The sequence below is a fragment of the Zootoca vivipara genome, chromosome 3 (assembly GCF_965207765.1).
Source record: "Zootoca vivipara chromosome 3, rZooViv2.hap1.1, whole genome shotgun sequence".
NCBI classification, from domain to species: domain Eukaryota; kingdom Metazoa; phylum Chordata; class Lepidosauria; order Squamata; family Lacertidae; genus Zootoca; species Zootoca vivipara.
The window spans coordinates 40,598,150-40,712,184 of NC_142586.1; the positions used below are offsets into that span (position 1 = coordinate 40,598,150).

The following is a 114,035-nucleotide window of genomic DNA, read 5'->3' on the forward strand; positions in this document are numbered from 1 at the left end:
GAGGCAATTAGAAGAGTTGGAACACCAATATTAGCGGCCCTGCAATAAGAGAGAAGGGAATCAGCTTGGCTTCTTCACTTTTAACAGATAAGGGATCCACAGAGACTGAATTAGAACTAAACCAATTGTGACTTCATTATGGGTCTCCAGTGGACTCAGTGTGCCTGTAAACAATTGAGGACAATGCCTGCCACTTCCTTATACCGTGAGAACAGTTCTGCTGGATCAGACCAGAGGCCCATCCTGTCCAGCATTCTGTTTTCACACTGGCGAACCAGAGGCCTATGGGATGATAAGAGCACAACTGCATTCTGCTCCCTTGTATCACAGAGAAACTTATACAGTATTCAGATGCCTATAATATTGGAGACAGTTCATACATCACCACCATGACTAGTAGCTACCGATAGCCTTGTCCTCCATAAAAAAATTATCTAACCCAGGCGTCACCAACCTTTTCAGACTAGTGGAGAAGCATGGCAGAAAACAAAATTAGAGAAACCATCAAACACCCCCCCCGCGCCCCCCACAGCCTTATGCTTACCATGGAAAGTTCACTATGTCCTGCTGATCCTGATAATGGAGATCACACACCATATATGGAGATCCTCACCATATACAATCTTCTATACCTGTCAATGCCCCTGTCCCTCACCATTTTTCCAGACTAAAAAGCCCCCAAATGTTGTAATCCTGTTTTTAATCACTCTGAACAATTCAGTGTCATTAGCAAATTGGCCAACTCACTTCTCATCCTAATTCTACATCATTTAAGAACACGTTAAAAACTACAAGTCCCAGTACAGATCTTTGGGGAAACAACTTCTTTCATCTCTCCATTGTGAGAACTGTCCATTTAACTTTGCTCTCTGTTTCCTGTTCTTTAATCAGTAATTGATCGGTAAGATGACCTGTCCCCTTATCCATGACCGCTAAACTTACTCAGAAGCGATTGGTAATAAAACTGTATGAAAAACGATTTTTGGAAGTCCAAGTACACTGCGTATACCGCACCACCCTATTTACGTACTTAATGACACTATTAAATATCTCTAAAGGGTTATCAGACTTACCTTTACAGAAACCATGCTGGTTCTTCTGGCTTTGTTCTTAAAGAACCATGCTTGATCATGTTATCTTTAATAACTCTTTCCATCAGTTTTCTCAAAACAGAAGCTAACCTGCCTGTAATTTCCCAGATCCTGCTCCAGATCCCTTTCCTTACAGATGTTACATTATCCGCTTTCCAGTCCTCAGGCACAAAAGCAGATCTTAGGGATAAGTTACATATTTTTGTCAGAAGATCAGCAATTTCACATTTCAGTTCTTTAATAAATCTTGAGTGGATGCCATTTATACCAGGTGCTTTTGAGACATACAAAATAAAGGGGCAGATGTCTTCAGCAGTGCTGTGCTTTCCTCTGCTGTTTTTCCACTGTGCAAACAGAAGACAGGAATAAACGCTTGGAGGCAAGGTTAGGAAAACCGAGAGGCAGCTGTGAGAACAAGACTACAGGCGCCACACTAAAAGGAGAAATTTCTGGAGGAGTGTACACTCTGTCAAGAAAGAATCAAGTGATAATCCCCAACTCCTATCTAAACCCCTAGGCCCAGCTCAAGAAAGTGAGAGGGAAGTGTGCTGATAAATAACTTATGTGGACAAATGGAGCTTCCCCAATCTATCATGTGTCAACTTACTAGTTTGAGGACTGTACAGACAATTGGAGCTGAATTGTGGCCCCAATTGTCTCAAGCTGAGAAAAACATTCAAGATGTCTGCTTCAGCATTCTGTACTTAAGATGAAATTTTCCTTGGATGTACATTAAGCCTGCAACTTTACGCACGTTTAACTTGCACATATTCAGCTTTACACACTTGGCTTAAAAAAATATAAACGGGGATGGCTGTCGAGGAAAAAAAGACTTTGGCAATTCCACCCGCCATTGCACCCGATGTGTTTTGACTATACACAATTTTGGTCTTAGGTGCGATCCCCGGGACGTAATCCCTGTATAAATTGTGGATTTACTGTATTCAGTTTATTTCCCTTGCTTTTTTCCCCTATTTGTCACAAACCATGTAGAAGTACTAGTGGATTACACTGCTTTTAATAGCATAGCGTACAAACATTACAAGAAAACAAATGAAAAACTCTGCTACAATATTGCTTAAAAGAATAAGGAAGTAAATATTTTCTGGCTGGGGGAGTGTGTGAGGAGAATTGCCCATGAGAAGGGAGCAAGCTTACAACATGCCTTTCCATACTGCTTAATTTTGTCTAGTCTTAAAACTCAAAAGAAGCTATCTCATAAATGTACACTGGATAGTTAAATGTCCTAATTAAATATGTGCTGCTGTCTCACTCGTTCCGAAATCAGGAATTTCCAAAACAGAAGCAAATTAAGGCTCCTGGAGTATTTGCATGATGTTGCTTCCGTTCAAAACTGAAACTGGGTCAAAGATTTCCTTTTCCCTCCCCTCCCCCCTTCCTGCTGCATATTTCCTAATGAAAAAACCAGCAAGATGTACCCCCCAGCAAAGCTGGTTTCCGGGTAATCCATTTTCTGCTGCTCTATCGCATATATTCTGTGAGGCCAACAGAGCTTCTCTCTTTGGCTGACGCATGAATGTTGCAATCGGGACTTTTCCCAGTACTACGTAAATGCCAGCAATAATCCACAAGCTTTGCAGTTTCACTTCTGTCTGAACACAAACAGGAAAACCCAGCCCTTGAGCATACTTAATGGATATTCTGTCCCATCTTGCTCAGTTTAAGGTTCTGATACATATCTACACGGAAATACTTTTCCAATGAAGTGCAATTTACTAAGGCAAGCTCCCATAAAAATCTAAATTTGCTACGGTTAAGATTTCAGCTTGGCATTATTTAAAAAAAGAAATCCTAAACTGTTTTATTTCTGTCTTTGAGCTTCAAGAAGCAGATCCCGAAGATAATAAAATAATGCCCATACTTTCCTCTAGGGAGGGAATATCTGTATCACAAGATGGTGTTATAAGAAAAATGCTGCTCCCTTTCCCTTATGGGGTATCTAGGAGCCCATACAGTGGTACCTCGAGTTGGGGACCGATCCGTTCTGGGGTGCAGTTTGCACCCCAAAAAGTCCGCAACCCGAGTGGTGCTTTTGTGCATGCGCGAAAGCGCAATAGAGCGCTTCTGCACATGTGCGAAGCACACCAAATGCTTCTGCGCATGCGGCGAAACCCAGAAGTTAAACACTTCCGGGTCCACCACGTTTGTAACCAGGAAAAACGCAACCCGCAGCAGATGCAACATGAAGTATGACTGTATAGAGTCCTTAAGTAGCTTCTCTATCGGTAGGAGAAAATAACAGAGGCCAACCAGAGAATACTGAGAAGCAAAGCAGCTAGTAAACATGATCTTTATTAAACTGTTGCAACAGGGTCCCCCGCTCACCCCACGCAGGAAGCGAGGAGAGGAACCTAGAAGAATCAGTGGCGGAGCTTCATGCTCCGGGGGCGGGGCTGCCGCCCGTTCTGGGGGCGGGGCGCGCCTCCCGGAGGGGAGGGACACACATTCCGGGAGCCTCCCGGAGGGGTGGGGGGCACATTCCAGGGCCATGGCGCCCCTCCTGGTGGGCCGTGGCACGCATTCCGGGGGCGAGGCACGCCTCCTGGAGGGGCGTGACATGCATTCCAGGGGCGGGGTGCGTGTTTTGGGGGCGGGGCAGGGCGGGCGCTCACGATGGTGCCCCTTGGAGCCTGCCGCTCAGGGCGGCCCGCCCCCACCGCCCCTATCTTCCTACGCCCCTGAGAAGAATGGTGTGCAAGCTCTTATATAGACATTTGAAAATTGCCTCCCCTGTAGCTCAAGACCATCCCCCAAAACATCATACATACATCACTGAAGGGGTGGTCTACAGCAGAAAACCTCTCTGCTAGGATACCAGATAATGGTCACTGATTGCTTTTACCTGGGCATCCTGGCCATTCTTTTGTAATGGTAATCACTTACCGTAGTTCCTGACTCCAGGTCACAGGATCACCCTATTCATACACAGATACACCCTTAAGACAGGATTTGTGAGCAAAGAGACAAGGGGGAGGGTTTTCCCATTTCCTTCCTATAGTAGTGGAATTCCTATAATAGTGGTAATAGCAAGCGAGTTGACAAAAATGTTTGAAAGCTTCCAGAGCAAAAAGTGTTTTTCTACTCCAGAATCTCTCATTTTACCAATCTCTCATTTCAAACAAACACTTATAAACACGATTCCCAAACCAGCCTTGTTAAACCAAACAAAATGCTACAAAATAGCATGCAGGCTTTTCCATTCTCCATCCACCTTCAGGCTGGGTGGATAGTAAACAAAACAGGGAGAGCAGGGGAAAAAATTGGCTGTTGCTGCAGCCATGAATGAGGCCTGCAGCCTTAAGATGAAATGAGGGAGAGAGACAGCAGACAGTCAAATGAGGCACTATTAATAATGGAGTCTATTAGGTGCCTTGTCGGTTTCAGGTTGCACAAGGGGCTGCTGCGATAAATAAACAGGTTGAATACCTGGTAACTCTTTTTTTTAACCCACCACACCATCTAAAGCGAATCTCCATCTATGCTGATATACAAACTCTGTTTTTCCGCATTCATGTATACTTAGAATAATCAAGTAGTTCCTCCTTCCTTTGCTGTTATTTGGGGGAAAAGAGCCAAATTTTCAGCACACAATAATAGAAGTAGCATTAACCAGGCAGTATTGCGCATGCGGGAGGGGGGTTAATCCCCTAGGAAGTCATGTGTATTTCGTACCAATTACATCACCCCTTTCTCCATATCACATGAGGCTGAGTCATTTAGTGTTCTTGCATATAATCAAGAGCAAGCCTAGGCAGCAGCTGCTTAATTTTCTTCTCTCTTCTAACAGCCTTTAATTTATAGCAGACAACCCCCTTATACCTTCAAAGCGCTCAACATATGTAATTTAGGGTTGCAACATGTTTCTGCTTGTCAAATATTTAAATTGCATCAAAATGCCAACAGAGTCTCTTATTACGTCATGTAACAGGGGGGAAATATATTCTGTTAAAGGATGCAGTCATATTTAGCACTTGGCAAAATTACAACTGTACTGTATCAAGGACTTCAGCTTGTAAAATCTGTTCCCCAAATTAAAGGTTCAAAGAAACAGACAATTCTAGCGTCAAAGGCATTCCATGCAAGGCAAAGAGCAACAAGGAGGGGAAGGACAAGGGAGAGAATGATATAATTACTGGAACCGTTTTAAGAAAATACTGTAATGTAAAATCAGAGAGATTAATATATTTTAAAGTAGGGGGGGTGGGAACCACTATGAAAAGCCAATGAAGTCATCTAAAGAAGGAATAACACCTGAATTCTGTTTTTCCTCTGTGGACCTGTGGATCTGCTTAGCAAAGAGCCAGATGCAAGTGCAGAAGTTTGCAAAAGAGCTAGGCAAGAGGTTCAAACTCAAGAATCTAGGTGCAGTGAATGTTTATCTAGGTGTGCAGATAGACAGAACTGAGGATGGAAGTTTCTTGCTCAGTCAGAAAGGCAAGATTGAACATTTGCTTGAGAAGTTCAGAATGTCTGATTGTAAAGGGGTCAGAACACCCATGGAGACAAACTTTGTGAAAGAGTCACAAGTGAAGGACAAAGTAGCGTTTGAGAGTCCTGAAGTGTTTCAGTCAGCGCTAGGGAGTCTGTTGTATTTGTCACAATGGAGCAGACCAGATATTGCCTTTGCAGTCAATTTGCTCAGTAGAGAAGCATCGAAACCTAGCGTGCATGCTTGGAATGGCATTAAGAGAGTGCTTAGGTATTTGCAGGAGACCAAAGAGTATTGTTTGGAGATGTCAGCGCAAGGTGAGCCACAACTCACTTGTTTTGCAGATGCTGATTGGGCCAATCAGGAGGACAGGAAGTCAGTGACTGGTTTGGTAGTCAAGTTTGGAAATGCCCTGATTGGTTGGCGGTCGCGCAGGCAAAGCCTAATAGCAATGTCTTCCACGGAAGCAGAATTCTGTGCGTTGTCTGCGACATGCACTGAATTGGAGTACTACAGATGTTTGGTCCAGGAAATCTGGGGTGATTGTAGCCAGCCCATCACTGTTTGGGGCGACAATCAACCATCTTTGAGACTGGCGGAGTCTGGACAGTTCAAGGCCAGAACCAAACACTTAGACATCCGCTTCCGAAACGTATGTCAGAGCATACAGGTAGGCTTGGTGAAGTTGAGGTATTGTCCAAGCCAAGAGAACCTAGCAGATGGGTTCACAAAACCCTTGAGTTTCCAACGGCATGGGGAATTCTGTGAAGGGTTGGTTTTGGGGTAAGTTTGGATACCCGCTATCCCCAGTGTTCAGGTGAGAGGGGGTGTGATGAGTAACAAGTAACTAAAGAGTTAACTGTGTACTGTAGCACCTGACCACTGAGGAAGATCATGTTACAGAATGTACCAGAAGTGTTTCTGTATGTTGCAGTTGGTTTCGTTTCTGCCTGGGAGACGGTCGCAAGATGTCTGCGCTCTCACCAGGTTGTTTGTTATTTTTCTCTCTAGAATAAACTTAAGTAGTTATTAGAACACTTTGGACTCTGTGTGTTCTTAAGAGGCTTTTTATCCAACGGCTATACAAGCTTTCGCTGTGTGAGAAGAAGAACTCTGCTGTGTGTGTTTTACTGCCAGCCCGGGTCTATGGAGCAGAAGCGCTAGAGAAAGTGCGCTGGGCAGATAATGAGTGGCTCCTAATTGAGTCATAAACAACTCAACGGAGCCCTATACTCGTCACAGTACACACAGGCTTACCTCATTTTTTCCTTATAAACACCATGTGAAAGAGTGACTGCAGAATCATCACCCAGCAAATTTTGTAGCAAGAGTGAGGTGGGGGGATTTGAACCAGTCTCCTTAGTTGAAGTCCAGCATTCAGTCTACTAAACCAAAGCAGCATAATTCTGAAAGCAATTTGTCAGAAACGAGGCAAGAAATGGACAAGAAATGCAATAGAGCAGGGGTCAGCAAACTTTTTCAGCAGGGGACCGGTCCACTGTCCCTCAGACCTTGTGGGGGGCCGGACTATATTTTGAAAAAAAAAATGAATGAATTCCTATGCCCCACAAATAACCCAGAGATGCATTTTAAATATAAGGACACATTCTACTCATGTAAAAACACCAGGCAGGCCCCACAAATAACCCAGAGATGCATTTTAAATAAAAGGACACATTATACTCATGTAAAAACATGCTGATTCCCGGACCGTCCGCAGGCCGGATTGAGAAGGCGATTGGGCCGCATCTGGCCCCCGGGCCTTAGTTTGGGAACCCCTGCAATAGAGGTATAAATGCCTTTGATGGGGGGGAGGGGACAGGACATACCAAATGGGCTTCTAGAGCGCCTTGGAGAGCTCCAAGAAAAGAAAGAGGATTAGGGTGCAATTCATTATAACAAAACAAAACAAAGTGATCTTGGGGTCAAACAATATGGCATTCTCCTTTCAAATGAGAAAGTATCAAAATGAAGTTGTGGGTTTTTTTTCAAAATCAGTAAGCAAAAACAAAAACCCTGCAGGTACAGGGGGGGAAAGAATGTGTGTTTATGCCAGATTTGAAATGAAAATAAGCTGAGAGCTGATATGGATACACAAATTGTTGCCTCAAAAGTCACTGAGGGCTTCCTCACCTTTCTTACATACTTCATTATCACAATTTTATCAGGATAATTTTTAAAAAGTTATGTATTAGATGCAATAGATTGTACCCAATGACATCTCATGCACAAGCAGAACAGACCTTCTGCTCAAATAATGGAATTTGCCCTTCGCTCTCCCCCTATATACTTCCAGAATTTACTCTGGTTTGGGGATCTTCTGGAGCAGATTTGGAGGTATGCAGGGAAATGAGAGGATATTCTCACAGGGGCACTGGATACAACCCAGTCTTTAATATACCTTAAACCAGTGAGAATAATATCTCATAAATCTAAGTACAAGAGGGCCTTGAGTTCATAACTCACTGACTGGCAGCAAAGAGATGCAAATAAAACAAGAAAAGCACACTTTTTAATCTACTGGATTAGAGTAATTGCTACCAAGTTGTTGACATATTTAAACACTCCACTCCTGAAAAGGCCTTAAGGGTAAATACTCTCACACATATGACACTTTAAATTTGTTTTAAAATCTACCTAATTATTTGCTGTGAGAATTAACTGAGAAAAAGCAACTTGTCCTAAAATGGAAAGCCTTTCCCTAAAATACACTATCCACCCTGTGTTCTTCAAATTAAGGGTACTGTAGTATACAAATTAAATAAATACAAATTATACAAATTAAATAAATAAAACTATAAATATGCTATAGTATAAAAACGAACCCCTCATCACAGGATGACATCAGTATTTTCCCCCCAAATATTTTTATTGATTTTAACAAAGTAGAAAAAACAAGAGAGAAAATTAAAAAAGACAAAAGACAAAAGAAAAAAACAAATAGATCAAATACATTGACTCGTTTGAGCATACATAACATCAAATTTTAGTTTACATAACGTTATATTGCTCACTTGCCAATTCTTAACTCCATCGACTTCCTCCGTCCCCCCCCCTTCCATGTTTCTATTTATAACTAGTTTAGCACTTCTAATTCTTAATACCATTCTTTCTTGAATTACACATTATAAACCATTATTCTAGTTCCATTTTCATCTCTAAATTCCATTTTTTCAACGTATCTTTTGGATCTAGAAAACATAACTATTTTTCATATAATCTTAACCCCTCCTCCTCGAAAGTAATTTGCTTCTACCGCCTCCTTATACTTCCGCCTCCTTTAATAAATATTTTTAACTTTATAATTCTTCTCCAAATAAAATTTAAATTTATTCCAATCTTCTTCCACCGACTCCTCACTCCAATCCCGGATTCTCCCAGTCAATTCAGACAGTTCCATAAATTCTATCAGCTTCATCTGCCAGTCGTCCACCGTTGGTATATCTTCTGATTTCCAATTCCTTGCTAACACAATTCTAGCTGCTGTTGTGGCATACAGAAAAAAGGTAATGTCTTTCTTAGGCAATTCTTTTCTTGTAATACCAAGTAAGAAAGCTTCTGGGTTCTTAACAAATGTGTTTTTAAACACTTTCTTCAACTCATTATAAATCTTGTCCCAGAAGCTCTTTACTTGGGGGCAAGTCCACCACATATGGTAAAAGGTTCCTTCCGCTTCTTTGCATTTCCAACATTTATTATCTTTTTTATGATAAATCTTAGCCAGTTTCACTGGCGTAAGATACCACCTATACATCATCTTTAGCATATTCTCTTTTAACACATTACATGCTGTAAACTTCATATTACTTTTCCATAACCTTTCCCAGTCTTCCATCATAATATTAAGTCCTATATCTTTTGCCCACTCAATCATAACCAATTTTGTTTGTTCGTCTTGTATGCCACTCCAACAATAAATTATACATCCTTGAAAGGTTTTTAACTTTAGGCTCTAACAATTCTGTTTCCAATTTTGATTTTTCCCTTTTCCCTTTGAAAACCAATTTTCTTATCCAATTTATACATTTCATTCATTTGATGATATTGTAACCAATCACTCAATTGACTTTTCAACTGATCATATGACTTTAATTTCACCTGGTCATTTTCTTCAATCAATATGTCCTTACAGTATATGTCAACCACTTGGCCTCCATATTTAACTTTTTATTTACTTTGGCCTCTAGTGGTGAGATCCACCTGGGTGTTTTCTTCTCCAAAAGATCTTTATATCTGGCCCAAACATTCAGCAGTGATTTCCTTATAATATGGCATTTAAAACCTCTATGAATCTTGACCTTATCATACCATAAATAAGCATCCCACCCAAATGCATTGTCAAAACCTTCTAAATCCAGAACATCAGTGTTGTCAAGCATAAACCATTCTTTCATCCAACAAAATGCTGCAGCAAAATAGAGTTTTAGATCTGGCAGGGAGAAGCCTCCTCTTTCTTTAATATCCGTTAATAACTTATATCTAATTTGAGGTTTCTTCCCCTGCCAGATAAACCTTGATAAAGCTTTTTGCCATTCTTTAAAACATCCTTGTTTCTCCACAATAGGTAACGCTTGAAATAGAAATAACATTTTTGGCAATACATTAATTTTTATCACTGAAATACGGCCTAACAATGACAATTTCAAATTCGTCCATATATCTAAATCTCTTTTGATTTCATTCCATAATTTTTCATAATTGTTTTTAAATAAATCAATATTTTTACCAGTCATATTGACACCCAGGTATTTCACCTTTTTAACAAACATTAGGCCGGTGGTCTCTTGCAATCTATTTGTTACTTCTAATAAAAGATTTTTGCTTAACACTTTGGTTTTCACTTTATTCAATTTAAACCCTGCCAGCTGCCCAAACTCCTGTATTACTTCTAACGCTTTAGGTATACTGGTTGCTGGATCTTGAACTGTTAAGACTAAATCATCCACAAAGGCTTAGGATGACATCAGTATTATTAGCTACTGCCTCGTGTTGCGAACCTGGTCTGAAAATACAATGAAATGAATATTTCCAGCTTCTAGGATTGCAGTCCGAAGTATTGTATTGTATCATTGTTATTACTCCTCTCAGGGCGGGGGGGGGGGAATTCATGTCATTTTTGCTTATGCACTAGAAATCTAATGCTACGGTAGCACTTTCAAATATGAAACATTTTCCTCTGCATAACTACAACCTGGAATTTCAAACATTCCCCCCCCCCAGTGCTGGTGGTGGAAAAAAAATGTTACTGTACATCTTATTATACCAACCAAAAAGGACTTTGATATTTAATTCTTCAGAATTGTAAAGTTATACAAAATCATTCTAATATTAAATAGGTCTTTTTATTATTATAGGCAGAACTACTGCCTCAGTCTATGTTGCATTCAAGTTATTTTATTTTCAGCAACTCCAGTGGTGATTAAAACCAAATAGTATTTATTCTTGTAGTTGCATTCTATAGTAACATGTATTATTTCAAGCCCTTTAAAATCCCAAACCCAACAGAGTGGGATTAATGATACCAACAGTGCAGCCCAAATCTTATCTTTTTTGAGTAGCACCAGGGAGTTTTAACAAGTGTCAGTGATGAGCAACACAGAATTGTTATTTGCTCCACTGGTATTGTTTTGCAGGCAATAGCAAGTCATTGTTTCTCGCTTTAATGAGTTTACATTATAGCTCGTGTCATAAAAGTGCATAGGCCTATGTCCATAAAAACCGTATCACTTTCTATAGTTGACAATAGTTGGTAGGGTTGTGCTACAGAAGTCAGAATTTACAGGATTCAGTTACTAGAGCATTATGTCGTTTTAAAAATATGATCCAGAATAGGAAATGAAACAGTGCAATAATGGCAGAAAAATAATAAGCATTTAGTATTTCTGAGTGTATGGCTTCAAATGTGCTTGATGTGGTGAGAGGCCAAAGCTCTGTGTAAGAGCATACGCCTTGTATGTATGTGTAGGGATGGTTTGGATCGGCGTTGGCAAACCACGTCGATTATGCCAAGGTTAGAAATAGCGCTGGCACACTGCACTGTCAGAATAGCAGACACGTGTAGCAGGACAGGACAGGACAACACAGGACCGGACCGGACGGACAAGACAGGGAAGAACAATGGGGTGGTGGAAAAATACTGAGGGTCACAAGATGGGCTTAGGAGGGGTGTTTGAAGAGGAGCATGTGATAGAGGCGTGGAGGCAGGAGCATGGAAAACAGTCACGTACATAATGGCGTCGTGTGGGGAATTTGGAGGTGTCGTATTCATGGGCAGTTCCATATATGGTGTTACAGTACCACCTTTGGTTGTATGTGTCCGTCTTTGATTGGAAGACTGTGCCTAAAGGGTTAACCATTGACAGCATGTAAAATTGCCAATAAAAGGGGGCTCCTGGGCGTCTCTCGGGGTGGCCTTCCCGTACATCAGGCGTCATTCTTGCCAGCGCAACATGTATGGTCCCAGTTTCTACCATTGACATTCCCATTGAAATGCCTGTCAGATAGAAGGCTTGGGAAATACCCCTACTAGAGGGCAGGTGCTAATTGGGAGATACCACTGCCAAGGTTCATTAACCGGTGGCATTACTTGTGAATATTTGAAGTTGCCTTATAATGACACTGCGTCAGGGTAATTACAGGTATGGTCAGAGACATTTTATGACGTTTACATCCTACTCTTCTTCCATGGAACTCTAAGTAGAACTGTACAGTATATATAATCTAAGCTCTGAGCAGATCCAGACCTGCTTATCTTCAGCACATTTCCTGCATCATGTGCCCTCATTCCTTGCCCTGGGAATGTGGCCTTGCCAAATCATTTTACGGTATGGGCGAGGCCATGTTTGAGCCTGGGAATTCCAAGTTCACTGCAGCACACTAGCTCTCGGTTTCACATTACCTTACTTCCCTCAGTAGCTTTAAAGCCAGGAAACATAGCTTGGTTGCTCAGAATTAAAACTTGAGCCAAAAAACCTCTATGAAACAGATAAAATTACAGCAGGCCTACAACTTACGCAAGGGTTACATTCCAGGGATCATCCCCAACACCAAAATCACACACAGTCAATAGTGGATGAGATTGACAATGTCATTTTCCCAGAGCCCCGCCCCCTTTTAATTTTCTTAAGTTTTGCCACATGCTTAAACCTGAATGCCCGCAAGTTAAATGAGTAAGTGGCTGGGAATTGCCACCTCAAGTTAGAAGCTGAATGTTAATCTCTAGTTTGTTATAAAAACCAATACTGCTAATAATCTATTTTGAGTATTTTATTAAATACTGTAGAAGAAACACAAGTTTGTGAATTATGCTCAAGTGCAAGGTAGTGAATATTTGTTGTAATAAAGGTCTGTGTGTTATGCAGCACCACAATGTCTCTCAACCAGTAAATATATTAGCCACCCTTGTCCTTCCAAAACTATACACTGTATTCCAGTTAATTTAACTGTGTATCCGCATAAGCAATTGCAGCCATAAAATTTCTGATACAGTAGACAGAGTTTTGCATGTTTTATTTGGAAAATTCAAAATGGGACTTTCTACCTAGTAAGCATCTTCTATGGCTTTTTATAGCAATATAAGGGACACTAAGAAAATCTGTTCAACAGAGCCACTTAAGCATGTATTGGAAAGGCGATTTGTGTCAGTTTGCTGCAAGAGGGAGGGCCTCAGGAGAAGAAAGTATTTATTACGTGGCACAATTGATTTTGCACAGTTTCGAACAAAAGCTTGGTTAACAGAAAGCTATGCAATTGTCCTGAGATCAGCAGAGAAAAAGGCCAGAGGGGCTTTGACGGGGAAGCCACCAGCGCCGAGAAGAAAGGAGCTGTCGTCCGGAAACCAGCTTACTTCGTTTCATTCAGCGCCGGGCCCCAAGCGAGCCTCGCGAGGCCTATTTGCAGAGCCCCTCGAGTTTCTCCAGCGCACCCTTCATGTCCCGGATGCGCCGGGACAAGGCCGGCACCGGCTGCATCGCCTTGTCCAGCTCCTCGCAGCGCGCCATCAGCGTGTACATGGAGCGGATGCTCGTGTCCACCGCCTCGCCCAGGCTCTCCACGCCGTCGCGGTACGTCTGGATGCAGCCCACGCTGAGTGCCGTCAGGGCCTGCAGGGCGCCGTGCACGCTGCGCAGCAGCTCGTCCACCTGCGCCGCCGCCTGCACGGCTAGAGCCGCCAGGTCCTGCAGCGCCGCCGGGTCCACGGCGGGAATGAGGCAGCCGGAGCCCGGCGGGGCGCTGCGCCGCATCTGCTGCTCGAAGTCGCTGGCCACGAAGTGCGTGAGGCGCCTGTCCCAGTGCACGGTGCCCTCGCGCTCTAGGCTGCTCGGCGGCTCCTCCGACAGGCTACCCGCCCCGCCGCCCTGCGGGGAAACTCCCGTCGCCACCGCCTCAGCCATTGCCCGGCGCGCTACTCGGAACTACCGGAGGTATCAGCCGCCCCCTCGCTTAGAAAGGAGGCGGGCCTTGGCCTGCATACGCGCTTCGGATTAGCCGGCGTGCAGGCGGAGGAGGCGTGGCTCATGCGATTTGTAGCGCTTGATTGGCGGCTGCCGCCTAACGGCGCAACCCTGCGCTTGTTTACTCAGAAGTGAATCCCACTGACTTCAATGGGACTTACTCTCAAATAAAGGGTAGGTGGTCTGCACTCCTAAGAGGGCTGGCAGTGGGGAGGTGAAGCACCATCTCCTAATTTCGCTCATCGCTAAGCGAGAAGCCGAGAAAGCAACGGCTCGTTCCAGAAAGGGGGCGTAACCTCCCCCACAGTATTTGTGTCCATCTTCATTGGGGAAAGTAGGGAGGCCCTCACAGGACATGCTCGGGGCTGATTGGGCAACGGCGACGGAAAGGCGGGCTCCCATGCAAGCTTTCCTTTCTGATAGGCAGGCGGCGGAAAGTGGGTGTGGCCTTCTCGAGTAACAACAGTGGGGCGTTGTGGCGATTTCTCTTCACTCCCCCGCCATGTTCTCCTAGCAGCGGAGCTGATCGCCTAACCAGCGCAGCTACTTAAAATCCCGAGCGGACGCTCCGCACTCACACCCCCTGCGCCCCAGCTCTTTTCCCCCCCTTGCCCACCATCTCAACTTTTTTTTTTTAACCACCTCCGCGCTGCTACGCGAAATCCTACTCCTTTCGACCATGGTGACTACTACGGCGCCTCCACCGTTTCTAGCCCGGATCTCGGCCGGTACTGAGGACCCCCGGCGGTTCCCTGCATCCCTGTTCCAGCGCCTCATGCGGGCAGACTGCAGCGGTGAAAGCCACCAGCCCAACTGCTGCCCAGTGGGACCAGGAGGTAGCGCGCGGCCGGCGCTGAAGAGAGTGCGGCGGCGAAGAGCGAAGATACGCTCCGCTCCCTCCGGCCTCCTACAGAGCCGCTACCAGCACTACCAGCAACATCGCGCCGGCTTGACGCGAAGGAACACCGCGCAGGGGACGTGTAACCCCTATGAAGTCCCCGTCCCCTCCTCAGAGCCAGGGCTAGACACGGTTCCGAGCACAGAACCGCCGGCACCTTCGCCGAGAACAGCCCCCGTCAGTATCAGTAAACCCCTCAGGAAAGAGGTAAATAATATCAAGCTCGGCTGGTGGGGGGCGGGGCGAGGGGGGGCTACTGCTCGTGAGGCGAAAAAAGAAGCCAGCCGCTTCTCTCGGCTCAAGGGGAACGCGCCTGCGCAGTTTCCGTTTGACGGTTGGGCGGGGGGGTGTGTGAGAGAAAGTTTCCGTTACGTCTGTTGGTCTTTAGTGGGAGAGGGCGAAGTGAGATTCCTCCGGGGCTGATAGGTTGAAGGAATCAACCAATGGGATTGGCGGCTGCGCCCCAGCAACAGCCCGATTTAGCCTGTTGTCCATGGCTTTTGACGGGGGGGAGGGGGAGAGACGTGACGCCGCCGCCGTGCCCAATGGACGAAGGGGAAGGGGCTGGGGCGGGACTCGCCGGGGAGGAGCAGGAGCCGCACTCGCTTGGAAGGCCTGCGCTGTGCGCGCAGCCGTGCTGGGCGAGGAGCCAGTGTTGACGTCAAGTTGACTGGTAGTTCTTCCTGCATAACCAAGATTGAGAGGGCTTTTAAAAAAAATCTTCCCGTCATCCTTAGATTTATAGAAGTTACCTAATCGGGATAGTTTTGTGGGAGAACTTTGAAGTATAGTTATGGGATCAAAGAGTCGCTTTTTCTGTAGCAAAATCACTTTGAATTTAAACAGCATTGCTCCATCAAAACTTTAAAAAATTCTGCTGATTATTGTTTACTGTATTTTGTCTTGTTTGCTGAAATTTGAATAATACAGCCCCATAAAAAATAGTACAATCCTGTGCATACTTAACTCCTGGTGCCTTCAATTGGAATCACTCCCTAGTTAGATTGCCTCCAGATTATCAGTAGTTTGTGGAAGGGATTTGAGCACATACCAGAAATTTAAGTTTTCACAATTAAACCGGTTAATTAGATCTGTCACATTGGTGCAACATACCCACAAGCTGATTTTTGTGTTTGGAATATAGCAGTAGGGAAATGCACTGAAAAGTGTACATGATTAATGGGAAGATGTACAACCACTGCAGAAGCAAGTCAATATGATTTCGGAACAGTGCTCATCGTAATCTCTCAGCAGACAGATCAGAATGAATGCTAAGTAAACGGGGCACCTGGAGGGATTGTGTGTTTGTTGCATCTGCATGCTTCTATGTCAGGTATTTCGACATCACAGAATCATTTAACACAATAAAGAGTGAATGTGATGGACAACTAACTTTGAAACAATAACTCTGAATGTAGTTAAATATATTTATGAAATTATCTTTTATCTTTGCAGTTGTTCAGAAACAGGATGGGAAAGTCCGAGAAGGTTACCATTCCTTGCAGTCAACCTATTCACAGTATACATCTTTGTGACCAATCAAAGATTAACAGACAGAGGAACAAATGTAATATACCACTAAACAAGATTCCACCTACAAAAAAAAGTGAAAATAACTTTTGGCAACAATCCATGTCACCTGAACTCATTAAAAAGCAGGAGAAAAAGCCTCTGAAAAATGCAGAAAATGTGAAATCAAAGAAACCTGTTTTTCTGACTGACGCTAACCAAAAAGAAAACTATGCTGGGGCAAAGTTTAGTGACCCTCCTTCACCCAGTGTCCTTCCAAAGCCTCCCAGTCATTGGGTAGGAAGCCCTGTTGAATATTCTGACCAAAACAGGAAGATGATGGCAGTCCATCTAAAAACTCTCTTAAAAGTTCAAGCATAGCTTATGGATATTGGCAGAGAGCATACCAGGATTTTGAAAACTGCCTTGTTGCAACATGAAGTGCGAAAGACTGTCAAATCTTAAATTCGCAAACTTTTACTCTATTTTTTATGGTTGTGTAAATAGTGTATATCATGTAATGTGTATATTCATATTTTGAAGTACATTTTAGTTTTGTTATGAAAGGATGAATTTTACACTGCCCACGTGGTAAGTGTTTTTGTATATAATAACGGACACCTTCTAAATGTGTGCTTGACACATGGAAAGACCTGACAACATTTGCACAAGGTGCTGAGATTTTGAAAGAAGAAAAAGAAGCTCATCTCAATGTTCAGATGGAAATGTGAAAACATTGCTAATGCACTACTGAAAACTTACAATTTGGCACAATGCTTCATTGGATAAGAAGCGCTCATAAAATCATGAGCTTGAAACAGTATATTTCAATTTTTCATTGGAAATACAAATTTTTGATTAGATTAATTAGCCCAGAAACTTAGCTCTGTTGATTCTCTAACAGAGAGTAGCAGAGCAAACTGCCAGAAATAATTGGCTATTTTAAAAAAACTTAAATAAAACAATTTGGCCTCCCCTTACTTGGTTGTCATTCTTTTGAGTTGCTCTGTCTAAACAGTAATGCTTCAGCACATACTAAATGTTGCTGTACTTTGTCAGTGGTAGGACATACTTTTTATTATTATAGCCTTAAGATCTTCCTTACACCCTGCTCTTGAAATTACTTAAACACCAACACAAAGTTCTCCACAATCCTTCCCTGTGATACTTGCATTTGCCTTGGAAGATATGTCGTAATTATTTTCAGTTAAAGAAGCCTGTGTAGGCAACTCTGAAATTCCATCACAGTTTTAAGAAGTCTTGTGCAGACTACTGTGAAGTATTCATTGCTGAGATTCCATATTGCTAAGTGTGTACAAGTACTTAAAAAAACTATAAAGAAGCAAAACACAAAATGTGCTACTCACAACCTGAAGCAAAAAGATCTGCCCGCTGATTTCAATAGGAAGTGGACTGCAGTACCAAAGAATGGAGGTAGAACAGTGGCTTTTGTTAAATACGTGCAAAGAATGAGGCGTTACTGATTGTGACTCAGGATTAGCCCATTCTGCAAGAACAACTCATTTGCTTTCAATGTGCTCCTTTTTTGGGGTATTACATGAGCCCTATTCCAGATCAAATACTAGTACTAACAAATCATAATAAAGCCATGCAAAATATTGTAGCCATAGCCCTGATCTAGTTTCCGAAATTAGAGACATCCTTTTAAAATAGCATGCCATTTCTATCACCAGAAAGGAAACATTTGAAATTAAGCCATCTTTGGTCCTTGTACAAAAGACAATTTGAATATTTTCAAAAGTTGATTCATTTAATTTATTAAATGCCCCAAATAAAGCTTTTGTGGCATATTTCAATCATAGCAAAGCATACTTCACTTTACCCTGTGGCATTCTGACCTTCAGCAATATATCACAGTTCAAAGTTTCCCTTCACAGTAAGAGCATAGCTATAATATATTAACACTAGAAACAGTGCCACCTTGTATTTATTTAGTTTGTACCTTGGTTCATTTGTAAAATCACTGTCTTCCAGGTCTTCCTGTGGATACAGCAGACTGGTAAAGCTGCAAATTGTGTCTCTTTATTACAGTTGGGTGATACCCAATTTAGCCATAATCAGAGTAGACCTATTTAACTCAATTGGCAAGTACATTAATTTCAGTGGGACTAATCTTGAGTATGAGTAACACTAGACAGTGCCCATCAATTATATTTACGGTACTTTCTCATAAATACTATAGGTTGCATCCAACTGTGTCACTCAGGCAATGATAAGGCTTCCATCAGCAGACTGGGAAGAAAAGCAATTTTCAGTGGTTCCCACTCCCTGCCCAAAGTCCACTTTCTACCTTAAATCTCTGGAAGTCTCCCAACCCTCTGGGATATAAGATGGCTGCAAAAGGGGAATACACCAAAAATTGCTTTCCTCGTTCTGCTATGGAAGCCTTTATCAGCTGAGATCATATCACCATATGATACAGCCCTGTACATTTGTATTGGAGACCAACCAAGATAGTATTTACATTTCCTTGATACTGTGTTGTATTGTTGTTTAGTTCAGTCGTGTCTGACTTTGTGACCCCATGGACCAGAGCCCGCCAGGCACTCCTGTCTTCCACTGCCTCCCGCAGTGGAGTGGAGTGTGTTGTATTAGTTATTTATAATTCCAAGGAATGTCTAAGGTAAGGAAATAAGTGAAATCACAGAGAAAAAAACTGTTGAGAGAAAAACAGCTCACACATCTTCCAGTCTCTTAAGTTGTCCAAAGTAGTATCCAGTACTGAAATGGAACCCATGATAGACTGCAACATTAATACCATACTACACAACCAGCTGTATGCTCAATATACATGTTGAAGGTTGAATGTTAATGTACACACCAAGAGGCTGGTTCTTTGGGCCTGTCTCTTCTATGACATCTAAGGGCTTATGAAAAACATGACGAATGCATGTAGCACATACTCCAATGTTTTTCATCAAGTTCAGATACAGTCTTCTAATTGGGAATGTTGTAAGGACAGTCCTTTTTATGGTCAGATGGTTGTCTTCTCAAAGTACAAATCCCCAATCTCCTGTTTTTTAGGCTGGATTATCTCCATAGTCTCAAACCAGATTCCAGAATTCTCTAATGGTGGGGTTTTCCCCATTGATCTTCGTGCAAAAGAAGAAATTACAGTTTACCACAGCCCCTTCTACTAAACATTGGGTGCTTCCATGTTACAGTCCCGTAGCACTACTGAGGCATTGCTTTTCCACAATGGTATTCCCACGAGGCACTTTAATACAGTATATAGCTTCATTCCCCAGATTAAAAACCTAACAATGCCTGTCCCTTAGGCGAGAGCCCATGTTTCTTTACAAAATATGTTTTACTTCAGCCTTCAATTGTTCCTTACTTAGTAGCTTCCTTTTTGCCCAACCCCCCTTGCTAAAACAACAACAACCCCTCACTAGCAACTAGGTCTAAAAAAAGACATGGGGAACACTGGAATGCTGCTGGCTGGCAACTTTTGAATTCTTTGTAAAAAAAAAACAAAAGATGTTGAATTCAGACATTCCAGTGTTGATGGCAGCAGCTTGCAGCAGTGTGGAGACAAATCATTTTATAGAGCTGAATTTGCATGGGAAAAAAGATCTCCAAGAGGAGCTCCTGCCACATGACTTCAGGCAGACTCCATATCTTGGCCATTTCAGGAGCAGCTTATTGCCTCCTAGGCTTCTTGTCTGCTGTATCCCATCTCCACATTATACTGTTTCCAGTTGGCATACAGCAAATATTCCATTGCATTTCTAACTGTATGCCCTTCTCTGCTTCAATAAATACCTGTTTGCCGTTCCTAGTGTGTTTTCAAAACAAAAAGGAATGTAAATAAGAGGGAGACATGTTCACAGTAAATCTGCTGAGATGTACAAAAAGTTTGGAGCACCCTCTAGTGGATTTTTGTTGCCTTTGCCAGTCATACCACAATAAGCCTCAGATCAAAAGGCTTTGTTTTGGCAGACAACTCTTGGCTTTCTCTAATAAATAGGGATCAGCAACAACCTCTCTTAAATTCAGCTTTATTCAAAACAAAAGGCTTTGTTTTGGCAGACAACTCTTGGCTTTCTCTAATAAATAGAGATCAGCAACAACCTCTCTTAAATTCAGCTTTATTCAAAACAATTATGCAGGCAAAATTCCAAGTCTCAGAACAATATTTAAACAAGAACGACTGCAAATGATAAGATTAACATTCTGTTCTATGTCCCAGTTAAACTGCATACTGTAACAATCCATTTCAATCCATGCTTCTGCAAAGTGATTTGACTTGCATGAATTAGTCGCATAGGGCATGACAAGTTAAAAAAGCAGACACTGAACCATATGCTCCAGTACATAATTTTTAGCTTGCAATTTTATTTAAGGTTAAAAATTGTCTCTTCTTTGTCTTAACAGGATATATACCAGAGGTGTCCTGACTTCTGCAAGCAGAACTTCTTTCTGACTTAGCTCAAGATCCATATGCAAGAGAACTGAAATATAGAGATGACTATTCTTTCATTTACACACTGTATTGCACAATCTCCTGTAGAAAGTCAGTCTTCCACTAGCTCATTCACAACTGTTAATGGAATGGCATTAGTGCAATAATTTCTTCCACAAGTGTGTCTCAGTATCCAATCCATAGAGAAATAAATGATAGATCAGAGTGCCCCCTGGCTCTGATGCCAGCATCCCTTTAGGTATATATATATATATATATATATATATATATATATATATATATATATATATATATACACACATATATATATATAACTTTTCAGCACCCTCTCCTGATAAGAAAAAGTGCTAGATGAAGCAGCTGTAGCAGCCTCAGGATGTTTCTGAGCCAGTGCATGGTTCAGAGGCATTCTCAGGAAATTAAAGTGGAAGGTGTTTTGCATGGCACTTTTCTTATCATTGTTGGACTGTTTAATGCAAAGCTACATTAGCTCTCAACAGATTTTATAAACAGCTTTGACATATATCTAAACTGAAAAACCATGATGGTAAATTATTTTTGTTTGAAAAAAAGCATGACATATATCCCATATTTTTAATATTCAAAATGTATTGCTCTTATTCAAAGTCCCAGAGATTAATGTAAATAAAAATGCTGGAAAGAAAGTTCACTTATGAGCTGTTGGTAAATACCAGACCATCTTCCTGGTAAATGGGGAAGAAAAAACACCTGAAGGTGGCCTGCATAAGAGAAAAACCTGAGAAAAATAATGGTACTTACAGTTCAAACTGGAAACAAAAACAAGAGAGAAAGGTATGGAGAGAAGTTATTTATGCTAGCGCTGAAAGCTATGAAATTAAGTAGCATGTAAGAGCCAATGGGGAAAACATCTTATGAAGAACATTCAGAACTATCAAAAATTTCCATTTTCTGCTGCACAACGTAAGATCTGAGAGGTGTTGGGATTACTAGCCATCCATCTTATCAAGAACATTCAGAACATTTCCACTTCTGTACAACATAAGCCATTTGAGTTTATAAGCCGTCCATAGGCTTGTAAAACTAGCTGAGATGTATTTCAGATGGCAGCCCTTGTGGTATGAAATGGGAAGGGATGGCCAAAGGCAACAAGAAATGAGATGCAGCACGAGAACTCTACAAGGGACCACCCTTTTCCAAAAGCAACACACAGCTCTCCCTTGAAATTCACAAAAGGGGTATGAAAGCAACAGGTATCTTCTCAGAGGAATACATGCAAGATTCTGTTCAGCTGCCATAGGTATCGATAGCACAATCCTTCATGAATTTATCTCTTTAAAGCCTTCTGAGCTAGTAGCCATCCGCAGTGGCATAGTGTTCATGGCTCAGTGGTAGAAAAAGTATTTTGCATGCAAAAGCTTCAGGTTCCATCTCCAGGCTGTAGAATCTTGGGGAACAGACCTAGGAAAGACTTCTTCCAGGACCTTGGAAACTTGGTGACATACAGACTGAACTAGATTGTCCAATGGGCTCCCTAGCTTAAGGCAGCTTGACATGTTCATTTGTAATACACCTTCCGTTATCCAAGTCAGTAAGTTAAAGACATTTACATGTCTTGCTTTATTTCTTTTCCAGGGTTAGGATGGCTCTTTTGAGTGAGGTAGGAAAGCCAGAACTCCACAATATTCCAAATATCAGCATGTAATGGATGTATATAGTCGTACCTTGTACCCCAAACGCCTTGGTACTTGTCCATTTTGGCTGCCACAAACCCGGAAGTGAGTGTTCCAGTTTGTGAACTTTCTTTGGAACCCGAACATCCGACAGGGCTTCCGTGGCTTTTGATTGGCTGCAGGAGCTTCCTGCAGCCAATCGGAAGCCGTACCTTGGTTTCTGAACGTTTTGGAAGTTGAATGGACTTCTGGAACGGATTCCGTTCGACTTCCGAGGTACCACTGTAATAGCATTAAGATGATTATATACACCCTGAGGTCATTTCAGTGCTGAACAGTTATTTGCTGTTCAATCTCTTTCAAAAAGTTCTTAACGCTGAACTTACCCTTTTGCTACTGTATACTTAAGTGAGCTTAATTTTCCACCAAGACTCTAAGAACTAGTTTGTGCTAATTAATAACTTATCTACAAACTTTACAGAACAAGCTGTACCTGCAACAGAAGGTTGCTGGGTAGAGTGCTCCTGTTCAAGTTCTTGCCAATTAGCAATGTACTCTTCTTTCCATTCCTTCTCTCCTAGTTTTCCATTCTTCCCCTTGTTGGATATTCTGTGTGAGAGAATAATTTGTTCCAGAAACAGAGAAGATTCAAGAAACAGCAGAAGGCTGAGATTGTTTTGTCTATGCAAGGACATGTGGAGTGTAACAGGAAGAACTGATAACAATGGTTCTGTGGTGTAGTGGTTAAGAGCGATAAGACTCCTAATCTGGGGAATCGGGTTCGTGTCTCCACTCCTCCACATGCAGCTGCTGGGTGACCTTGGGCTAGTCACACTTCTCTGAAGCCTCTCAGCCCCACCCACCTCACAGGGTGTCTGTTGTGGGGGAGGAAGGGAAAGGAGATTGTTAGCCGATTTGAGACTCCTTCGGGTAGTGATAAAGCGGGATATCAAATCCAAACTCTTCTTCTTCTTGTAATTTGTTCAGTCTCTTGTTGGACTCTAAGCATGCCTTGACCACAGCAGTGGTAAACGTCTGTATATATTTGCTACCAGTATGCTTTTATGCCTGTCAAGTAAATCTCTGCACTTGACTGAATCTTTATGACACCCATGAGCGCTTATTGCCTACCGTGTGCACCTTCAAACCTGAAGACGCTTCCAAGGAAGGAGCTGCATTGAGATGTAACTGCAGAGTATGGATACACGCACAGCAAAAGTGATGCTGGACCCAATCCTTCTAAATCATCCATCAGAGGTTGATGGATTGATCCAACACCTCACACATTCTATGGTCACTAAACTGTGCTCAGTCCTCACTGTGTGGTTTTTTGAGGGGTCCTCCCTTTGTCTCCCACCCAAATTTTGTTTAATACATCCACAAATCTTAGCATTTCCCAGACTATGTTGCTATTTCCCTCTTGTTTCTCAGCGATGAGGTAGTAAAGACTACACTTTAAGAGTACAGTCCAGGAGTTGCAGATTCTTTTTTTTAATGCTCTGAACAATAAAAGATCTACATATGTAGTAAACTGAAAACAGAGAAAGCTACACTTTATCTTTCTTCTGTGTGTTCTGACCACTGTATGCAAGGATGAATGTGTGCTTTTTACAAAAAAATGGGGGAAAGCAAATAAATAAAACCACTCTACAGTCTGAACTGCAGCAGTAGCCCAGCATCTTAGTATCTTATTCCCTATGTGCAGATCTACAATAAAACTGGGTTCTCATGTCTTCTCAGGTGTGACAGTCCATGCTGCAACTCTTCCGCACAATAGCCTCAACCGTCAAACTTTGTGCTAATGTCGCAGGGGGCAGTATGGCCAGATGAGCCCTCCTGTATGGTTCTGAACTTCTCATCCAACCTGGCACTGTGAGGAGCAGCAGTGTGGAAGCAGGTTCCTGCAGTGTGGAACAAAACTAAGAACCCAATCCTAGATAAATTGTGTTGCTTTGGGCAAGTCACTCTTCCCCTATGCAAAACACTCTGCTATGCTAAGGTGCAGTTGTTATGAAGTGTTTGTTTGTTTGTTTGTTTTAAAAAGGGAATGACAAGGAACTTCATGTGTTTTATTGAAAATAATATCTTAAGTTATGAAATAACAATAATGCTATTTCCAACACAAAATTGTATAATTGCTCATGAAGTGAAACGTGGTTTTACTGCCACCACAGTTACTTAATACAATGCTTGTACCATGTAACAGACATCACAGCTAGTACTATACACTTAAACACAAATTATAGGTTCCCAAACATTACTACACAATGCAAATGTAACATATTATAAAATACAAAATATTTTCAGAATACCTTCTGTTACTTGGGTTAGACAAGCCATTAATTATTTTATACTCAATAGTTCGATAGTTTCAGGGGCTCAGAACTTTAAAATGTTTGAAGGTGTCTTCTACATTAATCTCATAATACAATGACAGTTTGAAAATATATAATGTAGCAAGATTCTTACACTACAAATATTACTGTTTTAAGGGTTTCACAAAAATGTTTTGACTACACATGAAAAGCATGTGCTTAACAACTTATATTACAGTATTACAAAATGACTTTATATAACCAATTATCACTTTTTAAATTTCCATTACGTATTATTAGACTGCTTTCTACTAAGCAGGTCACAATCCAGTGACTGACAATGTGATAATCATCCCCTTTGCAAATGCTAAGAGACCACTGTACAGGATCAAAGGCTGTATCTTACACATACAGCAGAATGTTTTCATAGAGTGAACTGTACCAATTCCGGTTTGTAAGTAAATCACATTTTGAATGTTCCCTTATGCTAAACACTCCCTACCAACAGAAGGTAAGTACAACAGGGAGTAGATTGTAGCCAAACTATTTGCCTGATATGACTTTCTATTTTCATTGCCTTTGGGAATAAAAAGAAACCAGGGAGAGCATTCAAAAGTGGTATTGCCCATATGAAGCAGTACAATCTAATCCAGCCCTTTACTTATACCTCATTCTGCTGCATATTCAGACCAGACTGAAATGCACCCCATCCCAACACATTGCCAAATCTGCATGAACAGCCTATATGTTAGTGAAGGAAAGGAAAGGATATCCGGGTACTCCTTTCCCCTCTCGCCTATCATCTATTTGACAAGAAAATTGAGTTCCAAAAGCTTTAATGTGCTTGCAGATCTATAGATTGGGATTTTGATAGACGTTAATTAAGATCAGTTAACACTTGATCCCCAAATGGAAACAAATTGTTGGGCTTTTAAATATAAATTATATTTTTAAAAAACATAAACTCGGGATTCCAACTACCCTATGTTATACAAAATTTCCCATACTAGCCTGCTAATGTACTTCTCTAATCTGAAACAATTAGACCACCTGAATTTGAAATGGCATTTCAAACTCAACACACAAATTATAATGCCTCCCTCAGCACCCCCACCCTCAACAAAAGACCCTAATTACCGAAAGAACATACAAGAACAGTACTCAGATTTGAATTGGTTATTCTTGGTATGACAGTAAAGCAGGCAGAAAACTAATGCCAAAGAAAACAGCAAAATGAAGCAAAACAATGTGTAGCTTCATCTAATTCATGTCACGTTAAAAAGAATAGCAAAAGGCTACTTGTTGAGCAGCTCTGCCCTTTTCCAGGTGTAGATATGCAGCACAAGCCTTGCTTGCACTACAATATCTACAAAAGCATTATGCGAGAGCTAAGGAGGGCATGGTTGAATGGCTCTGCCTCTATCCCCACATAAACAGGAGGAAACCTCTTATACAGCTTCTATCCAGCACAATGTTAACCTGACATTAGGTTCTGCCAACTGCAAGAACATGGAGCAAAGGGCAATTACAATTCTGATAAGGAAAGCTGATTGGTCTTTCAGCAGCTGAAGTTACATCACTGCCAGGACTAATGACAGCTTGTATGGATGCAGGGAGCTTAACTTGGACACAGGATCGCCTACTATTGGGTTCCAAGTACAGGGAAATAGAATCTAGATTAGGTAAATGTTTCTTTAAAAATAAAAAATCTTAAAAGGAGTTCTGCACACTGAAGCAGGGATTGAAAGGGCACATAGCAAGACCTCTCATTTATCAGTTACCTTACATATCAGATAAGCTTTGGACAATTTCTGTTCTCCTTATTTTGTGCTCATAAAAAAGGTGTTAAAGAAATAGAGGCATTAATCTTCTTCAGATACTGACTGGTTGCTGTTTCTCTGATAGAAGCTCCTAGAGTGTGAGCGAGAACTGGAATTAGTATGTTTCCGAGGGGATTTCGACAGGGATCTGGTAGCTGAGCCGGAACGTTTTGGATGTGATCGTGCCTTTGTTCTTGAACCGGAACGTCTTCGATGGGAACTGGATGGTGACTTTTCAACGTATTTGGAACTTCTGTGGGGTGACTTGGATCGCGACCTTCCCCTAGAACTAGAATTTCTCTGCGGGGTGATGGATCGTCTGGGCGAGCTGGAATGCCTTGGAAGAGATTTTGAGCGAGACTTAGATTGGCTGTAAGAATGTCGTCTACGCCTTGACCTGAAAATCATCCAAAGCTCCATTAGAAGCAATATTTGATCTTCCCCTGCTTTTTTAAGGAGCATTGTAACCCAAACAATTTGCTTAATTTGTTTGAGGTACTGTTTGTTTGTTTGTTTTTGTAACGGTATTGTATGCCAAAAGTACCCCAAAACTTTTAAAGGAAAATTTAAAGAGTAGTTTTGAAGATTTCCATGGTTTATGCTTCTATTCTATTCTTCTATTCTTGCAGACTGGAATAAGAAGCTATTAAAAATTATCCATGCATTGTTACTATCTCAGACAAAATCCACTTTGTCTCAAAACTTTATTTTTCAAACCTGGTGCAACAAGAAGGAGCTCTATAGAAGTCAGCCAGCAAGATGATTTTAATACTTACATTTTAATCCAACATTTCAAATGCAATGCCAGAATTCTGAAGCTATACCACCTCACTGCCTGCCTGCCTGTGGAAGAATAGCCAGCCACACAGCACAATCCTATGCCTTTCTACTAAGATGTAAGCCCCACTGCATTCAATGGGATTTATTACCAGATAAACAAATACAGTGTTACCTGTACAGTATTACTGTTCAAATTATTTACAAAGGAGCCAGGATGGTTGAACATTTGCAGGAACAGCTCAAATTTACCTTATCCTCACTGTTACCATCGTTGCTGTTCGCAAATATTCTCCTGGAACATAATATACACAATCATTAGTATGTAATTGAATTTTTGACTCATGATCCTCAGACTTACTCTTTAAAACTATCAGAATGTCTCCTGCTCCAGCCCCATGAAGAACTTCTGCTACGTGTCCTCCTTCGGCTACGGCTTCTTGACCTTCTGTAGTCCATTGGAGAACATTGGCGGCGCTCTTTCGATTTCATCTGACCTGGTGCTAGAATTTAAAGCAGAACTGGAAGATCGCAAGAAAACTGCAGCTTCTTACATACTGAGCATGCATGCAATTTTAAAAACTAGAGTTTATAAGCTTGTGCCTGTTTTATTTTTCAATCTTTAGATATATGAAAGGCACCTATCTTAAAGAAATGCTTTGCAGAATAAGTAAGTGACAAGATGGTGTTCACTTACTTTTGCGATCACCTTGTGCAAACTGTATTTCAATTTGCCGGCCACATACCCACTTTCTATTGAGGTTATAAAGAGCATCTTCTGCATCACGAACATCTTCAAACATGACTGTCTGTTAAGGACGCTTTAAACATGCACAAAGCAAAAAATTGTATCATGTAACATAGACCAAATTACTCCAGATACTTTAAAAAGCAAGAGTTATTTTGATATGCCACTTAAGCTGAGAGCTGCTTCATACTTTATATTGCCACTCAAATACAGCAGAATTCCAGCAGTGTGTTTGATGGTATATACATATATGTATGGAAGGAGGACACACAACCACAAGCATGCTGGGAAACTAGGATTGGCCACAACTCCCCGGAAAGGGTACAATGCATATTTCAAAACAGTGTTGACTCCAGAGAATGGCAAGCTCAGGCATCTGCCAGGGCCCACTGCCCTAGTCATGTCGTCATCCCCGCTTTAAAATATAGGTGCCCTTATTCAGAAACTCATGTGTGCACTGAAATGCACATGAAATTCCCACACACACAGTGGTTTACCCTCCATTTCAATGTCATGTCTGTGGGCACACAGAGTTGTTTCTCTACAGATCTGAATGGCAAAGGAATGATAGGAAGGGACTCGCTGTGTATTTTGGAGTCCCTACATCTGTAATGCATAACTGAACTAAAGCAAGAATATTTAAGGTGTGCACCTTATTTGAAGGCCCTTTAAACATGACACATTAATAGGAAATATTACCTAGATATGGAAAATAATATTATCTAGATGTGTACTCCTAACCATATCTACTAAGGAGGAAGTCCTACTGAAGTCAATGTGGCTTACTCTCAGGTAAGCAGCCTCAGTTCATTACTTCTGTTCTGATTTACTGCAGACATTGTTCATATCTATAAACAGCTGACTTGTTTCCCCCCTTCTTTATTCCCAATATTTAAAACAAATAGCTGTAAATGCCACAAAAAATGTCACCAGATCATCTAAATTACTGATATATTTCAGTATTCCAATGAAATCTATTCTGTTAGGGAAATGACTCATGTAAAAGCGAACAAATATTTGCATACAGTTCTCTTGTACCAATTTAAGGAAGCAATATTTTAAACTAAAACAGTTATAAACAAACAAATTCTTGACCGCAACGTAAGAGCTTGAGCGATAAGATACAAAAGGAAACTTTGGCAGTTACCTCCACGTCACTTGATCTTGACCTTTACTCTTTAGGGCTTGCTAGATGGACTTGACAAGGGCTGGAGAACCAACCAAATCAGACTTGGCTTTGACTTTGGAACTTGAGCAAATGTCGGAAAGCCGAAGCCTTAACTTGGTGTTGTGGCTTTGTCTTTTCCTTGAAAAAGGACTTCCCCTCTTCCAGTTTTCTTTTTATCTTTTTCCACCCTCCCTCTTTATTCCTTGAAGCTTGAACTTTAAGGTGTCTTTTGGCTTGCCTGCTTGGACTCTATCTAACCAGGTTCATTCAAACTTTGGGGTGCTTGCCAGCCACTGTGGACTGCTTTACATTTTCTGAGACAAAGAAATAAATACATTAAGTTAGGACGCAATAACAACAATGCACCTCAATAAAAAATACAGTGACATAAAGGATATTGTATATAAGCAAATCCTCTTGGGCGTCTTGTGTAGAAGTCAAGCGGAATGTATACGTCTACTACAGGGCCATACCGACCAAATTCACGACGCAAATCCTCAGGCCTGAAGTGTTTTAGAAATAAGGCAAAAAGAATGAGTGTTTCTCGATCATTGTACCTGCTATAGCAATATCTAGGTGCAGCAGACCCCTCTTGTGTATTAAGACTATTAAAGACACACTTTCAATAATTCTACCAGTATTGGGGAATCATAGCCATAAATTTTGAACATATATAATTATTGAAACTAAAATGAGCTATGAATTTATTAGTATGTTTACCGGTAGGGTTCACTTAAATTTATTTTTCCTGGTATTGGATCATTCTCATTGTGATTACTCTATTGGCGATTTGTGGAAATGGGGCAGACCCAAAAATGAATGCCAAAAATCCTGCAACTGAAAATTCTCCAAAGGCACAATTCTTTTTCTGGAACCCCTGCTTTTTTTGTCAGACTACAATATCACTCAGGAGATTAAACACCAGTTGAAGCACACTGTACTGAGCTAAACAGGGCCAACAACTTGATCGAATATAATGCCACTATTTTTTCAGCATGGGACTGGGGCACCAGAAAATGAGTTTTCAGTTTAAAACAAATATACTAAAGATTTGGACATGAAAAAAAAATCATGAATGAGCACACAGAATGGAGAAGATGAATTCAGATATATTTTCCCTCACATAATACAAACATCCTCACATAGGCAGAAGTATCAGGAGAAACAAAAGAAAGAACTTTACACAATGAATAATATTATGCTGAATTCATTGCCACTAGATGTGGTGAGGATTACACAAACCCACAGAGAAGAACATGCACAAATTTGATCCTTTCTGTGAAATGAATAACTGGGAAGTAGAGGTGTCACTCCATACATATCAAAAGATTCCACACAAGTCAGTAATTATTGGGCACTTGTTAGAATGGATAACATCAGGTTATACAATATAATATCTAGCTTTTTAATTATATGCCTCATTCATTGGCTGGTCTTTCACTCATAGGGGGAAAGGATAATTATTTGCAGTTCTTTGCATATTGGGTTCTCATGCGGGAAATAGTCTTCCACGCCCTACAAAGGAACAAAAGAAATCCTACTCTGCTTGGAGCACTAGGTAAGGATTTTTTCCTAGCAGACAGATATCAATTTTGCATATAAGGAAAACAATAGTATTGCTTTTTGGTTTTTAGATAATGCATTGTTGTGTGATGCTGGCCTGATATTAGAAGAGGCATTCCTAATGTGATAAAAAAGGAGGAATACCTTTTTAATATGCTGCTTGCCATTTCTATTTAGAAGTACATATATTAAAGATAATGTCATAGCGTATTTTAATAATGCTGCTCAGTTAATTGGGGCACCTTTTTATTCCATTAAAGAGTTATGAGCGTGATTCATCTAACTAATTAATGGTTTAAACGCTCCAGTCCTAGCTGTATTCTGCTGTCTGAATAAACTTTCCCTACAAAGTGCTCCCTCCCGAAGAGAGGAATCTCATGGCTGAATATGGGAAGTCATTTTAGCAACAACAAAAAATTAAAACCCACAAAACTACTGAAGCCTGTCAAAGACAAAACAAAAATGTATAAGCCAAGCAAATGCAATGGAGGAGAAGGCTCCATAACTTGAATAGCTAGCTGCAACTATCAAAATTCACTGCCCTGCTTCATTCACATCTTGTCACCTTTCATTACTGGGGTTGCAAAGTGGCAGGGAAGAATTGACTGAAAACATGCTTTAAGTACTCAGATAAAAATAGGTAGACAGGATACCTACGGTGCATACAGTCCAGTTGGTTAGAGCATGGTGCTGTTAATGCCAAGGTGCAGGTTTGATCCCTGTATGGCAGTGGTTCCCAATTAGAGGTCTGAAGAACGCACCCAGGCAGTCCGCGGCCCCATCCCTTGCCTCCCCCTCAACTATTTTTTTTTGTTTTGTTATTTTTGCATTGTAATAACACAAATTTTATGATCTGTTTTTTTTAGTATACCTAAAATCCTTTGCTTATTTGGGGCCACCAACTCAAAAAATTGCTTCGCAGGCATAGTTATCAAAATTTTCAAAAGTAGGGGGTCTGTGGCTTGGCTTTTGAAAAATAGGGTGTCCTGAGTAATTACAGATAATTGGGAACCACTGCTGTATGGGACAGTTGCATATTCCTACATTGCAGGGGGTTGTACTAGATCCTCAGGCTCCCTTACTACTATCTTTCTATGATCTATGATCATTTTATGTGTCTGCCACCTTTCCATAGTTAAAAAAACCATTCTTAAGGCGGCTTCCAACATGAATAAATTAACATAATTACAAATATAACAAAAGATGACAAAGACCTGGATAAATGGGTAACACTTATGATGCAAAAGGTCTGGGCAAAATGCCAAGGCAACAGCAGTAGCAAACGTCTCATACTACTGTGGTCCCTGACAGAAAGAATAGACAGTACTGGCCTAGATGGAACATATGTGGCAAACTTTCAAGCCACGTAACTATAACCCACAGGGTGCCTGTAGGACCACATCGCTTGTTGGCACCTGTCTGTCTAGAAAGACAATGGAGTGCCCTTCTGGGGGTGAAATCAAAGTGCTGCATTAGCAGCACCAAAGTGACCTCCTTGGGGCACAAGCCTGGCCAGTGTGTATGGAGGTCCATGTCACCCCATAGCAAATGCCTAGGAACCAATTCCTCCTCCTCCTCCATGCCCAGATTAGCCAGAAAGCGACACCCTGTACCCAAGCGGTGGGGGGCGGGGTGGAGGGGGAGGAAGAGATACTGCTATAAATATCATTGCACTGGTTTTCCCAGGACAGGTTGTCCTCTGGGAACGAGATCAATTTTCATTTTCTTCCATAACAAGGAGGGTGGCTAACGTTTCAAAAAAAAACAACCCGGGGCCTGCTTCCGTTTATACCCCGCCTTTCCGGCAAGTGGGACCGAAGGCGGCTAACAATGGAAACTATTATTATTTTTTAAGTCAATAGGAAAATGTAGCAGGTGGCGTTTTACTTGGCCCATAGAGCCACGCTGTGCACATCTTCGCCGCACACCTTTCTGGGGAGCAGCCCCCCGGAGAAGAAAGCGCCCCTTCTATCTTCCAGGGACCCCCACCCAGCCCCTTATCTGCCTGTTTCTCCGCTGGGACTCAGCCATTTTACACACAAAACACCGCGTTTCCCCCAAAAAGGGGAAGCGGAAAGGCCTTGCTCCCGCCACCCCCGAGAGGCCCAGCATCCTCGCAGGAGGCCTCCGCCCCGGCCAGGTCCCCGTCGCCTGCCCCTTGGTGCGCGCAGGCCGCCTCCCTCGTCGCCGCAGCTTACCTGGTGGCGTCGGCCACGTTCCTGACGAAGAGCGAGGTGTTGGGAGGCCGCGTGTACCGGGACATGGCGCCGGGGGGCCCGGGGACTCTCCTCCCCACAGAGACGGGGACGGGGGGTTGGGCAGGGCGAGGCGCTTTCCGCGCTCAGCCGCCGGAGAGCCTGAGATGGAGGCGGCGGAAGGGGAAGGGGCCGGAGGTAGAAGCTGCAACGGCGGCAGCCGGCGGAGACCAGAAGGGGCGGGAACAATGGAGGAGGGGAGGAAGAAGCAGCGATCGCTCTCCCCGCGGGCTGCTCGCCTCGCTTGACGAAGCACCACGGCAGACGCCGGGGGGGGGCTGTTCGCGGCGGCGGCGGCGCCACCACGGCAAAGTTTGCCGCCTTCAACAGGCCCCAAGTTCAGTCCCTACTTTCAAACGTTGTCAGGTAGCGGGATCATGGACCGCTCCTCCTTTCTCGCTCCCCCCCCCTTTTGGAAAAAGGCGAGGGCTGCTGAGACGCTCCAGTTCCGCTGCCTGGAAATGTAGAAACTGCACACAATCGACGCGCTTACGCTTCCAGGGAAGGCAGCTGAGCTGAGAGAAGTGGCAGGTCTCGCATTTCAATAACCCACGGAAGGAGCTACTGTAATAATTCTAGAGTTTGGAGAAATGGGCTCAGGAGCTGAAGACTCTCTGCCTAAGCTTTATTTATGCCCTCACTCAAGCTAGGGCTTTGTAGGGGAATCGAGATGGGCTCAGCGCCATGCCAAGATGGTAGCATCTGGAGCATCAGTAATGCATGGGTGATAAGTTACAACTTCGCTTCTGGTTTTGAACCATGTATCAGAGCAGAGGCATGGGGAAATGTCAGTAACACAAGTGTTAAGAAAGACATATGCTTCTGAATTGCTGAGAACTGCAGGAGGGGAGGGTGCTGTGGCGCTTAGGTCCTGGTTGCAAGGCTTCCCACAGGCAGGACTATTCTTACGTTCTTAAATGCCACCGCATTGTAATATTAATGCTAAACCATCTTTAATACCTCTCCATCATTTGGGACTATCTGAGATATAGAACATTATATTTGCCATAATAGCTTCCATTAATTCATATCTCCTAAATAGGAGGGAGCGGGTTAGCCAATGATGAAGTGACTGCAGTAGAAGTTGTAGAAATAGCCTGCTTGCCCCTTTAATGACTCATAAACCCAAGGTGGCCACTTCACTCTGCTTCATAGTTTCATTTATTTATTGCCCATCCCTTCGCCCTAAGGTCCCAGGGCCAGGGAGAGATGGCCCTGATTGTGGAAGGACCTGATTTAAAGCACATAGAAACATCATGCCAACTGTACACTGTTGGTCTCAACTGCTTTAGCCTGTTTATTATTATCATTATTGCCAGCAGGAAAACCACGAGGCTTAATGGAAATTTATTTATCCATTGCATTTTTATACCACATTTCTGCCAAGGCACTCAATGTGATTTCCAACCTTAACCAACAAAAAAGGGTAGAAAATATAGAACAATACTTCAGGAGCTGATGGTATCAGCTGTCTGGTCTGGCCTTCCCTCAGGGCATACAAGTCTTTAGGTAGTTCTAGGAAAGGAGTGGTCTGGTCTGGCCTTCCCTCAGGGCATACAAGTCTTTAGGTAGTTCTAGGAAAGGAGTGGAAGACAGGAGTGCCTGGCGTGCTCTGCTCCATGGGGTCACGAAGAGTCAGACACAACTAAAGTACTAAAAAACAACAAAGGAAAGGAGGGCCTGCTCCAACAGTGCCCTCAGCATTTTGCTCACTGATGGTTCCTTCAGGAGCCAATTATTACGGGCTTCCTGGCCTAAGGTTCTCTTCTTCTGCCTTCCCTTAGGCACATAAGTCTTTAAGTAGCCCCAGAGAAGGGAAGAAAGGCTTAAATGCCAAATGTTTGCTATCTTAGAATACAAACAGGAAGGAGAAGCCCGATTTAAATATAATTTTCATCAAATTTGCCAAAGGGAGGGAGAAGCCAGAGAGAGTGTGAACGGCACATCAACATATTCTTCAGTGTTAACATCACTGAATAATGAAGGGGAAGCACATTTTCATGTCTATTCTACTTGTACATAATACTAAGTTTTGCTTGTTGAGACATGGGACAGGGACACCCAGCCCAATCCTACGTATGTTTATTCAGAAGTCAGTCCCACTGTGTTTAGTGGAACTTATTCTCAAGTAAATGTGGATATGATTGGAGCCTTAGTGAGTGAGGTTTTACTGCTTTAATTAATAATGATCATAAAGCTTATATTTATAACATAAATGTTGCATAGTGGTTAGAATGTTGGGTGTCACAGTGGCCTGAGTGGACTACTTCAGAGTAACGACGCTACGCAGCTCTGCATTTTATTCTTTTATTGGTGCTGCGTATTTACAGTGCTCAAGTCATTGCTATTTACACGGAGTGATGTGGTCAGTCGGTTTCAGAACCTCCTAATGGCTTTTGGCGCGTCTTTCTCCAACACAAAAGCTTTGGCAGACCCATCCTCTTTCCCCTCCTCTTTCTGCGTAATTCCGGAGTTGGGGGGATGGGTCTCCCGCCCTTATTCGCCCCTTCCTGTCCCACCTGGGACCCTGGCTCCTCTACCTTGCCTGAGCCTCGGACACGACTTCCTGCTTCCCCACTGGAATCGGAACTCTCTCTGCTTCCCCCTGTGCTCGGGGATTGGCTTGAACTTAGGAGGGGAGGGACTTCGCGATATCCCCTGTCCCTCACATCCACCCCCCTCCCAAGCTCTCCTTCACCCCTCCCCAGGTCCCCCCCAGGTGTCTGTGACGACTGGAAGCCTAAGAACTCAGTGCTTTCCGAGCCCGTTGGTGTGAACACCTCCCCCCAGTCCTGCAAGCCCCCCCCTTCCGCCTGGGAGGACGGGAATCCCAAAAAGTCTGTGGCGTCAGAGCTGGTGGGGGTAAAAATGTTCTGCCAATCTGCTCCTTCCTCTGACTGGGTGGATCTCGGTGACACCCATACCTCATCCTCTGGTTCCTCAAACTCCGCTTCCCAGCGCCATGGTGAACTGCTCTCCCGTGCTTCCTCCCCCTCCCCCTCCCTTTCCATGTGCCAGGGCTTGGGTCTATGGGGAAAAAGGGCGTGAAATTCTTCTACCAGGAATTCCTCCTGTATCTGAGTGGCTGGGACCCATTCATTCTGGGACGGTGGAGCATCCTCCCATGCCATGAGGTACTCCAGGCCCCCCACCCCCCACCTTGAATCCAGGATGGCTGTGGCCTCATTGAGTTGCTCCCTGCCTTCCCTCTCCCCCCCTCCCTCAGGGGTTTGTTCGCTGTCTCGGAGCCTGCTGCTTTCCCTGTACGGCGACAGCAGCGATCTATGAAACACTGGGTGCACCCTCATGTCCTCTGGCAGTGCCAGCCTGTATGCCACCGGGTTGACCTGTTGCGTGACCGTGAAGGGGCCCAACCTTCTGGGCGCCAGCTTTTTGCATCGCCCTCTGATGGGAAGGCCCTCCGAGGACAACCAAACTTTGTCCCCCACCCTAATGACCTCCCCCGGTCGCCTGTGGCGATCTGCCCCCCTCTTGTACGCTTCCTTGGCTCTCTCCAAGTGTTCTCTGAGCTGCTGGTGCACCGTCTCCAGTTCCTCTGCCCAATCCTCAGCCTGTGGGCCCTCCTCCTCCTCCTCCCCCTCCCTCTCAGGGAAAGATCTGAGGTCACGCCCGTAATTGGCCTTAAAGGGCGACACCCCTGTGGAGACGTGCACCACATTGTTGTAGGCAAATTCTGCCAGTGGCAGGCGATCCACCCAGTCCGTTTGCCTCTGGCTGACGTAACATCTCAGGTACTGCTGCAGAATGGCGTTGACCCTCTCCGCCTGTCCATTGGTCTGCGGGTGTCTAGCCGTCGACAAGCTGACCTCCACCTGCAGGAGGTTCATGAGCCGCCGCCAGAACCTGGAAACAAATTGGCGGCCACGATCCGAAATAACCCTTAAAGGTAATCCATGCAGTCTGAATACGTGATCCACAAACAGTTTGGCTGTCTCTTCTGCAGAGACCGCCCTGGCACACGGTATAAAGTGGCACATTTTGGACATGAGGTCCACCACCACCAACACTGCGGTCTTGCCCCTGGAAGAAGGCAGATCTGTGATGAAGTCCATAGACACCACTTCCCACGGCCTGTGTGGCGTGGCTAAGGGCTCCAGCAATCCCGGTGGCGCTGCTCTGACCACCTTTGCCCGCTGGCAGGTGTCACAGCCCCTTACATAGTCTCGAACATCTTCCCTCACCCCTGGCCACCAGAAGTGTCTCATGACTAGGTGAGTGGTTTTGTCCCTCCCAAAATGACCCGCCGTTGGGTTGTTGTGCATCTGCTTGAGGACCGTACGTCTAAGCTGGGTGGTGGGCAGGTACAGTGCACCTTTGTAGAAAAGCAGCCCCCTGCGTTCTGCAAAGTCTTTTGCCTGCTCCCCCCCCCTCTCAGTTCTCTGAAGATGCGGTTGGCAAATTCATCCGCTGCCGTCAGTGCTGTGAGTTCTGCCTCGCTCACCACTGCTGCTCCGCAGGACCATGCTGACGGGGGGAAAATGTGCCTGGGTGCCGGTGGCGCCTCCTCCTCCATGTACTCTGGCTTGCGGGAGAGGGCATCCGCCCTGACATTCTGCTCTCCCGGGATGTAGTGTATGGAGAAGTTGAAGTTCGAGAAGAACTCTGCCCACCGTATCTGCCGCTGGTTGAGCACCCTGGCAGTTCTCCAGAACTCCAGGTTCTTGTGGTCTGTGCACACCTGGATGGGGTGCTTGGCGCCCACCAGGAAGTGTCTCCAGTGCTGGAACGCAGCGTGGATCGCAAGAAGTTCCCGATCAAACACTGTGTAGTTTCGCTCTGGCTGGGTCAACTTCCTGGAGAAGAAGGCACAGGGTCTCCACTCTCTGTTGGCGTCCAGTTGCAACAAAATGGCGCCCACAGCTTTATCAGAAGCATCTGTCTCCACGCGTAGGGGCGCGTCCTGAACCACGTGGAACAGGTTCTGGTCTGAGGCGAACACCCTCTTGAGGCTTTCGAACGCTGCTTGCGCCTCTGGTGTCCACCTGAACTTCTGCTTGCCTCTCAGGCAGTCAGTGATGGGAGCCGTAACGCGAGAGAAGTTCTTGATGAATTTCCTGTAGAAGTTGGCGAAGCCTAGTAGGCGTTGGGCATCTTTGCGCGTCCTGGGGCTGTGCCAGTCCAGGATGGCCTGCACCTTGTCCTTGTCCATCGCCAGCCCCTTGTCTGACAGCTTGTAGCCCAGGAAGTCCACCTCCTTGGTGTGAAACTTGCACTTCTCCAGCTTCACATACAGGTGGTTCTCCTTCAGGCGCTGCAACACCTCCCTGACATCTTTCACATGCTGCACTGGGTCATTGGAGTAAATAAGGATGTCATCCAGGAAGACCAAGCATTTCCTGAAGAGGAGGGACCCCAGGACGTGGTGCATGAAGGCCTGGAAGCATGCTGAGCCCCCTTGCAACCCGAAGGGCATCACCAGATATTCAAAAGAGCCCAGAGGCGTGAACATCGTGGTTTTCCATTCATCGCCTTCCCGGATCCTGATCAAGTTGTACGCCCCCCTCAGGTCTAGCTTGGTGAAAATCTTGCCCCTGCGTGCCGCTGTCAGGAGATCATCCACTCTGGGCATGGGGAAAGCCACTGGCTCTGTCACTGAATTCAGCCGTCTAAAATCCACCACCAGACGGCGCTGTTGCGTGTCTTTCTTGTCCACCCAGAAGACCGGGCTGCCCCCTGCTGCCTTGCTTTCTCTGATGAACCCCCGCTTGAGGTTCTTGTCGATGAAAGCGCGCAGATCCTCCAGTTCCTGGTCTGACATGGCGTACAGCTTGGCTGGGGGTATAGTTGCCCCTGGCACCAGGTTGATCTGGCAGTCAAAAGGCCTGTGTGGGGGTAGGTGGTCGGACTCCGCTTCGCTGAAGACCTCCTGCAGGTCCCAGTACGGCTTGGGTATCGCCTCACCCCCTTTGACGTGCATGGTGGCCACCGTGGCTATCGGAGGCCCCTCCCCTGGTTGGTGCTGCATGCAATGTTCCAGGCAAAAGTCCGATCCAAAAGTGATGCATCTCTGGTGCCAACTTATGGAGGGGTCATGGCGCGCCAGCCAGCTCATGCCCAAAACGATGGGGGGGTCTGAGATGGTGGTGACGTTGAATGCCAGTGTCTCTGAGTGCCTTCCAACCGTCATTCTCATGGGGGGGGTTTGATGAGTGATGGCCCCTCCCAGCAGCTCTCTGCCGTCAATGGTTGCCACGTGCAGAGGAAAATCCAGCTGCAGAAGCTGGATCTGGTGCTCTTCTGCAAAGTTTCTCGAGAAGAAGTTCGCTGACGCCCCACTGTCAATTAGGGCGAAGACTGTCAGGGGATAGCCATTTGGAAGCGTGAGCGTCACTTCTAGAACCACTCCTGCTCTGGGAGGGGTGGGCTGGCTCTGCTCCTCTCTGTGCGGGTGGGTGGGCTGGGGCTGTTGTCTGCTGACTGTGCCTGGCTGCCGCCCCTTGTCTCCTGCAGCCAGGCTTTCCCGTTTCCCTGCTGTGGTGCTGCGTCAGTGGGGGAGGGCACAACCGTTCCCGCCTTTCCTTGCCACTCCCTGCGATGTGGGCAGTCTCTGACGAGATGCTGGGGGGAGTTGCAGAGAAAGCAATTCCCACCCCTTCCCTCCTTGCGTCTTGGCGCCGCTGGGGTTTGAAAAGCCCGCGCGCGCGCGCTATCAATCTGCATGGGTTCCTGGTCTTGACTGGCCCCAGGCGTGGCTTGAAAGGGTTGTTGGGGGAGTGGCTTCTCCTGCGACCGTGGGAACCAAGCCCGCTTTGCGCGCGTTGCTTGCTTGTCGCTCCACCGGGATTCCTGTCTCACCCCCACCGCCAGAGCCGCTTTGCTCAGCTGATCCATATTACTGGGCTTTGGACCTCTCGAGAGCTCATCCTTCACCTCCTCATGCAACCCCAAGTAGAACGCCGCTTGCATTGGGGGGGACTCTAGTTCCCACCCCAATCTGTGCACCAGCATGGTGAATTTCGCCCAATACGCGCGAACTGTCATATTTCCTTGGCGTAAATTATGAAGTTCCTCCTTAGTCTGGTCCATATGACTATCGGACGAATACATCGTTTTCAAACCTTCTAGAAATAGTTTGACATTCTTCATGCAAGGATTCCTTGTTGCAATTAACGGTCTTAGCCACTCCCTGGCTGCCCCGGTAAGGTGCTCCACAATAAACGCTACCCTGTGCTCATCATCAGGGAACTCATCGTGGTGCAGCTCAAGAGCATACACAATCTCAGTCTCAAAGCCCTGAAATTCCCTCGGGTCTCCATTGAACTTGCTTACTAGGGTCCCGGCTCTCCTTCCTGGCAGCACTTGGACTTGGGGTGCCCCTCCCGCCTTGTTTTTCTCTGCATCCAGCTTGTTTTGGAGGTCTACCGCCACCGCCCTTAATTGCTGCTCTTTTTCCTGAAGCGCTCTCACCTGTTCCGCAAGTTGTAGCCGGTCGTCCTGGACCTTCTTAGTCTCCTCTTTAGCTGCCTTCAATTCCCCCTGCGCCTGCAGCGACAGCTGCTGCAGTTCTTGCTGGGCTTGCTCCGCGATCTGCCGCCATTTCTCCGCCTCTGACACGCTCATCCCGGCAACTCCAAAGTAGCCCAAAAAGGATTAGGAGGTTGCTGTCACAGTGGCCTGAGTGGACTACTTCAGAGTAACGACGCTACGCAGCTCTGCATTTTATTCTTTTATTGGTGCTGCGTATTTACAGTGCTCAAGTCATTGCTATTTACACGGAGTGATGTGGTCAGTCGGTTTCAGAACCTCCTAATGGCTTTTGGCGCGTCTTTCTCCAACACAAAAGCTTTGGCAGACCCATCCTCTTTCCCCTCCTCTTTCTGCGTAATTCCGGAGTTGGGGGATGGGTCTCCCGCCCTTATTCGCCCCTTCCTGTCCCACCTGGGACCCTGGCTCCTCTACCTTGCCTGAGCCTCGGACACGACTTCCTGCTTCCCCACTGGAATCGGAACTCTCTCTGCTTCCCCCTGTGCTCGGGGATTGGCTTGAACTTAGGAGGGGAGGGACTTCGCGATATCCCCTGTCCCTCACATTGGGTGAGGACTGGGGAGACCCAGGCTTAAATTCCTACTCAGCCATGAACCTCACTGGGTGACCTTCTGCCAGTCATTCTGCTCTCTCAGCCTCACAGGGTTGTGGTGAAGTGAAATGTAGTTGGGGGGAGAACTGTGTATGCCATGTTGAGCTCCTTGGATAAAAAGAGGAGTATAATTTTAATTCTGATGGCAGAAAGTGAGGAGGAATTAAAGAACCTTTTAATGAGGGTGAAAGAGGAGAGCGCAAAATATGGTCTGAAGCTCAACATCAAAAAAACCAAGATCATGGCCACTGGTCCCATCACCTCCTGGCAAATAGAAGGGGAAGAAATGGAGGCAGTGAGAGATTTTACTTTCTTGGGCTCCTTGATCACTGCAGATGGTGACAGCAGTCACGAAATTAAAAGACGCCTGCTTCTTGGGAGAAAAGCAATGACAAACCTAGACAGCATCTTACAAAGCAGAGACGTCATCTTGCCGACAAAGGTCCGTATAGTTAAAGCTATGGTTTTCCCAGTAGTGATGTATGGAAGTGAGAGCTGGACCATAAAGAAGGCTGATCGCCGAAGAATTGATGCTTTTGAATTATGGTGCTGGAGGAGACTCTTGAGAGTCCCATGGACTGCAAGAAGATCAAACCTATCCATTCTTAAGGAAATCAGCCCTGAGTGCTCACTGGAAGGACAGATCGTGAAGCTGAGGCTCCAATACTTTGGCCACCTCATGAGAAGAGAAGAATCCTTGGAAAAGACCCTGATGTTGGGAAAGATGGAGGGCACTAGGAGAAGGGGACGACAGAGGACGAGATGGTTGCACAGTGTTCTCGAAGCTACGAACATGAGTTTGACCAAACTGCGGGAGGCAGTGGAATACAGGAGTGCCTGGCGTGCTATGGTCCATGGGGTCACGAAGAGTCGGACACGACTAAACGACTAAACAACAACAATAATTTTAATAATAAATAGATGCAATTTAGGTATGCTAAATGTTTGTTTTCTTTTAAATTATTTTATATGTCTTGGCTCTACCTTAATTATACACACACACACACACACACACACACACACATATATATATATATATATATATATATAATCTCGTTGCTGAAACTTGCATGCATCCCTGTATTTTGCTGTTCTTTCATCTTTCCATTAATCCTAATGAGGCAGGTTATTCAGCTGTTAGTGCACAAAATTCAGGGTAAACAATGCAGTGCTTAACTTAATCCTTTCTCTCCTTTTCATACGACTTTTATACCATAAATTTTGATTAATGTATAGTCACTGTTCAACCTCTGAAGCAAACAGCTCAGTTTTTATCATGTTTATTGGATTTGAGACCCATTATAATTATTTCTCTAATGCATTTAAATGTATCAACATTACCAACAGAACAAATATTCCAGCACTCTCTCTTATTAAAATAATGTGATACACGTGCTGCAGTTGTTAAAAATAGTAAGCCAGCTATCAGAAGATACAGCAGGAAACTGTTGAGATACTAAATGTAGGTGTTTTAGCATAATCTCTTCTTTATAGTCTGTGATGTCAATTAGAGCCTGAATATATATTAATTTGTGGTCTGGAGGATGTTTTATATTATTGGTATTTAAGCCAAAAGAAAGCTGAACTTAATGTACAGCTGCAATCCAAGCATGTTTAGAATTATTACTTACAATTATTGCCAGTATAGGCACATTTTAGCAAATATATATATTTTTAAAGGGAGTCAACCAGTCCATTAAAATTCACAGTCATAAACATATGCTGCAATAAACTGAGCAATAAAGAAGTATCCTGCTAGAATGGGGATTTAGAAAGGATTGATTTCATTTGTTTGAATTATGAATGGCAATATATAATAAGCCTGTAAGAACTTGACTGATTCCAGGTGAAAACAGTTTAGACTTACTGGTAGTAGGTGATTCGCTACCAGAAGAGCCCTGCTAAATAAGATGTTTATAAATATGATACAACATTAGCAGTTAAAAAATATTTGTTGCCATGTCAAAATGTCCTACACTCTGCTCCCGCTGCCTCAGCGATACTTCCTCTGCCATTGTCCCCTTTGCTTGCCCTATCTCTCTTTATATTGAAGGTACTGTATATCTGTTCTGATGTCCAAGTAGGCAGAGGACCGATGTCCCCTCTGGCTGCCACTGCCTTTCTAACATTGCAAATGCTCTGGAGGATCATTTTAGGCCTTAAAAAACCAGAATTCTGCAACCCATCAACACCCTTCTGGAAATTTAACTTCTGCATGAATGTGCCAGTATGTTAATAGTCTTTCAAATTACAGTAGATGCAAAACATGCTGGGGAGAAAAGATAGGTGACACTTCTGGGATAACAGTGGCTGACATTTGGTCTGGGATAGCTTCTGTATCTGGCTATTAACCAAACGTCTCTGATGATAGGGGATGTTCATAAACTGTCAAAACTTGTGAGGTTAAGTAGGGAGGAAGTTGTGGGAGCAGTAAGAAACTAGGGGACCACAGCTCATACAGGCTGTAAAGACAAAAGGATGAATAGGGTGGTGGTCTCAGCAAGGGAACATGTGACAAAAGGTAGGCTGGGAAGAACAGGGAGGTGAGGGGGATATGAATATTAATTTGACACAATCAGTCAAGTCCTTGGTATAGAACTCTTGCGGGTATTTACATGCAATCTGAACTGCTACTGGTTGGTTTCAATCAGCAATCAATTGTATTTCAGCCACTCTTCCTTTGACTTCAGCAAGCTCAAGACCATCCTTGGGGACAGAAGCAGGCACTTCTATTTTAAACAGGCACACACCAAAAGCTTTTTGCTATGAACAGATTAAGCCATGCACAGCTAAATACTTAATGAGACTTGTGAGGGCTGCATTAAACTTGATCTCCCGGCCCTTATGACCCCAACAGATGGTGGTTCTGGTAGACCAATGGAAAGTTGCAGAACTTCATACACCCACCAGCATAAACATACAGGTGTTTATTTGATGCAATACTCTTGATAAAAATACACTTGACTCCTGGAAAACAAACCTGATCAGACTTAAGTGCACATTTGCCAGCGTTTCTTCAAAGTCCTGAAACAATACAGACTCTCACTAGTATCTTTCAATGTTAATTCTTTTCTGTGTTCGTGTTATGTTTAATGTTGTGGCACTTCAGGTAAACATAACACGAACACAGAAAAGAATCAACATTGAAAGATACTAGTGAGAATCTGTACCTGAATAGAGAGATGTGAAAAAATGCATATAAACACAGATATACATAAATTTTCACAAACCACTCTTATCTGTCTCTTATCTACTTTCAGGTACCACAACAGTAAACATAATATTGACCCAAGAACCTAGTCCAGAAATAACCTTTTTCTAACCTCTGTCCCTGGTGGTTGAACAATGCCCTGTATCGAGTGACTTCTAGGAAAAGAGGTAGGATTAGGTTTCGGTGTTGATCCCCGGCTCAGGTTAAAGTTAAACCCTATATATACACACCTGAGCAACAACACTTTGGTAGCTTAAGCAGCAGGCGGCGGCGGCAGTAGTTGTTTTCCTTTTAGAACTATTCGCGGAGCGTTAAAGACTACTTTTCCCAGCATGCTCTGCGGAAGAAAGTCCCGGCCTGGGCTGCTAACCGAGGCTATATAAGCCCCTCGGGCGGCGCGGGTTTCAGACATTTGCCGGTGGCTGTCGTTGTTGTGAAGCCGGTGGTGGCTCGTTTCCTTACGCTGTAGAGCGCCGTTGTTGTTCCCGTTTATTCCTCCTAAGAACGAGCTCCTTTCCGATGAGGCCGAACGAGGCGACTGAGGAGTCGTCCGCTTTGGCGGCGCGCCTGGAGGAGCTGAAGCGGCGGGCGGCCGAGTGCATCGAGGCGTCGTCGGAGCGGCTGGCCGAGCTGAGCCGCGAGATCTGGAGCCGGCCGGAGCTGGCTTACGAGGAGCGCCATGCTCACGACGCCCTGGCCCTCTTCTTCGCCGGCCTGGCCTCGGGGTCCTCGCCGGCCGGCGCCTGGCTGGTGCAGCGCAGCTACAAGCTGGAGACGGCCTTGCGGGCGGACTGGCAGTGGGGCGGCCAGGGAAACGCCGCGGGTGCTGCCCCTGCCGCCGCCGAGGACGGGCAGAAGGCGCCCCTCCGTCTGGGCTTCTTGTGCGAGTACGACGCCTTGCCGGGCATCGGCCACGCCTGCGGTCACAACCTCATAGCTGAAGTGGGCGCCGCCGCCGCGCTGGGCCTGAAGGGCGCCCTGGAGAGCCTTCGCCCGAGCGGATCCGCCGACGGACTCTCCCGCCACGTCCCCGCCGTCAAGGTGCAGGGTGGGGGGGAGAGGGAGAGAATCTGACCCGCATCTCATGCCTTCAGCCCACAACTTGTCCGAGCCCCCTCTTTTTCTTTCCTTTTTTGGGGGGTGGGAGTGGGTGGGCGCTGGGACGCTGCTGCAGTTCTCACCATTCTTTGCGTCTTGTTTTCGCAAAGTGCCCTAGAAAGATCTCTAGAGGTGTATATGCAACTTTAAAACCTATGGGCAAATAAGTAAAGAGAGTGCCATGACACGCACCCCGGGGTGCTTTGGGATTTTTTGCTGCTCTTCCTGACCCACATGTCACCTTTGCTTTCAGGTCACCGTGTTGGGCACCCCTGCCGAAGAAGACGGAGGAGGCAAAATTGACTTGATCAAAGCCGGGGCTTTCGATGGTCTGGACGTCGTTTTCATGGCCCATCCGTCCCAAGAAGATGCAGCGTATTTGCCCGACGTAGCAGAACATGAGTGAGTAAACTGGAATGGGAGGCATTGTTTACTTGCCCATTGTAACAAGCCTTTCACTTTTGATCCACTTTTGAGTTACTCCTTTGGCTTTCCAAAGGGCACTTGGAACAATTTATGTAACATTCTGCTGTTTCTAATAAACCGCTAATGAGCACGTGGTGCTTGTGTGGAGCTGCCAAGCAAAACAAGTTTCTACCTCAATTAACTTGTATTACGTGAGGTTTGAGTTTTTATACCGTAACCGTTAATCCTAAAGGGCCCCATTAAGAAGGAAGGCTGGGTGGCATTTTGAAACAGCTGCCAAGGTCTCTTGTGCCAAGGGTCCTGTTCTTTCTCACTATGCTGTTCAGAAAGAGCTCACCCACAATTCTACGTACTTTCCCTCTTAGTTGTGCACTGGGAAAAGTTGGGGTGATGCAGACCTCCAAAGCCAACCTGCTCCCAGTAACCAGTCATTCAGTATGGGTGATTGAGTCCATGCACAAAACACAGGAAGCTGCCTTACACTAAGTCAGACCATTGGTCTATTCTAGCTTGCCTTGCCCTCCCTGGAGATGCAGGGGATTGAACCTGCAACTTCCTGAATGCAAAGCAGATGCTGTGCCACTGAGTTACTTCCCATTCTCCTTAAGATATATCCTACCCAGTGATCTGCCAGCAAGTTTTAGTTCCAGAACTGCTACTCTCTACATGTTTTTTACTCCCCTGATTGTTGGGAGGAGGGGACAGATAGAGTCTAGATTTAGTCCTAAGATATTCAGTTATTGACCTTATTCTATATATTTACAGTAATCTGCACATTCGGGACAAAGTATTGCATGTAAAATTATATCACTTATGTCACTTTGTAGTGAATTGTTTGCAGCAGGGCTAAATCTTCAGGGACTTTTACGTATTTGAAACGTATCTTCTTTATTCAACATCTTATTCAAGTTGCCTACCGGTACTGAACTTCTGTTTTGTTTTGTTTTTAAAATCAGTCGGACCAGTAGCTAACAACAATTTTTAAATTTAGTTCAAGGTACCAGTATAAATTTCATTTCCTGATGCGTGATAGCGCTCATGAAACTGCCAACTGTATTGGAATAGGAGATGCTGCAGTTTAACAAACACCCTTCCACCCACAATTTATTTGTTTTACTGTTTATACACACTTGTTAATATATTTGGTCATAGGTTGCTTGTGTAAGATGGAACCATTATTGGGACTAGAGATGGTGCTGGGTGTTTTTTGAAATCATTCTGTTTAGTTAGAAGCAATTCTGGTTATACAATCCTGCTTCATGTGATTATTAAAGGAGTTTGTTTCAGCTGATCTCATTACGGAACATCTCCAGAAATTAGATCTGGTGTTTGCCCGCAATGTAGACCTAAAAGTCTTGCGACTCAAAGCTGTACAGTTGAGTGTTAAAAACTTATATTTCTTTTCACATTTCTGCAAAGATGACCACACATAGGCATATTAAGAACAAGTAGAACTGATGTTTGGCTATATACAATTTAGATTGTACAGTATATAGATTTGAATACAGTGGTACCTCTGGTTATGAACTTAATTTGTTCCGGAGGTCCATTCTCAACTCAAAACCTACCGTACTGCCAGGTTAGTGGAGCTTGTAACCCAAAGCATTCACAAGGAGGACGGTTTATAACCAGAGGTATTACTGTACATTGTAACTTTCCTAAAAAGTTTCTGGCCGTTAACACACCAACCCAGAAATGCAGAGTGCCCCATTCTTCTTGGTATTCTGTTTTTTGACTGCCTTTCTGCCATAGTGAAGTTCACACCCAGGGTATGATGGCTGTGTTGACATCTCAATAGCCTTTAGTATCAGGAAAGCAGTGGTGTGTTGCAGATATTGCAATGACAAACAAGGTACATTTGTCAAAAAAAAATTGACAAAAATTTCACCCCAAATTGTTTTTTTTAAAGAAAGGCTCATCTTAAGCCACTCAGGGCGCCTTTTGTGGCTGAAAAGCAGGATAAAAATGCTTTAAATAAATAAACAAAAGGTGTGGCTTCATTTCACCACCTAGCTCTCATTGGATCACTAGTAAATATTACAAGCTTCAAGTGCCTTTCCTCCTCATTGTTAGAGATGGCTTTCCATTTTTGAAGTGAGCTGTCCAGCACAGATGATTTCTTGTGACTAGAGGTGGAAGAATACTTCCTCACTTCTTTTGAAAACCATACAACGTATTTATTTATAGAGAAAAACTAAGATGGGATTCCTTCCCCCCTCGACCCCCAATATGTGTGGTAGGGATGTTATCCCTTCATAGAAATTTAGTACAGTTTCTTCAGTTTTGCTTGACTTAGTCTTCCTTTGTTATTCATCTTGAACAGAATGGGCACAAAATCTAATGCCAGAAGCTATGAGCTTTATAATTAATCATGGTATCATGTAACAGATTACTTTAGATCAGTACTAATTCTAATGTTTTCACGTCTTCTTCTGCAGGTGATTCATCAAGTAAAAACACAGCCCTTTGAATTGTCTTCATTTGCAGAACATAATCTCTCTTTCTCTCCCCCCCCCCCCGGATGCAGTACATCTGGTGCTTGACCCTCTACTCCTGCACAGTAATAGTAGGATTAGCGGGAAGGGAGGTGGTGGACATCAGTATATGAAGACCAACTGAAAAAAGTTCTATTTTAAAACATTTCGTTTCAGGTGCTTTTTGTATTATTAGCTTCTATATCCCTGCACATACCAAAACTACTAGTAGGAAAGTTCTACGTATTTACTTCTCAAAATTGCCACTGTAGTAATAAGGATATGTTATTTTTGATACATGGGGCAGTATTGAACTTACAGTACTGAATTCTTGCTTATAAGTTCAGAGCTCATTTGAGATTTCCAAGAGAGAACTGTACAAAGCAAGTTTTTGAATGATAGTCATAATATGCTGTAGACTACTGACAGCAATGGATTTTAGCCCGTTTTAATGGGTCTGCTCTAAGTATGGCTTAGATCAGGCACCCCCAAACTGCGGCCCTCCAGATGTTTTGGCCTACAACTCCCATGATCCCTAGCTAACAGGACCAGTGGTCGGGGAAGATGGCAATTGTAGTCTAAAACATCTGGAGGGCCGAAGTTTGGGGATGCCTGGCTTAGATGGATATCACTCACAGCACAGAAGGAAAAGAGGAGGTATAGGGAGAGAAGAGGAAAACAGGCAAACTCTGCTACCAGTTTTTGTCAGTACATCATACCTCAGTGAGAGGAGCTCTAGGATTTCATGATTAGCATTTCTATGTTAACAGCAGTGTTGAATCAACATTTCCAGCTGCTCTCAATAGACTCTGGTCCATGGGATCACAAAGAGTCGGACATGACCAAATGACTAAACAACAAAAAAAAATAGACCTTTTAACTATATATGCATAAGGATGGAAGAGCACTGACATTCTGAGCTTAACAACAGTATTCCCCATGATTCAATTGGGACAGAAGTATGATTCTCTCGTTTCTTTATAGCATTTATGCTGCTTCTCTATATAATTTATGCTATTGAACTCCATAGCCTGGACCCTAAAAGGCTGGGCTGTCTTTGAATATAGCTTTATAGGTTGCACCTAGCATGTATTGCTGAGGTTATGTTTGGGTCATGTTGAAAGTGGATAGTGCTGGTACACAGCATATCCACATTTATTTATTTAACAACGTTTTTATAACACTTGATTCTAGGGAAACCTCAGCAACAAATACTCTGCACTCTGGAAAACTGTTGAATTCTTCATAGTTTTTGGTTGGGAAATGTGTCAATTTGTCTTCACACAGGACATTTCACACTGCTGTCTTTACCTTTGGCTTTTGTGTTTGTCCTAACCTTTTCGTTATAATTTCTGTCAAGTTTTATTAAACACATATCACTGTATTTTTGAACAAAGTCTGCAGTCTCCAAACTTGGCTGCAGCCAAAGAAGAATAGGTTTGCAACAGAATAACTCACACACCCTAGATGATAAGTCACGCTTTGGAAATGAAGCCATGTAAGCAAAAACCTATGCAAGCGTCCCATGTAATGCGGGACATTTGGGATTGTTTGCTCACAGTTCATAGTGTGTTTAATACCTGTTTTTAATTAATGATCTTTATTACTAAGTCTCAGGTAGTCATCTTACCTAAGTGTAAATCAAGTTTCCCAAGGTCAGAATAAAGTCATCAGATGTACTGTTCATATTTAGACTCTTGAGTAGTTGCAATTTGTTGCAGCTGGTTTCATATCTTTATAGATCTCTTAAGATCCTAGGAAGAATATGATATGCCAGAATATGATAGATAACCAGTGTGGTATTGTGGTTAGAGTGCCAAATCTTCACTTGGCTGTGAAGCTCACAAACTCAGCATAACCTATCTCTCAGGGTTGTTGTGCGGGTTGTCTGGAGAGAGAGAAACACCTATGTCCCTTTGAGCTCATTGGAGGACAGGTGGGATATAAATGTAGTAAATACATACATAAATAAAGACAAGAGTACACTTACTAATCTTTTGATCCCAGCAGGTTTTATAGGCCAAAGTTATAACAGTGCTAGTTCCTTGAACTCTAAATTTTTCATGCTAATTTTTAAACATTGCTTTTCAAACTTCAGGTCTTACTTAGTTGTGATTAAATTTTAATTTAGGATTATGTTGGTTTGAGCACAGTTCTTTTTCATGAAAATAGACAAGGCAAGGTTTTTAAATTCGTCAGGGATACTAAACTGCAATCTGTATAATGCAATTCAATGGCAGAGCTGGCTATCTGATCTTACTAAGTTTAGAAAATGCAGTGGTTTTGTTTTTTTAAAGGAAGGTAGAAAACACTGCAGCAGTTATTCAATATTATTATTAGTAGTAGTAGTAGTAGTAGTAGTAGTAGTAGTAGTAAAGCATCTGTTGTGTTCTGTAAATTCTATCATCCTGGCAAACCAAATGGTTCTAGCTAAGGCAGCTCAATGCATAGAACTCCTCCACTGAGAATGGTTCCCCCCCCCATTCAGTGGATGAACCATGTAAATAAACATTTATGTGTACTGTACTGCCTTCTCTTGAAATGCTTGAATTGTTCTCTATTCGGAAATGATCTCTGGATGAGGACAACTGTGTTGGGTATTGTAATTGAGGGGAGGTGGTGAACTGAGATGTCAGGAAATCTCACACCAGTTGATTGTAGTTTGTTATTTGTTTCACGCCTTTTGAAAATGTCTGTTTTCTTAGTTGATTTGTTAAGATATTTCTCTACCAGACACAATTTATTTCTGTCTAATATACTAATAATCTTTATTTCCACAGAAGTTAGTTCTTGTCTTGTATGTATGTACCTATTTCAGTACAAAGTGGTCCATATAAATGTCAGGCTTTGTTTTGTGATGACAAAGATCAGTTTTGAGTATCAGAGCTCTGTATTGAATACCTCCTACTCTCAAAATCATGTTGGTCTGTTTTTCCAGCAATTATCTTTATAGAGGATTGAGGTTAAAAAAAAACCAAACCCCTATATTATAGCATAGACCTTTATCTCAGAACTTAAGTTCGTTGAATGAATCCAAAGGGATCTTTTTCCTTTCAAAAAGTGTTTAAAAACCAGTGATGGCTTTTATTTCCTAGTGTGACTGTGAAATACTATGGAAAAGCTTCTCATGCTGCTGCTTACCCTTGGGAAGGAGTAAATGCATTAGATGCTGCTGTTCTTGCATACAACAATCTGTCAGTTTTAAGACAGCAAATGAAACCAACATGGAGAGTTCATGGTGAGATGTTCATTAAATCTTATGTCCAGCAAGTAATACTTCAGGCACTGTTTTATAATGTATCTGGCATGTTAACATTAAAATAAAAATGGCTGTTCATGTGCTTAGTTTTCTGATAAATGTTCAATCTGTTGGTAAAGTTGAAAGTTCTTTAAGAGCTGTACAACTTTGGTATGGATTTATTCACTTAATAGACTTTGGTCATGTTTGCCCAAAACAATATGCCAGGGTTATTTGCTTAAGAAACCATATTATGTGAGCTGCATGCCATAGGTAATTTAACCCACATAGCATGATGTCGGAAGTTTGGATTGTGATTTGTTTCACCCTAACAAGCTATGTTTACTTAGTTTGTTGTTGGCAAATCCTCGCAGTCAGACTCCATGTATGGTTTAATTAGCAAAGGTTAATGAACGTTCATACAGATGGTGATTGGTGTTAAGGTTGAGTATTATGATGGCAGACACCTGTAATAATGTGTATTGTAACAGTGAGTCTTCACACATTTATTTCCCCCCAAATGTGGGTTATCCTACCCTGGCAGTTGGTGAAGCTCTCTATTTCCTTCCATCTTTTTTATGCTTTGGGGATGCTTATAGGATCTGCCCCTCACCCTTAGTCAGAGGTTAGAACGCATGCTGTGCCAGGCTTGTGTCATCCAGATGTTTAAAGCATACGAGTTACATACTCATAAGTGTGTCTGTAACACAAGCTCTGCAGTTCATGCAACTGATACATTTATTAGTGGAGTCCTGGAAGAGGTGATGGTTACATCATTGAATGCTCCTCATATTAAAAACATTATTGCACATAAAAATATACAATGGTAGTGTTCCTCTTTAGCTTTTCTATTAAGTGCTGGTTAACTACATATAGGGATTATTGTGAGGGCAAGGCACAGTTTTGTAAGCTGCAAGGCTGAAGTGCTATGGTCCACACTTGAGTTTTAGCATGTAGTCTACTGTTTGTCTATATTTTGACCATAATAATATGGGTCTAACTGTAGAAGGATTTCTAGTTTATGCAACTTCGTTTAAAAATATGTGGCAACTAATCTAGACAGCTAGCCAAAGAGATCAAATTAGCCATAAACACTTGCAATTCATTAACTTGACTGAAGTTAGTTAATAGTGAAAAGGTTTGCTTTCCATCTGCATGGTAAATTAACTATTGTTTTAAAAGCCCAATAGGCCCATCAGGCAGTTTTGGCCAATCCACAGCTACCTATTCTACACCTCTGGTCCTACACATGAGGTCAGGTGTGATGCAGGTAAAGTTGCATCTGGGCCACAGAGGAGATTGGAGGCACTGCTGATGTGTGTTGGGCTGACACTTTGAAACCCTGACTATCAGCTGATTGTCAGGCCTTCAAAGCATGGCACCAACAGTCAGCTTTGATCAGCTTCACTCAGGAGTTCACCATTGGATACCCCCCCCCAAAAAAACACATTTAAAAGGCCATAGAATGTTCAATCAGGTGCCATTCTGCTCAAGGCTAGTTATGTTTAGGGACCTATGTGAATTCATTGTTACTAATCATTTATAATTATTTATTGGAGGCCCATTGTTTCAAATTTATTTCTCAGAATTATTTTATTTCACCAGTATGACATAAACGTAGCTATCGAGAAAAAGCCATGTAAATTTTGAAGTTTCTTCTAAATATTTGAAAGGCAGGTGTTTGTTGTTGGGTTTCCTTTACAGGCATAGTTGGTACTGTATCTAAATTTAAATGTTGCCTGTCCACTTATTGATGCTTTATTCACTGCCAAAGAAAACAATGTGTAAAACGGGATCCATTTTATTGCTTCAAACCAGGGGTAGGCAACCTAAGGCCCGTGGGCCAGATGCGGCCCAACTGCCTTCTCAATCCGGCCTGTGGACAGTTCGGAAATTAGCGTGTTTTTACATGGGTAGAATGTGTGCTTTCATTTAAAATGCATTTCTGGGTTATTTGTGGGGCATAGGAATTCATTCATTCCCCCCCCCCCCCCCAAAAAAAATATAGTCCGGCCCACCACATGGTCTGAGAGACAGTGGAACCGGCCCACAGCTGAAAAAAGTTGCTGACCCCTGCTTCAAACCTTAAATGCAGAACTCATGTAAAAAAACACTTAATAACTGAAACAAGAACAGTCTTTCACTTAAATTGGACAGCACAGACCTTTTCAGCTTTTTGTTTCCACTGCATTCTGATCAGTGGCTAGACATGCCATTTTGATTCTGTTATTAGTGAGACAGTTTGATCTTAAATTTGTGATCCTTAGCTGGGTTTTTCCTTTTCAGCATATTATGGTATATATAAGGTGTTTTGTGTAGAATTGGAGCTGCTCATATGTGCAACTTTTTGCACATAATGCTGTTCACATAAAAATTCCAGGAAAATCTGATAAGTAAGAAAAACTTGTTGCCAGTGACCTATTTGTGAGATCTCAGTGACCCTCTTACAAATTAAACTCTCATCTGGAAGCACCCATATGATTTATGTTGCTGTTTGATTTCCAAAGCAATGGAGTTAATACCTTCCAGATAGAATTATGGGTCACTGTTGCAGTACTTCTGAATACTGCATAAAAGATATTCTCAGTGGAAGATTCCCCCTCACCCCATATAAACTAAAATGTAAAAGGTTTTGAGCAATTTGTCCTCCATAATACTTTCAATTTAAGGTAACATGGTCTTTCTGTCTTGTTACTTTTTCTCTTCTTTGTTTACTCCCATCAAATTTCAGCCCTTGTTAATGTTTATCTGTACTAGAGTTATCAAATAAGAATAGCAAATTGAAAAGAGTGAGGCAAAGTTAATCTCTTAGTGATAACAAGAAAGGAATGGTATGTCTTCTTGCATTCCCTATTTGTTTTGTTTTTTGTTTTTTGTGATGTGCCCTTTAAATAGCAATTCATTGTGTTTAAAATGCTTTAAAAGGCATGGGCTTGATAATAGCACATAGTTGCTAGTTAAACTGGTTGGAGTAGCTCTATTTCTTTTTAACTCCCCCCCCCCCCCATATGCAAGGTTACCTTGCTGGTCAGCATTTAGCTTTTTATGTGGTCATGAAAGTGAATAGTAATTAGTTTTCTTTGCACAAAACCATTAAATTATTTAGAGCATTTGTGGCCCAGGCAGCACTGCAAGTGATTCGCTGCTTTTCAAGTGACAATTTTCCATTACAATACTCTTAGCATGTGCATAATTTAAATCTTACATATTTTTGTATGATGGGCCTTCTTGCTCTTGTGATCATTGGTACCTTATTGAGGCCAAATTGGATTATACAACCAGTATCAGAAAACACTATGCACTGTCCTGTCTACATCTTCCCAGCTAGTTTGTGCAGAAACATGTGAGAATGGGATTATACCAGCAGTGTACCACTTTGTTTTTCTATAGTCCGTTTATCAAACATATATAGAGATAGCATCTCAAAAGTCTTCCTTGTACATAATGAAGCTTAGTCAAAGTGTGCATATTGAAGCCACAGCATGGTGCAAGCAAGGGCTTGCTCTTTAGAATAATACTTAGAAAAATACATTTTGGGATAACCTGTGCCTGGAGGAACTTTGTTGAATCTTAGTGGAAGACTAGTTTTGCTACACGTGGATGGCATTCTCAGGAGCTCTCTTGAGCCTTTCACCTGTGAGCCAGCCAGTTTTTGCTTAAAGTTAAACCTTTCTATTTCTGTACACTCACTTTGATTTGCTACATACAACTGTTGCATAATGTAAAAGTGATTCTTGAAGCAGGGAAGCTTGCCAGTTTTATGTACATGGCCTAATAAAATGTAGATGGTTTATAAATATTAAATACAGCTTTCAGATTTTCTGCCAATGTTCAGTTACTGTAGTGTAGCAGATGGATTATGGCAAGTGATTTGAATAGCCCAAGACAACTAAGAACTATTCAGGAAAGCAACTATTCCAGGTATATTGAAGAAACCTAAAAATAACTTACTGCCTAACAATTGCCATAGATTGCAAGCGCATTAGCTCTGGGCACCTGAGTTATAACAATATTGTAGCAATTTGAACTATCTTAAAACAAAGAGCCTGTTCTTGCTGGAGTAATTCAGAACTCACTCAAACAAGATTCTATTCATGCAAGACTTTTAAGATGGAAATGTATCATACCCCTTTATTCTTGTTTGAAATTCCCAATTGACAGTAGATTCATTAGCCTGGGCAAAATTTCATACAAGCATATATAACAGATCAAGAGTTACTTTATTCAAAGTGGTTTCAACTGGGACTTACTTGAGCTGTTGAGTGATAATTATCATACTTGGAGTAGACCGATTGAAATCAATGGATTTCAATAGGTCTATTGAGTATGATGAATGTCAGCTATTGCCTATTGTGTGTTAGATCTGGGCCAACAGGAAAGCAAACAAACGGCACATTTGCTTTTGATACAGAACCTCTAAAACCTGTTTCTACCATTTGATGACGCTGCACCTTGATAGCACTCTAGTCTCTTTTTAACAAAATTAGAACAAGGAAAGTGCATATATGGGCAGACAAAGGGTGACACTGTTTATATTATCCAGGGTGGAAAAGATGGTGTTCTGGAATTTTGTCCCCCTTACCCATTTCAAATGCTTGCACAAAAAATGCTCCTTAAAAATGGATACTGTTTAAGAGTTTGAAATGTTTTCATTTCTTATCCCTTTCTCTTGGTCAGCTCATGGGCAGTTGGTGTTGTATAACCCACTACTTTAGTATTCTTTCACCATGCACTATGTGGAAGAAAAAAGCCAGAAAGAAGATGTTAGGAGGTTTACTGTTCAAAACTGATGCCTAACTTGGTTAAGCAAAGTTGAATTAATGCCACAAAAACATGCTAAATTGTTCAGCTTTAATTTATACTTTAGTCTTTTCCCCAGGGGTTACAATGTGAAGGGGATGTTTTTATGCCTTGACTTCTGGTCTAGTAAATATATTCAGCCTCTGTGTTACTGCTCCCTTAATCCCCCTTGTTCCAATGCCATCTAGTTTTATATGATCTTGAAAGACAACAGATGAATAACTTGAGAAGAATGTGAATGCAAATCTTTGTGGGTTTTTTAATTGAAATCAAATAAAATTTCAAGACACAAGTTTTGTTTTTCCTTAAAGAAAGCAAGAAAATCTGTCTTTGTTCCCACATCTGCTGGAGAGTTGGCTCAGGTGCAGAAACTAGTGTGGCTTTCCTGTTTTAGCCAGAAGCCTCAGAAACCTACTATTCAAAGTTCTGATTTCAGTAACACAGTTCTTCCTTCTTTTAGGTATAATAAAGAATGGAGGTGTGAAACCTAATATCATCCCTTCTTATGCTGAATTGGAGTTTTACTTGCGTGCTCCTTCATTAAAAGAACTCTCCGTCCTGACAGAAAAAGCAGAGAACTGCTTTAAATCTGCAGCCCTGGCCACAGGGTGTGAAGTAAGGTTCATAAAGATTTATTTTGCTTTTAAGTGACAATGTGAGCTGACTAATAATGATAATATTATTTGTGCTCCACCTGTCTGACTGTTTGTGCCCCACCTGTCTGACTGTTGCCCCAGCCACTCTCTGGATGACTTCTTAGCCAAACCACCCAGGACCTATTCAGTGATTTTAGTTGAAAGAAGCATAACATCTACATGTCAGCTTGCCCTCTGACAGTTTCCCCCTATAGTTGTGGCTCCAAGCAGGCTAGATTGGGGTGTTTAGGCCTGTCAATATGTTTGAAATGGTCCAGTCAGCTCTGTCTTTTTCTCATTGCAGTGCTTGGAGAAAAAGTTTCAGTTCAGTGCTGCAATGGGAATGAATGTGTTTCCATATGTGTGGGGGGGCGGTCTGTGTGTGGTGAGAGCAGGGTGTGCTTGGCCATGACTGCAACTGGCATGTGGCTCTCAGAGGGTTGGCCTCGGCCCTCAGAGGGTTGGCCTCAACCCTCAGGCTGAAAAGTTTTATCCATCTCTGAACTAAAACCCTGATGCCGTTGAACTAACATCTCAGCATAGATGATATTTTGGACTTAACTGTGAGGGTATTGCCTCAACTTTGTTAAGTCTTGGTTCTCAAAAGTGCAAACATACCCGAGTAAGAGCGACCTTTCACATGCTTTTAAATACACAAAGACTCAGCATTGGGCTGCTTTTCTTTTTTAAAAAAGCTTCCTTTCTCACTGAACATTTTCTAAGTACTTTTCCTTCATTGGTATTTTTTTTAAAATTATAAAAGTAGTGAGGAGCCAAAGTGGATTAACCCTGCTTCTAAAGGTTCTACTTCAAAGTAATTCCCAACTGGAGCTCCCTTCCATATTCAGTTGGAACTCCCTTCCAAGAATTTACACAATCTTGGCTGTGTGGTTTTTTCCATTTGGCATCTTTGGAAGCTGACATTCCACATTTCTAATTTATCCTGTTTTGCAAGAAGCTTGCAGTTGTCTAAGGGCAGGAAGCAGAAAATTGCTTGCTTGTTCTATGGGATAATGCCACATTCATGCTTCGTATAAATAGGATGTGAAATGCCAAAGAAAGCTAATTGGTTCCTAAAAGTGTAATCCTTTGCATGTTTACTTTGAAGTCAGCCACCCTGTGAATTGCAGCTTGTTCTCAGGTAAGTATGTTTCAGATTTCAGCCTAACACTAAGTCCTATCCATTTTTGAGAGTAAGCCCCTTTGAGTTCAGTGGGACTCACTGACCTCTGAGTAAGACAAATAGGATTGAGTTGGAGGCCCTTTGGTTTAGACTTTAGCTGGTATTTTTGTGTCAAAGCAAATGAATATTTTTCTTCTCTAGATGGAATTAAAAGGTGGTGCAAATGATTACTACAACGTGCTTCCTAACAAGAGCCTGGAAAAAGCTTACATTGAGAATGGGAAGAAACTTGGCATGGAGTTCATCCCAGTAGATAACTTGACTGGGCTGTCAGGTAATAAATAATAAAACATCCATGTGTTCACATTTATCAAGTTGGCTTTTACTCCTTTTCTATCCATTTCTGGTTGGTTTGTTTTACTGGAAAATACATTTATAAATCTTTTAAGAATTTCCCAACAATTGGGAAGCCTGATCAGTTTTTATATTTTAGAGTATCAGAACATGTATCGCTAGCTGAATGCAGAAACAAATTTGAAGGGTAAGGGAATTTGAATTTGGTAAGGGAAAATGTAATGGGGCTGTTCTGAAACTTCAATCACACAAATTCATCTTCTTTAAAGCATGGTAACCAGCTCATGTTCAGATGAACCTGCTTAAAATGTCTACCTTTTTACCATATACTTATTTTCTTGTAATACTCTTAGTATTTTGTTCAACTTGATCCATGGAAGTAAGGACAGGTTGAGTTAAATGGACAGTAAACAGTGCTGCTGTGGTTTTGCCATTCCATGGTATCTGTTCTTCAACCTAAACCAACCTAGGATGAAGAATTCAAGGGCAGTGGATACCCTACTGTCCATCAACATGCAAAGGATAGGATTGGTAGTCTCTAAGTTAACCTATTATTTCAGGACTGCTTGATCTTGATACTGCAGAAAGGAAAACCCCAGTTTATGTGCTTGCTATTTATGAATACTGTATCACTTTTTCCTCCAGAACTGTCTCTTTTCCCCTTTAAGAGTGATGCCTTTTTCCATTTATGTGAGGAATTGTTGAACTGTTATTAAAAAAGACTAAATTCTCTCAACCAAAACCTCCATTCTGCTGCTGGAATCATTTCTGCATTCTGTTTATTTTAACTTGGCAAAGTGAAACATTTATGTTTGGGAGCTACCTACTGTACTTGAAAAATGCATTGTGTATCATTTATCAACTTTCATTGCTAATCCCAAAATATTTCTTTCACACCTAACCCCCCCCCCCACAACCTGTTGCCTTTGTCTGTGTTATGTGCTCTTTTTTCTGCCATATTTTCTCATGCCGTGGGACAGGAGCTGAATGCCCTGCACAGATTCTTTTCATTTCACTTCGTTTCCACTGCCTTTGGTTACCTTCATATCACTGTCTTTGTCCAATTCTACAGTTTTGCAGGAAACAAACAAACAAACAAATAACTTTGTGATCCTGAAATTTGGAACAGTATAATACTGTAATGCAAAATGAACAAATGTGCCTAGTTCCACTGTTCCAGTTGTAAGCTGCTTTCTTTGTATGAGATCTGAATTATTATATTGCTGCAGAGCATGCATAGCTGAACAGTACTTACATATATTCCTTTTGGTAGCCCGATTTGATACATTTAAAACTACCTTTTCCTAGGTTCTACTGATTTTGGGAATGTTACCTTTGTGGTTCCTGGGATTCATCCTTATTTTTATATTGGCTCTGATGCACTAAACCATACTGAGCAGTACACAACAGCTGCAGGTTAGTGTGTGTGTGTGTGTGTGTGTGTGTGTGTGTGTGTGTACATGGATTCCTCCTCCCCCCAAAATATACAAGAACACTAAGATGGAAATTACATGGAGGTAAAAGTTTTTCCCAGCTGGCCTATGTTTAGTATAGCTGAATGGAACATTAAATTGTTCTGGACTGGAATTAATGTGTCTTACCTATGTTTCTGCAATTATTCTTACTAGGTCTTGGACATTTGTGTACTATGTTCCTAGGAATAGTTAGTAATAAATATTTATTTGTTTATTTTCAAAAATTCTAAGTTGTCCTTTACTATATTGTCCCTGAGTGGGTTACATTAATATAATATACTGTACAATAATAAGATAAAATTGCAATGGCAAATAAAACTATTCTAGCCAGCACTTCAGTGGTTAAAATCAGTCAAATTTTCAGAGGTTCTTTGTTCACACTTCTTTGTTCACACTATTCCAAAAGTCTTGGCTTTTTTATTGGAGCTGAAGCAACTGGAAATCTTGATACCTTGCTAGCTGACTAACACTAGCAAGAGCAAGCACAGGTCTCTCAATGTGCTGCTGACTTAAATCAATTTTTTTGGTTGGTTGGTTTTTTTGTTTTTTTGTTAATAAGCTAACCTAACCTCCTGGTGGTCAGGTGTAGATAAATTGTTGAAATCTCTTATCCATATATGCATCTTAAGATCCAGTGATACTCCTACTATGAGAAGTATGTTTGTGGCAGAAATTATGATAGGGTAGTGAAGAAACTATAAATGTCCACCTTTGGGACTTTGATTTACTCACGAGAAGCAATAACGTCAGACTTACAATGAGCCTGAATTTCTTCTATGAAACACATATTTATACTATAGATGCACTGAAATGGAAAGGTGTGGATTTTAATGCAGGAAAAGAAAACATAAAGCTACTTAGGAGAAGACAGTATATTTTTATTCCAAGGGTAATTCAAATTGAATTGTTTTGGAAGGGGAAAGGCCTTTACAAATCCCTTCAGTTATGGTATAGCTATACAGTAAATCCCTTCAGTCTTGAATGTGCTGCCTAGCTCTTGGTAAGACCTGCTCTTGTGGCCATTTCTGAAAGCAGCATACCAGCTTAAATTAACTTCAAAAATGGTGGGTTGTTTCCTTTTGACCCAGCAGGCGCTTCTGTTTAGAATGAGGAGGGAATTGGTTTTGCCAGCCCCCCCTCCCAATGCTGCCCCCCACCTCTTTATTGATCCCTTCTGTTCTCATTTGTGGATTTAATTTTCCCTAGGGTCAGAAGAAGCTCAGTTCTATGCCTTGCGAACAGCGAAGGCTTTGGCAATGACTGCTTTGGATGTTATTTTCAAGCCAGATCTGCTGGATAAGGTCAGAGAAGACTTCAGACTGGTGAAACTCAAAGAGGAAGGTTACTTGAATATCCCTGAAAATGGAAAGGTGTCTGGTCTTGGTATCGGAGCAGCATGTGCATCACGTTGAAATAGTACAGCATATTAAAAATCTAAACACAAAAGAACGTCAATATTTTTTCCCCTTGGAATTCTAGGAAATGTTTAATAGCTGGAAAGATGCTTGATATTTTAAGTGGTGCAACTAAGCAACCTCAGAGTACTTTTAAAATATTGCTATTGTCTGATATGTAGTGGTCTTAATTTGGCAGACAAAATGAGTGATTTCTCTGCAGTAATTGAAAATGTGCTGAATATTGCAGCTTTGCGTACTTTTGGAAAAGCTTTTAAAATGCTATTTACTCTGGTTGGAAAGGAATCTTGGGTTGTCTTCATAGCAGCTGTTCTCTTGCCAAGGAATAGTGAGAAGTGTTGCATGTTTAGCTTATTGTATGCAGAACCAAATGCAATCCACTAGGACAGGCTTAATATGCTTCATAAATCTGTATGTATTTGAACTGAACATACCAAAGGTTAGGTGATGGTTGTTCAAGATGTGCCTAGACTTTCACATTAGAATGGTTTTGCACTCAGTATCTCACGGTCTTTGGTAGCTCAACACTTGAACATACCATACTTTCCTCTTTTGGCCATCTAAATTTTTTGAAGGACTATCCTTGTAATCACTTGTTCTGCACAGTTTCCGAACGCTGTGTATCCTTTAGTAGTTTTGTGCATAGTATAGAATTATACAACATACAGATACACCAGAAGAAAATAACTTGTATGAAAATGAGTGTTCAGGAATAGCTTTTAAAATGAAACCTAAAACTGAGTTTCTTGTAAAAATTCTTCCTATATGAAACCAATTAAGCAATCACATTGAAGGAGAAGTTAAAGCAGTAGGTAGTGGGTTTTGGTTTTTTTAAGGGTACTGTACAGAATCAAAGAAATACTTGTGCAAACCTGGTATATGAACCCTGCTTTACTGTCTTATTTATGCATAGCTGCATTTCGAAAATGAATGGCTTCAGTCCATTAATGTAGCTGCTGTACAAAGTAGATTGGTAGAATGTAGAACTTATGTTTCAAATTCATATTCCTTTCTGAAATAGAATTGTCTATAATTTTGTCAGTTTCACCACCAGTTACTCCCCAGGACCCAAGGTGTGTACATTGATGACAGAGATGAGTTGAGGAAAGGGGTGATGAATCCTGTGGTTGTTCGAGTTGATACCCAAGTATTTTGGGTGAGCCTCAAATAAATTTGTAAAGGCTAAACATTGCCATTGTGAGTTGGGTCAGCAGTAGTGGACTATTTGGGGGCTAGTATGTTGTCCTTCAGGGCAGAGAAAATAGATGTGCTTTTTTCTTCTGTGGAATAAGCAAAAGATGGTGAGAATGTGAATTCTTGGGGCTTTTGGCAGGTAAAAGGTACTTCTCCTGTAGGGGAGGAATGTGATCCACTGGCAGGAAGTAAAACTTTTTTAGAGAATATACTTGGGACAGGGACAATCTCCTATCTCCATTTCTTGCCGACTCCACTGCAGATCATCAGTCATCTGTCCAAGGTATGGCAAAAGAGAAGTGGCAGGAAGTCCATCTTGGAAGGGATTTTCCTTTGTTCTTTTTTCCTTTTTCTTCTCCCTTTAACTACTCCTACTGGAGTAGCTGGACCTGACACATTTGGAGGCATGTTAGACAACTCACAAGTACTAACTAGGCTGTCTAGATTATTCTTTGACTACGAAAAGATCAGCTGTCTTCTAATCAAGCTGGTCTTTGTATTTGGCATAAATCTACACACCAAAATTGACTTGAAGTACAATCCTTTGCATGTCTATGCAGAAGTGACTCCCATTCAATTCAATGGGGTTTACTCCCAGGAAAATGTTGCAGGATTGTAGCCATAGTTATGTAACACACCACTGCCTAAGGTGTATTAGTGGTATCATAACGCACCACTGCCTGTTACCTAAACTAATAGTAGATAAACATATCTTATGTGGAAAGAAAACACTAATCTCCTGTCCTCTTAAGCATAATGTGAAATTTCCTTTCCAAGTGTTGTAGGGAGCAAACTGCACAGAATTTTGTATTCCAGAACAATATAAATGTCGTCTTTATGCCCACTTGTTTGCCTAAACAATATTCTCTTTGAGGGTCAAATACTTCCATTATTATGTTATTAATTATTCTTTTTGTCTTGCCTTTCTTCTCAATTTTTACCAGGTTGGTTACAAAAGCTATACTGGTTTAAATGAATATATTGCATTATTTTTATTCATAAACAGAAAGAAGTGCAGCAAGTTTAGCAGAGCTTAAGGTATATGCATTTCTGAAGCGCACACATACTCAAATGCACAAATCTATCTAGGGAGAAACAAAGATGTATATTTTGTACATCACCTGTAGAAACTGTTCTGAAGACTTAACATTCTGAGCTGCACATTTGAACGTTGGAATGTTTTGCAGCAAATTAACATCCATTAGCAAGCACTGGAAGACAGTGTTAGGAAATTATTAACCACAGCACTTATTTTTTCCTACCACCACCAGTGCTGTAAGAAGAGAAGCGGTTTTCTTTTTACCAACATACAGCTGTTTCCCCAAATGTTGCACTGTCCTAACTTGCCAGGGAACAGAAATCATACACAACTGACTCCCATTGTTCCTTCCTGTAGAGGGATTTCTTAAATTTTAGAGTATTTTTATAATGAGAACGCCACCTGTGCAGGTTTACCATGGAGGACAGAGTCCCTTCCTGTTTTACCTTATTTTGTAATTTCCTAAGCAAGGATCTTAGATTCCTGCAGTCTTTGTCGAACCAGGCCCTCGAATTGTTTCGTTGTTTGGGAGGATTGGAGTTCGTGAGTAGTGGGAAGAGCGACTCTGAGACCTGCTGGAATGTTGAAAAGGGGTCAGAATTAGATAAAATACATTGGTCTCTCAAGGCCAGTAAATCTGATGAATGCAAGTGTTGTTTGATTTTAGATTCCAGATCGCTGTTCCATTTACGCCTACGGAGGGCCAGAATTGGAGGTAGGTCTGCACAGTGATGGTGTTGCGGATCCTCCAAACCAAGGGGAATTAGTGAGATTGCTATAGGAAGATGGTCACTCTCAATTCTATTGAAAGTCCTGAAGCCCTGTGACCTCTCCAAAAGTTTTGGGGAGACCAGGATATAATCAATAACGCTCGCACCTCTAGGCCCAAGAAAAGAAAAGAAACCCCCTGACCTGTCCATATAGGTACCATGCAGATTATACAAATTATGTTTGAAGGCAGTCTCCATTAATGTAACGCCTGCCTTATTCAAGACCTTATCGTCAGAGGACCAGGGAATAAACCAGTCTGCCTCTGGTAGGAACTGAGATTTGGAGCAGTACATATTAATGTCATTTCCTATCCTGGCATTGAAATCACCTGCCAGCAGGATATCCATGCCAGGGAGTTCTAGTTCAGCCTTCTCCAAACATAGCTCTAAATCTTCTTAGATTTGTGACTACTGGGGAGGGGTGCCCATGGGAGGGATATATATATTAAAGCAAAGGAAATCTCCTTCACTCCTAGAAATGAGTAAGATTTGTAAATTGTTACTCTTTACCCGCTGCTGTTGCCGGACCTAGCACTTTAGCTTGGTAGAAACAAAAGTGACTAAACTACCACTAGGTCGGCCTCGGATATTTGGTTTTATTGCAGCGGGTAACAAAGGCTTCGTATCCCTGTAAAGAAGGGATATGGAAATCTAGACACCATATCTCCTGTAAACATATAATCTGAAATTTTGTAAGGAAGTCCAGAAGGTCGACATCACCCTGCTTAGATAACCATCCCGCCACATTCCAAGATAGAATGTGAAAATAGGGTGATGGTGGAAATAGTGGCAGTCAATCTCTTTTCCGATGGTTTGAGGCTCCTGGGTTAGGCTCATCCTCTTTCGGCCCTGCTTGGTGATTCCAGGTTTGGGGTCGCTGGTCCCTAGGTAGGTGTGATAACTTTTAACTGAGGGGCCAATAAGTTGATATGGCCCACCCAGGGGATCTTCGATGGCACTATTGTAAATATCAAAATGTTCAGCTGATTTTTCCAAAGCATGGGCTTTTCCGACCTGTATAGGTTGTAAAGATAGCAGGTCAACAGCTGTATCTTGCGTTGATGCTGCTAGCGGGTCAGAATTTGACAGGTGTACACAACTGACTCATGGGCTAGTTAGTAGGCATAGCAAATTTTAATATGCATAACTGTATCAAACATGCTTCAATACTTTGATCCTGTTAAGAGTTGGGTCAACTTCAAAAGAAAATATTAATCTTACCATGCTGTATTTAGTATTTAAACGTCTTTCATCCAATTAAACACAGTTTTTGCAATAACTCTTCATCTTTGCAGAAGAGGGGAAAAGGCTCTGGAAGGTTGTTTTTCCCTCTAGTAAGCAAGGGCAAGTTGTCCTCAGTGGGATTTGGAGCTGATCAGTACTTGGACTGAAAGGATCAGTGTCTCTTAAGGTTCTTGTTATGTCTCCTCATTCAACTGTGTAAGCTTTGCTTCCAAAAACATTAGTACCAAAGGTGAACTCTATATTTTGTTGAGCTCAGGGTTATTTCTGCTCCAATCATATAGCTGTGCAAGTTGTTGCCTAAGCTGGGTGTGAGCAAGATACATGGACTGGCTTCTGTTTTCCTGGAGAATGCTGCATATTTCTGATAGTCTTTTAAAAACCTGGCAAAGTCTCCTGTTATAGCTTCACAACTTGCTAAAATTGCAAACCCAAAGAAGAAGAGTTTGGATTTGATATCCCGCTTTATCACTACCCTAAGGAGCCTCAAAGCGGCTAACAATCTCCTTTCCCTTCCTCCCCCACAACAGACACCCTGTGAGGTGGGTGGGGCTGAGAGACTTCAAAGAAGTGTGACTAGCCCAAGGTGACCCAGCAGCTGCATGTGGAGGAGCGGAGGTGTGAACCCGGTTCCCCAGATTATGAGTCTACCGCTCTTAACCACTACACCACACTGGCTCCAAAAGGTTGGATCCAGGCGTGCCACTTGACATGAACAGTATGGAACCCAAAGGTTGCAAGTCAGCATGGTTAATGTTATGGACCCATTGGTCTTGGATTGTTGCTCTGAGTGTTCTGTAATGAAAACTTGCTTAGATGGCAACTGCTGAACAGTGTCATGGGCATTATTTCAATATTTTGCTTACTATTCCAAACTTGATTCCTTAGCAGAGGCCTACTTTGCAAAGGAGATTTTGGCTGATACTTATGCAGTGTTTTAGTGGTAGATGCCATCCCAACCATACTGTATTCCTTATCTGAACAAGAAAGAAAAGAGGAAAATTGATCTATTGTGAATTCCTGTGTTTCTTGCATGGTTTTTAATATCATAGTTTTTTTGGAAAATATATGCAGAAATGTTATTTGACAGATCAAACAGCTGGAATCTTGCTACTGTCATGGGAGAGTACAAATTACCTTTTTTCTGTTTACAAAGCACAATCCAATGAGAAAAAGCAATCAAGCTGTAAGCCACATGGATTGCGCAACAGTTTAAATGCACAGCAGTTGCTTTAAAGTTTGAGTGTCAGTTGGCTAAAGCATAAGACTACCTGGGTGTCTGGCCATGCCCATGATCATTGGCGGTTGTTCTTCATAGCACTCTGGGGGCTGCGAGGAAGTTCAGGCAGGAGAAAGAGAGGATTTATGCAACAGTATTAAATTATAGTAATTCAGTTTGATTTGTAATAATTTGGAAAATAATAACAAAATATAAGATAAACATAAGGCTACCTGGAGCCATTTATGCAGCCGCCCTCTCATTTAAAAAGGGTCTTATTGAATGTGAGGCTGTCCATGCGCAGCATTAGCATGCCATGCCATGCCAGCAACCAATGATCAGGGAGGAAGTGCTTTGCATAGGCCTCTTGCACATATGGTTGCTGCATGGAGTACCTGTAGGGATACACTATTTCCATGTGGCATGTTGAAATTGTGGGTTAGAGATTGTAACTTTATGTCTTTGTAAGATCAGACGGGTTGGTGTTTGATTTCTTTTGTGTGTGGGTGAGCTGCTAAGGCAGTAAGTCCCATTGGTTTATAATTTCAGAACGTCTTGTCCAATAACGTTAGTTTTGTTAGTGCACCATTGCTTATTTCTGTTAATAACGCTGAGGCTTTCTTTACAGTTCTGATTCTTGTCTAGTAGTTATGCAGTGATTCTGTATGCCAGGTTGGACAGACTTTTTGCCAAGTAAGCCATAAGTAAAGTCTGAAGCGTGAGTGCCATTTTTGTATACTCCACAGGACGTATACGGCTCCCCCTTACTAGGAGGTGGCTTTTCATCTAATGTACCAAACTAGATAGTGTGCACTTCATCACTAGTGCCATTTGTGGCCTCTTACACAATACACTGCTAAGTCCTAGGGTTTTGCACTTTTGCTGTTACCTGAATTAACAAGAAAAAGCAACTTTTTCACTGCTTCCTTAAATAGAATGCAACTTTACAGTAGACAACAGTTTTTCTTGGATCTTAAGTAGGACAAGGACACCAGACAAACATTTTAGTCAGCATTACTTTTAGGTTACAAAGCTGTTGTAAAGGCATATTTGCTTTTTAGTGTCTTGGCTATTGCTGCTGCACCAAATCTTGTATGCTGTTGAATCTGTATATTCAGTTTTGAAGAATGAAGAGCCTGCAACAGCAGGTTGGTAAAAATGTATATGTAGCTTGGATGGTGAATTTACTTGAACAAATGTAACAAACATGCACAAGTATATTTCAAGAGTTGGTGGTTTTCCTTTTTTATACCTTCTAAAGGGTTATCTTCGCAGGTGTAATGTTTTGCAGTGAATTCAGGTATTTGAGGAAAAGATACATTCAGGGGCTGAAGCAGCTTCCTGTGCCATCTGTACACAGAATGTTTTGTTTGAATAAAAACTTGAGCTACATTATAAACTATTGATATAAAAGTACTTTTGCTAAACTTGTTTTATCATTTTCTAGTGAGCCACTGTTGATGCTATCACTTGGTTTTGTACATTCAGCTTTCTTGGTATGCTGTGTGTAAGTACATTCTGCATTGTAAGAATAAAATTGACTTGCACATTATACAGTATTGTGTTTCTCAGGTATATCCTAATAAACAAATACACTACTTAAAAATAGGAAGAGCCTGGTTAAAGCTGATGAAGACTGCTCATTGTGATAGTTTTAACGTTAATTAAATTGGAGTTCTAGTTGTAGATACACCGAAAAGGACACCAAGCACTCTGGCCAGAAATTTCAATGTTAGGAATAAATCCTACTCGCGAGTTACAGTCAAATAAGGTATGTATTCTGGTATGGCTAGCAGTCTTGAACAGAACAAGTGAATACAAACAAGAAATTAGCTTCAAGTTCGCTAGAATATATGTAGCTTGAAATAAGTGTTGCAACTTAGAATTCACGGTAGTGTGTGTAAATAATAGTACATTACAGTGTAAAGACACAAAAGGTATCAACTAACATTATCCGTAAATATCAGTCCAATTCCAAGAGTGTTCAAAAGGGTCCTTTTATATAGAGCCGGAGTGCCGAGTCGATTCAGTAAAAGAACCCAGGACAGGGCCCTGTTTCGATGTGGATGTCTTTGTCAGCTGGTAATATCAAAAATATCAAATAATAACAAATAATACATAGATTACATCAAAATTCTCAATTGGCATGGCTTACGTTTTATAGTATCACATAGCATTTTATAGCATTTGGTTCCTTACCTAATTTATGATAGTTTGGCTGAAGCTGAGAAATTGAGTCCCAGAGAATGCAAAACTACAGGAACTATAAGGGACAAAATGGAAAAAGTAAGATAAAATAACACTCTTTGGGGATTATGCCTGTGATGTTGGTTTGAGAGCATCATTTAATCAGGCAGGGCAGCTTGCCAAAGAAAGGAATTTGCAATAATTTATTAAATACTCAGTAGCATTCCACATTGTTAAAGGTTAACTGCTGTCAGCTGAATAACCCACAAAGGCAAGAAGATTTATACAGCTGTATCTTTTTAAATTTTGAATATTTATCCCCTCTTAATAATGGCTAGAGCCCACTTACAAAGGAACTTATAAAACAGACCATCGGAATAGCAATTGTCAACAAAACTAACAGTAAATGTCTACCTACGAAGTAGCACCACATGATGAATTTAGATGTAGCATCAGGTAATAATGAGGCTCCCAGCAGTTTACAGAAGGTTGTAAAAAGGACTTCCAGAGCTTTCTAAATCTCTGTTGAGGAAGCACATTATGCCTTACATTAAGGCTATTTCATTCATTTATTTGTCATTTAACTTCTCTGGGTGAAAGTTTAAAATAATTTAAAAGCATAAATGGTGTGCTCCATTATGAAACAGGCTGGAAACTGCCAAATAACTGAGTATAAATCTCTAGAAATGCAGCAACACACCCCTACTTGGCTGATCATCCTGTAAGGCCTGCAGTACGAATTTTTCAACTGAGCAGCTCAACATACTCAGCATTTATTTGTAGCCAGAGCGCGCAAGAGGGCAGTTCTGGCACCTCTCAGGTGGGCGCCATTGTGTGCTGGCATGCCCCTGCCTGCTTCTTGCCTTTACCCACTTCTGAGAAGTGCAAAACAAACATTTCAGGTTAAAATGGAAGCTGGGCAGCATGTGCGAGTCTACACTTTTTAAAGATCTATGCACCTAGCTCAGCCGCAATTGGTCAAGCTATGGGGCAGGGTCAATTTGTATTTCTTCAATCCATCCTGTGTGTAGCAGCTGGAGTGGTCTTTAAGCTTTCCAGCCAGGCCTCTACCGTTGCACACACACACATTTGTGTGAGGGCCCTCCTGAGGTGCCCTAGCCACCCACCTGAATCTGAAAGATTAGGGAGGTGGGAGCGCATGTATTTGACGTGCACCAGAATTGGGAGATGGCTTGCCCGAGACCCTTCTAATTACTGGATCCAGCACGGATTCAACCTTCCTGGTGATGTTATGGCCTTCTAAGTATGGGCCATCAAAGTAACAAAGGGAGGGGCTCTGTGCCAGATAACAAATGGGTAGTTAGAAAGACAAAGACAGGGTTCAAAGTTGAGTGTGTGCAAGCTAGAAGTTAGGCTAAAGGGGCGCTGGCAAAGTTTGCTTCATGCCCCCTCCCGGTTCCACACTTGGCAAAGTGAGCCGACCGAAAGGATAGTGGCGTGCCTGAAGAAGCTGAGGCGGCTGTGGAGATGCCGCTGGTCCCACTGCTGTTGCTGCATCCGCCACTGCCACCCTCTGCTTGGGCTGCTTCTGCGACTATGATGCATTCATTTCCCAAGGGCAATGAGGTCTGCGATGATGATGATGATGATAGCAATTATGTGTTTCCATTAATTTAGCTCAGTGAAGCTTTCTGGGTATGTTGCTAAACTAATAAATGCATGCTGCTTTTTTGACCTTTAAAATGTCACAGAGAAATTCCGGCGCTTTTTAGTTACCTAGATGAGCTTGAAGAAGTTAAGCTTTCCTCTTGTGTAGTCATGCCTTCAAGCTTGTCTGCCTTAGCCATTTTGACAAATGAAGTTTAAAGGTCAAATTGAAAATCTTACCTGCTCAGTCCTGAGTTCTGCAATGTATTGACCACTTGAGATGTGTCGCCAACCATTTTCAATCTTGCCTTGTGCTTTTATAGTGAGATCTTCATTCCAGCAAAAGCCACCTAGAGCTTGTAATGTATTCAAATCAATTTCAATCTTGAGCACAAGCTTGTTTATAACAGTGAACCTGTTGAGCACCTGAGATGTGCAGAAACACTGTATTGTGTTCTCTTAACATAGTTTTTATAAAAATGGTATAAAGGTGCCTAGAGATAATCCTTTCTTGGAGACACAGTAAAGTTTTCTAACATTTCTGAACTAAAATCTGTTAGACTATATACTTAAACTGGAAGAATTCCATAGGCCATGGAAATTTTAAAAAGACCTCTGTGATTCTGCTTGTTAAGCTGTGATCCTGCATATGATCTCTCTTAGCAGACTAATTTCGATTGCTTAATAATTAAGAGTATTATCAAATGTTACTTTTTAAACACAATGGTTTAAATTGCATTCCTGCTTTAGAAACTGTTTTCCATGTCAACATGCCTCATTATGAGAGAGGCACAGGCAACATCCCTGGTAATGCTCTGTGAAAATTCCTGTGGAACCTCTTGTAGGGCGTGATATCCAATGGCAGTAGACCCATTGAAATCAACAGCTTTAATTTAGTTAATCCATTAATTTCACTGCTTCTAAACTAATTAACATTGGGTCTCACCCAGGATATTCAGTTTGGGTAAATGTTCAATAAGTGAGTGAGTTCAATCAATGTTTGTAGAATCTCCAGCCGTTGTAGAATTTTTAAATTCCACTCCCAAATTTCCACCCCATATAGTAACATCGGGATGACTTTGCTGATAAATGCTTTTCTAATTGGTGGAACCAGCTGGCCGCCTTTTGCATAGAAGAATTTCTCCAAGGCTTTGATAGTTCTGCGGGCGGCCAGGATGGTCATATTTAGGTGAGCTGACCAGCTAAGCCCCTGCTGAAAGGTGATACCCAAATATTTGAATGCTGAACAATATTCAATGGGGTGGCCCTCAAAATTCCAGAATGACTTCCGAGTTTTCGTGCCAAAGGTAAGAATTTTGGTTTTGGCGAAATTGATTTTGAGGGAGTTGGTGTCACAGTATGTCATGAGCCCTCTGAGCATGTTGGCCCTGCTTGGTTAATGAAATCAATGGCTTCAATCAATGTTACTCCTAATATAACATTGGGCATCCTGATAAGGAAAAAGGTGTAAGAACCTTGTGGGTCCCTGACTTTCCTTAGAGGGTGACATCAACAAGTGACTGATTAGCAATAACACACACGCCTGTAAGCCAAAAAAGTAGATGTTTTTACTTGAGAGGAGTCTTGATAGTAAAAGTGTACAGTACACTGTTTAGAATTGCAATTTACACTTAAATAGATAATTTTACAATATTGTATATATTTACAAACTGAAACAAAAATATTAACATGGTCCATCGTTTCTGTAATTGGAACACAGATGTGCTCTGAAATTCCTCTTCCCATCATAGCGACACTGTTACAATATTCTGTACTTTAACAAATGCCTATCACATACTGTCTTTTGAAATAAAAGCATTTGTTGCTTTGCAAATTTTCATTCCTCCCTCTCCCCACTTTTTTTTGTTTTGAGGCCTGGTATAACTGGCAGTTCAGCAGAGATTTCCACTTAGGTCTCAGTATAATAAATTGGAGAGTGCATTGTGTGAATTTCATGTAACAGGAGTATTGAACAGTCTCTATTGTCACATTTTCTTGATGGACATTAATTTCATACAGTTAACACATGTCCCACCCACATGGAAACTGGCTAAAGAAATAACTATGAAAAAATGGACCAGTATATCAGGTTAAATAAAATGTATGCCCCTGGAAATATTATTCTGGAATACTTGTCAATGGCATGTGTATCAATCCTCATGCTGCTGTATCTCTGGTTTTTCCTCCTGCTTGAATTCCTTTCTGAGCCAAGTGCCAGCTGAACCATCATTCGGTCTTGTTTATCTCCATTTTCAGACACATACTGTCCCAGTTCATTTACCTCCCCGTCACTATAGCTGCTATCCATACCCATCAGTTGCCTTGACTGAGGTAGTGTACAAGTGCAAGGAAGCTGTAGAGGAAAGAAGGAATAATCTTAATGCCTGGCTATATAGGGTAGAAGGTCTGAAGAAGGGGCAAAACCGGCAGTTGACATATTGGAGTGCAGCAATAATGCAGCCTTAAGCTGTCACAAATCCATGGGCGAGGACTCGACTCATCTGACCACAGTTTCTCTTATCTGGCTATGATTTTCTGCATGATTAGTAGCCAGGATAGCTGATATAAAAGTAAATTTGTGAAAATACACCATACTAGATTTTGAGTTGGCTCTTCCAAATGGTGAGCAGATGTATGCTCACAGAATGGGACCCTCTATTATTATTATTATTATTATTATTATTATTATTATTTGAATTTATATACCACCCTATACTCTAATGCAGCCGAGAAAAAGGTGGAAATTGGAGGCACCTCCACACTTTTGCAAGTGCTTTTCTATTAATAGAGGGCACCATGGAACCAAGCCACATTCAAGCTCATTATGTCCAATATGAGATAGTGTCCTTGTATTGCATGAGCATTAAAATTCATGTTAAGAAACTGATGGTTTTTCCAGACTATCCTTCCTATAGTGAGTGCAGTGTTCATCACTGTGCCAAGACAGCTGTGAAAAATGTGATTTCCATGCTAGGAAATGAATTGAAAACTAGTGGGAGCCCACCAAATTGAATGAGTTGAAAAGAAGATTAGACAAATTCTATAAACGGCTACCAGCCACGATGGCTATGTTCCACTTCCACTGTCAGAGGCAACGTGCCTCTGAATGCCAGTTGCTGGTAATCACTAGTGGGGAGAGTGCTGTTGCAGTCAGGTCCTGTTTTGGGGCTTTCCATAGGCATCTCGTTGGCCAATGTGATAACAGGATGCTGGCTATTAACCTAATCTAGCAGGCTGCTTTTAACATGGAAGCGTTCAGAGGTGGCAGAGTGAGCTGCACCATTTCTACCTTTTTTAAAAAAGTAAGTAGTATTCAGGCATCTCATTATGTTGCATGTGTAGATCCAACCAGTGTAAAAAAACAAAAACTGGTTTGAACATACCCTTGGGTAGAACACAGTTTTACTGATAGACCCCCCAGTGTGTGTGTGTGTTTGATTCATCTTTAGAATCTACACAGCCAGTGTACCAGGGGGTACTCAAGGGTACACAGTACCAACACCTCTTTTTTTGTTGTTAAAACATGTGGCACTTACTGTAATAACTTCATGCTGAGTACCAGCACCTATTTTTCTAGAAAAAAAAACACCGTACACAGCCATCTTATCTGCACGGCACCAAATGACGTTAGATGTACCTTGTCTCGCAGCTTCCGTTCCTTTCGCTCTTGCACTGTAGTCAAGTAGTTTACTGCTGCGTACTCTAACACCGAAAGGAAGACGAACACAAAACTGACCCAGAGGTAAATGTCCACAGCTTTGATGTAGGAAACCCGAGGCATGGAGGCATTGACGCCCGTGATGATGGTAGACATGGTCAGCACTGTCGTGATCCCTGGAGACATACAATAATCCGTTTGGAGATGTCACTTTGGTGACAAGTTGGCTTTGTTTACCCTAAACAGAGGGCCAAGTGTTTCACTAAGAAATGAAATGCTAGCTTGAGGTGGGCTGCTCTACCTTCTTTGAATTGTGTGCTGGCATCTTCCATCCTGTCACCTTTCTCTGGTTGCGGCCTGGTGCAGATTGTGTGCTGAATTGCATGAGCTGATGCATGGGTGACCTGTGGGCTAATGTTACAGCCCTTGGACACAGATTTAGACCAAGACTGCAGTCCTAAACATATTTACTAGGGTGTAAGCTGCACTGAAAAAGCTGAGGTTTACTTCTGGGTAGGATTGCAGTGCAGACCAGGAATCCAAAGCACAATTGCCTAGAGGCCTCATTTAACTTAGACTCAGTTCTCTGCAGATTGTGCTGTAAATTATTCAGTCTCTTTTAAGGAAGGATGGATAAATCTGACTGTTTCCAGTTTGTTTCACACATTTTAAATCTAAGCTATGATTACATTCCGTGCCACTTCGGCATTCCATTTGAAAAGTATAAATAATTATCCAAAGGACAGGACATTCCTACATATTTAAGTTACGGATCGAAATAGTGGTGATGCACACCTAGAAGGTAAATAGGCAGATGACCACAAAATGTGACAATCTGAAGTCGTAGTGCATAATTATCCCTTAGCCAGGCGCCACAACCCTGTATTCGTTACCAATCAATTAATATTGGTCATAACCAAATAGCTGTGCATATGCAGTTTAATCACTGCTGAAAGTGTGAGCGCAGTGACCACTTTATATCCTACCACTGTGAATGAAGACTTTTCTCATCATTTACACCAGCAAAAATTTTTTCCTTGCTTGGGCTTTGACAGAATCCTGCTTTGCACTGGCCCTGTGCCATTGGCTAAAGACTTGTGAGAGAAAGAGCAAAAGGTCCAGGAGCTGATACCATCTCCTTTGGAGTCTATGATGTCACATGCAATGCTGCAAATATACACTAGTAAAACTCTCTCAAGATACACACCATAAACCCCTGCCTATTTCCTAACTGGCATGAATTCATTGGACTCTGTGTAGGCTAGAAAAGAGTACAACGGTAACATCAGAAGCAATGAATTGGGAAGGGAAGAGGGAACTAGGAGAACCAAATACAAATTTAATAAATAATAATAATCCAGAGAAGATAATCACAGCTATGCCTACTGATGGAGCCACTGAAATGTTAAAATACAATTTTCCACTCGATGCTTCATACTGTACTCTGCAAGATGTATTACTGATATTATTTCTCTATCTTATGTTGCTTTCTGAGCATTTAGCTCAGAAAAGTGACTAATAAATAAGCAACACTTAGCCTATTTCTACAGTGCCATCCAGGCCTCCACCTGCTAGGCCTCCACTATTTCTACAGTGCATCCAGGCCTCCACCTGCCACAGACCCCCATGGCCAGCTAAGACTCCCCCAACAAAAAGGAGAAGGGAGTGAGAAACAGTCTCGGACACTGCAACGTCACCAGCTGTTCAGACAGACCCTCCTGGATTGGCATTGCTATTAAAAGAGCAGGTCAGACACAGCGAGGTTTGGTTCATTTACCTAAGGGAACTCTTGCAGGCACAGCTCTGCGGTCTATCCAAAAGGACACCCAGGACAGCATGACCATCAGAGTGGCAGGGAAATAGGTCTGGAGTAAGAAGAAGAAGATATGCCGGCGTAAAGTGAAGTTGATGTAGAGGCGGTTGTACCAGCCTGCAGGAGACGGAGAAGGTAGAAGTCAATCACAAAAGCCCACATCCACACCGTATATTTAAAGTGATCTCGTACCACTTTAACAGTCATTGCATTCTCCCAAAAAATCCTGGGAACTAGTTTATGAAGGGTGCTGACCTCATATAACTACAACTATCCAAACATTTTGCACACTTTAGATGTACATACCCCTGAATAATAGAGACTTCAAAACAGCAGTTCCCAAAGATGACTACCATGTTGTTTGCATGGTGGTGGAAATCATCACTTAGTAGCAATAGTACTTTGAAGCTTTTACTGCACGGCAACTCCTTTCTAAATAGCCTTTTCTAAAACCAGTTGCTACAGGATGAGATTATCACCTTGCTAATAAAAAGCTCTCTGAACAAACCCAGTACCAAATATATTGGTTACAGCATTGTGCACAAACCCAAATTTGGGGTTCAGGAGCACAATCCGGCATCAGCTGCCAAGCCTTTGTAGGGAAGACAACGTGTGACATGATGCCACAGCAGCCTCTCTGGCAAGTCCAAAGACAGTTTCTCCAAGTAGAGATCAAACCTATTTCTATAAAAATCAACAATAATTGAGCCTTATCCAGGATTTATTGTCAAAATTCACTCGCCTGTGCTACTATAAAAGGCAAGTTTGGTGGTAGTGTGAAACTCTTGTATGAGGAACTGGGATAGCGATATCCTCTCATCTGTTTTCAGGGAGTCATTGCCATTCTTCCAGTACAGCATGAGATCATCTTCAGTGTAAGCGTCTAGAGAGGGAGGAAATATTAACTCATTTACTGTAATGAAGCCAGTTGGCACTGTGGCTTAAGTTGTGTACCGAACGCTATCTTACTGTCAACAGATATACACCATATATTCCAGTGACAGGGTTTTATTTTCTGTTTAATATGAGCTCTTGCTTACTTTTAGTCTCATTTAAGTGAATAGCTGCTGTTGACATATATGAGAATAAGGAAAGGACCTGAGAGCAGAGTCTTTAATGTCAATGTTGGGCGGTGGAGGACATGTATTGCCTCTGCCTCTCCGCAATTCACAGTTTCACCTCTGTAAATATCCATTTCTTTTTTAAGCAAGTGGAAGCAAAAGGTGGCCAGCTGTTACTTTACAAATTTTTACATTAATAATTTTACTTACTACTTTTTTGCATGGTGCTTTACGATCCCAGTAATTAGCCACAACAAGAGATGATAAAACAAGGGACAGTGTACTATCTTTAGATTGTTTGCTGGAGTATAAGCTGTAGGCTTTTCCGCAACATTTAAAAAAACACATAATTATTCTTTTAGGCTCCTCATCACACAGTCCAGTCACAGACCTGCAAGGCCCATGACTAGCGGGGCCAGTAGAGGAGGGAGTTTGTATTCTATCTCCCTTTGCAAGACGCCTTTACTAAAATTAAAGTAGCCACAGAGAAGAAGCAGGGTGTTTGTTCCTATGTCTTTGTGAGCAAAAAAAGAATTGTGGGACAATTCATTGTGAGCTGTGCTCACTCTTCTTAGGGCAGCAATACCAATTATGTGCACACAGCACTCATGCTGAGATTGCATAATTTCTCCAGCACACAGCTATGGAAAGCACAGGAACACCCTCCCAGAATAAAAGCACACAACCCCTATTTTGAAACAAAATGTGAGGCATCAGCATTGGGCCTTCTGCAGAGATCCTGTTTACTTACAGCTTTCAATTTCCAGTGAACACGTTTGTGTGTCAAGGGGAAAGCGACTAAAATCCATGTTACACATAGCTGTTACAGTAACCCTAGGAAACAGAATAAGCATATTTAAAATGTCTTCCTTTTACATGGTTAAAAAGCGACATATTTTAAAAAGCAAACACGAAGCAGGAATAACGCATGTTAGATGCATGCCTAGTTCGTAACGCTTTTACAGTACATATTTCAAGGCAGTACAATTCTTTGCATATGGAGAAGTACCATAATTCTGTTGCATTCAACTAGGCTAACTCCCTAAGGCTGTAACCCATTTGCACACATACCTAGGAGCAGGGGCGCCGGCTCCTGGGGGCCAAGGCACTATGGGGACCCCATCTTTTTTTGAGAGGGTGGGGCCTCCCTCAATATTCAGAGGGCCCTATGTGCGATGTCAGGACATTGTACGATGTGTGTGACATCAAGACGTTGCATCGGGCCCCCTCAATTATCTGGAGAAGCTGGCACTTCTGCCTAGTTGTCCCAAGGATTCAATGGAAGTACGTCTCATTCAACATGCACAGGGTAGGCTGTGTGACTGCGCTGATGAGGAAATAAATCACTCATGGGGTCTTACTTCTGAATTAACAGGCTTGGCATGCACTGAAAAGAAGTGAGCTGGATTTGTGTTGGGAGGTAACCCTGCTGACTTAGGAGCAAAAAAGGGTGATCTTACACAAACCAAACTTGGCCCACGTGAATCTCCAAAGCAGGACAACACCCAGACAACACTGTCAGGAGACCTTTGCCACCCTTGACTTTTGTTACAAGCTGTGAAATTGACTGATAACAAATATTATGCTTACTTATCTTCTCTAGTGAATCTAACCCCTGACAGCCCAGCGTAAGGTCCACTTCTGAGCTCTGGAGCACCCTTGCCCTGCTTCTCCTCCTTGCTGTTGCTGTTGCTATTGCTATTGCTAAGTCTGCAAGCAGTGACAAACGCAAAAGAGAAGGAACAGCAGCATCTCATTCTGGGCAGTGGTAAAGAGTGGGCCCAGAGGAACATGCAAGGGAATGGGCAGTGATGGCCATGGCAAAGGAGAGGGTCCACTGAGAGCATTGTTCAAATCTGAAGCTGACAATGGCTCCGTCCACCAGATGACTCTCCATGTACACTAAGTCATCTGTTATTCTGAACTTGGATAATGTTAGTGGCACAAACTTGTGATACCTTTTGATCTGGGTTACACCCACCGAGAATTCATGCACACAGCCGTACAAGAGATGAAGTCAGCATGCTTCCAGAAGTTCAGCCAAGCATTTTTGTGGATTTCACTTTACCTCAAGCTGTAAAGCACCTTCCCATCTGGCTGGACCCGGAGCATGACGTTATCTGTGGTGGTGTCGTGGATAAAGGATCGTTTGGAATGCACAAAGAACATATCCGGTACCCAGATCTTTTTCACTAGTCTGCCATCAAAGGTCATGCTTTGGTTGTTGGTACTTGGAAATGATAGCCTTTCATCTTTCCAGTAATGTCTAAGGTAAAGTGTCATGGTGAAGTCCTAGTATAAGGCAGAAATTGAGACAGGGGAAAATTAATTCACATTACTATTTTTTAATCCATAAATATTTCTTAGTCCAATATAATAAAGGAAATAAATTTTACACTGCAATTGTAAGATTCAGGTAGAATGGCAAACACATCCTACAAGTGTTCGGCTGCCCCAGTTCCATAGTTAAAGTGCTGTATTAAATACCTTTTTGCCATTGGAATATTGGACTGGATTTGAAACTAATGTGCAAATCCATGTCTTAGGTCACACCCAAACCATACATTTAAAGCATTCTTAAACCAATCTAATAGTCATGGTGCTCCCTCCCCCAAGAATCCTGGGAACTACAGTTTGTTAAGAGTGCTGGGAATTGTAGGTCTGTTACCCGGATTCTTTGGAGGAAACAATGTGGTTAAAATGTGTGGTGCGCATGCAGCCTAAGTGTTTCCCACTCAGTAATCTGTTTTCCCACTCCTGGCGTCATGTCTGTTTTTCAGAGTAGCCTATTCCATAAAACCTCTTGTTCAGAAAGAACAACCATCCAAACATGGGCATGACACTTACCATGTCAACCTCTGAAATACTGTCCAAGCTTTCAACTTGTACATCTACTCCGACTGGAATGGCAGGGCCTATAAGAAACACAGCATGCAACGCATCAGAAATGTTTATATGTTTTTAAAAGAGCACATATGAAGAAGTAGTTTGCAGTAGGGCTCTCACAAAGAAGGCAAGCATGCAAAATGGGTTGCTGGCTGCCTGTCTAAGGACACAGGCAGTTACCGCACAGCAGTAGGTTATTTGTCATTAGCTGCCAATAAGTAACTTAGGGCTGAGGTGAACCTTCTAACAATGAAACATTAACATTAAAGAGAAGCACACAGTTGCTAGGTGAGATCACAGGCCATTTGCACCTCTGGGCTGGTTCCCAGGTAAACTAGATGCCTTCACAGACTGGACGCCTTCAGATGTTTTCGACTACACTGCAATGCTGGCTGGGGCTGATGGGATATGTAGTCAAAAACATTGGAAGAGTACCAGATTGGCAAGGCAAAGGTAAAGGGACCCCTGACCAGTCCAGTTGTGACCAACATTGAGGTTGCGGTGCTCATCTCACATTTTTGGCCGAGGGAGCTGGCGTACAGCTTCCAGGTCATGTGGCCAGCATGACAAAGCCACTTCTGGCGAACCAGAGCAGCACACGGAAATGCTGTTTACCTTCCCACTGTAGTGGTACCTATTTATCTACTTGCACTTTGACGTGCTTTCGAACTGTTAGGTTGGCAGAAGCTGGGACCGTCACGGGGATTCGAACCGCCAACCTTCTGATCGGCAAACCCTAGGCTCTGTGGTTTAACCCACAGTGCCACCTGCGTCCCAGGTTGGCAAAGGCTGGTTTAATATGGAGCAAGTACTATGCATTGTGTTTTTCCTTAACTAATTACAGAGGTGGGGGAGCCTGATTCTCGCAGTGAAAGCAACACACAGGAGGCTTATTGTTTACTCCTCCAGCAAGAGAGGATGAAGATTGAATGTGCCACCCCTACTCACAAAGTAAGAAGCACTGGGGGTCCCCATGGGCAGACTCATATCTAAAGAGCCAGGACATCAAAAATGATAACATTGATATATACGCAAAACACTTATGGCCGATTCACACGTGCAGGTTCATTACTTACCGTAGCTCTCAATTAGGAACATAGGAAGCTGCCTTATACCAAGTCAGACTGATGGTCCATCTATCTCAGTACAGTATTGTCTACATCAGTGTTTCCCAACCAGTGTGCCTCCAGATGTTTTGGGACTACAACTCCCATCATCCCTAGCTAGCAAGACCAGTGGTCAGGAATGATGGGAGTTGTAGTCCCAAAACATCTGGAGCACACTGGTTGGGAAACACTGTTCTACATAGCTGTGGCTCTCCAGGATGTTAGACAAAAAATCTCTCCCAGCTCTACCTGGAGATGGCCGAGATTGCACATGGAACCTTCTGCATCCTAAGCAGATGCTCTAGCATTGAGCTACAGCCCTTCCCCAAGTGCCATAACCACCTGTCTGCCTCCATCAATAAGTTCCATGTTCAAGGAGAAGCAAGGAGAATACGAAAACATGGTTTGAGACATTTGACACTTTGTACAGTCAGACCATCATGATGTTGCAGACACACTTGTTTGAACTCAGCCAAATAGGTGTACCACTTTCCACTTTTTATACTTAGGAGATAAATATTATAATTTCAATTTCAGCAAAGATTATCTTAGTAAAATGCATACACAAATCCTCCTACATGAGTTAATAATGCAATTACAGAGCATGAGATTTGCTAAAAGCATAAAGGTTGTTCATGAACAGTGCTGGACAAAAAACAATAACCAAAAAAACCCAACCTTTTACAACTAATTGAACTTGTATTGTGCATATTGAGCTTAGTAACACGCTTCCCTCATCAAGGGGTAAAATAGTAGTTTGGATTTGAATGACCATCTGTCAGCCAGGAAAGGGTAGATAAATTACAACATTCTTTAATCTGGTGGGGCATAAGAAAGCATGTTTTCCTAATCCTAAAAGCTTGGATTTTGTATAGCACGCAACCACAATGCAAGAAGTAAAACATTAACCTGGAACAATCTAAAATATTCTTTCTGTAGTGAAAAGGTCAGGTCAGCAAAATGGTGCATTAGTTGATTACATATTATATTAGGGCTGGGGAACCATTTTCAATTTGATGGTTTTATTCCCTTCTGGGCAACATTCAAGGGGCCACATGGTGGTGGTGAGCAGAGCTGGAGACAAAAGTGGGGGGAGCAAGAAATGTAAATTTTACTCTTGTACAGTAGGCTAGTTTCTGCAAACACCCACATGCCCCTCTGAATTCTTCATCCAGGCAGCCAAGAGGCATTTTTAGTCTTCAAAGGCACATTCCAGCCAGGCAAAAACACTCAAGAAGGGTATGAAGCAGGGATGGTGATAAGTAGGCCCTGAGGAGGGAGTGGGGCCTCAGGCAACTCCCAAAGGCCAGATAGGTAAGCCTTACAGGCTGCATTTGGCCCCAAGGCCTGAGGTTCCTCACTTCTAAAATAAATGAATGTGCATGTTGTACACACACAGTTGCTGTGAAATAAAGTATTGGGATTTCACTGCCATCTGCAGAGAAATATGACCCAACCAGGCAGCAAGGTTCAGCTTAATGCCATGAATTTTATTACTAACAGAAGGCATGTCCATTTTTAGGACAGGCATGCCTAATTTTTTGTATTCTCAGGATTCTGTTTTTGTATACTCAGTATAGTCTGCTCTATTCCTCAAACACTCCTCCAGTCAAAGTGTATTTTGCCAGTCACGTTTCTGGACTTCATTTCAAATAAATGCTTATCCTGCAACTTCCTGGTGTTCCTATAACAAATGTTATTGTGGGGTAGGGGGCTGTCCTGTTTCTGCTGCGCTGTGGCTCTTTCAGACAGCAATAATAAAATAGCATTGGGGAAAGAACACACAAAGAAAGTAGATGTAATCCAACATGTGCCACAGAACATCCACAATAAAAATACCAGTCTGGAGGGGTCCTAAGACTTATAATTTAAGTTTATGAGGGAATTGTACTTATCTGTACATAACATTGTACTTAAAAAATATTCTCCGGCAATTCAGATAGGCCAATAAGCTTGCAAGAGATACGCTGCAGAAACAAAAGCTCCTTGTTCCTAAGCTTTTCAAAAAGGCAGCTGCCCATCAGTTAAGAGAGACGAACTAGCCAGCAATGCCAAATAAACGTCACATTTAAACCACCATCCATAATAACCCTCAAGCAAAGGGCAGTTCTTATGTTCTTATATGAGGACTATGACAGAGCCAAACTGAAGGCACTTTAGCACAACAGGAACGTTTATTGAGCTAAATAGGGTCACAGACATATTTGTGGCTTAATTTCAGTCAGGCGTCTGAACCCGTTTTAAAAACCAGAACTGAGCTCTTCAATACTGAAATAAGAAAAAGCGCCACAGAACATACTCTTCCCTATTGCCCTCAAAATACCCTTTTCCTCCCACATCTGGGATTAGCAGGGGAGGGCACTGATTCGTTCTCTTAAATAAAATATTACTTGAGTTTTATCAAAATACAATCACTTCACTCAAGCAAACAAGCCACATCAGCTGCTTGTCACACACACACACACACACACACACACCCCAGCCTCTGTGGCCATCTGGTTTCATCCTTAACACAAGGGGGAGGAGCCTGTGGTACTCCAGGTGCTATTGGACTCCAATTCCCATCATCCCCAACTAGTATGGTCAATGAAGCAGGGAGTGATGGGAACTGTAACCTGACAACATATGGACAGCCACAGGTTCTCCACCCCTGCTTTAACAGCTTAATGGCAGGCAGGAATTCAACGTGCACAGCTCTTCTCAGTGTCAGGGTGCAGCAAGAGAGGAAGCTGCACTTAAAATATTTCTGCCTGTCCTGGTGTTAACTAAATGCACAGTGACTCTGTGAGGGTAGTCAGGGCCGGCCTGCTCATGAGGTTGGCTGAGGCAGCACCTCAGGTGGCAGAATGCCAAGAGGTGGCCTGCCCATCATGCTTTCTTCCCCGCTGGCAGAGAAGAAGCAGGGGCACTGGCTTCCGAAGAGATCTCACAAGATCTGTGCGCTCCGTGTGATCTTGCCAGAACCCACCATCATTGCCGCTGCCACATGGACGCTGCCACATGACCCAGGTAAGGGAGGCTTTGGTGATGCGGAATGACACCTTCCTGTTTTGCCTCAGGTGGCAAAGTAGGCCGTGCCACTCCTGAGGGGAGTGCATGAAAGCTAAACTTCAGGGTGAAAGCAAGGGAATACCTTTACCTGTAGATATTGGCTATTCCTATAGCCTTCTTTTAATTAAAAAAAATCACTAAGAGGTGTTTTTAAGAAAACACAGAGAGGAAAAGAGAACATCAACAGAAGTTTACATGTCATACCTCCAAAACCTGGCCTCATGCTGAAGTCATGGTCATCTATTCTCAGAAGTTGCTCTGACTTTGTAAGTGGTGATTTGGTGATATCAGGACTTCGTTTCAATATTGGACTATTTGGAGAGAGAGAGGAAAGCACAATTACACAACTGTACTACTGCACTATTCCTTAATGTGGGTTCTCCAGGGGGCTCACAGAACACCAGTCTGGTGTGTGGAGACACAAATCAAGTACCGGTAATTGTATTAGTTAAATGCCTAAAAAATAGTCCAGCCCCAATATTTCCTAGAGTTGTGGATAACCTCACCAAATTCATTGGCAGTTCAATCCTTTGCCTGTTTTCTCATAAGTAAGTTCCCCGGTGTTCAATGGAACCTCCTCTCAAAAAAGAGCATATAAGATTACAGACTGAAAGGCATGAGGAGATGAAATGACATTTGACATGTCACTTCATCTCCTTCAGCTCTGCTCAAGTAACTGGACCCACCAACAATCATGGACCAGTGGGGGAGCTATGCAAAACCTTTGAAAAATAACTCCATATGATCTGGTGTATTTTTAGACAGCTAGCTGTGACAGGAGTGCTAAAGCACGTTTCAGATTCTTCAGTCCCTAGTGAACAAACACAACATTGTGTAACGTATAGCACACTATCTAATGTATCTTTATTGTAATTGCTAAGTAAATAGGAAACAGGGGCAGGGCCAGGAAGCACTGAGAAGTCAATTGTAAGCAAGTCTAAGATAGTTTTGTGACAGGCATTAAAGAAACAATGCTGAAAAGCCGACTGGCTGCAGCCCAAAAGCAAAGTGGCAAGTTGGGAACCCAGCCAGGCCGGAAGCAGGTTTGCAGAGAAAAGGCTTCCATACCTGCTCCAGATATCTTAGGAAAGGCAAAGAGAGCCTTAAAGAGGGGAGGGTGAAAGCACAGAAGCCGTTACTTCAGAACAGTCACCTCAGCGCCTTAGGCCCACTTCCACACACACAGCCCACAAGCCAAATATAGCCCATAGCATTGTAGGGAAGCCCACTGGAGATGTGGCAAAGCAGTTCTTCCTGTCTGTCTGGGCTTGTCAAATCAGGAAGCTGCCAAGAATGCGACAGGTCTCATACAAGGCTGATTTGCAGGCTGCATTTAGCTGGGTGAGTTTAAAGTTGTGCTAGTTATGCTTGGGAAGCAAATTTGGTTGCACAGTCTAGGCTGTCTGAGCTGGATGTGTGCCTGGTTTATCTTGAAAGCAGGGCTGAGGTAATTTGCTGCTTAGGCCCACAGCTTTGATTTCAAGTTTGCAGCATGCTGGTTACTTGATCTGTTGACAGTGGCTTGGTAGTGGTACTTGAGCCTAAATACTTTTGCTCCAATGTAACCATTTGAAATAGACTTGAGACTGTAATAAAAAAATTAAGGTCTTACATACCCGTATATTCTGGCGTATAAGACGACTGGGCGTATAAGACGATCCCCAACATTTCCAGTTAAAATATAGAGTTTGGGATATACTTGCTGTATAAGAAATACGACCCGGCGTATAAGACGACCCCCGACTTTTGAGAAGATTTTCCTGGGTTAAAGAGTAGTCTTATACGCAGGAATATACAGTATATAAAAATGTTCATAAATGTACCAAGCAAACACGTACATAGAGGTGTGGGCCTCTGGAGCGGCACAGGAGGACAGTCCTGAAACCATTTTTGCTCCCAGGCTGACTAGGTGTTTCTCTGCAGGGAGAGAGGGGGTGAACCTTCTGTTGTCTCAGGAATGAAGTGATTACCATCTCAAAGGAATGGCCAGACTACCAGAAAAGGCAATCAGATAAGGCATTATCAGACAACCTGGCAGACAGGAAAAACAACAACATTCAAATTTCTGTTGTAGATTGCCTTTTCTGTGATGTAGGTATGATATATCTGGGGGGTGGTCTTGGGCTACACCCCTTCTGTATGATGTATGGAGGGGTGGTCTTGAGCTCCAGGGCAGGGAATTTCAAAATGTCTACATAAGGGCAGGCACACCTTTGTTCTGGGTCCTTCTCCTTTCTCCTGCCGGTGAGGGGAGCACCCTGTTGCAACAGTTCAATAAAGATCAGGATTACTAGCTGCTTTGCTTCTCAATATTCTCTGGTTGGCCTCTGTTATTTTCTCCTACTGATGGAGAACTGACAAAGGACTTTATAAGGGCTCTTGTATACCCCATATGGGAATAAGGGCAGATTTTGTTTACAACAAGACCAAGAGCGCTGCTGGCTAGCCGCTTGTTTTCACCATTGCCAGTATTACCCAGCAGAATGGGAGGAAGAGGTAGCATCTTCCATTGGCTTTCATGCCCCTGGATTTAATTTTGTATAGGAAGCTGCTTTGTACTGAATCAGATCACTGGTCCACATATCTCAATATCTTCTAACTGCCTCCTCTGTGGGTATGTGTGTTGGCTGATGTATAGCTAGCGGCATCCAGCAGCTTTGTGTGGATCTCTCCCCTTTCTGAGACTCTTGTACCATGTTTACAACAACCTCCTTAGCCCAGGTTATTATACTTAGTTATTAGTAGTGCATAGTTTATGAGCACCAGCATCTTCTAACTTCATGTATATAGTGTGAATAATTGTCTTGTGACTTGAAGGCACTAAAACACTTCATGTTGAACTGTGTGGCAAATAGTTTTCCTCACTGTCAAGTCTGAAATAGCTGACAATGGAAAAGGACCAAGATCTTGAAGCTCTGCTGTGTTTCTCTGCTACTTACACTGGCATGGGTGTGATCTGAAAACTTTATCAGTACAGTACTGACTTCTGCTGAGGGTAGGGGTGGTTACAAAGGAGAAAAGGCATAGGAAAGAACGTTGGCCTCTTCCATTTTTAGTAGAACATACCTGCCTTGCTTGTGTGATTCTCCATGTGTTTCTCTTCTCTGTCTTTGAGGCCGACTATGAACAAAAACCAAAACAGATAAGTTGCATATGTTCACAATCTTCTAGAAAGTTACATTGATATCTTCCTAGTCCAAATCACATATTTCATCCTTGACACACTATATTGACACTCGAGATTAACTTTTCCTTTTTTCCTTTTTATGAATATGCATTTTATTATCATAAGCACTAAATACAAAATTCCCAATATTAAATTAATTTGTCTATAAATACAGAAATGTTATATAAATATTGGATACATACTGTACAAAGACATTCAACATTATTCAATATAAGACAACCCAATGTTTTATTTTAATTCATAAAATAATCTTAGTTCTAAAAAGATATTACTTTAGCCAGCCATATTTAATGTGCAACTAGACCTCAAATATATTTAAATCTATGTCTGCTTCGATAAACTATATGCATTTGTTGCCTCCTGCATCTTTACATTCCAATATGATATAAACAAGCCTCACATTTCAATGAATCATCTTGCTGTTGGCCTTCCCTAATCCTTATTATATTTGTAAATTTGAGCATTTGAACCATATCTCAGAACTTGGTTAGCCAATTTTCTATTTCTTGAGGAAGGCTGTTCATAAACTGAAGCGTTCATAAACTGAAGCAAACTTTCCCATTGAAAGTAATGGAAAGTGGATTAATCTGTTCCAGACGGTCCACGGAGTACTTAAACTGAAACGTTCATAAACTGAAGCGAACTTTCCCATTGAAAGTAATGGAAAGTGGATTAATCCGTTCCAGACGGGTCCGCGGAGTACTCAACCTGAAGCGTACTTAACCCGAAGCATGGGTGTAATTGGTTCCGAAAGTCTGTTCATAAACTGAAGCGTTCATAAACTGAAGCGAACTTTCCCATTGAAAGTAATGGAAAGTGAATTAATCCATTCCAGATGGGTCCGTGGTGTTCGTAAACCAAAAATTCGTAAACCAAGGTGTTCATAAACCGAGGGATGATCCACACCTTACATTTAATGCACATCAAACAGCACATAACTTTACCCAAAGAAACATAGAAACCACAATTTGTTAAGGATTCTGGGAATTGTACTCCTGTGAGGTGGGAACTACAGTTCCCAGGACTCTTTGGGGGAAAGTCATGTGCTTTAAAGTCAGGGTGACATAAGAAGGTGAAGGATAATGCAACTTCCTTGATGTATCCAAACAATACCGGTATTATTGTATTAGAGGATCTTGATGCAGTCCGTATTCCACAGTTTCGCTTATTTCCATTACTATTAGGTGCCAATATGATCTGCTCTATGAAGATGACCAGAGAATATGGAAAATTTGATAGATTGACACCTCCAGCATAAGCTACCAATATTGGGGTAAGTTCTATTTAATCTTTTTTGAGGGGGAATCTCACTCCAAAAAAAGTTTTTAACTTGCAGTGTGAAACTTAGATGATTGGCCTGCAGAAGAGGGGAAAGTGAAGTATCAGAGGCAGGAGGTTGTAAAATTACACAGAACCCCTGGGTAATGCTCATGGAACAAAGGATAAACATCTGCTGTGAAGTCAAGTTCTCATAGCCTTTAGCCTACTCAGTGTTTGAATCCTGTGGGGATGGGAGACATTTTCTAATTCCCTCCACCCCAGTCACTGTTTTTAGAAGGCTATAGGAGCATTTTTTTTCTGGCTAAAATGGATGGATTTTTATAAGGGTTTTAAATAGAGGGTATTATTAAGAACCCATTGCCTTTCTCCCCATAATTTGAGCTCTGCAGAACATGAGACAATAACATTGTGAGTGAACTGATATTAACACTTTAGTAGCAACAACAACAGCAGTGCCAATAATAAAAAAGTATTTATACCCCGCCCATCTGGCTGGGTTCCCCCAGCCACTCTGGGCGGCTTCCAACAAAACATTAAAATACAGATATCCATCAAACATTAAAAGCTTCCCTAAACAGGGCTGCCTTAATATGCCTTCTAAAGGTCTGGTAATTGTTGTTCTCTTTGACCTCTGGTGGAAGGGCATTCCACAGACTGGGTGCCACTACTGAGAAGGCCCTTTGCCTGGTTCCCTTTAACTTGGCTTCTCGTAGCGAGGGAACTGCCAGAAGGCCCTCGGCGCTGGACCTCAGTGTCCGGGTAGAACGATGGGGGTGGAGACGCTCCTTCAGGTATACTGGACCAAGGCCATTTAGGGCCGTTTAAAATAATTGTTCAGACATTTTAAGCCACATTTTAAAACAATTTGATTATCTTCCAGGTAGACTAAAACACCAAATGGCTCAGGTTTTTCTCAGGTTAATCTCCATGGTTCAGGTGCAGCCTAACAATGTCATAAGACCCTGCCCAATAGGAGGCGTTCTCTGTTTCCACACAAGCCAAATGCATTTCAGAATGTGTCACAAAATGCAAGACAGCTTTTAACTGCTCCACTGAAAGGCACTTTCAAAACACCAAAAGAACAATGTACCAACAATATGAAGATGACAGTGTGGGTGCACTGACCAAAAACATGTGTCTGCAGAAGACAGTGAATACACTTTATGGCCATGTGTGCATACACACTCAGAGTTGTTGAAAGTGACGTACTCAGAGTGGTGTAACATCCCGTCCAGGCTACATTACCCTGACAACACGGAACCAACCTATTTGTGCCACAGTGGCTGAAGTAGGCTCTGTTGAGCCAGGTGCTGCCATCAAAATCTGGTGAATTCAAGAGACTTCCTGGAGTCAAAGATGCACAGTGCATTCTGGGGAAATATATGACCCAGAGACACACTTCAGCTCATTCAATGTACTCTGGCAGTTGCCGACTTCTTTCAGGTTGGGCCCCTTCTAAAAGAAGATCTTCTAAATTAGCACACTTGTGGGGGGCAAAGCAAGCAAAGTAAGCTTTTGAACATGTAAAATCCAGGCTTAATGAATGAAAAATGATGCATCATGTTAGCAGACTCATTTGCTAATCTCTCCTTTTGCCTCTGCCAATTCAGGTGCACTTTGCATTGTCTTATGTAAGCACAGATACACACTAACAAAGGAAATTCATTATCAAAAAAGCTTTTGGTAATAATAGAAAGCAACTAAAAGCATTGGAAAAAGCAGGAGAAGGCTAGTCTATATTCTTAGGAAATTTGATGAGCTAATGCGTGAAATTTGGCTAGCAAAATGGACTCAGAAAGCAGGCAGGTGTTGGGGCATGAACTTTTAAAATCCCCGCCCCTTACAATTAACTGTGCAGAATGTTATAATAATCACAAAACAAGATTTTTAAAATGTTAAAGCCACTTTGTTATCCAAAACTAACAAAGCATTATTATCCCTCATCAAGAAACACATACTGAAACATGTTTACAACATGCTATTTCTGCAACTTATAAGAATTGTTTTACTATTTCTGCTTTAAGTTCTGTAACATATTTTTATATCATCCCGTTTTTGTAAACCATTCCATGACTATTTTTGGTGGAGGGCGATACTGTATAGAAATCTCTTAATAATAATAAATTCACAGATACACACATACTTTGTCTGCACACATGTCTCTACACTGTAGAGCCTACAGCAGTGGTGGCCAACCTGGCCCTCCAGCTGTTTTTGGACTATAACTCCCATCATCCCTAGCTAACAGGACCAGTGGTCAAGGATGATGGGAATTATAGTCCCAAAACAGCTGGAGGGCCAAGTTTGGCCACCACTGGCCTATAGGATTGTAAGACTCTGGAAGCCAAGCATCATTCAATGCCAATTCCTTTACTGAACCAGGCTCTTCATTGCCAAACATTTGTTCAACCCATCTAATCCAGATTAATAGTGTACCATAAAAAGAAAACAAAAAGGTTCAAAGTGTAATGTGCCAACTGATGCCTTGGAGGTGAAGGGAGGTCAGTAGAACAAATATAGATGACTCAAGCAAGTAAACTAAGCTGCAGGGGAACTGAAAACCTTCCAAATGCAGCAGTAAGATAAACTAAAACAAGCATTATCTCTTGACTCCTGATACCCTTGGACAGGGTACCCACTTGGACAGCCCACTGACATTAAAAAAATGTCCTGGACAGCATACAACAACAAGCTGTATTTTAAATTTCCCACAATGTCCAGAAGCAAATGCTACATTGCTTGCTCTTGGGCATTGTGGGACATTTAAAACCATGACTCACAGCTGACTGCCATTGCCACCAGCAGGTCAGCTTGTGGCTGGAGGAGGTGGGGAACCCATGTAGGAGGGGTTTCACAGAAAGCACTTTCCTACGGGTTCTCAAACCTGGAATTGATCCTGGATTGTCCTTATTGACACCATTATTGGGTGGGATTCAATCACAGCTTGGCAAATTCAGGTTGTACTCTTGTGCAACAAACACAACCTGTCCCTCAGCAGATTTTTTTTTGCAAGAAGGAAAGTGACAGGAAGATGTGCTGGAAAGTGTGGTAGAACATTTGCTTCATGCAAACAAATTGGAATAAATGCTCAAGACACAGGCAACATCTAACCTCTCTGAAAAGTTGTGAGAACTAATCAGGATAAATGCCCAATCCACAAATCCCCTGGAACAAAACCCTGAGTGCAAATGTAGCAACTCAGAACAGAAAAGCAAAACTGTGCACCTAGTGAGCTGTCATAGTATCAAAATACTCTGTAGAGGAATTAATAATTTTACTACCTGGTTGTTTACAATGTGAGGGGAAGGAACCAGTGCAGTCATGCTAAAATGGAACTCTAAACTGCTTCCTCATACGTTTTTCCTTCGTTTTGCTCTCCCTGCTATTCTCTGCACTAGAAAGAAACTGAATTCTTTGATCATTCTACATTTATTAGACGATAAAATGTCTAATTCCCAGGAACAAAACTGAAAGAGAAAACAAAAACAGGAAGACAATGCCTGAGTGGTTAGAAGTCTGTGTGCAAGATGTTTCACTTCACATTGGAGATGGAGGCTCACATACTTAACACTTCTCCAGATAAACAAATTGAAATAAAATTGTCATTGCACACAGAAATCCTGCGCCTCGATGTCACATCTGCACTATACATTTAAAGCAGTATCATGCCACATTAAATAGTCACTGCTTCCCCCAAGGAATCCTGGGGTGTGTAGTTTGTTAAGGGTGTTGAGAGTTGATAGGAGACCCTCACAGAACTACAAAAGTTCCCTGGAAATAGGATTGGATTGTTAGTCCACCCAGGGAATTTGTTACAAAGTGCAGAAGTTCCTAATTTTCATCAGGGCTGCAGTGTATGGAGAGGGGAGTTTTAACCAGTTCCTAAGAAGCTATGATCCTGTTTAAAATTCCTTCCCCTGCCCCAGCCCCAGTGTGCAGGTTGGGCGGGCAATTAGCTTTAGAAAAAGTGTCAAAGAGGGGCTTAGCAGCAGCTTAACACCTACCAATGGTGCCTGTTGAACCTGTGACCAAGCTGAATGCAATTCTGCAGTCACATTTTGGCCTGCCAGGTGCCTTAAAACTACCTTTCACAGGCTTCCCCTCCCCTCCCCCGCACATCCCAGTATGCCTGTTATTATAATAGCTCTGCACCCACCGTGTCTGAGTAGTGTTGGAGGGTTAGTGTTCTCATCTCTTATCTGAGTCTATTCCAACTCCTCACTCATCCTGACTAGCAAATTAATTTTTTGTCTGTTTTCCAATCAGCCGCTAATATAACTAATTCCCAGAAAGGGAAATCTGGATCAGAGTCTGGGTGTGGGGTCACACCTACACCACACATTGAAAGCACATTTAAAACATAATGTTTCTCCCAATTATCTTGAGAACTGTAGTTTACCCTAACAAAGCTACAGTTCCCAGCACCTGTAACAAACTACAGTTCCCAGGATCCTTTAGGAGGAAGCCATGTATAGCATGAATATGACCAAAAAGTTAGGAGGTTTGCTGTGAGCTCTAGCCCTGATCCAAAAACCCACAAAATTTGTTTGATTTGTACAAAGAAACAGGCGCTCAGGAGCTCCAACCATGAAACTCCCATGTCCTATCTAGTTTAGCTTTCATACTCGTTCTTCAGGAAGCACAATAGTGAGTTCTGCAGAAAGCAGTAGCATAAAAACCCTCCCTGAGTTTCTTAGACATAGTAAGCTTTGTTCTGTTATGCCTAAACAGGGAATGCAAACACAAGTAAGGGGCGTGGCAGGGGCGCACATACTAGCCCTGCCCCCAACATGCTTTCCCCATGCATGTTGAGTGTAAAGGTATGAAGGGTATTTTTCACACATGTTCACACGAAGATGCTTAGAAGTCTCTGTGTGATTAGGACCCCTGCTCAATATGGGAAGGTCAGACAGGAACATTGGGGGCAGGGGCTACTTGTGTTTATATGCACAGTTCAGGCATAATGTTTTGAGCTAGCTTTTTAGTTATTATGGGGTTTGCATCTTGTATTTTGCTCATCTGACAAGAGGGTAGTTTGTGACTTATTTAAACAAAGACTGACCATTGTGAACTCATCATGGATTAGTGGAGCCTAGAGAAGAGATGTACTGAAAGAAGGATTTCTTAACTGATCTTGATTTCTCCTCACATAACAGTAAAATCAGGTTGCACAATTAAGAAATTGGACTCTCTCTTTTTGTAAGGAAAGTGACAGGAGAGTGCACTGGAGACTGTAGGATAACAATTCATTGATGTGACATCATATAATAGCGTATTTGCAAATTAATCAGAATGAATGCTGAATGAATTCATTCCAGAATGAATGTTGGTGTGTATAACCTCCCTGCAAACTTTGTGCAAAGTAATCAAGATGAATGCTTAATGAACAAATTGCCTGGAAGCAGCCAAAGAAACAAAGAGAAGTAAATAGGATACTAGTTTAGCACCTCAAGTCTAAGGATCAACTTAAGTTGTCATGATACAGTACTTGTGCCCAATGGCTGTGAGGCCAGGTCTATCCGGTAAGATATGTGGGAGCAGTAGACCTGGTGTCTGGCAGAAGTAAGGCCAGATCTATCCATTAATCTTGAGCTATTGCAGATGACGTGGAAAAGGTTGACATGCCAGAAGCAAAAGGCAAACCAGATTGGTACAATGTATTTGCATGTACAGCTATCCCACCAAGGGCTGAGGGGTCAGCTGCGGTGCCCAGCCTTTGGTTTGTTCTCTAGAGCCATTATGAAGCAACAATCTGCCCCCATGCACTTGGCAGAACACCACTATGTTGAGCTTTTGCTCAATACATTACTTATGAAACAGGACCATTGCAATACTGTAGTGAAACAAGTGGCATCATATTGCATATTCCAACATGGGGAACCTGAGGGGATTTCTAGATGGGGCAAGGTTTCTATTGTAAAAGGATAGTTCTGCTATTGCAAACCGCTAGTTGGTAACATTCCTTCCTTCCTTCCTTCCTTCCTTCCTTCCTTCCTTCCTTCCTTCCTTCCTTCCTTCCTTCCTTCCTTCCTTCCTTTTTTTTACAGTACTGTATTTGGGTTTTTCTGGAATGGGCAAATCTGGTAGGTGTTGGGGGGATATAGGATGCCATTTTGATGCTAAAAATATCATGTAGATGCTGTAAAAAAAAGTGTGTGCAACGTGTGCCTACCCCTCAATAAACGCCCATCTGGAAGCACCCTCAATCTTAGGTATACCAACCAATCAGAGAAAAACCTACGTTGTTGCTCATAGTCCAGTTGCAGGAAAGGTAAGGGGGATCAGCTTTTAAAAAAACCTGTTGTATTCTACGAGTGAACAGACAGCTTTACTGCTGGGGTTTGTTCATACACCTAGGGGGAAACGCTTCCATATTAGGTTATCCTCCCCAAAACCCAACCCACCAAAAACTGTTGGATTCCCTCTCCCCAGATTTCATCTGCGTTCTGCACAGTGCTTGAGAATGTTCTGCCCCCTGGGCATGAGCATAGCCAAGTAAATAAAATAAAGTAAATAAAAATACTTAACTAACTGACCAATCACATTGCAGACAGCTTAGTTCTGCCCTCCTCCCAACATAAAGCCTGTCCCCCTATAACATAAACCCTGGCTACGCCCATGCCTCAGGGCCCATCAAACTTTGAGAATTTTTGGTTTTAAGCACTGGCAATACTAGGCCTGCAAAGGTCTAAAGAGGGGGGTGAGAAGGGAAGGAAATGTCCACAATTCCAGGATTCTGTGTTACAAAAAATAGTTACTTAATAAAGTAAAAGTTACAGGCACTTTAAGAAACAATTGTTCTTAAATCCTGCTGCAATCATCACTTCCCTATTAGGGAGAATATATTTTTCAGTCTTCCAAAAGTGTAACTATGTTACAAATAGAACGTGAAGGTAATATTTTACTTTAATTAAATCATTACCTTAAAAGAAGTTATTGAATAATTTCCCACTGTTAATCAAAAATAATATTAGGGTTGCTCTTGAGGCCTTTTCTGAATTAACATAGGATAGCTGCACATGAAAAGGGAGCTGAAATTCTGAGGTGTGCTTCCATTTTGCACAAGGAACTGCACAATCTCTTGCAAGTTCTTTACAGTGACTGCAGGCCAAGCTTCTTTCCTCTGGATCCTATCCTGTGAGCATAACTTTCAGTTTTGCACACCACAATGAAAGTGTGCTGCAAAAGGTGCCTGATGAGTGAATAACTTCAAATAGCTCAGTCCAGCAATGCAAGATGTACAGCAGAGGAAGGCAAAAAGTAAGCCAAATCATACAATCTTATTGATTCTATTTTTTCATAATCTCTGGAAGCAACACAATATTGACAACTATCTTTCTGAATGACATAAAACTTTCCTCCCCCACCCATCCCAGTTCCGACAAAAGTAGATGGAAAAAATCCAATCAGAGAAGAGAAGAGAGAGAGAGAGAGAGAGAGAGAGAGAGAGAGAGAGAGAGAGAGAGAGAAGAGAAAGAGAAAGAGAGTGTGTGTGTTGGTGGGAGGAAAGACAGATGGACAGGTCCTTTCAGTAGAGATGGAGAGATGCATTGGGTGAATTCAAGAAGCGGGAAGATGGTGACTGTGGAAATATGCTTAGGTTGTGCAAGTGGTAGAAAGAAGAAATTATCATCATCATCTTTGATTTCTCAGGGCAGTTTACATAGATGATAGTTAAAAACACAAAACAACAGGTACATTTAGAACAAGACTGAAACCCTAACAAGAGGACACTCATGGTAAAGACCCACTTGTCCAGCTGTGAAAGCCTGTTGGAACAAATGTCTTCAATTGTTTACAGAAAGTGCAGGAAGTGGGTGGTGGTAGCTTCTTGTATCTAAGCAGGAATTTCACCAAGTAAAAAATGTGGTACATAGTCTAGAGAGCAAGGATGGCAAAGCTGTGCCCTTCAGTTGTTATTGGGCTGCAGCTTCCATCATCCCTAACCATTTGCCATTCTGAGTGGGACTGGTGGGAGTTGGAGTCCAACAATAGAATCCAATAATGTGTTGAAGGCTGCAGGTTTCCATTCCTGGGCTGTATGAACAAGTAGTTTACCAAGTGCCATCTCCACAGAGAAAAAATCACAAGGGGAAGAAGGAGTTAATAATAAACTCAGGCTACAAAAAGTAAAAGGAAATGGGTATAACTTCTCCAGTCTTTTGTAGTGTATATTTCTATTATCTTCTTGGCACCTGTTGAAGACCTTCCTTTACCAACAATACTTTTAAGTGAAGATCATTTGAAATAAAAAAATAAAAATCCCAGTCTGTATCTGTGTTGGACTTGACATTCTTTTAAAGAAATGCTTTTATTGCGCATATTTTTTACTGTTGAATTGCTTTGGGGACATTCTATGAGAAGCAAATCATAAGGGAAATAATAACTATCAGCTGTTGAGCAAAGAGCTAAGGACAGGGAAGATTAGTAGGTGTGACTGCTGTTAGAAATGATGCAGTAGGAAAATGCAGAGCAGAAAGAAGGAAGATGATAAAATAAGAGAGGTAAAAATAGATTAAATCTGGGTCACAGTGGGATTCTAGTGGCAGCACATGAATGAAGTGGGGCTGCTCTGTGGCAGTGGGAGTCCCCCCCCTTCCACTTCACCTTCCTCCTCTTTGGCAGGCTTTCCAGCCTGTGCATGTAAAAGAATTTATTTCAGAACCCCTCTAGCCCTTCTTTAAGGCAAATCCCCATTCTTATCCCTATCCTAGCTTGAGCCAAGATTGTGTGCAGGAAGTTGCAATGGTGGAAAATTTTCATGACCACTGCAAAGCAGCCGCTGTTCCAGTTACACCTTAGATATCACACATTAACTGCTCTGCCTCACCCAGTCATCTATATAAGAAGTCCACCTGTAGGTGCAGTAAAAGAAGAAAATCTAGTGAAAAGGAGGCTCAGCTCCTGTTTGGCAATTCAGAAAGCTCTATTCAAATTGCAAAAAGGAGGAATTCAACTGTATACCACAAGGTTAGATTTGAGCAAATAAAGTGGATCAGGGTGTTCTGGCACAACAAATCCATCTTTACTTAAATGACTTTTTGCAGTTAGGCAAGTGACAAGGAAATGCAAAGTGTGGGATAGAAGACTGATCAACAGGGAGCCATATAACTATAGTGGCAAGCAAATCAGAATGAATGCTCATTGGCATATAGCCTCCCCACAAATCAGAACAAATGCTCGATAAAGACTGTACATGGTACAGTAGAATTTCCATGTAAGCTTTGTGCAAGCAGATCAGGATGTGCAAGCTCAATAAACATGTCATCTGGAGGAACTAAGGATCAGAATTTTTTTTATCTCTTATTGGCTGTGATGTCTGGGGTTGGTGGGTACTGGAGTCCAACAAGAACTGGAAGGGCAGAGGTTCCCCCCTCCTGAGACCCCCCAGTGGTGCGTGGGACACAATTTACAGAGCAGAAGAGGTGTTTGGGCAGTGGGTGCTGAACCACTTTGTGCCCCAACACAGCCTGTCTCCTGATGTCACTTTCCCATCAGCCAGGCATGGATAATGATACTGAACCTACAGGAGAGACAACACTGTTATTTAAGTGAGAGAGAAAAATAGTTTTACTTAAGCCAAGGGTCATTAGCCTTTGTAGGAACTTTGTTTAGTTATTTCACCACATCTATACCATTTGTACCAAAGTTATCCAAGGCCAAAAAAATCCTATACCCGGGGGTAAGTCCCATTGAACTTGGGGGAAGGGGCAATTGCTTCTGAGAAGGCAGTGCACACACAAGGAAAATAAGATATTTAAGGCCCTAGAAATATGCATTGCCTTATTTCTCAGTGCTGGGAACATACAAACTCCAACAAAATTGGGAACAGGGCAGATTAGGTTCCCATAGGAGCACAGGCAGAAGGATCAGCTTCAAGACTGAGCCCACAGTGGAGTCTGGAAGAAGCAGATCTAGCAGTAATCCTGAGCAAGTAGCAAGAGCAAGAGAATGACAAGCAAAGGCAGTGTAATTCAAAAGGTCAATAATAGTAACCAGGAAGTAATGGTGACCAGAGATATATATTTCAGGACCCTGGACAGGACCCTGAGATAAGACAACTCCAACAAGTGCTGTGTGGGAACTTGGCCCTGACTACCCTTCCCAGGACTCCTACTGGTTCAGCCCTCTGTCCTGGAGTCTGATACACTGCTGTCTCTCCATTCTTTTTAATTGAGCACACTACCTTTTGTGGCGAACGTTCTCAGTGGCATTTGAGGCCCTTAAGCTGGATAAGCTCCAATGAGCAGTAAGAACTGCAGAAAGGGTAATTGATGTTAGTTTGCCTCCAACAGAGACACTTTATGCCGCTTGAGTCAGGAAGAGAGCCGAGAGAATTGCTGTAGACCCTTCACATCCTGGTCATCACCTTTTTGATTTACTCCCATACGGACGTCAGCACAGGACTCTATATACAAAAACGTCTAGGCACAGGAATAGCTTTTTTCCTTGTGCCATCAAATTGTTAAATCTGTAGTTGTGGGCGGAAGGGAGGCCAGTTGGTGGTATGGGGTCTTTTCGCTGTGCTGTTGTATTGTGAGCAGAATAGTGTTTGTATGAGGTATGTTTTTTCTTTACATTGCAATGTAGCCGAAGCAAAATTCCAAGTATGGTTGATACTTGGCCAATAAATTTTCCTTTCCTTTTCTTTCCTTTCCTTTTCAAGGCAAGGATTCTGGCTTCATGATGGGGTCCAGCTTGGACGCTGCAGTGACTGGTGGTCCTAGCTCAGGGGTCTCCGGTCCAAGCATGTCTGATTCTGAAGGTCTCTGCTTACTGGACTTGCTCCAGCACCTGTGGGTTGTGCTACTGCCTCTTCTGACCCTCCAGTTTCATCCCCCCTCAAAATCAGTGTCCACGTTGGTGCTGGCAGTCTAGATGATGGTGGCAGGCACCTCTACACACTCAGGAACCTTGCCTTTGCAGGTTTCCTTACTGCATGGTGAGCTTCCTACTCATTTACACTTGTAAACATACACTTGTGTCAGATGTTGAAACAAATAGCCGTAAGTCAGAGACAACCTGTTGTTGAGGTACCTCCCTACCCCTACTTATAGGCCAACCTTATCCCCCTGCTGGCTTTATGTTGGCTTGGAATTGGTTTTAGTTGTTATCTCTATGCTGGATTTTCCTCTTTTGTTGTTGTTGCTGTTGTTGTTGTTGTTGTTGTTTGCTGGTATGGGCTAAACCTCTGGAGGGTACCAGGTTGGCAAAAGCTGTAAATAATAGTTGAATAGTTTTGGCATGTTCTCATGGGAACACTAGCTAGAATGGGACAATTTAAGTACATCAAATTAGAATTAATTGAAGAAAAGCATCCTTATGGTGGGGCTGTCAATGGAACTCATGGTTTTTCTAGAAACCAGAGGCAAAGTTTGAAAGAGCTGCAAAATAAAAATCTTTCGGGGCAAAATTATGTTGGGTGATGATGGTTTTTTAAATGTCACTATCCGAAAAGAAAAAGGCAAGGCCACAGTCACGATAGATTGTTGTCAGTATAATTTGTTTCAAACACAATATTGAAAGGAAACCAAAAGCAAAACTAGGAAGTATTGTACAGGCAGCTCCCATTTTGTGCACGTTCAATGCATGCACAATTGTGCATGCGCACACAGTGTTTGGCACAAGAAAAGAGGGAGGGTGGGACAGGCTTACGCACGATAACACTTGGAGGGCCACAGGTTTCCCATCCCTGCTCTAAGAAACTAAAAGTAGCTTTATTATATTAGGAATTGGAAAGTAGGCACCCTGTCTCCACCCATTACCTGATCCAGTTTGAACAATCCCTTTTCTAGGGTCTGTGAGGACTTTCCAAAAGCATTGTCCTGATTTCAGTACATCAGGTATCAATATCAGCACCACATTGGGTCCTGCCCCCCCGCCCACTCCAACAAAACATTCCCATTTCATGAAGGAATGCTTCTTATTATCAGTAAAAACAGCCTCTCCGCTGGAAGCCAGATCCTGATCTACCCTTAGTCTTTATGCATCATATTATGATGTACATATTTGGTTGATGATTTACAAATCTAATATATAAGATTCTCATCTCTCTGCTTTCCTTATTTGTTTTCTTGCTCTGTAGTGTTACTAGACAACCTACCGGTATCTGTAATTTTTGATGTGCTCTTAGGTCCAGTTTGCCCAGTCTCCTGCAGAGCATGGGAGAAAGCACAAGCTGTCACCTCCTGTGTCTAGTTTCTCTGCCCAGACTATATCAGGTGTATGTCATTCCAATATGCAACCAGTGAATAGAATCTTTCAGAACTCCTGCTGGAATAAACACAGGGCACCTGATGAGTCCTTTATGTCTTGCCAATTGGCTGTTGGGCCAACAATTACTGCTTTCTTTCACAGTCTTCTGTAGCTTTCCATTTCTTTTCTGTGCTCCCACATCCCATAGAAAACAATTTGAAATGGAAATTAGTGTGATTGAGATCGATGTCAGCTGCAGCATACACAAAAGTATGGTTTTTGGAAGGCATGAACCAGATCAGGCAATTTAAGCATCAATATATCCTCGAACATTTTACAGGAGAACATAAGGACAGTGATTTATGTCCTTGAAGGCCTGTCCTAGGCCAAGTGGTGATGGTGTATGTGTTTGAAAAGCAAATAATAAGCAAATTATAACTAAATTATAACTAAATTGTGACACACACCCTTTTCACATCATAGATCACTGCCTGACAGTGCAATATTAAACCTGTCTACCCAGAGGTAAGTGCTGTTGAATTCAATGAGGCTACTTCCAGGTAAGCAGCATTAGAGCTGCACCCTAAGTGTCTTTGCCACACATGCTTCTGAAGGTTTTGTTCCACTTGCTTACATTGTATTAATCTATTTGGCAGTAAAAACTAGCAAAGGTCACTTTTCTTTAGTATGTGTGGCAATTTATCAATTTAATCATTCAACTGTGACTGGTATCTCCTTTACCTATTTTGATACCAGCCCTGAAAGCATTTCATAGGCTTGGATCCTAATATAATTTATGGGAGTTAATAGAAGAAAAGTTATTCCCCTGTGTAGGCCCCTGAAAAGCCTCATCCTTCCACTGCGAGATGATGGCTATGGCCTGCCCCCAAGGTCAGAGGTGTTAATGCTTCTGAGTATCAGTTTCTAGAAACCACAGGAGGTGAGAGTGCTCTCCTGCTCAGACCTTGCTTGCCAGTTTCCCACAGGCATCTGGTTGGCCACTGTGACAACAGGATGCTGGACTAGATGGGCCATTGGCCTGAAACAGCAACCTCTTCATGTTCAAGAGGTTGCTACAGGAGGGTGCTTGACCCTGACATCAGGCAGAGGTCTTCATATAAGTCAATTCCCTCTACCCCAAAACCCCCAAGCCCACCCCACACTGTTTAGGTTCTGCCCTCCTGGCCTTCTGGAGAGGATTTCCATGGGGGTGCAGAGGGGACTTTCCTTCCACAAACTTCCTTGAATTAACTTACCTTGGGATATAAACTATTAACACAAATACTGTACTGATACTGCAGTAATAGTTTTGAAACTGAACCTCTTGGCCTTCCTAAATCAGTGGAGTTATATTGCTTTAAAATGTTAGATTCTCCCCACCACCAACACGCTCAACTCTATTAATTACAATCATTTTCACAGCTTATGCTAAAATAAGATGTAAAACTGGTTTTTAAAAATTAAGAGACTTATGGCTATCTTACTTAGCATATGTCTTAGATAACAGTTTTTGTAATGAAAACTACAATGTCATAGTCTCTGATCTAATCTGTAAAATGTTGAACTGGGCAACTGGCAGTTAATATTAGAAATATTAGAAATACTGAACAGATAAAAATATATGGACCATCAGTATCCCTTCTGATCTCCAACAATTGTATGTTTTCTCCTTATTATATCAGCCCAAGAAAAATAATGCATCTTCATTGTAGAAATAAGCAGATCAGGAATGTAGGGGGAATTTTATAACTCTTCCTATTTTTCCACAACAGTTTGCCATTTGATTTGACTTATTTCCCCTTCAAAACACTTATACAATATAAGTAATTATAATGGCCATATACATATACATAGAAAGTTGAATGCATGACGGTCAAAGATACACATCTTTATGTGTTGGATATGTATTCAAAATTTGAAACTGAAAAACATTGGAATCTGTCTGTAAATTTCTTGTAATATCTATATCTAGTCACAGTCCTTCAGTAACATCAATACATTGATTAAAATATTGATTAATAAATGCCAGTTAAACTCCTCCTGCTACTCTTCCCTAAAGCTAGAAAGCCATAGTAAATTGAATTTTTCATTTGTTCACCTGGTATGTTGAGTTGTAAAAATGCAAAACACTAAATGAAAAGGGAGCAACACAAAGCATTAAAAGCAAAGAACAGAAGATCTCTTGTACAAATGTGAGGCAGCTAGTTTGACCCATTAAGGCCATTTTCTTCATCTGAAATACTGCATCATTTCTTGCCTTGCAGATTGACAATTCAACTCACCTGCCTTTCTTGTAGACTTCGTGAATTTCTTTCCCTTGCCAGTGAGCTCTGCATTCTGTGGACAAAACCCATGCCCAAAACAGCAAGAAAACGCTAAACTGCATTTTATGAACAGTCAACATGATATCCTCTGGTCTTATGTCCAGAAATAGTCCACAAAAGAAGAAGAAAACCAAAATGAAGATCCTTTTTCTCCTTTTAAGACATTATCAGTCTGTTCATTATTGAAAGGATGTTTACTCATACGAAAAATCATCCCACAGTATTTAATCTGGACAGTGGGGAAAGCAATTTCCACTAAACCTATAAATCCCTCTACGTCAGATGGCAGGGATTTTCAAACAGTGTAGAATTCATGGATCTGCACAGAACAATTATTCTTTTTCGCTTGAAACAGGCTATTGTACAAATTGGTTTAAAGTGAAGCATTTCAGGTATTTTAGAAAATGATATTTGTCATTCCCCTCTTGGAAAGCCAGGATTGTCCGGCTGTTCAAAGGCTGTCTAGCATAGCAGTTTAAACAGAAAGGAGGGTAACAGGAGCACCTGTTCAGATGTCTTTGTGTACCAGCACTGATTTTAACAAGCAGCCATTCTGAGGTGCATCATATACCAGGACTTCATTCTCACTGCTTTACTCTATGCATGAAAGATACTATTTTAATCTGGTAGCACTCCGTCCTTGTTGTGTATAGAGATGCCATTATTGATGTGCTTCAAGGAACGTGCAGGGCTTGTGGCTTATGCTTTATTGCTGACTGTGTGCCAGGGTGCCTGGATATAGGAAGCATCCAATTATAAGGTGATAAAGATCTGCACAGAGTGAATTTCAAATCATCTCCAGAGCTGGATATTTATAAGCTAATCGTTGCTTATTATTCTCATCTCAACAAAGTAGACTAGTAAATCTAATAGGAAAAGAAAGTGATAAAGAGTTTCCACAAGTTTGGGTAGTATTGTTGCCAGTATTTGGCATTTCATGAAAAGGGTATGAATTCTAACAAAGGATTTAGAAAACTCAGCATAATTTGGATGTGGATTCCTTCCCTACTGTCAGTGCCTCCCATTCACTTGCCTCTCTCCGTTTGAGCCCAATTTGTGCATTGTCCAGGGGTAATAGGCATGGCAAGAAGATGGTGCTGCTGCATTTCCCTGTTCCTGCTGCTGCTCACTTTGCTAAAGGGCACAAGTGAACAGACAATAACAGTAAGGAGGAGCATCAGCGGAACCAGTGGCATCCAGGGGTTGGGAGTGGGCCTCCTTCTAGGGTGTGAACCTTGGCCCATGCCCAACAATGCTGACCTCTGATGCTAACCCAAAGATAGCTGCACCTGTTGTTCCCTTCCCAATAACTCACAGAGAATTCCAAACCCCGGAGATGGAATATGCAGTGGAGGGGAGATCAGCATCCTAAACCTTACTGGTTGCATTTGCCATGGTGGAAAGGGTGTTTGCAGCAACTCCAGACTGTCACAGTTGAAGGGCCCAGGTCAGTAGCAGCTTGCCTTCGAGGTGCCAGATTTTGGAAAGACTTTAAAGGGCCAACAATATCATATTAGGCTGACACGTTGTGTTATCAGAGAAACTGAGCCCCAAGCATCACATTTTGCATGGTCTTACGAATACAAACAACTATGCAGCAATGTAATTTGACTTCATTACACGCCTTTTTTCTCTTTTGTTGTTGTTGCTTGCATTTATAGCCTACACTTTTCTCTAAGGAACCCAAGGTGGCATACATGGTTATTCCTTCTTCCTTTAATCCCCACAACAACCCTGTAAGGTAGGTTCAGCTGAGAGGCAGTGACTGACCCAAGGTTACCTAATAAGCTTCATAGTTGAGTGGGGCTTTGAACCCTGGTCTTCCAGATCCTAGTCCAACACTCAAACCGAACTGGTTCTCCACATGTCATTAACAAGAACAATTGATTGCACCTCGACACAATATAATAAGATATGGAGTGTTTAGCCCTACCATCAGATAACAGGTGACAGTTACCCAAGAGGCAGACAACGTTTCATCTATTTATTTCTGATATTTATTTTAAAAAAAATAAAATCTAGGTATTTGTGCAATAGTTCCGTGGATCAGTCATCCATTTTCATGGTGGTTTCTGAATGAACACAACAATCTGATTACTGATATCACAGCCAGTCTTTCACCTTGGCTTTGGTATCATTGTCTCAATTGATGATATTGAATTTCCATAAAAAATTCCTTCAGTAGCACCTTAAAGACCAACTAAGTTTATATTTTGGTATGAGCTTTCGTGTGCATGCACACTTCTTCAGATACACTAGAAACAGAAGTGTCAGACCCTATATATATAGAGGGTGGTGGGGGTGGGTGGGAATGGGAGATGGGCTGATGGGAGTGGTAAACCTGTAGATGGGTGTTAATGGCTGCTGATGGCTGCAATTAGTCCTGGGCTGAGGTGCTAAAGAAAGCTTGATCATGCATAATGAGATAAGAATCCGATATCTCTATTCATCCCAGGTGCTTCCATGGTTTTAAGCTTGGTAATGATTTCCAATTCAGCAACTTCCCTTTCCAGTCTGTTCCTGAAATTTCTCTGTAATAAAACAGCTGCTTTGAGATCTTGTATAGAATGTCCTGGGAGATTGAAGTGTTCTCCTACTGGTTTTTCAGTCTTATGGTTCCTGATGTCAGATTTATGTCCATTTATCCTTTGGCGTAGGGTTTGGCCTGTTTGTCCAGATAAATGGACATAAATCTGACATCAGGAACCATAAGACCGAAAAACCAGTAGGAGAACACTTCAATCTCCCAGGACATTCTATACAAGATCTCAAAGCAGCTGTTTTATTACAGAGAAATTTCAGGAACAGACTGGAAAGGGAAGTTGCTGAATTGGAAATCATTACCAAGCTTAAAACCATGGAAGCACCTGGGATGAATAGAGATATCGGATTCTTATCTCATTATGCATGATCAAGCTTTCTTTAGCACCTCAGCCCAGGACTAATTGCAGCCATCAGCAGCCATTAACACCCATCTACAGGTTTACCACTCCCATCAGCCCATCTCCCATTCCCACCCACCCCCACCACCCTCTGTATATATATAGGGTCTGACACTTCTGTTTCTAGTGTATCTGAAGAAGTGTGCATGCACACGAAAGCTCATACCAAAATATAAACTTAGTTGGTCTTTAAGGTGCTACTGAAGGAATTTTTTTATTTTGCTTCGACTCAGACCAACACGGCTACCTACCTGTAGTTGAATTTCCAGGTACTGCTGCTGCATCTGATGACTGTTCCACCAATATGCAGATGGCACCCAACTCTATCTCTGTTCCATCTGGACCAGGAGAGGCAATTGAGGTGATAGACTGGTCCCCAGAGGCACTGATGGACTGGATGTGGGCCAATAAATCATAGCTGCCAAGTTATCCCTTTTTTTAAGGGAAATTCCATTATGCTGAATAGGCTTCCTCGCGAGAAAAGGGAAAACTTGGCAGCTATGCAATAAATTGAAGCTGAATCCTGAAAAGACAGAGGTGTCATGTGTCCCAAGTTCTTGAGTCCAGGAAGTGGGGAGATGTCCTGCCCTGGGTGGGCTTGCACTTACCTGTAAGGAACAGGTTCACAGCCCCGGGATGCTCAAGGGTTCAACCTTAACTGGAGGCTTCTGTGTATGTGTATGTATGTGCATATGATGTTTCAAATGGCTTTGGGATGCCTCGTGGAAAGTGATTCATAAATGAAATGAAAAAATATGATAGCAGTGAATAAGATTATACATGATGTGGGTAAAGAGAAAGAGAGATTTTCTCCCACTCCTGACATAATACTATAACTTATGGACATACAATGAGCTGAATGGGAGATTCAGGACAGATAAAAGAAAGAACTTTTTCACAAAGTTCATAGGTAAACAATCAAATTTGCTCCAAGAAGAAATAGTGGGACTTGAATAGTTTTTAAAGGGATTTATACAAATTCATGAACGGAAAGACTGCTAGTTATGATGACATTGTTCTATCTTATGTTATAAAGTGTGCAGCCTGCAATTCTTGCATGAATTCTGGAGTGCTTCCAGGTTTCATGCCGAGTGTCAGGTTTGCCTGTGAGAATTGCAGGCTTGTGTGCAAACTGCACACTTCTTAACACTCCAGTGTTGGAGGCAGTATACCTCTGAATACCAGTCTCTGTGAAGTACAGATGGAGAGAGTGCTGTTGTGCTCAGGTCCTGTTTGCAAGCTTCCCATAGGCATCTGGTTGACCAACGGGATGCTGGACTAGATGGGCCTATGGTCTGATCCAGCAGGGCTCTTCTTATGTTCTCATGACAAGCTGGCTCACTCAGCAAGGCATGAGACTCAGGGTCGTGGGCTCGATCCCCACGTTGGGCAAAAAGATTCCCATATTGCAGGGGATTGGACTAAATGACCCTCATGGTTCCTTCCAACTCGACAATTCTCTGAGTCGCTCCCTTGTTTTCTTTCTTGCATAGATTGTTAATTCCCTCAGCTTTTTAGACATGTACTATGTTGCTCTGTCGACCACAAGTTAGCAATTTGAAGAGCAGTTTAGATATAAAATAAGTCATTAAGGTCTTGAGACAGACCTCATGCAGGCAGGAAGAGAAAGAGGTACTCTGTAGGCACTGGCAAAAGTGCAGTTGAACCCCATTGGGGCCTGGATTTTCTGAAAAGTGTGGAGAAGCCAGAGGATCAGGTCCTATGGGTGTGGAGGGAGTATTCTCAGCTTTGTGGTTTTATGCCAGGAAATGGGAGTGATAGTATTATTTTTAACATCTCACTTAGAGCAGTCAAGTGTCCAAGGCTGGCTTTCTTCTGTTGTGTAGGAATGGGGAAGCATCACAGGTTCAGATCACCAACCCAATATGCTGCAGCCTTCTGAACAAGCTGCAAGTGAGAGAGAAGCCGGGTAGTAAGCCCTCCTAAGAGGGAATTACATTGAGTCTTGTAATCTTAAAGGCATGCATGGCTGGTGTGTGCTTGGCATGGAATATTCCTCTTCCCTCCTGCCTTTATTTTATACATACTGTAAAAGCAGGAACTTCCATACATACAACCATAACAGAAGGGGAAGGAAATCCAATGTCAAGTACCTCTTATACCATAAGAATCACAACCGGATTGTTATAAATTTCACAATGAAAATGCTTCTACTACCTGAACATCTATTTCGGTCCCACAGTACTAAGCCCCCAAGCTGGGTACCTCCTGGAGGGAAAACCCTCATAAGGCTCTATCTCCTTTCCCTGAAAGGGACAATATATTTTAACATATCACTGTTGAAATAGTCCACATTTTACATGTTGCTATTCCTCCATTTCTATACTCCAGGAAAATTTAATTGGAATCAGCAGTCTCTATATTCATTCTATTTGTGCCTTATTACCTATGTCAGGGATGGGGAATCTCTTACTCATCACAGGTTGCTTTTGGACACCTATTTGCATCATCCCTGATGCACTAGCTGAGGTGGTTGGGAGTTGGAGTCCAGCAACCTCCAGAGGGCCACAGATTCCCCACCTCTGTGCTAGGACTTCCATATATCTCTGTAATAATACCGTACAGTAGTACAGTTTGTTTGTTTGTTTGTTTGTTTGTTTGTTTGTTTGTTTGTTTGATACAGTAGTACAGTGATAAAACTCTTTCCTGTTATATTTCGCATCACTATCTGGTTCTAATTAATCTAAGTTGCTGGGGGAGAAAAATGGCATTATCGGCTCCACATCTTGAGTGAAATGCCATGGGATGCTCAGGTGAAAAACGATACATGTTTTACAGCCCTAGAAATAAATAAATTCAGTAAAATAACCAGCAGATGGCATTTTTGTAGAAAGAAAATAGTTGAGAGTCTTAACCTAGGATAAGAATATGAAGCAAGCTATCTTTTTGAAAATGCAGTGGTATTATCTCGTTCTGTACTCAACCTTAGCTCCCAGCCCTGGACAAAATAATATTATAGGGACAAAAGCTTACAAGGTCAGGAACAATCAAAGTGCTTGAAATGAGGGATGCTATAACAGAACTGATTCATTTGTTGTCCCACGTGGAAATAATTTCCACATCCCCAGCCTGTCTGATACAGTTTTACCATATTTGTGTGGTCATGGGTTTGGTTTGTTTGTTTTTTTACTGCTGACATCTGCTCTTCATTTAACCCCCCCCCCACACACACACACGTTATTTGGAGAGGGGTGCCATAATGATATCTGCACAGCTGCAAGCAGATTCAAAACCATTGTTGGCTGTTTCAGGGGCTTTCCAAAACTAAATGGGGATAGTCAGAGGCTACATTAAAATAGAGTGAAACCAGGGGTATCTCTCAATACGTATATGAATGGTTGGAGCAGTTTATCTTCTCTTATAATTCTCCCAGCAGTTTTTATAGGAGAAAATAAAATGCCACAACACTCATGACCCCAGGTCTCCTGAAACCAGAGCAAAAATAAAAACAGAGGCAGAATATAGTTCATGTGCATCTAAGCCTGTGTAAATCCCTAAATGGATTGTATACTGTATAAAGAAAGGGGAATAAGCAAGGCAGAATGCAGTCAAGAAGCAGAAATCTCAAATGCTGCTCCTGAAAATTGGCCACATGCCAACATGAGCTAATGCGGCCGGATGTTGCTCAGATCTGCTCTGTTTAAAAGAACAACAGCATTCAAACCAAGATACTTCATTTACATCTCCACACAAAACACTGACAACATTGCCCTTGCACTGCAGCTGTTGTCCATCTTGCTTTTGTCACTGTAACCTTTTGCACCCTCACAAATATTTAGTTGGGTTTATTTGCACCCTCACAAAAAACAGCAGGCCCTCTGTTTTCTCCCTTATGTTACTCCCTCACACTCCCCTCCCTTCATCCTTTCCCTCTCAATTTCACTTTTGTCTCTCAACTCCCACAGACCCTGTTCTGCACCTCAATACCCAAACTCCCTTTTCTCTTCTGTCCCTTATGTCAACCCTGTTTCATTCATTCTCTCCCCCCTCCCTCCAATAAGGACCACCCCTTCCAGAATGCTCCATCTCCCCCTTAAGATGCTTCATTCGTTCTGTCTCTTACCAGCTCTCCCATTCTCTCACACCCTTTCTACTGTAAATCTCTCAACTCCAGGCTGCTCTTTCTCACCAACAGCTTTCCTTTTCATGCCATCTGCCAGTTCTTCAGTTTCTTGTCTTCTATCAGACTGTGCTAGGAACTCTCCACTTGCGCAATAAACTCCAGGAATTACTCTCTGAAGGAGCCTGGCAAGTGAATGTACGGTAACTGTACTGGCTAATACGAGTCCTTGCTATGTTGGGAGATGTGTTCAAGGTGACACCCAAGGCTGGCATCAAGAGTGCTGTCAAATCTGAGCTTTTGGAAGTCCCCCACCCTGCTTTCTAGTTTTCTCTGAATAAATTTTCCTTCATGAGTCTAAGTTCTCAACTTCAGCCTCAGAAAGTGCTTCCTCTGATCATTCACATGGGATATGATAACAGGCCACTGATACAATATGGTTGTTGTTGTTGTTTAGTTGTTTAGTCGTGTTCGACTCTTCGTGACCCCATGGACCATAGCACGCCAGGCACTCCTGTCTTCCACAGCCTCCCGCAGTTTGGTCAAACTCATGTTCGTAGCTTCGAGAACACTGTCCAACCATCTCATCCTCTGTCGTCCTCTTCTCCTTGTGCCCTCAATCTTTCCCAACATCAGGGTCTTTTCCAGAGAGTCCTCTCTTCTCATGAGGTGGCCAAAGTATTGGAACCTCAGCTTCAGGATCTGTCCTTCCAGTGAGCACCCAGGGCTGATTTCCTTCAGAATGGATAGGTTTGATCTTCTAGCAGTCCATGGGACTCTCAAGAGTCTCCTCCAGCACCATAATTCAAAAGCATCAATTCTTTGGCGATCAGCCTTCTTTATGGTCCAGCTTTCACTTCCATACATCACTAGTGGGAAAACCATAGCTTTAACTATACGGACCTTTGTCAGCAAGGTGATGTCTCTGCTTTTTAAGATGCTGTCTAGGTTTGTCATTGCTTTTCTCCCAAGAAGCAGGCGTCTTTTAATTTCGTGACTGCTGTCACAATCTGCAGTGATCAAGGAGTCCAAGAAAGTGAAATCTCTCACTGCCTCCATTTGCCAGGAGGTGATGGGACCAGTGGCCATGATCTTGGTTTTTTTGATGTTGAGCTTCAGACCATATTTTGCGCTCTCCTCTTTCACCCTCATTAAAAGGTGATATTTCTTCCGGCAATCTTAATTCCGTTTTGGGATTCATCTAGTCCAGCCTTTTGCATGATGAATTCTGCATATAAGTTAAATAAGCAGGGTACCATATACAATATGGTACCTTTAATAAATTTGGGCTTATCCACACTTGCCTTTTGTCTGCTCTTTCCATGCAGAGGTCCATGCTTAAATGTTCTGTGTCCAATCTAAAGCTGAATTGGAGCAAACATTAATTTCAAGTTTTCTGCAGATTGTCATTAAAGTGTAAATTTTCCACAGGGAAAGCTCCAGATCAAAAAGAGAAGGGCACAGAGCTTTAAATCACAGGACATGCTTGGAAACAGCAGAGGAAAGTTAAGTGTGGGTACGCCCTTTACTGCAAAGTTAAAGAGTTAGTTATAGTCACTGAATACTGACAGTTACGGTAGTACTGTTTTCTGTGAGGAAAGCAGACAGGGTAATTAAACACTATACAATAGAACAAAAGATCATTATTTCCCCCCCCCCAAATCTCTCTTTCTCTCTCTCTCCTCCTCCCCCTCCCTCCCTCCCTCTCTCCCCCCTCCCTCTCTCCCCCCTCACTTTTCCCCCAGTTGCACAATGTCTAGGACAATAGTGTCTCATACTAAATGTAAACAAACTGTAAGACTATGAATTGAAAGTGGAGACACTATATTTACTTTTCCTTGTTTATTTTGTAACACAACAAAATCTTTACTAAAAACTGATTTTAAAAAAACTCAGGGAAAACAAGCTACTTAACCCTCTTGATAAAGGATACACTTTGACCAGGCACCTGAAACTCAGTAGGGACAGTGCCTGCCTAACTTCTTTTGGAAGGGAGTTCCATAGAGTTTGGCCCACAACACCCAAAGCATGACTCCTAATGATCCCCCTAATGATCTCAGTGACTGACTTGCAGTTTACTGCGTAGGGTGGTCCTTAAGGTGTCCTGGGCCTACGTTAGTGAAGGCTATATGGAAACCAGTGCTGGTCTTTAAACACCAGTGTCATGTGTTGATGGTAGTCTGTACCCATCACCAGTCTATTTGCATCATTCTGCACTCCAGGGTCCTCTCCGGTTTCAGAGAGGGAACATTCCCAACCCTAATAGAAGCTGCCAGGGGATGGATCTGGGAGTTGCTGCACCACCCCACCTTAGACACTGTATAAATACTCACTCACAGCCAAAATTATCTTTCAGCTTCACTGATTTTCAGCATTCCTTGTCTGACTCTTCTGCTGCTGAACTTAGAATATTTGATTACAGTACTTTAAATAATATAACAGGAATTAGCCAGTTTCTGAGAGAAGGCTAGAAACCATAAGCAAGTGTACAGAGATTGTAGGCTACATAATTCCTGCTCATCCTCAACATGTTTCTATTAATCTAGATTTGTTCGAGATCCTGCCATCCACAAAGGTGGGTATGGCTACTTGATGTGCATTTGAAAACTCTCCCCTTGATTAGGTTATCCAGCCTTTTTCTCCCTACACATGTCCCAGGTGAATGAAGAAGTGAGTGGCAATTGCAATATTGGTATATGGTTCTCAGGCGTGTTTTCCCCGCTCTCATTCTCTTTTCTTTTTTGCAATTTTAAATTCTTGAACTTTGAATGTTGTGCATTGTATGTTTTACTGTTGTACGTCACTTTGAGACATACATGGTGGAAAATGGACTGTTTTTAAATGAATTAATTAAAATGCATAAAGTGAACCTCTGCCATAACTGAAGACAGTATTGAGCCAGTATCCTATATTCCAAATGGCACCTGGAGTTTATTTTTTTAAAAAAGCATTGTCTGTCTCTAGCTGGAGAAGTAAGAGCCACAGCTGCAGTGGAAACTGATGGATGCAAAAGAAAGGTGAGTTTCAGTGACAAGCAACTATGGTTGCGTACATATTACACAGCAAGGTTGTTCTTTTTGGATCAAAGCTGGTTTGCGGGGAAAACCATATCAAAACACAGTATTTCATAAGAAATGATAGGAGAGAGATGGATTGTTGCAGATAATGTGTGTACACTACTTCCCAAACCAACAGTGGGAGTGCACTGGACACAGAATAAACAGGAGTGTGTACACAGCCTTAGTGAGGGCCAGGCTTTGTAGTGGCATGGTTGCACACTGGAGAATTGGCTTTCTGAGCAGCCTCCAAATGGCCACATATCCCTGACATTTCACCGACTGTCAATTTTCGCATTATATTTGACCTTCCACATAAAGGTCCCATAATAGCCACTTCCAGAGAACTAATGGAATATAACACATGCTTAGCACTTATTTCCATGTTATTTGATTCCAGAAAAATGCTTTTTTAAAAAAGTAACTAGCGGTTGAGGGATGTAGGAGGCAGCTTCTGGACCTGAGAAGCTGAGGAGGAAGAGTTTAACCCTTCTGTGCCATGGTCCCAATGAAAATCCGCCACAAGCACTGGGAGGGAGGACTCCTTTAGCATCTAGGAAAGGAGCCTTTTCCAACCCCTATGAGAGTCTGCTGATCAAGCTGGTTTTCAAGCAGGCTAAAGAATCTTTCTGCTTGATCCTT

At 42.3% G+C, this 114,035-nt stretch overlaps 5 protein-coding genes and 1 long non-coding RNA gene across 10 annotated transcripts; 3 read left to right on the plus strand and 3 right to left on the minus strand.

The window, feature by feature from the left end:
• Window positions 1–12,792: 12,792 nt before the first annotated feature.
• On the minus strand, window positions 12,793–13,934 carry LOC118082263 (BLOC-1-related complex subunit 6). The gene has a single exon (XM_035109412.3). The coding sequence runs from the start codon at window positions 13,932–13,934 to the stop codon at window positions 13,431–13,433; it is 504 nt and encodes a 167-aa protein (XP_034965303.1). The 3' UTR covers window positions 12,793–13,430.
• A 551-nt stretch (window positions 13,935–14,485) lies between these two features.
• PNRC1 (proline rich nuclear receptor coactivator 1) lies at window positions 14,486–17,381 on the plus strand. Its single transcript, XM_035109411.3, has 2 exons — window positions 14,486–15,099; window positions 16,348–17,381. The coding sequence occupies exons 1-2, from the start codon at window positions 14,674–14,676 to the stop codon at window positions 16,780–16,782; spliced, it is 861 nt and encodes a 286-aa protein (XP_034965302.1). The 5' UTR covers window positions 14,486–14,673; the 3' UTR covers window positions 16,783–17,381.
• A 7,174-nt stretch (window positions 17,382–24,555) lies between these two features.
• Window positions 24,556–44,643, minus strand: SRSF12 (serine and arginine rich splicing factor 12). 5 transcript variants are annotated; one of them, XM_088667201.1, is made up of 5 exons: window positions 44,568–44,643; window positions 29,308–29,642; window positions 28,110–28,233; window positions 27,774–27,915; window positions 24,556–27,032 (listed from the first exon to the last, which is right to left on the minus strand). In XM_088667201.1, the coding sequence occupies exons 3-5, from the start codon at window positions 28,213–28,215 to the stop codon at window positions 26,678–26,680; spliced, it is 603 nt and encodes a 200-aa protein (XP_088523327.1). In that variant the 5' UTR covers window positions 28,216–28,233; window positions 29,308–29,642; window positions 44,568–44,643; the 3' UTR covers window positions 24,556–26,677. The 5 variants fall into 5 exon arrangements, with proteins under 5 accessions (XP_088523327.1, XP_034965300.1, XP_034965299.1 ...); XM_035109409.3 differs by lacking the exons at window positions 29,308–29,642; window positions 44,568–44,643 and adding exons at window positions 29,727–29,831; window positions 33,090–34,555 and having other exon boundaries at window positions 24,556–26,972; window positions 28,110–28,213; XM_035109408.3 differs by lacking the exons at window positions 29,308–29,642; window positions 44,568–44,643 and adding exons at window positions 29,727–29,831; window positions 33,090–34,555 and having other exon boundaries at window positions 28,110–28,213.
• Window positions 44,644–44,861: 218 nt separating this feature from the next.
• PM20D2 (peptidase M20 domain containing 2) lies at window positions 44,862–62,680 on the plus strand. Its single transcript, XM_035109403.3, has 7 exons — window positions 44,862–45,496; window positions 45,807–45,955; window positions 51,549–51,691; window positions 56,952–57,106; window positions 58,451–58,583; window positions 59,912–60,019; window positions 61,285–62,680. The coding sequence occupies exons 1-7, from the start codon at window positions 44,975–44,977 to the stop codon at window positions 61,488–61,490; spliced, it is 1,416 nt and encodes a 471-aa protein (XP_034965294.1). The 5' UTR covers window positions 44,862–44,974; the 3' UTR covers window positions 61,491–62,680.
• Window positions 62,681–72,297: 9,617 nt separating this feature from the next.
• GABRR1 (gamma-aminobutyric acid type A receptor subunit rho1) lies at window positions 72,298–103,522 on the minus strand. The gene is made up of 10 exons (XM_035109407.2): window positions 103,273–103,522; window positions 87,394–87,447; window positions 84,532–84,638; window positions 80,132–80,199; window positions 79,353–79,576; window positions 78,036–78,118; window positions 76,966–77,106; window positions 76,188–76,340; window positions 74,390–74,586; window positions 72,298–73,105 (listed from the first exon to the last, which is right to left on the minus strand). The coding sequence occupies exons 1-10, from the start codon at window positions 103,392–103,394 to the stop codon at window positions 72,815–72,817; spliced, it is 1,440 nt and encodes a 479-aa protein (XP_034965298.1). The 5' UTR covers window positions 103,395–103,522; the 3' UTR covers window positions 72,298–72,814.
• LOC118082260 (uncharacterized) lies at window positions 85,384–99,587 on the plus strand. Its single transcript, XR_004692224.3, has 3 exons — window positions 85,384–85,668; window positions 88,699–88,787; window positions 99,462–99,587. It is a non-coding gene; the product is annotated as an uncharacterized LOC118082260 (long non-coding RNA).
• Window positions 103,523–114,035: the final 10,513 nt, after the last annotated feature.

Coding starts and splice junctions, on each gene's coding strand:
- LOC118082263 (XM_035109412.3), bottom strand. CDS start 13,934: ATGGCTGAGGCGGTGGCGACGGGAGTTTCCCCGCAGGGCGGCGGGGCG.
- PNRC1 (XM_035109411.3), top strand. CDS start 14,674: ATGGTGACTACTACGGCGCCTCCACCGTTTCTAGCCCGGATCTCGGCC. Junction 15,100..16,347: donor GTAAACCCCTCAGGAAAGAG/GTAAATAATATC, acceptor TTATCTTTGCAG/TTGTTCAGAAACAGGATGGG.
- SRSF12 (XM_035109408.3), bottom strand. CDS start 33,154: ATGTCCCGGTACACGCGGCCTCCCAACACCTCGCTCTTCGTCAGGAAC. Junction 28,214..29,726: donor AGAGGATTTGCTTATATACA/ATATCCTTTATG, acceptor ACAGACAGTCAT/GTTTGAAGATGTTCGTGATG. Junction 27,033..27,773: donor CATTCTGATAGTTTTAAAGA/GTAAGTCTGAGG, acceptor GATGATTTTCAG/GTCAAGGCGTAGACGACATT.
- PM20D2 (XM_035109403.3), top strand. CDS start 44,975: ATGAGGCCGAACGAGGCGACTGAGGAGTCGTCCGCTTTGGCGGCGCGC. Junction 45,497..45,806: donor GCCACGTCCCCGCCGTCAAG/GTGCAGGGTGGG, acceptor CTTTGCTTTCAG/GTCACCGTGTTGGGCACCCC. Junction 51,692..56,951: donor ACCAACATGGAGAGTTCATG/GTGAGATGTTCA, acceptor TCCTTCTTTTAG/GTATAATAAAGAATGGAGGT.
- GABRR1 (XM_035109407.2), bottom strand. CDS start 103,394: ATGTTGACTGTTCATAAAATGCAGTTTAGCGTTTTCTTGCTGTTTTGG. Junction 79,577..80,131: donor GTATTTCAGAGGTTGACATG/GTAAGTGTCATG, acceptor GCCTTATACTAG/GACTTCACCATGACACTTTA. Junction 78,119..79,352: donor AAGGTGCTTTACAGCTTGAG/GTAAAGTGAAAT, acceptor TCTGTTTCCTAG/GGTTACTGTAACAGCTATGT.